General features: G+C 36.2%; 9 protein-coding genes and 2 long non-coding RNA genes across 17 annotated transcripts in view; 6 read left to right on the forward strand and 5 right to left on the reverse strand.

The window, feature by feature from the left end:
* Positions 1-1,408: 1,408 nt before the first annotated feature.
* LOC117344490 (28S ribosomal protein S22, mitochondrial-like) lies at positions 1,409-15,883 on the reverse strand. Its single transcript, XM_033907246.1, has 8 exons — positions 15,765-15,883; positions 12,913-13,163; positions 11,415-11,579; positions 10,716-10,859; positions 10,090-10,179; positions 7,749-7,894; positions 7,291-7,405; positions 1,409-1,608 (listed from the first exon to the last, which is right to left on the reverse strand). Exons 1-8 carry the CDS (start codon positions 15,844-15,846, stop codon positions 1,498-1,500), a joined length of 1,104 nt encoding a protein of 367 aa, XP_033763137.1. The 5' UTR covers positions 15,847-15,883; the 3' UTR covers positions 1,409-1,497.
* A 163-nt stretch (positions 15,884-16,046) lies between these two features.
* Positions 16,047-23,049, forward strand: LOC117344491 (bud site selection protein 21-like). The gene is made up of 6 exons (XM_033907247.1): positions 16,047-16,271; positions 17,913-18,181; positions 18,955-19,066; positions 20,086-20,182; positions 21,123-21,238; positions 21,532-23,049. Exons 1-6 carry the CDS (start codon positions 16,151-16,153, stop codon positions 21,606-21,608), a joined length of 792 nt encoding a protein of 263 aa, XP_033763138.1. The 5' UTR covers positions 16,047-16,150; the 3' UTR covers positions 21,609-23,049.
* Positions 23,050-26,945: 3,896 nt separating this feature from the next.
* Positions 26,946-29,434, forward strand: LOC117344493. The gene is made up of 5 exons (XM_033907249.1): positions 26,946-27,039; positions 27,780-27,871; positions 28,245-28,304; positions 28,635-28,724; positions 28,985-29,434. The coding sequence occupies exons 2-5, from the start codon at positions 27,841-27,843 to the stop codon at positions 29,185-29,187; spliced, it is 384 nt and encodes a 127-aa protein (XP_033763140.1). The 5' UTR covers positions 26,946-27,039; positions 27,780-27,840; the 3' UTR covers positions 29,188-29,434.
* Positions 29,435-30,555: 1,121 nt separating this feature from the next.
* On the reverse strand, positions 30,556-39,350 carry LOC117344492 (F-box only protein 42-like). Its single transcript, XM_033907248.1, has 8 exons — positions 39,120-39,350; positions 37,045-37,281; positions 36,235-36,338; positions 35,481-35,647; positions 35,052-35,148; positions 34,227-34,283; positions 33,745-33,861; positions 30,556-33,495 (listed from the first exon to the last, which is right to left on the reverse strand). Exons 1-8 carry the CDS (start codon positions 39,304-39,306, stop codon positions 32,596-32,598), a joined length of 1,866 nt encoding a protein of 621 aa, XP_033763139.1. The 5' UTR covers positions 39,307-39,350; the 3' UTR covers positions 30,556-32,595.
* A 173-nt stretch (positions 39,351-39,523) lies between these two features.
* On the forward strand, positions 39,524-41,606 carry LOC117344494 (coiled-coil domain-containing protein 115-like). The gene is made up of 2 exons (XM_033907250.1): positions 39,524-39,673; positions 40,515-41,606. Exon 2 carries the CDS (start codon positions 40,530-40,532, stop codon positions 41,154-41,156), a length of 627 nt encoding a protein of 208 aa, XP_033763141.1. The 5' UTR covers positions 39,524-39,673; positions 40,515-40,529; the 3' UTR covers positions 41,157-41,606.
* A 6,663-nt stretch (positions 41,607-48,269) lies between these two features.
* Positions 48,270-73,335, reverse strand: LOC117344495 (ER membrane protein complex subunit 1-like). The gene is made up of 25 exons (XM_033907252.1): positions 73,223-73,335; positions 71,818-71,945; positions 70,833-70,898; positions 69,115-69,223; positions 68,908-68,933; positions 68,517-68,604; positions 67,713-67,871; positions 66,868-66,976; positions 66,453-66,617; positions 65,874-65,945; positions 64,081-64,179; positions 63,590-63,683; positions 62,637-62,753; positions 62,305-62,360; positions 61,670-61,825; positions 59,148-59,312; positions 58,462-58,632; positions 57,372-57,494; positions 54,970-55,054; positions 54,212-54,328; positions 53,626-53,747; positions 50,837-51,047; positions 50,132-50,216; positions 49,357-49,505; positions 48,270-48,895 (listed from the first exon to the last, which is right to left on the reverse strand). The coding sequence occupies exons 1-25, from the start codon at positions 73,315-73,317 to the stop codon at positions 48,735-48,737; spliced, it is 2,928 nt and encodes a 975-aa protein (XP_033763143.1). The 5' UTR covers positions 73,318-73,335; the 3' UTR covers positions 48,270-48,734.
* Positions 73,336-79,165: 5,830 nt separating this feature from the next.
* LOC117344496 (ferric-chelate reductase 1-like) lies at positions 79,166-108,784 on the forward strand. 6 transcript variants are annotated; one of them, XM_033907254.1, is made up of 6 exons: positions 79,166-79,567; positions 79,894-80,084; positions 100,146-100,377; positions 101,548-101,631; positions 104,574-104,605; positions 107,877-108,784. In XM_033907254.1, exons 2-6 carry the CDS (start codon positions 79,961-79,963, stop codon positions 108,059-108,061), a joined length of 657 nt encoding a protein of 218 aa, XP_033763145.1. In that variant the 5' UTR covers positions 79,166-79,567; positions 79,894-79,960; the 3' UTR covers positions 108,062-108,784. The 6 variants fall into 6 exon arrangements, with proteins under 6 accessions (XP_033763145.1, XP_033763144.1, XP_033763146.1 ...); XM_033907253.1 differs by lacking the exon at positions 79,894-80,084 and adding an exon at positions 86,949-87,144 and having other exon boundaries at positions 79,166-79,349; XM_033907255.1 differs by lacking the exon at positions 79,894-80,084 and adding an exon at positions 86,949-87,144 and having other exon boundaries at positions 79,166-79,349; positions 104,574-104,591; positions 107,877-108,352.
* On the reverse strand, positions 88,047-110,371 carry LOC117344497. Its single transcript, XR_004536199.1, has 2 exons — positions 109,298-110,371; positions 88,047-88,714 (listed from the first exon to the last, which is right to left on the reverse strand). It is a non-coding gene; the product is annotated as an uncharacterized LOC117344497 (long non-coding RNA).
* Positions 110,372-110,632: 261 nt separating this feature from the next.
* Positions 110,633-111,590, reverse strand: LOC117344498. The gene is made up of 2 exons (XR_004536200.1): positions 111,149-111,590; positions 110,633-110,877 (listed from the first exon to the last, which is right to left on the reverse strand). It is a non-coding gene; the product is annotated as an uncharacterized LOC117344498 (long non-coding RNA).
* Positions 111,591-118,367: 6,777 nt separating this feature from the next.
* LOC117344648 lies at positions 118,368-119,672 on the forward strand. The gene has a single exon (XM_033907475.1). The coding sequence runs from the start codon at positions 118,368-118,370 to the stop codon at positions 119,670-119,672; it is 1,305 nt and encodes a 434-aa protein (XP_033763366.1).
* A 21,131-nt stretch (positions 119,673-140,803) lies between these two features.
* LOC117344500 (glycine-rich cell wall structural protein-like) overlaps positions 140,804-144,179 on the forward strand; it is a 26,504-nt gene continuing 23,128 nt past the window's right edge. For both annotated transcript variants that reach the window (XM_033907259.1, XM_033907260.1), the window contains exon 1: positions 140,804-141,222. In XM_033907259.1, the coding sequence (XP_033763150.1) occupies positions 140,988-141,222 (235 nt within the window). In that variant the 5' untranslated portion in view covers positions 140,804-140,987. The remainder of the gene's footprint in view (positions 141,223-144,179) is intronic.

Consider the following 144,179-nt stretch of genomic DNA (forward strand, 5'->3'; position numbering starts at 1 on the left):
TTCATAGATTGGTTATAATCATGATCGATGTTCTACGCATGTATATACATATGTATTTATCAAGTTTGTTTGCTAAGTTAATCTCCTTGTGAATACCCAGGGTCATTTTGAGGCGTGGTCTCCTTGTAGTAGTTGGTGACTACCTCACTGAACAACATATGGAAGGCCTGTTGCATGCCATCCACAGCAATTATGGTTAAGTGTCTTGCCAAAGGACAAAACCATGACAGCACAGACAGCCCCCTTTCTCAGCGTTCAGTAAAACACAGCCCTACATTGGTAGGGAGTGTTGAACCTCTGTGTTCAACTGAGGTTATGTGGCCAGCGCTCTTGCCAACAGACTTATCGAGAAACCTGCATATTGATAATGAACTGAACATGTAATAAATAATTTGTCATATTTTCCTATTACTTTTTATGTGTATCTACCTCTATTTGTTGATTATGAAATGGAAAGATTGATTTTTGCTGATCTACTGTTTATTTTAAGCAAACGTTAATATTCATTACATCTTAACCAATATAATATTAGAAATATGTCAACTTGATAAAAAGTTACATTTATATAATAGTTCTGATTGTAAAAATTGTAAATAAATTATGCTTGGTTACCTCAAACACTCGGAGTATCTTCAGAAGTTTTTTCAGAACTCCATTGACTGTGATATTAGTTTGACTGTTTGTAAACTGTAAATTTTGTATATTCTATAGTTCTTAACTCTATGTACTATAAAAATTGACTGTGATATATAGATATTAACTGGACAATTATTTTGGTTTAATGTAAGAATGAACCATTGTCAAATCATCTTTGATGCAAGTTTCTGTTCACTTGCACTTTTAACTTATGTTCTTTGTTTCATTCTGTTAGCGATAAGCTCGACAGCCAATGGGGTCGAGAATGGTACTTTTATTGTATCAGTTGACAATTTATCATTTCACATAATTTTACTCTTTACAGGGTTATATATGTACTCAGTCAGGTGATATTAATAAGACAGTATAGGTAATAGTACCTTGATATATTAAAATTATACTACATTGTACACGTATTAAGAGTTTTTTTATCCAGCACATCAACATATTTTAAGTAGACATATTCAGTAGAGAAAATAGACAATGGGTTATCAACAACAATAAAGGTAAAGTGTCTTGCCTAAGGACACAATCTGACAGCAAAGAGCAGTCCGTTTCTTGGGTTCCAGAAACCTCCAACCCCCTCTTTCTCAGCAGATTGATACATGAATGTAGGCCTCATGGAGAAAGCACACTGTGGATAATTTACAATACATCTCGAAGAAGGCCCTATAGTATCAACCCTTAAAAATTAGTCGGCCTCGGGTGTAATAGACTCGAGCTAAGTTTCTGTTGATAACCTAGACTATAACAGAAATAATTAAACCAATAATATATGAACAATTTACTTTATTTCTCACATAAGATATTCACAGTCTCTTAGTAACTTTCACACGCACACATTCCATACATAGCGCTACCCTAGTTGCCAAAAGCTTGACTGCTGGCCTCGTCTGTCAGGGCCTGTCGGTATGATTTTACTGCTTCCTTCAAGTCTTGTAACTTTTGTTCACTGTAGGTGTCACAGTATTTCTGTAAAGTAAAAAGTAATGAATGTCAGAACATATATATGAATTTGTCATGTATCTCTATCATTCATATAATCAATACCTTAAATTCCTGCTGATTGCCTGCAGGCTATACAATTGAAAACATTTAGAAATGCCTGATGAAGCAGGCTATCTCCCAAAATGTTTTCCAAAAGCCATAAAAAGCAGGCTATTTAAAATTCACATAATCTACAGGGTGTGTTGCGATGTCCATAGTACAATGCAAATATATTCCAGGGTTGGTTTGAATACATTTGATGTATTGAGAGAAAGTGAGCTGAACACAAAACTTGGTCCAGCATATCTACAATTTCATTGGACAACAAATTCTGAATGATATTCGATCTCAGTTTGAAGGGTGTGTCCACTATGTGATCCAAGTATAAACCAAGATTGGTTAAAGCTAGACATATACTTTTTGAGCAATAGACTCAAATGCAAAACTTTAAAGTGAAATGCCAGTTAAAAGCAACACCATAGTCTTTCGTGACATGTTGTAGACAAGACAAAAATACATAAAATTTATGTTTTTCTAAAATGTCTGTATGTCTGTGGTTTTCAAAGTAACACTACAGAGATTATTTGTTCCTTTTTCATTGCATCTTGACATCAATTGTCGAGAACCAATTACCAGGTAAGTCAAATGGATATTACCGGTAAGTCGTAAGTGATCACATGTACTAACAACTAGACTTATCCTGTTAGGGACCTTCATACCAATATCACATAGTGATCAACCAGAGTCCTTCTGAGGTGAGGATCCTTGTAGAAGCTGGTGGCTATCTCAAACAATATATGGCCTGTCACATGCCCTCCAAAGTAATTTGAGTAAAGTGTCTTTGGGAAGGACACAACCATTACAGGGCAGGACTGTCTTTGATCTCAACATCCCGAGGAACACAAACTGCCCAAGCACAGATTGAACCACACAACTCTGATATCAGCCAAATCAGCATTAGTCAGATGCACTACCAACTAAGCTATTGTGTCCCAAATTACTTAAGTAATACCTTGGAATAACAGTAACAAATTCAAAGAAGATACCTGAATTGCTGTTTGAATTATAAAGCTATCAAATAAACCAGATACCATTTTAATAACCAGCCTTTGTATATATGTTGTAATCATCTTATGGTATCTTATTGTTACTTAACTCAAATATCTGTAATCTGTATACCCTGTAAAAACCTCTACAATAATCTGAGTAACTACCTTTATTATGATCCGAGTACCTACCTCTACAACAATCCAAGTACCTACCTCTACAACAATCTATAGCTACCTCTATTATAATCCGAGTATCTACCTCTATAATGATCCAGGTACCTACCTCTATTATGATCGGAGTACCTACCTCTACAACAATCCAAGTACCTACCTCTACAACAATCCGAGTACTTACCTCTATCATAATCAAAGTACCTACCTCTATTATTATCCGAGTATCTACCTCTATTATGATCCGAGTACCTACCTCTATCATAATCAAAGTACCTACCTCTATTATTATCCGAGTATCTACCTCTGTAATGATCCGAGTATCTACCTCTATTATGATCTGAGTACCTACCTCTATTATGATCCGAGTATCTACCTCTATTATGATCTGAGTACCTACCTCTATAATGATCCGAGTACCTACCTCTATTGTGATCCGAGTACCTAACTCTATAATGATCCGAGTACCTACCTCTATTATGATCTGAGTACCTACCTCTATTATGATCCGAGTATCTACCTCTATTATGATCCGTATACCTACATCAATTATGATCTGAGTACCTACCTCTATTATGATCTGAGTACCTACCTCTATTATGATCTGAGTACCTACCTCTATTATGATCTGAGTACCTACCTCTATCAATATCCGAGTACCTACCTCTATTTTGATCGGAGTAGCTACCTCTATTATGATCGGAGTACCTTCCTCTATAATGATCCAAGTACCTACCTCTATAATGATCCGAGTACCTACCTCTATCATGATCCGAGTAGCTACTTCTATTATGATCCGAGTAGCTACCTCTATTATGATCCGAGTACCTACCTCTATAATGATCCGAGTACCTACCTCTATAATGATCCGAGTACCTACCTCTATAATGATCCGAGTACCTACATTTATTATGATCTGAGTACCTACCTCTATAATGATCCGAGTACCTACCTCTATTATGATCCGAGTATCTACCTCTGTAATGATCCGAGTATCTACCTCTATTATGATCTGAGTACCTACCTCTATTATGATCTGAGTACCTACCTCTATTATGATCCGAGTATCTACCTCTGTAATGATCCGAGTATCTACCTCTATAATGATCCGAGTACCTACATTATTATGATCTGAGTACCTACCTCTATTATGATCCGAGTATCTACCTCTGTAATGATCCGAGTATCTACCTCTGTAATGATCCGAGTATCTACCTCTATTATGATCTGAATACCTACCTCTATTATGATCTGAGTAGCTACCTCTATTATGATCCGAGTAGCTACCTCTATTATGATCCGAGTACCTACCTCTATCATGATCCGAGTATCTCCCTCTATTATGATCTGAGTACCTACCTCTATTATGATCCGAGTATCTCCCTCTATTATGATCGGAGTACCTTCCTCTATAATGATCCAAGTACCTACCTCTATCATGATCCGAGTAGCTACTTCTATTATGATCCGAGTAGCTACCTCTATTATGATCTGAGTACCTACCTCTATAATGATCCGAGTACCTACCTCTATAATGATCCGAGTACCTACCTCTATAATGATCCGAGTACCTACCTCTATAATGATCCGAGTACCTACATTTATTATGATCTGAGTACCTACCTCTATAATGATCCGAGTACCTACCTCTATCATAATCAAAGTACCTACCTCTATTATTATCCAAGTATCTACCTCTATTATGATCCGAGTACCTACCTCTATCATAATCAAAGTACCTACCTCTATTATTATCCGAGTATCTACCTCTGTAATGATCCGAGTATCTACCTCTATTATGATCTGAGTACCTACCTCTATTATGATCCGAGTATCTACCTCTATTATGATCTGAGTACCTACCTCTATAATGATCCGAGTACCTACCTCTATTGTGATCCGAGTACCTAACTCTATAATGATCCGAGTACCTACCTCTATTATGATCTGAGTACCTACCTCTATTATGATCCGAGTATCTACCTCTATTATGATCCGAGTACCTACATCAATTATGATCTGAGTACCTACCTCTATTATGATCTGAGTACCTACCTCTATTATGATCTGAGTACCTACCTCTATTATGATCTGAGTACCTACCTCTATCAATATCCGAGTACCTACCTCTATTTTGATCGGAGTAGCTACCTCTATTATGATCGGAGTACCTTCCTCTATAATGATCCAAGTACCTACCTCTATAATGATCCGAGTACCTACCTCTATCATGATCCGAGTAGCTACTTCTATTATGATCCGAGTAGCTACCTCTATTATGATCCGAGTACCTACCTCTATAATGATCCGAGTACCTACCTCTATAATGATCCGAGTACCTACCTCTATAATGATCCGAGTACCTACATTTATTATGATCTGAGTACCTACCTCTATAATGATCCGAGTACCTACCTCTATTATGATCCGAGTATCTACCTCTGTAATGATCTGAGTATCTACCTCTATTATGATCTGAGTACCTACCTCTATTATGATCTGAGTACCTACCTCTATTATGATCCGAGTAGCTACCTCTATTATGATCTGAGTACCTACCTCTATCATGATCCGAGTATCTACCTCTATTATGATCTGAGTACCTACCTCGATTATGATCCGAGTATCTACCTCTATTATGATCTGAGTACCTACCTCTATAATGATCCGAGTACCTACCTCTATTGTGATCCGAGTACCTAACTCTATAATGATCCGAGTACCTACCTCTATTATGATCTGAGTACCTACCTCTATTATGATCTGAGTACCTACCTCTATCATTATCCGAGTACCTACCTCTATTTTGATCGGAGTAGCTACCTCTATTATGATCGGAGTACCTTCCTCTATAATGATCCAAGTACCTACCTCTATCATGATCCGAGTAGCTACTTCTATTATGATCCGAGTAGCTACCTCTTTTATGATCCGAGTACCTACCTCTATAATGATCCGAGTACCTACCTCTATAATGATCCGAGTACCTACCTCTATAATGATCCGAGTACCTACATTTATTATGATCTGAGTACCTACCTCTATAATGATCCGAGTACCTACCTCTATTATGATCCGAGTATCTACCTCTGTAATGATCCGAGTATCTACCTCTATTATGATCTGAGTACCTACCTCTATTATGATCTGAGTACCTACCTCTATTATGATCCGAGTAGCTACCTCTATTATGATCCGAGTACCTACCTCTATAATGATCCGAGTACCTACCTCTATAATGATCCGAGTACCTACCTCTATAATGATCCGAGTACCTACATTTATTATGATCTGAGTACCTACCTCTATTATGATCTGAGTACCTACCTCTATTATGATCTGAGTACCTACCTCTATTATGATCTGAGTACCTACCTCTATCATTATCCGAGTACCTACCTCTATTTTGATCGGAGTAGCTACCTCTATTATGATCGGAGTACCTTCCTCTATAATGATCCGAGTACCTACCTCTATCATGATCCGAGTAGCTACTTCTATTATGATCCGAGTAGCTACCTCTATTATGATCCGAGTACCTACCTCTATAATGATCCGAGTACCTACCTCTATAATGATCCGAGTACCTACCTCTATAATGATCCGAGTACCTACATTTATTATGATCCGAGTACCTACCTCTATACTGATCCGAGTACCTACCTCTATTATGATCCGAGTATCTACCTCTATTATGATCGGAGTAGCTACCTCTATAATGCTCTAAGTACCTACCTCTATTATGATCCGAGTACCTACCTCTATTATGATCAGAGTACCTTCCTCTATAATGATCCGAGTACCTACCTCTATAATGATCCGAGTACCTACCTCTATTATGATCTGAGTACCTGCCTCTATTATAATCTGAGTATGGTACCTATACCACTATTATGATCCGAGTACCATCCTATATTATGATCTGAGTACATACCTCTATTATGATTCATGTACCTGCCTCTATTTACCTACCTCTATTATATCTGAGTACTATAATCCGAGTACCTACCTCTATTATAATCCGAGTATGGTACATATACCACTATTATGATCTGAGTACCTTCCTCTATTATGATCAGAGTACCTTCCTCTATAATGATCGAAGTACCTACCTCTATTATGATCCGAGTACCATCCTATATTATGATCCGAGTACCTACCTCTATTATGATTCATGTACCTGCCTCTATTATAATCCGAGTATGGTACATATACCACTATTATGATCTGAGTACCTAGTTTTATTATTTGAGTACCTACCTCTATTATATCTGAGTACTATAATCCGAGTACCTACCTCTATTATATCTGAGTACTATAATCCGAGTACCTACCTCTATTATGATCCTAGTATGGTACCTATACCACTATAATGATCCGAGTACCTAGTTTTATTATTTGAGTACCTACCTCTATTATATCTGAGTACTATAATCCGAGTACCTACCTCTATTAAGTTCAATAGGTCTTCTGTGTCTGTAGATATATCTTGTGGTACTGGTATTTTCTTGTTTTTGTGGATGTTTTCGAATAGGTGAATTAAACTGACAGCATCAAGTAACCTGGAAAAATAATGGATAACGTATCAAACTAGCATTGAGTAGCCATAGTTTGTGAGGGGTTTTAGTCTGTTTACATTATTGACTGATCACAAAAGGTAATAAATTATCAAAGTCTATCAGCAGAGCCCAACACTGTGTTATAAATCAATAAATGACATGGAGTACTCCTCGGAAATTGCCCCTGTATTGGAGAATAGCGATAAAACTCCTCCATACAGATAAATGATTCAAACATGTGGATTCCCATTTGTGCAGAGGCTCAGGTTGTTGGGTAAAATTTCTTAAGATAAAATTTTGTTTTGGAAAAGAAAATTGTTTTTAATACAAACACACCAATACTTACAAATCATGTTGTATCATGTCCACAAGCAAATATTTAATGTTCTTTCTTAGAATGAAGTAGAAAGACATTGGTCCAAAAAATCGTGTGGATGCCAATTTGTTAAAACATCGGTTCTGCAATACGTAGTCATAAATGGTCTGTGTAACCTGTGGAATAATTCAGAACATTACAGTATTGTTCCTAGAAACATGATCCCACAGTTAAATGATTAATTTAGAACTAGAAGTTTTGATTTTCCTGCTTACAAAGAGATTGGCAAGGACTGCAAGTTGTCATTTTAATGTAATAAATGGATGTTTAAGTTGCCATAGTTACATACTGTAGTGATGAACAACATAATAAACAAGAATTGCAAGTTGTCATGGTTATGAAATGAATATGAATTGCAAGTTGTCATGGTAACATTAAGAATGGCAATTGCAGGAATTATAAGTTTTAATGGTAAAGATTAAGAATTACATATTGCTAATTCAACTTGCTATGGTTGCCATGGCTACATAGAGAACAAGAGGCCCAATGGGCCTGTATCGCTCACCTGGCTCTACAGCAAATTTGCAGTTGATTGAGGTCATTTCTAAAGATACTATGCTGATAACAACTTTATTCAAATATCAGAGTAAGCTAGGTTTATTCCTGTCAATATATTTTTTAGTCCTTCATTCCAGCATACTATTGGCCTAAGATCGGGTCTTGGCCCTTGGCTCTAAGCATGCTACAGAGAGGCCTAATATCAAGTCCCTGGGCCTCTTGGCTATTGAGAAGAAGTCTTTTAAAGATTTTAACCTATTTGACCTATGTAACCTTGAATGAAGGTCAAGGTCATCTATTTGAACAAACTTGGTAGCTCTTCACCCAAGCATGCTACAGGCCCAATATCAAGTCCCTGGGCCTATTGGTTATTGAGAAGAAGTTGTTTGAAGACTATAGCCTATTTGACCTATGTGACCTTGAATGAAGGTCAAGTCATTTATTTTAACAAACTTAGTAGCCCTTCACCCAGCATGCGACAGGCCCAAAATCAAGTCCCTGGGCCTCTTGGTTATTGAGAAGAAGTCATTTGAAGATTATAACCTATTTGACCCATGTGACCTTGAATGAAGGTCAAGGTCATTTATTTTAACAGAATTGGTAGCCCTTCACCCCAGCATGCTACAGGCTTAATATCAAGTCCCTGGACCTATTGGTTATTGAGAAGAAGTCATTTGAAGATTATAGTCTATTTGACCCATGTGACCTTGAATGAAGGTCAAGGTCAGTTATTTTAACAAACTTGGTAGCCCTTCACCCCAGGATGCGACAGGCCCAAAATCATGTCCCTGGGCCTCTTGGTTATTGAGAAGAAGTCATTTGAAGATTATAGTCTATTTGACCCATGTGACCTTGAATGAAGGTTAAGGTCATTTATTTTAACAAACTTGGTAGCCCTTCACCCCAGCATGCTACAGGCTCAATATCAAGTACCTGGGCCTTTTGGTTATTGAGAAGAAGTCGTTTGAAAATTATAACGTATTTGACCCCTGTGACCTTGAATGAAGGTCAAAGTCATTTATTTTAACAAACTTGGTAGCCCTTCACCCCAGCATGCTACAGGCCCAATATGAAGTTCCTGGGCCTCTTGGTTATTGAGAAGAAGTTGTTTAAATGAAAAAGTTGACACCGGACGGACGACGGACGCTGCACCATGGCATAAGCTCACTTGCCCTTTGGGCAGGTGAGCTAACAAGTATCTGGTGATGTAATAAAATGAAATCATTGCTATGATAACTAATACTACCAGGTATTAAAACTTCATAAAGACCAGTTTAAAACAAATCAGAAAGATCTCAATTCAAGATTAAACCCTGAAATGAACAGAGGGCAATAAATCTTCAAAAAAATAAATCAATAAGCTGCTAAAAGTTGAACATGACAACATATGATTATTAAGCCGAGTATTTAAGAGGTTGGTCAAAAACTGAGAAAGGAGATCTTCAGACAAGGGATATTGGTATAAAACTGAGAAAAGAGATCTTCAGACAAGGATCAAATACTGCAATGAAAAAAGGGCAGTAACTTTAAAGTTGAATCAAAACACAACTACATATGATTATAAAGCCTTCTGATGTTCAACACTGACCCATACTAATATAAAGAGAAAGAATCATGTTATCTCCTGGTCACATCTAAGTATATGTATAAGATTAAGCAGGCTAGTTGGAACTCTAAATTGAGTTCCTTTCAGCCATTTAGCTAAAAAGTTTATGAAAACTATGTATGAAATAAGAAGGATTTTAGAAAATAACCTTTATTTACCTAATAGGCCCTGCCCAGTATATCACCAAATATTGTTCTGTGTTCTTACCCTGATGAAATCTGGGTCATCTGGCTCAAACTGGACACATGCTCTGTCAAGGATATAGATGATATCTGTCAATCCGTTTTCCAGCAAATGCTACAACAAAGTTAATCAAATTAATATGTTAGTTAGTTGTTGTTTTCTTTTTATCACTACTTTGACGCGAATGTCAACTACTGTGTCAAGAAAGATAAACCTTCAAATTGAAGTAATTCTTTGACAGAATTAATGTATGAAATTATTTTGCACAAATTTGAAAATATTTTTAACAATGCTTAATTAGTTTTTTTTAATAATTTCATGAATGTCATTCCTCGTGAACAGCCAGGGTCATTTTGAGGCTGGGTCTCATTGTAGTAGTTGGTGACTACCTCATTGAACATACAAGAATCCTGTCGCATTCCATCTAGAGCAATTAGGGTAAAGTGTCTTGCCCATGGACACAACCAAAACAGCACAGACACATGTAGGGATCGTCAAACAAAGCACCTCAGATCTTCATCCGAGGTTCTATAGCTGGTGCTCTAACCGACTGAGTTAATGCATCCCCTTGAGTATTGAATATTCTCCCATCAAATAGGGTTTGATTTTAGACAGGTGATACTATAAGGTGACGTCTTTATTATACATACTGCTAAATGGTCTTTCTCAAACATCTTAGGAATCCCAGCAGATACTCCTTCCCTCGGGTAGTATATATGATTAGCACGTGTTCGTTCCTCAGGATTAGCTGTCCTCAGTGTTCCATCTGTATCACGAACAACTACAACTCTATCCTGAAAAATATTCATTGTATATATTATACAGTATTCTCTTGTGTCTGATAATACAGTTACAAAGTGTCTATATTTAATGATATAAATAGTTGATTTATTTTGCATTAATGATACAATGTTCATTTGTCCCTGCAGATACACTATAATTCTATTATGGTCTCTTCAATATTAAATATGTATAGTTCATTGCTTAGATAGTTGTCAGATATCTTCCACTTTGATTTCCAGAAATACATTTTCAGAGTATCTGTATTTGAGGGAAAATACATCACAGGACGCTTTTTGTCTCAGTATTGATAGTACACTGTACTGTTCCTTTGAAAGTTTTTTTCATGACCAATATATACTACAAAAATTATGCCACTGTGAAGTACACCTAAATTTACATTTGATTTCCTGAAGATTATTACTAATTACAGGATAATATCCAGTTGGGATTAACCGATTGAAATAGTAATAGCAAAACCCAACCAAATTGTGGCAATGACCCTCAGCAAGTTACTAAAGTAATACTCAATTTTTCCTAAAAATGATGATTTTATTAATTATATTTACCCTTTTTCCTTCTCCACCCGAGATGTCGGTAAACATCCATTTTGATGTCAGTGCAGGGCTAATCTCTGGATCATGACACAAAACTTTTGTGCTCTGATCTTTAGCTTTCATATATGGCGGCATTTTCAGCATTTGTATTGCCCTCTCCATTGCTGAGACTTCCATCTACATACAAAATAAGAATATATTCTAGAAGGTAGCATAAAGATTCCAAGTGGATCTTGATACCAACCATTGTGAGATTTTTATTCCTCTTAAACCTTTGCTATAAGTCATGTTGACAGTTAATACCACATGTCGATTATACTAAGTTTTATTCAAATTCTTTTTATGTGTGATATCCGTTCTATTGTACTAGAATAATTTGAAGATTGCTAATACATCTGGATGTCACAAGACAGATTACTAATACATCTGGATGTCACAAGACAGATTGTTAATACATCTGGATGTCACAAGACAGATTACTAATACATCTGGATGTCACAAGACAGATTGTTAATACATCTGGATCGATGTCACAAGACAGATTGTTAATACATCTGGATGTCACAAGACAGATTGCTAATACATCTGGATGTCACAAGACAGATTGTTAATACATCTGGATGTCACAAGACAGATTGTTAATACATCTGGATGTCACAAGACAGATTGTTAATACATCTGGATGTCACAAGACAGATTGTTAATACATCTGGATGTCACAAGACAAATGGCTAATACATCTGGATGTCACAAGACAGATTGCTAATACATCTGGATGTCACAAGACAGATTGCTAATACATCTGGATGTCACAAGACAGATTACTAATACATCTGGATGTCACAAGACAGATTGCTAATACATCAGGATGTCACAAGACAGATTGTTAATACATCTGGATGTCACAAGACAGATTGCTAATACATCTGGATGTCACAAGACAGATTACTAATACATCTGGATGTCACAAGACAGATTGCTAATACATCTGGATGTCACAAGACAGATTGTTAATACATCGATCTGGATGCCATCAATTTTGCAAAAGATATGGCCAGGTCTGTACTTTTCTGATGTAATGATGGGTCCTGCTGGCAAATTAGCACATGTATTAATTGTGGTATCTTTATGTAACATCAACCCAGTTTCTTCTACAAGCTATATCTGCATGAATCCGACTTTTGTATCTGTTGAATAGTATGCTCTTATACATCCAGTCAACAACGCTTCTCGGGCTTGAATATCTGTTTCTTCTGTTTGTTACATGTATATTTTAAGGCATAAACCTTGACAGACATGCAGATGTTGATACAGACCTAGAAATCTGAAATCAATATAAAATCACCCAACAAACAACTCTGGTCCAACTGATAAACCAAAATGGTCCAGGTTTCTGCGTATGAAGTATCTGCATTTTCATGGCCCTTTTGTGCATGTCATTGTGTATTAAATCCTTACCCATGGTAGATTATAGCTATATATAGTATTACCTACGTAAATGTATACTAACCCGTTTAAGTTCAACTTCCGACATTAATTCATAGCGAGGTTTTCGATGATGGTCTGTTTTACGGATCCTGACAGCATCTTCCATACTAAGCCGGGATATTTTTAATAATACTTCTTGCACTTTCCTCTGAAGAAATATTGGTAGGGGGTCTTGTTTAGAAAGAGGTATTTTTCGCCCACCACCTGATGTTGGAGGAGATGAAGCTGGAGGTTGATGTGTCTCATCAGATGAACCTGAGGATCCAGTGCTACCTGCAGGAAAATTGAAAGTTGTTTAATGTATGACCACATTTAAAAATAGCACAAGAATCCCACGGAAGTGGATGTATCGCCTGCGCAGCAAGCTAGGAGAAAAACAGCTTGGATATTCATTGTATCTATGTATGATTTGCCAGATGGATTCCCATGCAATGAACGAACTCACAAATGATACAGTGCATTCCTCTTTATATCATGTTGCATTTGTCAGACAGAAACATGATATTAACAGGTATATGTGACATTAAGAGAAACATGTTTTTTTCAACTAAATCTAGTGCATTCCAATCTCCATAACTAAAAGTAAGCTATTCAATAGTAACAGTGACCTTGACCTTTTAACATCGAACCTGAAAGCAATCCAAAGCAAGCATTTCCTGTAAGAAAGCATCGTATGAAGTTTGAGCCTGATTGGCTAAGGAAAACTTGAGTAATCACATGGAAACAAATTTTCTATTCAAAGTAACGTTAACAGTGACCTTGATCTCAAACCTGAAAAAACAATCCCAAGCAAACAGTTTTGATAAGGAAGCACTTACAAAGTTTAAGTTTGATTGGCCCAAGGGATAACTTCAGTTCCCGGACTTTGACTTTTGAACATGATCATGATGACCTATCACATATCTGAAATTCCATTGTACAATAGTCATGTTTTGTTTGTGGTATTTCCGGAATATTAGAGTGCCACAAAGTGTTCTTAAATTTAGATAATTTGGATTTGAAAGAACTCCAACAGGTAGCTTTATAAGTCGCTAGAACGGCCATGTCAGCCATGTTGTTTACTACAAAACGTAAGCTAACATTGGTCAAGGGAGATAACTACACATTTTCAAGTATCGCCATACAGATCAAGGATAGACGATGCATCGATGCACAACACTAGTACTGTGATCCAATACATTGATGCATCAGTGAATCGTTACACCACTAATGAATACATAATACTGGTAGAATGCAGAGTTGATAGAACTTAAACTATTTATATAAGTTCTAATACTGACTGCATATGTACTGTATGTCATCATTACACTATTTGTCAACCCTGTCATCAGCACTAACTTGCATCTGCATCATCTGTTGCTTCATCTCTGTGCTTATGGGGCATGATAAAGGGGTATATATTAATTTCATTAAAAACTTGAAATATTTTATAAATAAAAATAAAAACATAAATCTTAAACATTAACAAGTACCTAACAATCTTATTAAGGACATAGAAATTGCATTTCAAAATGAAGCCCAATCTTCTATTAGCTTTCTTAATGTTTGTGAATTTGTCCACTGCAAAAATAATAAGTTTGTGGCCTCATGCAAGTCAAATGCAAGAAACTCTAGTTCTATTTGTATTTGTTTTAACATAATGTGTCACTTCGATGTTGTATGGTAATTATTTAATTTCTTCTTGACTGTTTTGATTAGTACAAAATTAAATCATAACGGTCCTCTAGTCGTTGGTGTTATGTCAATTTACTTACTACACGCGTATGCCCCAAGTTTACAACAATAATCTCCACAGGTGTTGATTTCAGAGTCGGTTGGCCCAGCATCTGTCATGTTTGCTGATTTACAGAAAATTTTGGGTAAATTTTAACCGTTCTGGACACAAAATCAGTTCAGTATTCGGAATAAGAGTGATCAGTATTGGGAAGTGTTTTTATTATCATAATGAAGAAGGGTCATTTCCGTATATCACCATTTTGGTTAGTATCAAGAGATCTTCGGTTTGGAGAAGGATCAGCTTTGGAAAGATTGCACTGTATTATCATTATCGTTCATTACACATTCTGCCCTGCAGGTAGGGCGTAAGAATTGTACCTGCTGCCCCCATTGCATGATCGTAAGAGGTGACTAAATTTGGGATCTTATCTTTTCTCTTCTTTCTGAACAACTTTCTTCTTCCTAATGTCTCCCTTGACAATGCCTCACTTTTGGTCTTCATTTGAGCGTTCGCCCCTGTGAGGAAGACTTTGGGTTCTGTCCCCTGGCCGAGACATACCAGAGTCATTAAAAATGGTAGTTGCTACTCCTGTTTAGCGCTCAGCATATTAGGAGTGGGACGACTGGTTCGCCCGTTGTCAGTATACTGTGACCGGGTGGGGTACCGTTGTCCTGCTGGGTGTCTTCGACAGTATGCTTCAGTGAGGTAGAACTATAAATCGGCAAAAGTTCCGGCCTATCACAAGGAGAATAAACACACAAACGCACTCACCACACGTATGCATGTCGCACGCACGGGAGGGCGTCCTTAAATGACCTTAGCTGTTAATAGCTAGGACGTTAAACAAAACAAACCAAACCAAACCAAACATTACACATTGTGGGCTGAACATGCAGATGTCGAGAAGGTCTTGAAAATCTTTGCCTAGACTTATCCTAAAGCAACTCAAAGTCGCTAGGTCAGCCTTAATTTTAAATAGTTTAGGCGAGGTATATTCATATGGATTATAAATTATAATATATTCTTATTGACAGAACGTCAAACTCCAGTGGAAAAAACAATTGCTGAATCCGAAATGACCTGTTCACGCCAAGGTCGATCGACATATTTATCGTCGTATTGATATAATTTAAGCATCAAAGTAAAAGAAAACTTACTCTCTCTTGAATATGTTCGTAAGCATGTCCTTCTTATGTTATATAACCTCCGAAATAACTTCAAATGATCTAATGATGCCATTTTTTCGCTCTCAGCATGACCGGAAGTTGAATTTCTAAGCACGTAAAACAGTTCAATTGTCGTAAAAAAATAATAAATATTAATACAAACATTTCATTATATTCAATGTATTAGGAGGTGTTATGTTAAAATAAATGTTCTGTAAACGACGTTACAGCTTTATAGACATTTAAAATCTATTTAAAACATGATCTACAACGACATGCCATAAAACTTAACACACCTAAACCCACGTGAACTTGTAAACAAACTGAACAGATGAAAAACACTTTCAATCGGACAAAACTTTGCAAATCGTGACAAAATGAGCCGCAGATATTCATCAAGGAAAGTGGAAGATGACGAATTCGAAAGTGAAATATTTAAAGATATTGAAAAGAAAACTGAAGACAAAAGTGGGACATCTGGATCAGAAAATGAGTCTGGTAAATTGTCAAATTCAAAAGATTATAAACATGCACCAGTGCAGGCATGGTGAACGTTTATATGGAATTTATGTTTAATCATGAAAATGATAATGATAATAAAGCAGTCAAAATAAGACAAATACACAAAGTCTTCACCTCCACCGAACCCAGGTTCTTTGGCTTCAACAAAGCTTTCACCTAATCTCCTAGGCTTGGTGGTTTATAGTATATTCTAAACTATCCAATAGGATAAAGAACACAAACACAAAAGTTGTATTTCCCAGCGACATAGGCACTGACTAATTTATTGTCAAATAACAATACATGTAGTAAAAATAACATATTTCACACACACACAACTCCTACCCTAACCTAACCTATACTGTATTATATTATAATGCACCATATGAAAATTACCCTTAAAAAATTTAAAATTTACGTGTGATCTGGTATACCTGTGTCGCCTGAATGACACGTATAGGCTATACCTTACCCAATTTGCATGTGCAAATACCAGTAACGCCACCTATTGGCGTACCTCATACCGAAGAGAAAATAATTACATCCTAATTCCTACCGTCAACCGGTTGAAATTATATGTATATTCTGTTAACGTCCTATCAATTATAACAGCTAAATATAATTAATAAGGCCATTTAAGGTGCTTCAGTACACTTGTGCCGAGTAAAATTTGAGAAATAACGGTTTGTAATCAATGATGAATCCCTCGACATATTTTGATGTGGTATTATATATTACTGAATAGTTACATAAACATTAAAAACAGATATTTCAATATAAAATTATTTAAATTATATTAAACGACCTAGTTTATAATTGGTGTACAATCAGAAACTACAGAATTCAGAGGGCAATATTATTTTAAATATTTTTTTTGTGAAACGGGTACAAATTAATAATATCGTTGTATTAGCTAGTGTTCATCTATGCCATGCCAGGCTTAATTGTTTTTGTTCAAATGATCAAAATGGTGGTGTATTTATAATTTTCATGATGAAAATGGTTATTTATATAAATGGTCTAATTTGACAAAAAAAAAGCCTGGCACGACATAGATAAACACACTAATATAATGATATTTTTGTAACTATTTCACCAAAAAAAAAACATTTTAGATAAGCTCTACACTAGGCACGGTGTCATGGACAGAGGAAACTTGGGTAAGTAGTAAAAACCCTGATCATGGCACCAAAGCTGTAAAAAGAAGAAGTAATGTAGAATATCTTGAACCAGCCAACTTTAACTCTCTAATGCAGATGGCAAGCTTAAGGCTTACTGGAGACGGTCACTCACTAGCTCATTTTCATTACTGTACTTATCCTAGAATAAGCCAATGCAACTTACGTACTGTAAAAGTTAGTATTTAAGTTTGCAGACGGCTTATTTGTAAACCTATTATTAACTTGATATTTTTAAAATGAATGATTATATTTACCAGTTTGCAGATTTGAAGAAGGATGCTAATTTGTGGGCAGGGACTTATTTGGGGATAAATATCAACCAACCTGTTAGTGTAGTCTCATGCATCATGTATATGTGAGAGTATTACACTATGTTATACAGGTATCTGTTAAAGATTATTTAGAATTAATTTGCTATTTTTTTACTGACATTTTTATTTGGATCTTTACATTGCAGTGGAATCTGAATCTTCTGAAAACGAAAACTTATTAGTGGAAAGTGATGAGGAATATGATGGAGATATTGTTGGTGCAACAATTGAAAGGACTGGCATGGATCACATGGAAGACAGTGATGGGGACGATGCACCAGAAACAGTTTCATTTCAGTCAGGAAAGGATAATGCTTTACAGAAAATGAAACAGGTCATGAAACAGATCGATACAGAAAAGATAGCCCTTAAAACCAAGCGTAGACAGCTGGATCAGCAGTACAAGGAACAAAAGGTATGGAGAAGCTAAAACAAATGTCACAAGATTTCACAATTTTGAATTTTTAATGAGATTTTTTTGAAAAACATGGGTAAAAATCCCCAAATCTCTGCCCAAACTGATCCCTGAAGAATATCCACTTGGAGTTGAGTATGATTCTGTAGATATAAGTTTGATTGCAATCATAACAGTGAATGGTTGTGTTAACTTTATTGATATTAATTCATGACTTCTTTCATTTAAGGGAAGAAATAAACTGTATCCTACTAAAGAAATTTCTAGAATTTAAATCTTCTTTGTAAGAACCATGTCACATGAGAGAAATTTCTATAGAATCATTGTCTTTCAATTGTATCTATATGGTAACAACGCTTTTCAGTGTATATACTAGAATGTATTGTTGTTCTTTTTGTCAGGTAAAGCATGCATGTGTATTGTGTGATGCTATACCAAACACCTCCCATGTTTATAAAATGTAAACAAGTTGGTGTGTCAGATTAGTCTTGGATGAGTTTATGAGTGTTTATGAGTCAATTTAAATATATGGTTATGTATTGATTGAAAACTGTGGCTTATGATCGAAGATGTGAAGAAAATATTAAGTAAAAACTGATGTGGCCATCATAAGCTCTCTTTAATTGTTCCATCATTTTTTCACATTGTCACATACGATGTACATAAATGTACATATAATGTTAATTTATGTATGTTAATTATAAATTCAAAGTGATTTTATTGTGTGAGTTAAGCAATAATTATATAACCTCCTGCCTGTTTTGTTTTTTCAGAAAAGAAAGTTGGAGAAACTGTCAAAGAGTAAGCTACCAGAGGATTTCTTTAATGATTTGCCAGAAAAGTTGAGCGATGTTAAGTCCAAATCATCTTCAAAGAATAAAAGAGGTATGTACATCCACCTGTACTTTTATATCATTGCTCAACACACATGTTTAAGATAAGATTATTAAAGGAACTTCAGTGTTGTGAAATGTACAATATTGGTATCTGCTAACAGGGCATTTTTTGAGGGCTTTTGGGGACGTTAATGAAGCCCATTTCCTATTTAGATTTTTCATAATTTAACCAAATTCCCAAAATTTGAAGTTTACTCTTGAAAAAATCCCTCCTAATTCACCCATTTTTTTCCCAAATGAGAAAAAAGGCACCATCCCAAACCAGTGAAAAAAAGCCTTGTCTAATTTATCCAATATTGTTTCATCAGCTTGGAGACTAGGGTGAAGGGGAACACCCATGTGGCTGACCTCTCTATGGGAGCTTAGCTAGGCAACCCTACATGAAGATAGTGTGGCATGGCAACATTCATGTTAGGGATGAAAATTAAGGCTTTTGGGTCCCTTGAGGTTGATGATCGATATTATTTGAGCTATTTTCAAACTTGTTTGAAGTTCTTAAAGGCCCTTTTAGCTGTTGCTTGCCATATGCAGTTCCAAGATGTGACTATACATATATGAATTTATAAGTTGCTTTCCACAATAATTCGCAGAATATGTTTAATAGAGTTTTAGAATGTGTGTTGTAGACAGAAATATCTCAAACCACGGGCAAGATTTCCAAAATTTTGCACAAAGCCTTACAGAGTACTTAGCCTTAAAAATCCTATCCCGGGTCTTGAGATATCACTGTCTGTATCACACAGGGGTGAGAGATTCCAACACTTTCCTGTCATTAGATAATGTAATTTTGTAATAATGGGCCTTATATATTACTCCTTCATCAATGGCACTTTAGACAAAATTGATGATATTCAATAACGATATGATCAAGTTGTATAAAGTGATGGCATCAATATTTTGTGAGTCATAATGTATTAAGAATTAAGGCATATGTAAAAAAAGCTAGTCAATTTTTGTGGATATTTGATATACAACTGTACATTATTATTCATTATTCTATGTGTTTAGTGAGCAGTATTGCTGACGAAGAGGAAGGGAGTCTGGCAGATACTGAAGAAGATTTTGATGTTTCTAAAAATGATTTTATTCCTTTGGATAACAACAGGTAATTTTGTACCCTATTGACTATATGATATATACATGTATATACAATATAATAGGGAAAAGATCAATGATCTCACACGGGGGGGGGGGGGGGGGGGGGGGGGGTTGTTGAGATTTTTTACCGGTTGAGATATCCCTGTCCACGGAACAGACCCATATTAGGTTAATTCTATTAATCCATCTTTATTTCTTTTAACTTTTTAGGAGGCTCAAAATCCTATTTTGCTAGTTGTAGTATACTGTGATAGAAGGATACTGTGTTGTTCAAGCGAATTTCTTGGTCTACTTTCAAGGTTACAGTGGATCAGGATCAAATTTGTCAAATATTTTAAATTAAAATTATTGTGATTGTGAATGGTATTAGGCCAGTAGTATATTGAGATGAAGGTTGAATGACCTTTAATGGATTTCATAAGGGTCAAATGTGTAAAACTCTTTAAGGAAATTCTAATTAAACAAGACTTCTGTAGTCAGATATTGGACCTGTAGCATGCTAAGATGAAGGTTGAATGACCTTTAATGGATTTCATAAGGGTCAAATGTGTAAAACTCTTTAAGGAAACTTCTTATTAAACAAGACTTCTTTAGTCAGATATTGGACCTGTAGCATGCTTATATGAAGGTTGAATGACCTTGAACTAATTTCACAGGGGTTACATGTGTAAAATTCTTTTAAAAACTTCTAATTAAACAAGATACATTTGGTATTTCCATGGTCATAATATCGGGGCTGTATCATACTCTGATGATGGGCTATCAGTTATGTTCAGGGGAATGGCCTTGACCTACTTTCAAGGCTACTGATGCTAAATGAGCTGAAATCTTTCTGAGATTAATATACTGTACACACTGTGTATTGCCCGCCCGTTAATTATTGGTAAAGACAGTAGTGTGATAGTACATGTTCACACCCTTGACAACTTGCATTGTTTACTTTGTAGATTAAGTGGTATTGAAGTGTCTACAGTACAGATCCACCACCAGAAAGCAATGTCTTCCAAGTGTAGAGCTGAAGATTTCAGGACAGCTCGACTCAGCAATGTTCCACGCCATTCAAGTAAGTTGCTGTATTTTAGAAACAGAATAGATTCTGATTCTGGAGAATTTCTCTCGTAAAGATATGAGTGTGAAATAATAAAAGGATTAAAAAAAGGTGTTTAACTGTCTGAGGCACTTGGTATAAAATTGATTCTGAATCTAATCGATAATTAAGTCTTCTTATTTGAATGTCAGATTTACCCGACTGATTTTTTTAAAAAAAGGTATTGTATTACTACTTGTGAAATGTAAATTGATGTTGTGTAAATAAGTGACTGTTTTCATTGACAATTAATTTCATGTTTTTTACAGGTAAAGCCTACTTTGCAACATTGGAAAAGAAGAAAGCATTAAAGAAAGGATTACGAAAAGATTTCATGATTAAATGATTTTAGAGAAAAGTGATTTATTATGATTATACACTGTATATGTACATTATTTAATGTATAAGTGAATACAGTGAACATTTTGTATCGTCATAACTGATTATTTCAAGGGAGATAATTAAGTTTTGCCATGTCAGAATATAGACTGTCACTCTTTAAAATAAAGAAGTTTTTTATCACAATAGTTTAGATATCGGTAATGAATTAATTAAATTACATGTATTTGTACATGTATTTGTTTTATTCAGCCTTTCTTGCAAAATGACTTTGAAAGATGGTATAAATATGATGTCATCTATTTAGGATGTCACAATTTTACAAATGTTTTCATATCTTTATGACATTGGCATTTTACATGACAGATTTGCTGTTTTGTGATAAATGGTTATGCATGAAAATGACTTACAGACTAGTTATGATGCATCCAGCCATTAAATTTCATAAAAAAAAATTTGAGTTGTTACAAAGTATAGTAAATAAAACTAGAATGGATACATCCAATAAAACCTGTCCTAAATGACACCTGTATAATACAAACACCTGTCTAAAGGCAGCATGTTTAGGGTTCCAATGCTAATACATACAATTCATTGTATATTTACCTCTATGTAAAGACCATCTGCTTTTAAAAGCCACTTTTCTCACAAAAGTGGCTGTTGTTCACAAGTTTCACTGCATTTTAAATTCTTAAAGATTTAAGAATGAAAAAAGATGTATGTAATTAGTGCTGAACCATGTGGTGACTTGTGTCCCACACCTAGTACTGAACCATGTGGTGACTTGTGTATCACACCTAGTACTGAACCATGTGGTGACTTGTGTCTCACACCTAGTGCTGGACTATGTGGTGACTTGTGTATCACACCTAGTGCTGGACTATGTGGTGACTTGTGTATCACACCTAGTACTGAACCATGTGGTGACTTGTGTATCACACCTAGTACTGAACCATGTGGTGACTTGTCTCACACCTAGTACTGAACCATGTGGTGACTTGTGTATCACACCTAGTACTGGACCATGTGGTGACTTGTGTATCACACCTAGTACTGAACCATGTGGTGACTTGTGTATCACACCTAGTGCTGAACCATGTGGAGACTTGTATCTCACATCTAGTACTGGACTATGTGGTGACTTGTCTCACACCTAGTACTGGACTATGTGGTGACTTGTGTATCACACCTAGTGCTGAACCATGTGGAGACTTGTATCTCACATCTAGTACTGGACTATGTGGTGACTTGTGTATCACACCTAGTACTGAACCATGTGGTGACTTGTGTCTCACACCTAGTGCTGAACCATGTGGTGACTTGTGTATCACACCTAGTACTGGACCATGTGGTGACTTGTCTCACACCTAGTACTGGACTATGTGGTGACTTGTGTATCACACCTAGTACTGGACCATGTGGTGACTTGTCTCACATCTAGTACTGGACTATGTGGTGACTTGTGTATCACACCTAGTACTGAACCATGTGGTGACTTATATATCACACCTAGTACTGAACCATGTGGTGACTTGTGTCTCGCACCTAGTACTGAACCATGTGGTGACTTGTGTCTCGCACCTAGTACTGAACCATGTGGTGACTTGTGTATCACACCTAGTGCTGAACCATGTGGCGACTTGTGTATCACACCTAGTACTGGACCATGTGGTGACTTGTGTCTCACACCTAGTACTGAACCATGTGGTGACTTGTGTATCACACCTAGTACTGAACCATGTGGTGACTTGTGTATCACACCTAGTACTGGACCATGTGGTGACTTGTGTATCACACCTAGTACTGAACCATGTGGTGACTTGTGTATCACACCTAGTACTGGACCATGTGGTGACTTGTGTATCACACCTAGTACTGAACCATGTGGTGACTTGTGTATCACACCTAGTACTGAACCATGTGGTGACTTGTGTATCACACCTAGTACTGAACCATGTGGTGACTTGTGTCTCACACCTAGTACTGAACCATGTGGTGACTTGTGTATCACACCTAGTACTGGACCATGTGGTGACTTGTGTCTCGCACCTAGTACTGGACCATGTGGTGACTTGTGTATCACACCTAGTACTGAACCATGTGGTGACTTGTGTCTCACACCTAGTACTGGACTATGTGGTGACTTGTGTATCACACCTAGTACTGGACCATGTGGTGACTTGTGTCTCACACCTAGTACTGGACCATGTGGTGACTTGTGTCTCACACCTAGTACTGAACCATGTGGTGACTTGTGTATCACACCTAGTACTGAACCATGTGGTGACTTGTGTATCACACCTAGTACTGAACCATGTGGTGACTTGTGTATCACACCTAGTACTGAACCATGTGGTGACTTGTGTCTCACACCTAGTACTGAACCATGTGGTGACTTGTGTATCACACCTAGTACTGAACCATGTGGTGACTTGTGTATCACACCTAGTACTGAACCATGTGGTGACTTGTGTATCACACCTAGTACTGAACCATGTGGTGACTTGTGTATCACACCTAGTACTGAACCATGTGGTGACTTGTGTCTCACACCTAGTACTGAACCATGTGGTGACTTGTGTATCACACCTAGTACTGAACCATGTGGTGACTTGTGTCTCACACCTAGTACTGAACCATGTGGTGACTTGTGTCCCACACCTTGTGCTGAACCGTGTGGTGACTTGTGTCTCACACCTAGTACTGGACCATGTGGTGACTTGTGTCTCACACCTAGTACTGAACCATGTGGTGACTTGTGTCTCACACCTAGTACTGGACCATGTGGTGACTTGTGTATCACACCTAGTACTGGACCATGTGGTGACTTGTGTCCCACACCTAGTACTGAACCATGTGGTGACTTGTGTCTCACACCTAGTACTGAACCATGTGGTGACTTGTGTCTCACACCTAGTACTGAACCATGTGGTGACTTGTGTATCACTCCTAGTACTGGACCATGTGGTGACTTGTGTCTCACACCTAGTACTGAACCATGTGGTGACTTGTGTATCACACCTAGTGCTGGACCATGTGGTGACTTGTGTATCACACCTAGTACTGGACTATGTGGTGACTTGTGTCTCACATCTAGTACTGAACCATGTGGTGACTTGTGTCCCACACCTAGTACTGAACCATGATGTGACTTGTGTCCCACACCTAGTACTGAACCATGTGGTGACTTGTGTCCCACACCTAGTACTGAACCATGTGGTGACTTGTGTCTCACACCTAGTACTGAACCATGTGGTGACTTGTGTCTCACACCTAGTACTGGACTATGTGGTGACTTGTGTATCACACCTAGTACTGAACCATGTGGTGACTTGTGTCTCACACCTAGTACTGAACCATGTGGTGACTTGTGTCTCACACCTAGTGCTGGACTATGTAGCCACTTTTGGTAAATCACCTATCAACACGTTACTGGCCAGGGGAGATTACTGGAGTAAAGGCATTTTAAAAAGTAGCTTAATTACATACAGTGTTCTAATTGCCATGTTTGAAACTTTACATAATCAATAAAAAAGATAAGTTTCTGCATTTTGTATGTGTTTTTTTGTACTTTAGTAATCATATTGTGTAGTCAAGGGTAAATTATACTACTATACTGTATGTAGATTATACATGTTCTCGCCTGGGTTCATCACAGGCACCTGATTATCAAAAAGCAAATAAATTTGTTTGTTTGCTTGGTTAATCATCCTTGAAAAATCAGGGTATTTGTTAGATGGGCTTCCTTTTAGCAGCTGGTGGCTACTTCACTGAACAACATACATGAGACCTGCAGTATGATATTTAGAACAACTGAGGTTCTGACTATGACAGCACAGGACGGCAACATGATCTTATCTTCCTAAGAATTGTTTATTACCTGAGGTGTGGCATGAACCTTTGTACATGTAACTGAGTTATGCTCGACTGAATAACCAAATATAGCCAATGTCTAAGAGATGCTATTTGTTCTGCAGTTTTTCTGAGAATAAAAGGAAAAGATGCATCATTTTTAGATTTGTTAAATAAATTTGCTTAACCTTTCAATGTCAAAGATCACATTAAACACCTCAAGCACCTTTTGGTCCATGCAGTATGACAATGATAATTGTCTAATGCCTTGTTAGGATAAAATGTGATCAGGTGTAGTTAAATGAATCACTAGATAAATTTTCCACAGGTCACAAAGTTCGACTAAAATAATATATATTCTTTGAACAACTTTCACATATCCATAAGGTAGAAGCTGTATAGTTTAATTAGAAGGCCTGGTGGATGAGCAAGGTTCCTCATAGAATGTAGCAAAGGGTACTTAGTAACCTGATTAAAACCCAGATTTTCATTATTTTTATTATATTTTACTGTGTTTAAATACATTTAGATAAACAAAGATAAAGATATAGGTCAAAGTGACCTACTTTTGATGCATGATCACTTATTTGAACCTATGCCCCAAGGTAAAGTTCCAATGAAAAGTACATATGTACTGTAAAACAGGGTCAAAGGTCAAAATGAAGACCAGAGTGACTTGAAACATGGCACTGCTTCACAAATGAGAACCCATGTCCCAAGTAAAAAGTTCCAGTCACAAGTAGTGTAAGAGACAGAGCCCAGGCATACTTTTTCTTTGATGTAGGTCAAAGGCCAAAATGTAGGTCAGAGTGACCTACGTTTGATGCACAACACACCGCCTACCAAAAGCAGACCCCTGTGACCTCATCAAGGTGAAGTTCCAGTGATGCATAGTGTGGGAGATATAAAACCCAGACAAGATAACGGAAGGACTGTTGACAAGACACAACACATGTAAAGCTATAGGGTCCCCCGCCTGACCTACCCAGTTCCTGGTGGTGGACTTATAATTATGTACATGAATATTGATCTCAAATCATAGTCCATACCACTTCTCTTTGCAGCTACCAATATACAAAAGTAGCTACTGTTGTAGTGGAAAAGCCTTTGACACTTATATATATGTTTTTTTCGCTGCAACATTAGCTATACAACCAATATTGCTTTGAATGAATTTTGAAAAAAATGAAAAAATGAATATGTTTAAAAAAAAAAAAAATTATATATACAAAATGTATATATATGTATGACAGCTGATGCAACTGTTTTTTTTGGTGTTTTTTGATAATGTTTGTTTCAAACAAATAACCCTGACCCACTTTCAAGGTTTGCAGACAATTCATGTGTCTTTTCTTTCAAGTGTTGATGTGGATACTGTACTGCTTTTTAAGTTAAGATTTATTCAGTGTTCCACAATATTTTCGAAAAAAAAATCGATTTCTCAACCATATACGATTCCGTATATCCGTCTCTAAAACCGGCTCTAAAATTCGTAAACACCCGGAAGTAAGTTGGCGCTGTTCTATTTTGAGATTGGGAAATTCCAAGACAGAGGAAGCCTCGAACAGAAAGAAGATTAGGTTTTGGTATGTGTTGTTCGTTATATCACTCTTGTCTGTATGGTTTGATAATTACCGGTTATTTGTATGTTATGTTGAGGGTATTGATTTGTCAGAACTGCCTACAATGTGATGGGATGTGCTATACAGTCACGTTCAAATATTACTTTTCCCGAACAATGATCACAGCAGGACACAGGTACTTGTGGACATGATTATGATATTTCTAATTCAAATGTTTCATTATAGACGAGTAAATTAATTTATAAGGCCGAGGTACGATATTTTTTTCAAATTAAGCATGCGACTGTAATACATTAATTTACTCGTCTGTAATGAAACATTTGAATTAGAAATATCATAATCATGTCCACAAGTACCTGTGACCATGATAACAGGTGAGGTTGAACTTGAAGTTCATATAATAATATTAACCAACTACTGTAGTACGGATAATCTTGTCGGTCTTCATATTACATTGCGCCAGACAAGGTATATGTAATTACAAGATTAACTCCTTGAATAAGAAAATCCAATGCCTATTCTCAGAGAAAAAGGAGATCATAGATCTGTATATAATTATATAGAAATCCTCATTTTACATTACATAAACCTATCACACAATATCATTCAATAGACAGTCACGGTAAAGTCATGTTCAAGTTCATTGGTGATAAAAGGTGCTGGTATCTTGTGTTGTGTAGCATGCTATTGTGAAATTGCTGCAAAGCGAATTATCATATAACATTGATTGATTTGTGTTTTAGACTTTACCATTCAGCGATATATTTTAAGACAACTGAAGACCCCAAATAGACTGCAGTAAAAATGGTGCGAGAAACAAAAACCCTCGGTGAAGGTAAGTAGAAACATGGACATTGAAACAAGTCTGTGGTAAGAAGCTCTGATATACAATTCAATATTCGGAATGCTGACAATCTGTAATTGTGTACAAAACTATAAACTTAAATGTGATAATGTAAATTTTAATGTTAATTTACCTCCATAGTTCATACTACCAATGTATTTTAATGAAGATAAAAATAGTTGTAGAAATCTAGAGCTTGTAGACCGGCTAGTTGTATATGTAATCTGTTGCACTACACTAGAAGTGTTGGCTGTAACGCTGTGTTAGGCACTTCGCCGACTCACCAGTTTAAGGAAAAGGACTATTAAGTATAGAATCTGATCATGATTGACTCAATGATTTGATGTCTTGTTTCCTGTTACAGGTATCCCTGCCACTGCAGATCCAACAGAATTACCTACTGTCAAAAATATAGCAAACATTGGTAAGTATCCTCATACAATCACTTACTGTCAAAAATATAGCAAACATTGGTAAGTATCCCAACACACAATAACCTAATGTCACTTATATAGCAAACAGTGGTAATTAATCCTCCTTCAGAATTACCTACCGCCAAAAGTATCTGTATAAGCCATCGTCTATTGTAAAATATGTACTGTATTGACCATTGACATTTTTTTAAAGTATCAAAAAGAAAGTTATAATAATGTTGCAAAAAATTGTCATTTTTGTTGTGATTTTACAACAAAAATATTGTGAATTGACACATTATTTCATCAGTGAAGAACGAAAAATATGTTTTCTTTTTCAGATTCCACAAGACAATTAACAGACTTAGAGATAGCAGCCATTGTAGAAAAGGTGGCTAGGCTCTCACATAGTCATTTGTTTTTCCATAAAAGTAAGTCAGCTTTTTGTCTAGGATGAGCTACAACTTCTAACAGTAGAAGTAGCAGTTTCCATTAACACAAGTACTAGTGCTTCTTGCATTCATTGATTCTTAGAAATCAAAACATTTACATTTTATAATAAAACTATTAAAACTTTGCATTTATCCCATTTTAACAAACAATAATATTTTTTAAATTGATTTTTAACAAATTTCAGGAGCATGTGACTTTATTCCACAAAGTTTTGATTTACATTCTATTCTTTGTTCAGTGCAAAGTCTCCTAGGCCGTGATGTAGCCCACAAAATTGACACGGAAGGAAAGAGAAAAGAAGAGCAGCGATCGAAAACCTTCTACCACATGATGATGACCTACAGGCGACGGAAACAATTCGGATTGTTGGAGGTGGGGGAGGTGGTGAAGTTGTTACATGAAATGAACATGGAGCAGGTAGCAGAGAGTGTTGAACCTTGACACAGATCCAGGAATGTTCTTTAGTGTGTAATGAATTTCATAAACTGTATAAAACTCATCAGTGTAAACTGATCTTAGTTCTGGATTGTGTTTACCGATCATCAACCATATGTACCTTTAGATTTGAACTGGACATCCAATCATGTTACTATGGCGACAGCTGGTCAGATTATTGTTGGTGGCAAGCAGTTTCTTTTCATGATTTATTAAGAAGTTATACAGCAATAAAATGTCTTTAAATGTGAAATTGTTTTCCAATTGTATTATGGTAGGTTATATATAGAGTGCACATATCCATAGATTGTTTTAAATATTATAACTCCGTCTTTAGATCATCAGATAGTGTAATTGTGTGAAGATCTGAGTGTTCAAATCTAGCCCTCGTTTCCTCTGACCCCGACACCATGTCTGGTGTCGGGGCCAGAGGAAACTCGGGCTAGTTCAAACCCTACCTGGGATGGCATGGGTTTCTTACGAAAGCTGATAATATCCCAGACTATCCAGTTTTATTGTTTTGTCCTTGAATAAGATACTCTACCACTACTGGAGAGCATGCAGCAGGCCTTAGAGTGGTTGTTAATGAGGTAGCCACCTGTTACTACACAAGGAATCTTTTCCTCATTATGACCTAGGCTAATTCAGCAAGCAAATAAAGAACACACATTTAAGCTTTAGTTTCAATACTTGGTCTATACAGTATTAAGGATAGAACAAATCAAAAACTGTAAAATAATGACTCTTGACCTAATATATTTAGAGTTATTGCCCTTGGTTTTTGTTTGAGTTTGCCGTATATTTTCATTTCCTGACCTTGAGGCACTATAGTATGTTCCCATATGTTACGATGGGAGAATGCTGTTCACTTTACAATGCCCTCTTATCTCATGGTTTTTAGCCCCTGATTATCAGAAGTAGGGCTATATGATTTGCCCTTCGTCTGTGAACTGCCGTCTATCCATCCAAAAACAATCCTTGTTCTAGCTTTTTCTCGAGAAGTACAGGATGGATCTTTCTTAAACTTCATATGTGGATTCTGCTGGTCTCTAGTTTCTCTAATTTAGAGTCTGATACGTAACCCAACTTGGATATTGCAGTTTGTTATCGCTCTTTCTTGAGAAGACCTGGAATGTTTTGCTTAAACTTGATGTGGAGGTTCTTTTTTATCCGTTATTGTGCATCATTAATTTTGAGACTGATCCCATAAAGATCATTCTATAGTATTGCTAAGATCCATTTAGGATCTCTTGTTTGATCACATACAACAGTAAACAACCTGACAGAAACTCGCTGGATTTAATAGTAGAATCCAATTTTGATGAGACCTATCACCAGATTTGTATAAAAGAAAAATAAAGAACAACTTTGGAATTAAGTACATGTATCTTTATTAGGAATGTGTTATGAACTTAAGGGCATCACTTTCCAAAATAAGGGCAAGTACAGAAAAATATCAACAAAATAATGGACAGGATGTACTGAGGGATAATAAACATCAACAACAGACATACAAAAAGCCCATTATATTATTGTAAATTAGTGATCATGGTACCATATCAGTGATACATTATTATCTCCCCTTCCTGTGAATTATTAATATTATTACCTCCCCTTACATTATGTTATTTTATATTGATATGTCATTATTTCCCTTACTGTATACATGTACTGTATATATACATTAACTTATCATTTCCTTATATTGTTATAATTGGCATATAATTAATCCCCTTTACCTTTTATTAGTGATATGTAATTATCTCCCTGAACTATATACATGTATTGATATGTTGATATCTCCCCTTCCTGTATATATATATATTATATATTGACATATTTTTTCCCCCATATTGTATGTTATTATTACCTCCCCTTACTTACATTATCATACATAACCATCTCCCCTTATATATTATTTAAACGTTTTCATCTCACCTAACCAGGTACTATTATTAATTTATATTGATATTGTATGTTACCATCCCCCTTACTGTATATGCACATTATGTCTGAATATATAGTGACAAAATTATCTCCCCTTACTGCATGTTATTGATATGTTTTTATCTCCCCTTATTATATATTATTTGCACATAAGTATCCCCCTTAATGTATACAATTGACACATAATTATCTCCCCTATGTTTACAATTAACACATAATTATCTCCCCTTAATGTATACAATTGACACATAATTATCTCCCCTTGCTGTATTATCACTGAAAGGAATATTGACCATCCATATTCATGTAACCAAGAAATAAAATGTGATCAAATGATGATGTCAACAAGGATGAAAACTTACTGTTAGTCACCTTCATTTTGTATGTCAAAACACTAAAACAATACAAAATTCTTCACAAGAATTTATCAGATACATGTACATTCTTAAACAAAAACTCTTTCCATACACCATTTACAACGAATCATAATTAACATTCTTGCTGAATAATTCAACAACACATGATAATTTTTACACAAAGCAGATGACTATTAATTGTAAAATAAAAATAACGAGACAATTTGGCAAATTGCAGCCCCCCACCAGTTATATGCCAAGAATACACAGAAGATGAATTCATGTAAGAATGTTTGACAGGTCCTTTGTATTCAATTATAGCATCAATGTAAATACATTCAGAAACATCACTAATTTCATAAGGCGAAATCAGAGGTTCAATACAATTGAACTCATGCCTTGGAAGTTCCAGTGGCAATTAAAATTTAATGCATTATCAAATTTAATAGGAAATTAAACCTTTTTCACAGCATCTTTCATTTCCGTCTTTACATATCACGGTTCCAAAACTTTCAAAAACTAGGACTAGCTATTGGACACTAAGACTAGATTCATATCTACATAGGTATACAATAATAGATACATGCAGGAAGCAGGACATTATCATATATCTGTGATGATTTCCAGGCACAGGGACCATTGGCAATTAGTCTAGTTAACAACAAAATAACAAATTTTAAAATGGAAACAAAATTTAGCCAAGAAAAGCTTCTTTTTTTCTTCTACCAATCCTAAATTTTAGCACCAGCCCAAACTTTTTATGGTTACTTTCTTAATCCTACATGATTTCTAAATCTTTATTGGTACCAATTACTAGATAAGTGTAAATTGCCACTTTTTGATAGCATTATCCACATCCGTGCATTGGAATTGTTAAAACTTTTAATTAAAGATCATTCAATTTCATTATTTCAGTTTTTCACAGGCTTGGTTTTATCTTCAAGTACATATGTATTACAGGGAATTGCTAGACATTTTAAAACAAATTTCCCTGTGGTTCAGCTAATAACTTTGTTTTAAATAATAAAAAATTGGCCCATTGTGAAATAATTCTGCAGTATGGTCAAGCTATAGCAGTGAAATCTATACGTTGTACAAATAGTTCTTATAGCTATAAATACTGTTTACGAGGAGAAACAATGTAGAGACTGTTGCTAACGACTTGTGGCTTAACGTCCATACCACGCTGCATGGACTGGATGTCTCGCTGAATACCACCAAAAACTATCAGTTCTCCTCGACCTTCAACCATTGAGTAGAATATTGTCTCCTCTGGAGCATTTAAGGAAATGTTTTCATTGATAGGTCGCCATGTGGCCGTCTTGGTCTTGATGACCTCACTAATGTCTAGAACATGTAAATGCATTGTCACACGATTGTCTCGAGAGTTAGCAGTATTACCTCCCCCTACAGATGATGCATTCCCTTGCCCCCTGCCAGATGACGATGATTGTCCAATGCGACTCTCTCGCAATTTTTCCTCAAACTTCCTCAGTGCCTCTAACTGTTTTTGTCTATTTTTCATAGCATTTGGTCGCACTGAAGGCACCCCAGGCCTTAAGCTACTTGTGCCTCCGCATGCTCCTTCCTCAGATGGAAGGTCATCCCCTACCACACTGCCTGAAAAATGTCCTTGACCTTGAAGTCTATTGGGTGACAAGTGACCTCCCATTCCTCTAGAGGACTGATTCGGTTGACCTCTTGACCTTGATGACCTTAGCTGTAAATAGGAGGGATGTTTGAACTCTGGTCTCTGACCTCCCTGACCTCCAGGCATGTTATCCTCACTCTCTGCTCCAGAGCTGTCATCACTGTCGGATACATGCATAGGTCGGGCTCTATTGCGATTATCAGAGGGTGCGTCTTGTGAATTATCTCCCCTTGGAGGGACCCACACTCTATTTCCCCTAAAAGTTTGACGCATGGTGGCCTGATTTTCCCGGATATTTTCCTTGGAGGAGGACTGCAGGGGTTTGCTGGGTTTACTTAGAACCACTATCATATCACCAACCTAAAATAAATATACATATTTGTTACAGATATATTCAATTTAAGTTCAGATGGTGTTCATGCACCATCAAATCATACAAGTGTTGTACAGATGTGTTACTACTAAAATATCTTACTTTACTTTTGGTATATAATCTTAAACACAGTAGGAACAAGTTTAAACACAGTAGGAACAAGTGTTCTACAGTAATAAGGCCGTACCTTACAGACTAGGGTGTGATATTATTCTTTTGCAGTAATAAGGCCGTACCTTACAAGCTGGGTGACACCAAAGTTGAGGAGCTGCATTTTCTGGATGTAATACATGAATCTCTTGCCATTGCCAAGGTTCACAGTCAAGGGAGAGAAGCCAGACATCGCTAAAGATCTGAAAATAGCAGTACAAACAGAATAATTGTTCATCACTTATAATTTCGACCTACTAAGGAGTATATTTGATTTCTGTTACAATTGTATGTACATTTTGTAAAATTTCAACATGCCAGACTGTCTTTGTATTTTCAGGTATACTTTTGATCATCACTGACTATTTCTTCAATAAAATGAATTGACAATACATTTGGTTGGAATATTTTCTAGGCTTCGGTGTGTAATCTACATAATTTAAACTTGATATGAAATAGTATCAACAGCCGCCTGCCAGCTGATTTTAATATTATGGTTTCCATGGTTACATATCGGAGAAGTTGCTACATGTGTTGTTTATTACATATTGAGTATATAATTTAGTACCTGATTAGGTCCACCACATCCCCCGATGATCAGAATATGTGAGTCATCTATGGTCATCTGTAAACAGATAAATCACAACAACAAAAAAATTTTTTTTTTAAAATGCTTAGTAATATATGATGTGCCAGTAATGTTTTCATGTATATTTAACTTATTTTGTTGAGTTAATCACACCATGAACAACCAGGGTTAATTTTAGGTGGTGTCTCCTTGTAGCTGCTGGTGGCTACCTCAGATTCACTGAACAACATATGGGAGACCTGTTGCATGCCATACAGTGCAATTAGGGTAAACTGCATTGTCCAAGGACACAACCACATCAGCAAAGACTGGTCCGTTTCTCAGCTTCTCGAGAAACGCAGATCGCCATTGGTAGGGAAGTGTTGAACCACGTACCGCAGATCTTCACCTGAGGTTGAGTGGCCTATGCTCTAACAGAAATATCACAAACCCCATTATTTTGAAAGGGCATAAATTGTTAATTCATTACCATATATTTTCTCAAAATCACTTCAATTAACCAGTAGAACCAAAATTATACCTAAATTCAATTTTAATTGTAATATTTTGTTATTTGATAAATCATTACCTGGCTGATTTTCATTTGTCACAGTCAAAATGTTGGACCTGTTGAATCATAGTTGTGGGTTTATGAAATAATGATGGTCCGAGGGATTTTATGTTGCTATAATAAGACAGGTTTAAATTAAAGAAGACCTATGTTAGCATCTGCAGATCAATTGGGATTTGTGCCTAAAATTTGAATAATTAACAAACTGGTTTATCTGCATAAATGAACAGGCCACTTGATTCACAACTTTATACCTGTGTTTGGCCATATCTTGGGCTAGGTTTCTTATTTCCAATTTGCTTCTTTTTCCACAGCATTTCAATGAAATCAAACACCCAAACATCATTGGTTCTACAAAGTTAAAACAGTTACAATATAGAATAAAGTATTTTTTGTCCATAAGTCAATCAAAACCTTTACCTTCCAGTACATATTATTGAAATTGTTAAAGGCTCCAGACCTCGATATTGTCTAGTATAATATACTGTACTTCAAAAGTGACAAAATGACAACCAAATTTTGTCAGAGTTATTCTATATAGTCGAAAAATAAAAGTAACATGGCGAGATTAATTCTGATGTACTGGAAGAGAAAACATGAAAAATAACATTAGGTTGCATTTGGAGAACAAAGATGACTTTTATAATTCAGGAAATATAAGTAATATAGATAAAATTGTATACCCAGCTCCTGGAATATGTGAGCCTCCAAACACGACCATGGTGTCCCCGACTACAGAGGCTGAGTGACCAGCTGTTGGCTTAGGACTTGTTGGGGACATGGTGGTGATGTGAAACCACCTGTTTGTCTCTGGTTTGTACATGTGTAGCTCAGAGAAAAACCGGGCAGCCTGGAGAGTAAAGGGACACTTTCAACAACACATTACACCATTACGATTATCTTCAAAATTAATTTGTTGCATTTATGTATGATCTATAAATTACCTATGATGGTGACCCTAGGACCTCATTATGACATCTTTAGATAAATGTATACTATAATAAGGATATAAATGTGATGAAATTTGACACTGGAATGTTACATGTTTCTAGACGGCAGTGCTCCGTCAGCCTTGTCTACTCAAGCTCCAAAAACAGACAATATTGGAAGAAAAATGCTAGATGACAGAATTGTGGGAAGCATAGACTTCATGCATAGAATAGGGGTGATTTGATTTCCCTCATGTACAGATTTTTTTTTTTTGGGGGGGGGGGGGGGGGGGTGGGTCGAATATATCCCATGGCATCAGGATTTGAGATACTCAGCAATCGAAAATGGGAATATTCGAGGTGGTGGGGGTGGAGGGTTGATACAGTAACCATGCAGAGAATGGGCCAGGGTTGTATGTCCATTATTCAGAGAATATTTGGGGAGGGGTTTTAAGTACGAGATCAGGAGTCATAAGAAACAAAGACTATTGGGGATAGTGGTACAGACCTGATGCAGGGGATAAGGAGTAGGATGGCTCCAGCCACCAAAAAGGACTAGGCTGTCTTTGTAGACTGTCATGCTGGAACATGCCTTTGGTGATGGATATGTTCCTGAAATATCGAGCCTTTTTGTTTATACACATATAATTAATTTTCCATTGTTTGTACACAGAATGCGGCTTTCTGATTGGTTGAAAAAAAATGTTCATACCACTATGAAAAAAATTAATCAGAGAATGGTGCGAAAAATGTGACGTCACAATACGACAATTGATGTTGCGTATTGATTTGAGAAAAAGAATCCCATATAAAACCAGTAAAATTGCACATAAAACATGTTTTAAATTAGAAAATTATTTTCAAAAATTAATTATAAGCGTGGAGGTCAATTATTTTTTAGTTTTATAAGGGTATGAAATTTTTTTTTTTTCATACCCCGATGAAACAAAAAAAAATTGACATCAATGCTTAAGTAAATATATAAAGCACCTATCTTTATGTTACACATGTATACAATCTACCAAAACATGATACATTATTAATAATATTAATTATTTATTAAAACTTATTTGATATACAAATGGTATTAGATACGTATAAGACTAACAAATCCATTTTCAGTCATAGTAGGAATTTTCCTTTGACATATATTCCAATATGTTTTGTGATGTTATTGCATGGTACATGTTTAATCAAAATGTGAGTGCCTTTAAGTTATAGGTAGATATATTATAAATTTAATCATTGATTATAATACTCTACCGCTATGAGCCATCAGCATGACTGAAGATGTAACATACGACAATCACATACAAACCTATGGCTAGTGGTCGGACCCACTGTCTTGTTGAAAGGTCAAACCTCCAGAGGTCATTGAAGGTTGTATTTGTGGAAGTGCAGCCACCGAAGATGTAGGCAGATTTGTCATAGTAGCAAGCACAGTGAGAGTAGCGCTCTGTGATGTTGGAGCCAACCTCAGGCAGGATCTCTGTCCAGCTGATCTTACTGTCCCACAAACTATGAAGGAAGTCAAGGTAGATTTGATGCAGCACACCTGAAACATACCAATGTAATTATTACAACGTTACATTAGAACATTAATTATAATTATGTGTAATTTATATATATAATTACATACACAGATAAAATAATGCTGTCTCCCATGATATAAATTGCCATATTTTTCTGGACAGGAGTTAAAGCTGTAGATTATAAATGCTACTGAAGGACACATTACATACATGTACATATGTATGTAGAATGAATCTAGTGTGCCTCGGTTGCTGTGATAGTGACTGCAAACTACCCTGTATGGCTGTGTGTTAGTTATCAATCAGTAGGTTTTGTTTAATCCCTCTCTCAAGATCAAATTTCATTTACATTTGTCATAGTTTTATAGCATTGGTTGTTACATGAATAATATCCAATGATGCCTAGAGGATATTGAACAGTTTCCCGTTTAATATAACATATATTTCACGAGTATGACAGAATATCGATATTTTCACGAGTGTGAAGCACGAGTGAAAAATATTGAAATATTCTGTCATACGAGTGAAATATATGTTATATTTAACGGAATACCATTCAATTTTCTTTTATTGCATTTCATAAACTTAAAAACAAAATCAAAAACATCGTAAAATTGACAGTGTCAAAAAGTGCGGGAATCAGTAATGACATCATCTCTTTGTGACGTTACTCCACATCAGCTTGACGGCGCCATCTTGAAAGGACTGATCGACGAAATTTAAGCATTTTCTGCTGTTATCGGAGAGTCTGTGCACGAATCTGGTCTGAACTACTACTAGTCTGAAAATTTCAGAAATACATCAAAATAACCAATTTATCTATCTCCGCTTCGATTGGAAAATCGACAAGTTTCAACGAGGTGAATACAAAGGTCCGCTCTGATTTGTCAAAAACGGAAAACTGTTATTTTCACTGCAAAATCTTATATTTTCACTGCTCATTGCTGCAGTAAAAATATAAGTTTTATTAGTTTGATAATTTTCTATATTTCACTGGCAAAAATGCAATAAAGGTTTTTTTTTCACATGTGGGATAACATTTTCTCCAAGAAATTCAATTATAGTTTGTCTTCATATAATTATATAACCTAGCTAGCAGAAAGGATATTTCAGCAAATTACTAATTGATAGTAATGTACTATCATTATCAGTATCCATATATATATATAGCAATACATTATATCCAGAGCTGAGGGATCAGGACCCCTGGTAAGCATCACCCGGTAAGCATAGTGTCTGTGTGAATGGGGGCAGGGGTACGGTGTGCTCGATTATGCGTGTGGGTACAATGTCAGAGAGTGAGTGTATGTAAGTCAATTTGATATAATATGTTTATTTTTGTGTAACAGGTCTTTGTATTGTATTATATTAAAAACTGTTGAGACAGAAGAACCACGACCCTTTAATTTATTAGAAACCCGTTCGACATTATTATAAGCGTCATTATACAATAATACATTACATCAAAATAAAACTATGAATGAAAATTAAATAACCTGAGTAAGTTATAATGATGAACCGATTCAGTGAGTACTACAGGGAGAATGTACCGGGATATCTAGATAATGACTCTTCTTTTTATCAATAAATAAATGTATGATTAATGACTCTCATAAAACATTTGAGGTTAAAGGATGTTCCCAACGTTAACGGTCAACCTGATTAATATGCAGTAGTGTGTGTACATGGCATTGAAACCTTCACTAAAGGAACCAAGACAAAATACAACTTATGCATCGTTCAATTTACAAAATATAACCCTCTTAGTTAACCAAAGTAATGTTTATATGTTCACTTGCCATTTTTTTATAATTTAAAACTAGATAAACGAAAGCCGCAGAATGAGTCATTGATGATGTACCTTGAACAAGTCGATGCCATTGGTGGCACACCAGCATCGCCGATTTTAAATCCCGATATGGAGATAAGTATCGAAGTACATATTCTAAAATCTCCTCTGGTAGATCCCTGATATGAACAGATTGTGAATTCGAATCAACATCCATGTTAAGTCGTTCTATGATGGCTTGTGTCGGTGAAATGTCCATGCTGTATGCTCATAATCAAATGTCAGCCGCCATAATGTTTAACCACCGGAAGTGAATATGCCGATATGTCGAAAAATATATATTGAAATAAGAGCGATCTAACTTTATCCTAGTAATATATTCAAAGAGTATAATAAATATCATGCATTGCTGCAAAATATCTTGTTTTGTTATTAGCAATTAAAACTAAATATTACAATAACGACATATACTTTTTGGCATGATATCTAATTTATAAAACGGAGATCGGCAAAGGGGAATCAGCTGACGAAACGTCACATGGCATATTATCAATAGTTATAGTTTATAAACAGTCTGCATGCATAGTGAGGAATAGAACTTTTTATATTTTGATACCAAAAAAGGTGTAAGTATATTTTCGTATATCATTGCTTCTCAATATCTTTTTATTTGAAATATTACTGTAATCGAGTTTTCAATATTTCCGGACTTGCAGAGTACTGTAAGTACTGTATACAGTAATGTATGTGTACAGTACATTGTATACGTAGAAGTTCTAGTCTGAGATACTCTAATGTCATCGTCAGGTTTGTCTGCTATGGGCTACCAAACAATTATATACTAACGTATGCCATTTCAATATACAGAATCAAATAGAAAATCCTAATATTGAAGTTGAGTATACATGTACTTGTAGTGTAATTGGCATATAGAATGAGAACAGTGCTCCAACTCCAAGACTTAGGGACAATGTCTTTAGCCCCCTCATCTCGATTCAGATGTATATTGCATTAAACAAGTGTCGTATAGTGGACTATACATGACGTCTTAAGTAAAAGAAGTTTATACCCTTTGTACATGAGATCCACATGAATTACATGTTTAAATGTTTCATTTTCCACCATTCTTAATTAAAACCTAGAAATGTATCCAATCCTGTGTATAAGGGGGCCGCGATGGCTGAGTGGTTAAGGTGTCCCGACATGTTATCACTTGCCCTCCACCTCTGGGTTGTGAGTTCGAAACCTTGTATGTTGGGCGCTAGTTGCCAGGGTTTTTCTCCGGGTACTCCGGCTTTCCTCTACCTTCAAAACCTGGCACGTCCTTAAATGACCTTGGCTGTTAATAGGACGTTAAACAAAATAAACCAAACCACCTGTGTATCTCCCATATCTAATTTCAAACGGATCCACATGAAAAAAATGGGCAAAGGAATCTTTCAGGTCTTTATTTGTTTCATTTTCCAGGTTTGTCTCAGCTGAATGATGGATTCAAGCAAGGAAATTGAGGAGAAATTAGATGGACTTGTCCTGGAGTTCTTCAGTACGCTGGAAGACCTATACAAGGCTCAGTCATGTCTGAATGAGGAAATGAAAAATGGATTCCTACAAATGTCTCGGGCTCGTTACAACATGGGTGCTAAGGCAATTAGTCAATCACAATATGATGAGCACAAAATGGCAGCATCTGTTAAAGTGGTTATTGATGATGACAACAAAGGAGGCAATGCATTTGTCATCAATAATGTGACTAGATCTGTCAAAAGTGAAATTCCTGAAAAAGACACTGCGGTGGAAACTGTCGGACTAAGAAAACGTAATGTACAAAAATCTGAACAAGATACCGAGGAAAAAGAACCAGCCAATCAGAAGGACAAAAATCCTGGAGAAACAAATATCAGTGTAGATAAAAAAAGGTTACCTGACCCACTGAACTGGTTTGGCGTACTTGTGCCCCAGAGTTTAAGACAAAGCCAAGCTAGTTTTAAACAAGCAGTCGAACAGGCTGTGAACATTGCAAATCTGAAACTAAAAATTGCAGAATTGCGAAAAGATTACATAAATTGTATGGGAATAAAGGTAAAGGAAAAACTGAATGAAGATGATTGATAAACAAAACTACTTTCATATACAAGGTACACACATCTTAAATTGTAGACTTATTACAGGGTAATTATGTGGGAATGAAGTTCAAGGAAAATTGAATGTAGGTTATGATTAATAATCGATGCAAAAATTTTATATAGTATACATAATTAAATTATAGACTTGCTGAAAGATTATCTTAATTAATGAATAGAAATTAAGTCGGAGTGAAAATAAATTTTGGTTAGAAATAATCAATAGTAACCAAAAGAGAATGTTTAAATGAATGCATTTATATCTAGCAAAATGAACTGTTTAGTGTTGATATGTGTAACTAATTTGTAGTCTAGTATATGACACCAGTTTGTTACTGGTATACATGTATATGTTGATTTGTTAACTGATTTGTGTATTTGGGACCTATTTAATAAAAAGAAAATCTTGATGTTCCAGTTCAAGATGAAAGAAAAGCCAGTGGCTCCGAGTTCTAATTATTTCTTTAATTTACCACCATAATTTTCTCTGTCCTGAATCCTGATTTTTAGTGCACCGGTACACTGTACAGTCAAGAGATTTTTGGAATGTTTATGAAATTGTTTTTAAGCTCCATGAAAATTTTCCAGATGTCTTTCCATCCATCCTTATCCTGTCGGGAGCATACTTTTTGTACACAGTTGAGCAAGGGTCATGATAACTTTGGTATGCACATTATTTGATTGAATGCCCACAACCCCCTATTTACAGAGTTATTGCCCTTTGTTAATATTTTGTGTCCAGAGCATGACTGTACATGTATTTTGAATTGGTGCTGATGAAACTTAAAGCTGACATGTACATTAAGTATCAGAATGAGTGAAATATTCCCTTACTTTCATAGCTCGGGCGTAAGTACATTTCAGACCCAAATACATGTAATATGTCAAAACATTCCTTCCTCTTCCAAACTCCATTTTAACATTTTTTACAGACATGTGTCATAAATATAACCTAATAGAAATTCACAGACAGGAAAAGCCCCAAATCAAGTTGTTTTGGGGAGCATTCATCAGTTCCACTGATACTTGTTATTTTAACTTCTATTGCTTAACTTGAACAAGAGGCCCAGGGACCTTAATGATCACCTGAGTTCTGATGTGTCCACATCTCAGCCCTGTGACCTTAAAAGTAGGTCAAGGTCATTTTTTTAACAAACTTGTTAGCCCCTTGCCCCAGCATGCTTATACTGGCCCAAAATCATGATGCTGGGTCTCTCCACACGCATCTGCTTCTGATTAGTATTTATAGAAAAAATATTAGCCACTACTCTCCTACCTTATGCCTGTTGTCTTTCTTGATAATTGAGAAATTGTTTAAAAGATTCGAAGTCATTTGACCCTTGTGGCTGTGAAAGTAGGTAAAGGTCATTCATTTGAACAAACTTTGTTACCATTCATCCCAACATGCTACACTGGCCCAATACCATGGTCCTATGCCTCTTAGTTATTGAGAAGATGTCATTTAAAGATTTTTAGACATTTGACCTGTGACCTTGAGAGTAGGTAAAGGTCATTCATTTTAACAGACTTGGTAGTCCTTCATCCCAACGTACTACTGGTCCAATATCATGACTCTGGGCCTCTTGGTTATTGAAAGCCAAAAATGTAGATTGTTTACGATGGACGATGGGTGACACGATCATCCTACTGTCACATTTGAGTAGAATGAAAACTATGACTCCCTCTATAAAGTAAAGAAAATTATGTAATGGCGATCCTGAAGGTGAAGTATAACATTGTCTTTAAACTGTTCTCCAAAGAATTGCTGGCAGGTGATAAGTCAAAATGTAAAATCTTCCCATTATTGTGTGTTGATGCTTTAGCTGTTACTTTGACATTGATTAGATTACACCTTGACTTAGAATGTGACATTGACTTTGAACTAGTCTCCAAAGATTGAGGTCAGGTGATAGCCAAATGTAAAATCTTCCATTCATCATGTAAAGCTGATCTATACTCTTAATGACCTTGACTTAGGATTTTGTAGCCGAGATTTCAACCAATTAGTCTCCAGAGGTAAGCGTCATGAAGACCTCTAAAATTTAGGGAAATTTAGTCTAGATTTTGTCTGCCAAACGCAGGTTTATAAAAGAGGCAAAGGGCAATTTGACAGTCCCCAGGGGTAACACTAGTAAGAATTAAATTGATACGAACATTATGGCAAAGAAATATAAACATTGTGGCAAAAAAAACACACAAACATTACAGTAAATAAAAACAATGAAGTCCTACTGATTCTTACCAGCTCACTTTATTTACCACACACAATCTGGTAAACACATGGAATGGGTTCTAGGATATTTTCATGGATACAATGCAAATCAAATATTCCACATACACATACACTGTATATACCTTTCATTACATGACATTAAGTATACGCTGTCTATCATTCTCTTCCAAATTCTCAATAATGGACACGTGAATATCAATGAAACTATTAAAAATTAGTTAATAAAGAATTCTACAAACTACATGCTAGAAACATCTGTATAAATAAAAGAAAACCAATATATTCCACATTTCTTTTGTATTTACCGTATTGATCCAGCAATAAGCCCATGCCCAGTAATTGCCATTCTTACTTGCGAAAAAGAATCTTGAATTTTTACCCTAAATTGGACAAAACTGTAAAATTTTCTTTGTTACTGTATTTGTAACATCCAGTTAGTGCAGCCTAAAATATGTACCGTAGTTTTAAGGTATAATTGTCGGAAGAAGGACTACCAATGTAATAATACAATTTTCCCATGAAATTTGCTAATAAGTGCTTTTTCATTGTACTGTAACAAGCCAATTAAGTCGATGTTAAGTGTTGTCGAGGCTTATTAAAGGATTAATACAGTAATTAAAATAAATATTTTACAGCATTTTAAAGGGTAACAATCAAGAATAATTATATGAGTTATGAAGATTTAATTTTACTTCTCTATTTGGGTACCTAAATAAGGTTGGAACAAAATTACAAATAATTACAAACAAGTGTTTTTAAAAAATGGTTTAGCAATATTCTGGTGTTCTGTATATGAAATTGTCTCTTTTGTAATATTGTTTATTGGGGAGGTGTACAAAGTAATTTGAATAGTTTTGAAGGGGTTCTTACTAAATCTCAAAATCTACAAAAAGATCACTTTTATCACCCAAACAACAGATCCAAATACATGTACATGCAAATCTCAGATTGTCTTCTGGTTGATGTTTTGTCCTGATTTCAGTTATCAACTTACAGTATGACCTAACTATATCCTAAATTTGGTTTCTGTGGAACTTTCCAAGAAAATGAAAAGAAATTTTTAATGTTAAACGCTGACAAAAAAGTAACATTTTAGTTTCTTGTGCTACTTAGTCACTGTGATACAACACAATACACTGTTACAACATACAAGTTAATTCAATTACATGACTGCCAACCTTGTAAAAAGTGGACAGACATCCGATATACAATTTCAAACATCAACAGTAGTGGTGTCATGAAATTCAAGGTTTACATTCTAGATCAGTGATCTCACAGAGATTGTACAGGAACACATTACCTCGGGAATTTTGAGGAAAGTTACATGATAATGTTTTGTCTTGTTTTAAATTATTGTATATCATATATTCAAAATATGAATACTTTAAGTGTTGAATTTTAACCTTTATATTTTCTTCTAAATACTTTTTATGTAGTTCTGATAAAACATTAAAGAGTTTTATACATCTAACCACTAATTACACAATGTATGTATCTTCTGCTGGAACTACCAAATTTTGTTTTACCTAATCTGTGTAACTGCTGAACAAGTAATTTAGTCCCAATACATATATATGAATATCTGGTGAACAGGTCCACCACATCCCTGAAATATACCTAGTAAGAACACTTTGAGATGATCACGTAAGTCATCTAGCTAGTTAATGAATGCAACAACAAACACGTACGAAATCATGACATTTGGTGGTTTGTGTTTCTCATGACGCTGAGAAACGGACAAGACTGACATGATTATGTCCTTGGGAAAGACAATTTACCCAAATGGCATGATACAGCATGCCAGTTGTTGTTAGTGAAGTATCACAAGCTACTACAAGGAGAACCCGCATCAAAATGGGCAATAAACCCAACAAACAAACAATCATGAAATTCAAACTCGGTGTGGACAAAAAGTAAATTTTTGACACCAAATGCTTTTTCAATTCTTGTACATGCAATCTCCTAAGCAAATGTGTAGCAAATGTGTCCTACAGTTACAGACCTGGAACTAATTTGCATCCTTACAACTATTACACACTTGCCAACACTTTCAACTGTTTTTACCCAAATCAAATCATTTTTCAGTAAAACTTTTGTTAATTCAAAAAATCTAACTACATGAACTACTCTACTTCACAAGAAAGAAAACATGAATATTCATAAGTTAATAATTTGGCAGTCTTTAAATGTACTTCTCTGCAGGTTGAAGTTTGGTTCACATACATGAAAATCCCCCCAAAATGTTAACAGGTACGCTATCATATAGATTTCTCCACATCTATACATGTACACTCTTCACGGTATAAAATACATGCTCACTATACTTTACATATTCAAATGGAATATTTAGATTTATGTACATAGCACAGGTTTTCCAATATGGATATAACCCACCAATAATTAGATACATAAATATTTAATTACAAATACTTTTCTTGATCATTGCACTGTTTATACATGTACACCTCTTATCGTCACAATAAACATAGAGAAAAAAATCCATTTATAAAAACAAACAAATTAACACTTTTACTGCAGGACTGCAATAGACTGTTTCACTTTAACTGCGAGACTGCATTGTTGCTTTAAAGATCCCAAAAACACATGCCAGAGTCAATATATCGAACATACAATGTATGTAGTTCCATCATGAGTGTTTATCATGATGAGATGAACATTTACAGTTTTCTAGGAAATATTTATGATTTTTTATATATTTTTACAATGAAAATAACTTATATTAACTTATATTAATAACACTTGTTGGCCTGGATTGAAGCGTATGAGAGATCATGTAGGTGACCCCGTACCTTTTATGTGAATCAAGGGAATCAAACCCCGGTCCTGTAGGTGAAATCAAGGGAATCAAACCCAGTCCTGTAGGTGTTTAAGTGTAAATGTCTATCTCAAATTTTTCAAAACCTAACATTCTTACATTTCAACACTCTCTGTGTAAATAGTTCACATTTTCAAGCTTCATAGTATTTCAAACACTGAACTACAATTTATATATAGGACAGTACAATGGCAGTGTTAATGTTCCATGTTCAAAGTAATGCCCAGCTACTTGAAAAAGGTGTTCAAACAAAAATACTTCCATGTACATGTACTCCATTATAAATGTAAATGATTCATCATGTATATATTAAATGAATACTAGTCTTGTAATTGTAATAGTGTTTCAGATTTATAATGCATTTTCAACCAAACTCAGCCACCCCTTCCACACAAATCTACACCCATGCAATTCATCTGTAGTTAATCTTTAACCAAGGCATACCAACATTCATACAGGGCTATAGTTGTAATGTCAGTACAGGAAATGAAAATCTACTGACAGAGGCAGTGGATACCACAAAAAAAAACTTCAGTAAGACAAATATTGTAATGTTGGTACAGTAACTGAAAATCTATTGACAGAGGCAGTCGATACTACAAAAAAACTTCTGTAAGACAAATATTGTAATGTCGGTACAGGAACTGAAAATCTATTTACAGAGGCAGTTGATACTACAAAAAACTTTAGTGAGACAAATATTGTAATGTCACTACAGAAGGTGAAAATCTATTATTAAGTAAAGAGGCAGTGAGTACTATTAAAAAAAAATCAGTAAAGCTAACACTCGTTTATTAGACTGCCAATTATTCATCCTGGTAGATCTACCTAAACTCTACCACAGGGACTAGTATCGATAAATAAGGCATACCAATAATATATTTAATGTAACTAGCTCCTGTGTCTCCATATGTGTCCTAAAGCTGTGATAGTTGTGTCAGTAGTACATAGTATGACTACACTTCTTGAAAACCATTTTTAATTGTAATTTTTACAAACTATGTTAGGTGGTGAACAGAGCATGGCAGGTGTTTTACCTAGATCTAACAGGCCCTTTAGGGCTCTCAATACATAAATTACAGTATATTTGTAAACTTATAGATCTCTATATGTATCCTGAAGATACATCCATCCCAGTTTTACCTAGACCTAACAGACCCTTTAGGGCTCTCAATACATAAATTACAGTATATTTGTAAACTTATACATCTCTATATGTATCCTGAAGATACATCCATCCAACAGTTTTACCTAGACCTAATAGACCCTGAAGGGATTTTCCAATACATAAATTACAGTAGATCTGTAAACTTAAACATCTGTATGTGTATCCTTAAGATTAAACAATAAAAGAAGAACGGATTGAGATACTAGTAAATATTTTTCTGCTGCGAGTTGTAGCTGGTTAAGTCCACAAACATACGACCCACCAAGCATACATACCTAGGTAAATGCATAAACCATTAAATAGAAAAAAATATCACTATGAAATAGAAACACATTGAATTAATGTATTGCAAATCATTGTATACATTCAATACAGGATGCATAATCAGTAAGTGTAGCGGAGTGCATAATCATAAGATTTCTCATATTTTTATCAGCTATTTAAAAATCAGATAAAAGGCCAATTAAACAACAGAAATCTTGAGACTACGTAGTGTAAATAGCCAACTGTGGGTATGCAACAATGGCCTGGCTGTCTTCGGGAAGATTTCCACCAAATAATTTACATCTACAAGTCTGGCTAACTTCAGACCTTGGGCCGTTCGTTTATGCCGACAAACAAGTCAGCCTGTTTCAAATGTAATATTTCAGGCATAGATCTAGGAGGATCTGCAGATGTTAATGGAGGCCTTGAAAGTCTTTTTCAAGGCTCATCTGAAAACAACATAAAATCACCAGGTCCTTCCTTATTTCATAAATTAACAACTCTGGTCCAACCGTTTGGACCGTAATAAATGGAAACGACCCTAGTTTATTAGTGAAATAAGCCCCAGGTCTACAATTCAGGTCAGCCTCAAGCCTAGTTTTCTATCTGAGTGTGAACTAATATATAATAGCATCTAAAAATAAGTGTCATTTCATATATTTTTTAAAATGAATTATGAGTCTTTTTAGTTTCAATTTTAACTTTCTTATCACATAATTCAGAAAACTTATATTTTGACAGGTTTTAAAGTGGACAAAACCAAATGGAGTCAGCAATTTCGTTGCACCATCATCAATTCATGGCGTGATGTCATTGGCCATGTTATGCCAGCACAAAAGATTACGGACTGGCACAGCCAATTTAAAATGCTCCAGATTATATTATACTGAGCTAGTGACCTATATGTCAAAATATTACATGAGCAAATTCGATCAATAACCGCCTGATTATGTAATAAAACCATTTAACCCCTTCTTTCTAACCTGTATCACAGATAAAATACGACTGGAAGGGTATTGTTCTGTGGTACTCAATGTCATTGTTAAATGTCTACACCTATCAACCCTCACTTCCATGCTCGACTAAGTGCCTTTCTAGAAGCTAGTTTTTGTGTGATAAAAGTGACTAGGAACATTCCCAGCAGGACGAGGGAAATAAAATAAAAGTCAAAATCTTCTTTGAGAACATCAAACATCCGTGAAGGGGTCACTCGAGTGTAAAACAGATCTGAAAAAATAAATAAGATCACTTTGATACTGTAGTAGTAAATTTGTATTGAAAGGAGTATTCTTACCTACCAGAAACAATCTAGTAGTCAAACTAGACAATCTATGAGTATGGAATTTCCTAAAAACGCATTACAAAATATAACATTATTCTGGGGACCATGAAAAGTATAAAATATACTTCATTATTTATTTCCTAATTTTCCACATGGGGATATAAGAAAGTCAAAGACTTCTAAAATTTAATTTTTGCTACATTTTTTTATAATACTTCAACAAAATTGAAAATTAATATATAAAATATTTATCAAATATTCGGCCACATATAACCGACAACTGTTTATTTGTTTTAACAAATCGATTTAAATACACAACAAAATATCCAACCTTTCAAAATGAGAACCAGTTGATTAGCGATAAATAAGACCAATTCACGGTCCTATAGTGTTAGTGTATACCCACCTAGACCATATACAAACACAAGGGAGGTCGACTCGAGTCCCGCGGGAGAGCTATGTATACCCTTGATCTTGTCCACACTCTGGTAATAGTTGACCATCATCTCCGTGGAGATAGGAATCTCAGGAATGTATGGAATGGTTCCCTCCTCCCTGTAATAATCATATGTCACAAACTGTGTAGAACGAGGTCTGTTTGTAAACTCAACAGTTTCTTATCTATTATGTATAGGATTTATATCAAACTGTGTCATTACAAAATTCTTTCTGGGTTAAAATATGTCTGTGGAAAAAAATTATTGATAATATCTAAAAAAAATACCTATTGCAACAGACTGAGGGTTGAGTTCTGTATTGTTTAACGTCCTATCAACAGCTAAGGTCATTTAAGGACGGCCTCCTGTGCTGTAAGCTGTATGTCTGTGGTGAATGTGTGTGTGTTTTGGGAGCCTGCGTATGTTCGTGTTTGCCTCCCTGAGATAGCAATGAACTGCTGCCGGCTTTATAGTGCTACCTCACTGAAGTATACCGCTGAAGACACCCAGCAGGACTCTCCACTCGATCACATTATACTGACAAACGGGCAAACCAGTTGTCCCACTCCCAAAATACTGAGCATTAAGCAGGAGTAGCAACTACCATTTTTAAAGACTTTAACTATGACTTTTAGTCTGACAAATATGATTGTACATAATCACCTGTCATGGTAACAGCAAAGGGAATGAATTTCTTACATACAACAGATTTGTTTATTCAATAAAATCTACGGTAATACTCACATTGTTTCAGGCGATGGAATCACTGGTCGTCGAGGATCCAAAAGAGCTTTTGGTAGAGACAAAATTTTTCCTGCTGTCATTGCAACTGAAAACATACAAAAATCATCTACATGTAGTTTACAATCTAAAACGCTTCAAAGTAGAAAATAAAGCATTATAAATGGAGTTAAAGCTTTGACAAAACTGTTATAGAGAATAGTGTAATGTAATATTTAACAGCTGATTTATCTGTTGGAGCCCCTTGTTTACAAGCAGTTAAAAGTTTTGTCACGTAAGAATTTTTCAACTTCATTATAGTTAAGATATTTGAGACATCTAACTTTTCTCAGAATCAACTATTTTTCTGTCTGTGTCCAGTCTCATTGAGACAGCTATGTACAACCAGATAAAGTTAGCATGATAATGGCCATTATGTCTGTTTTTATTCCTATCATATGACCAATATTTGACCAGTCTTAGATTGGCAACCCATGACCTTAATTATAATGGTGAGGAAACAAATGGATGTCTTCGAGGTTTAACAAATAACAAAAATGTAAATATCCGATAATGAACATCAAAAATCACGATATGAACCTTCAAAGTCTTATATTATAGGACTAAGCTATATCCTCATTAGTATTAACATAACACTACTTTATAAAAAATTTACAGGGGCATAGCAATGGCTCCCCTAAACTTCCAGCTGGTGAACTATAAACTTACAAAGAAGACTGCGACTGGTGATGCCCTTTTCTGTCACCGTGACGTCCATCGCTGTGATATGAACTGGCATGATGTATGACTGACGTAGAACAAGGGGCTCCATAGGGGCTGTGAAGGAGGAGAAGGCCGAGGAGTTGCCTTGTTCTTTTCCCTCAAATAACTCGATCACTGCAATCTCATGACGGCGGGCCTTCAGGTTGAAGTAATCATACTAAAAATAAAACAAAACAAATATAAGAAGAGAATGGAAACTATATCACATTACTGTATTTATCCAAAAATAAGTTCACGTCCACAAATAAACCACCTACTTCATTTTTGCAGAATGACCTACATTTGCATTTCAAAATAGTAAATTAGTGGTTGTGTGCAAATAACCCACCTCAATCATCTACAAAATATATAATGTATATCAAACTTTAACACAAGGGGAGGGGGTTAATTTGAGGATATATATATATATAGGGTAATAAACATTTGCATTAGGGGAGTTTTTTTCAGGATAAATACAGTACTAAAATATTACACTAGGCGTGGGGCTTATTTGAAGATGAATATGGTACTAAAATTATACACTAGGGGAGGGCTTATTTGAAGATGAATATGGTTCTAAATTCTTATGGTAATAATAATATCATTATAATCATAAAGAATTGTTTGTACAGAGTTTTCACAACAGCAAGTCATTAAGAGCCCACTAGCCAACACACACACCATTTGATGCAGCCAGCACAGAAAAAAATCAAAACAAAAATCTATATCCTTCCATCTAATAAAACATTTACAAAGACTACTTTTTATATTCATGAACAAGAGGCCCAGAGGGCCTGTATCGCTCACCTGGATTTAAAAATTTTAAATCCTTACCCAAAAGTATGCTACCAGTCAAATATGAGCTGTTTTCATATCAATTTAGCAAAATTGATCCCTTTTGGCCCAACTCCTCAGCCCCCTGGTGGGATCAACCCTAAAATTTGTACAATTTTGAATCCCCACCCCACTACCATGCTACCATACAAATGTGAGTGATATCCATGGCTTAGTTTCAGAGAAGAAGTTGTTTATAGAAGTTGTTTATATCAATTTAACCAAATTGACCCTTTTTGGCCCGGCCCCTCAGCCCCCTGGGGGTTAGCCCTGTCATTTGTTCAATTTTGAATCCTTAACCTAAGGGAATGCTACCAGTCAAATGTTAGAGATATCCATTGGTTAGTTTCAGAGAAGAAGTCATTTATATCAATAAAGCCCAATTGATCCCTTTTGGCCCTGCCCCTCAGGCCCCTGGGGTCAGCCCCATAATTTGGACAATTTTGAATCCCCACCCCATAGTGATGCTACCAGGCAAATATGAGCGATATCCATTGCTCGTTTTCAGAGAAGTTGTTTATATCAGTAAAGCTATATTGACCCCTTTTGGCCCCGCCCCTCAGCCCCCAGGGGGGTCAGCCCCATCATTTGTACAATTTTGAATCCCCACCTCATAGTGATGCTACCAGGTAAATATGAGCAATATTTATAGCTTGGTTTCAAAGAAAAAGTCGTTTATATCAATATAGCTATATTGACCCCTTTTGGCCCCGCCCCCAGGCCCCTGGGGGGTCAGCCCCACCATTTGTACAATTTTGAATCCCCAACTCATAGTGATGCTACCACGCAAATATGAACAATACTTATAGCTCGGTTTCAGAGTAGGAAGTCGTTTATATCAATATAGCCCAATTGACCCCTTTGGCCCCACCCCTCTGGCCCCTGGGGGGTCGGCCCTATCATTTGTACAGTTTTGAATCCCCACCCAATAGTGATGCTACCAGGTAAATATGAGCAATAACCATTGCTCGGTTTCAGAGAAGAAGTCGTTTATGTCAATATAGCCCGATAGACCACATTTGGCCTGGCCCCTCAGGTCCCTGGGGGGTCAGCCCCATCATTTGTACAATTTTTAATCCCCACCCAATAGTGATGCTACCAGGTAAATATGAGCAATATCCATTGCTCTGTTTCTTAGAAGAAGTCATTTATATCAATATAGCCCAATTGACCACATTTGGCCCTGCCCCTCAGGCCCCTGGGGGGTCAGCCCCATCATTTGTACAATTTTGAATCCCCACCTCATAGTGATGCTACCAGGCAAATATGAGCAATATCTATTGCTCGGATTCAGAGAAGAAGTCGTTTATGTCAATATAGCCCGATAGACCACATTTGGCCCCGCCCCTCAGGCCCCTTGGGGGTCAGTCCCATCATTTGTATAATTTTTAATCCCCACCCAATAGTGATGCTACCAGGTAAATATGAGCAATATCCATTGCTCGGGTTTGATAGAAGAAGTCGTTTATATCAATATAGCTATATTGACCCCTTTTGGCCCCGCCCCTCAGACCCCTGGGGGGTCAGCCCCACCATTTGTACAATTTTGAGTCCCCACCCCATAGGGATGCTTCTGACCAAATTTGGTCGAATTCTGATCTGTGGTTATGAAGAAGAAGTCAATTGTTGACGGACGAACGGACGATAGACAGACGGACGGACGACGGACGGACGACACGGTATGGCACAAGCTCACCTTGGTCCTTCGGACCAGGTGAGCTAATAAATCAAAACCTCAGCACATCATATAATTGTTTTAATGCAGTTTGTCTACCACTTTTGCCCACTTTTGGGCTTTTTCAGGACAACAAACACCAAAAACATGTGAAGGATCCATTTAAAGACCATGACACTGGCACTACCAATCTCTTTGTTTTACCATAAATGTTAATATTATATATCTTTCCGTCAATGTTACTCACCACAACCCAGTTCTCTACATGCACCACGTTGACTGGCCCTCTGGTTTTCTTGTGGCTGGCATGGAACACAATGTGGCCAGTTATACTGTCGATTAGGTAGATGTTAACGAAGTTGTTGGAACCTGAGGTTAGAAAAAAAAGGAACCATGTTTGTCACTACCTTGAGTCAGTATACCTGTACTACCCTATGTGAGACTATGACTCCCCTTCTATTATCACTACCACCAGGTGGCGACACTGTACTTACCCTTCATCAGACTGGACGACTCCTCTCCCTCTGTTGTCACTACCTCCAGGTGGCGACTCTGTACTTACCCTTCATCAGACTGGACGACTCCTCTCCCTTTGTTGTCACTACCACCAGGTGGCGACTCTGTACTTACCCTTCATCAGACTGGACGACTCCTCTCCCTCTGTTGTCACTACCACCAGGTGGCGACTCTGTACTTACTTTCATCATACTGGACGACTCCTCTTCCTCTGTTATCACTACCACCAGGTGGCGACTCTGTACTTACCCTTCATCAGACTGGACGACTCCTCTCCCTTTGTTGTCACTACCACCAGATGGCGACTCTGTACTTACCCTTCATCAGACTGGATGACTCCTCTCCCTCTGTCGTCACTACCACCAGGTTTGGGTTCATATATTTGTACAGTACACTCCTGTCTCCTAGTACTCGACCCTGGGAGTGTACTTGTTCTGTGGGACAGATAAAATAACAAGTGCAATCAATGATTGTGAAAGCTCACCGGCGGCAGCAATCACACTATAAATTCATTTTTGATGTATGTATAAGCATGTCATTTTGAAATTGTACATCACATAATATTGCTCCTAGACCTCTAATGAATGTATAAACCAAATTAGAAGGGTGTGAGGTGCATAATTTTGGACTTACCCCCTAAAACTTTAAAGTCAGTTTATGTGCCAAAAAAGTATGCCATAAAAGTAAAGTCCACAAAATGGTAAAATGCGAAAAAAAACACATTTGTTTTCTGCATGATTTTGCTATAAAATTACTCCAAAAACTGATCCCAAAAACTTTAAAGTGGGGTGGGATGCCGACGCGGACGCCAGGGGTACAGTATTAGCTCACGGTTACTCGTAACCGGTGAGCTAAAAAGGATTATTATAAAATCAACATTTCAATGAGATTTATTTTTTTAGAAAATTCAAACCATTGAATCTTTGGACATTATTATTAATCTTAATTTTAACTTCCCTTTGTCTTTTATTTTTACTTCATCAAGCAGGTACAAGGTGGTAGAAATTTCTGTGTACAGCAGAGCTACCCAACAATTAGTTAAATCTTTATTATAGACAAGATGGTGATGACTTACCCAGAACTCTTTTGCCTACAACATTTGTGATTGTCTGTTGTTTTTTCTGGAGGTTGATACTCCACACGTTGTCAGCTGTGATACCCTGTAACATAGTATATCGAGTGTTATTTGACATTGTAATTGTGCTGTTGACGTTAACCTTTATGGAAAGTCCATTCAGTAATACACACAATATAGTAACATAAATTTCACTGTAGTAATAAATAATTATTTTTTTTTGTTTTCATGGTAAATACTCAAATGTGATTGGTCGAAAAATTCTTTTCATACTTCTATGAAAGAAATTCCGAGAATGGCGCGAAAAATGTGACGTCACAATACGACAATTGACGTTGCGTATTGATTTGAGAAAAAAAATCCCATTTAAAAACAGTAAAATTGTACATAAAACATGCTTTAAATTAGAAAATCATTTTCAAAAATTAATTATAAGCGTTGATGTCAATTATTTTTTAGTTTCATCGCGGTATGAAACAAATTTTGTTTGCAAACTTCTGTAAGAGTTTGCAAACAAAATTTGTTTCATACCCCGATGAAACTAAAACAAGAGATCCCAGAGGGATCTTGGCGCCCACCACTGAATGATCTTCATAGGTTCCATGTCAGATTGATCTTTTCCCTACTTTTCCCTTCATTTTACTAATCTGTGCAAATTGAGACATCCCTCCAGTACTTTTCAAGGGAATCCTAGCTATATAAGAAATTTGAGATTTAACGATAATGGCTGTTTGTTTGCCAGGTTGTTTTCAGGACAGACTGGTCCAAAAATGCAATACAAGGGACCAAGGGGAACCTACTTATGAAATTTGAGAAAGATCCATTCAGTACTTTGAGAAATAGAGATAACAAACTTCATTTGTCAAAATCCAAGATGGCGGTCTGTCGGCCATATTGTTTTCCAATTGATCTCAAAATGCAATAAGCATAACTAGGCACCAAGGGAAACTTACATATGAAATTTGAGAAAGATCCCTTAAATACTTTCTCAGAAATAGTGATAACAAACTTCAATTGTCAAAATCCAAGATGGCTGCCTGTCGGCCATGTTGTTTTCAGATTGGTCTCAAAACGCAATATGCATAACTAGGCACCAAGGGAAACTTACATATGAAATTTCAGAAAGATCCATTCAGCACTTTCTCAGAAATAGTGATAACAAACTTAAATTGTCAAAATCCAAGATGGCTGCCTGTCAGCCATGTTGTTTTCTGATTGGTCTCAAAACGAAATATGCATAACTAGGCACCAAGGGAAACTTACATACGAAATTTGAGAAAGATCCCTTAAATACTTTCTCAGAAACAGTGATAACAAACTTCAATTGTCAAAATCCAAGATGGCTGCCTGTCGGCCATGTTGTTTTCAGATTGGTCTCAAAACGCAATATGCATAACTAAGCACCAAGGGAAACCTACATATGAAATATGAGAAAGATCCATTCAGTACATTCTCAGAAATAGCGATAACAAACTTCAATTGTCAAAATCCAAGATGGCTGCCTGTCGGCCATGTTGTTATCGGATTGGTCTCAAAACGCAAAATGCATAACTAGGCACCAAGGGGAACCTACATATGAAATTTCAGAAAGATCCATTCAGTACTTTCTCAGAAATAGTGATAACAAACTTCAATTGTCAAAATCCAAGATGGCTGCCTGTCGGCCATGTTGTTTTCCGATTGGTCTCAAATCGCAATATGCATAACTAGGCACCAAGGGGAACCTACATATGAAATATGAGAAAGATCCCTTCAGTACTTTCTCAGAAATAGCGATAACAAACTTCAATTGTCAAAATCCAAGATGGCTGCCTGTCGGCCATGTTGTTATCCGATTGGTCTCAAAACGCAATATGCATAACTAGGCACCAAGGGAAACCTTCATATGAAATTTGAGAAAGATCCCTTCAGCACTTTTTCAGAAATAGCGATAACAAACTTCAATTGTCAAAATCCAAGATGGCTGCCTGTCGGCCATGTTGTTTTCAGATTGGTCTCAAAACGCAATATGCATAACTAGGCACCAAGGGGAACCTACATATGAAATTTTAGAAAGATCCCTTCAGTACTTTCTGAGAAATAGCGATAACAAGAATTGTTTACGGACGGAGGGACGGACGGACGGAGGGACGGAGGGACGGACGGACGACGGACCACGGACGCAGGGCGATTTGAATAGCCCACCATCTGATGATGGTGGGCTAAAAAAATGACATCAATGCTTAAATGTTTTAATAGATTTTCATTCATTGAAATAAATCTTGTAAAAGTTTTGCAACTAATTTGTATTATATGTGCCATTGTACTAATGACGGTAGTTTCCTCAGAAATGTGAACATCAAAATAACAAACAGGAAAATTTGCAAAATAATGCAAAATAAACTTTTTGTATATAACATTACCTTTTCCTTTTGTCTGGCCTTAAAGCCGTTCAGGAACCCAGTGCTCGAGTCAGCAGTGAACATAAAGAGACTAGGCAGGATGTCCATAGCTACAGACATGAATGCCTCTGGGTAGGTGTGGATCTGTAATAGTAACATCAATCATACAGAAACACGATGTGTAAACAAAATGGGTAGGTATGGAAACATCAATCATACAGAAACAAGATGTGTAAACAAAATGGGTAGGTATGGATCTGTAATAGTAACATCAATCATACAGAAACAAGATGTGTAAACAAAATGGGTAGGTATGGATCTGTAATAGTAACATCAATCATACAGAAACATGATGTGTACACAAAATGGGTAGGTATGGAAACATCAATCATACAGAAACAAGATGTGTAAACAAAATGGGTAGGTATGGATCTGTAATAGTAACATCAATCATACAGAAACAAGATGTGTAAACAAAATGGGTAGGTATGGATCTGTAATAGTAACATCAATCATACAGAAACACGATGTGTAAACAAAATGGGTAGGTATGGAAACATCAATCATACAGAAACAAGATGTGTAAACAAAATGGTAACTCATTCTTCAAATATCACCACACACATGCTACGGCCGAGAATTCTCAAGGTATAGATAAAGGATCAACTTCATTTCATCAAATAAAGATAAGATGGTGGAGTCTAACAAAAAGACAACAGATTCTCTATAAATATTAAAAAGTTAAGATTTCAAAAGCTGAAAAAGATTTTCTATGAATAGTAACAGTGACCCTTATCCTTGTTTTTTGCATCCTGCTACAATTATGACATCACAACAGGCATGTGATGAATGTCATTTACAATCTTATGAATCACAAAGTTTATATTGCAGCACTGCCATGCAATTGTTAATACAATTTATTATCACCTGAAGAATGTCACAAAAAACTAATTAATTATAGAGATAAATTAACAGGAAAGGAAAATTGTAACAAACAGACTAAGACTCGACCCGGGACCTCAAAACTCTAGACAGACACTCTAACTATCTAGGCTACCTGGCCACTGGCGTTCAGTTCATTCTTATACTGCTACAATACATCCAGTTATACCTTGTGTTTATCATCCAGGAAAATAATCCCACGAAGGAAGTGGTCATCCACTTCACCGATCATGTACGCCTGTTTGACGTTGAAGCCGAGGTTGAGTCCTCCGTACGGGACATCTCCTACAGGCTGACCACTGATAGGATTAAAGGCATACAGGAGACCCTCACCACTTATCTGGAAACAAGGGAGATTAGTCAGAAAGGTTACCACAGGTTTTCAACAGAAATTTTACATTCCTCGTCGAAGATATTTTTATTTTTACAAACTAATAACTCAAGTTCAAATTCAATATTTGGACAAATTTTATTTAACATACATATGATTTAACCTTAAATTGACATACAGTGACAACTGTTTTAAAATCACTCATTGACAACTTTTCATAACAAAGGTGTCTCTACAAAACTTTACCTGTTTTCATTCCAAACAATTTAATTCACAGTTATTGAAGTTTTGTATAAACACCACCTGCTTATAAAGGCCAGTTGAGAGTTTTTTTTTGCTTTTTTTTTAAACATTTTTTTGGTTTTATTTTAATAACACTACATTTTTTAAATGTTTACAGATTAAAGTAATATACATGTAGGTTTGATTTTGAACCAGATAAATTTCAGTGACATGTAGTTTCTGCAACAATTCTGGTTTAAACAAACAATATTGTGAGCTTCAATTGTGAAGACATAACCAACCTTGTTTTTGCCTATAATGACACACTGGGGCGGGTTTGGGAAATGGGCGGTGGTCCTCTGTACAAACAGCAGCATTTTATCTTCGTCATTACTCCTAAAGGCAGCCAAGTCGGGCAGGAAAGCAGACCACTGGACATGGCCATTGGTACTTCTCAGTCCGTAGATCTGAAACAAGTGAATGTATCTATATTGTCAAACAGGTAAAAACTGATATTAGTGTACCCTTCCTCGGTAAAAAGTGACATTAGTGTACCCTTCCTCAGGTAAAAACTGACATTAGTGTACCCTCCGTGGTAAAAACTGACATTAGTGTACCCTCCTTCGGTAAAAACTGACATTAGTGTACCCTTCCTCGGTAAAAACTGACATTAGTGTACCCTTCCTCGGTAAAAACTAGCATAAGTGTACCCTTCCTCGGTAAAAACTGACATTAGTGTACCCTTCCTCGGTAAAAACTGACATTAGTGTACCCTTCCTCGGTAAAAACTGACATTAGTGTACCCTTCCTCGGTAAAAACTGACATTAGTGTACCCTTCCTCGGTAAAAACTGACATTAGTGTACCCTTCCTCAGTAAAAACTGACATTAGTGTACCCTTCCTCAGTAAAAACTGACATTAGTGTACCCTTCCTCGGTAAAAACTGACATTAGTGTACCCTTCCTCGGTAAAAACTGACATTAGTGTACCCTTCCTCGGTAAAAACTGACATTAGTGTACCTTTCCTCAGTAAAAACTAGCATAAGTGTACCCTTCCTCAGTAAAAACTGACATTAGTGTACCCTTCCTCAGTAAAAACTGACATTAGTGTACCCTTCCTCGGTAAAAACTGACATTCGTGTACCCTTCCTCGGTAAAAACTGACATTAGTGTACCCTTCCTCGGTAAAAACTGACATTAGTGTACCCTTCCTCGGTAAAAACTGACATCAGTGTACCCTTCCTCAGTAAAAACTGACATTAGTGTACCCTTCCTCGGTAAAAACTGACATTAGTGTACCCTTCCTCGGTAAAAACTGACATAAGTGTACCCTTCCTCGGTAAAACTGACATTAGTGTACCCTTCCTCGGTAAAAACTGACATAAGTGTACCCTTCCTCGGTAAATCTGACATTAGTGTACCCTTCCTCGGTAAAAACTGACATCAGTGTACCCTTCCTCAGTAAAAACTGACATTAGTGTACCCTTCCTCGGTAAAAACTGACATTAGTGTACCCTTCCTCGGTAAAAACTGACATAAGTGTACCCTTCCTCGGTAAAACTGACATTAGTGTACCCTTCCTCGGTAAAAACTGACATAAGTGTACCCTTCCTCGGTAAAACTGACATTAGTGTACCATTCCTCGGTAAAAACTGACATAAGTGTACCCTTCCTCGGTAAAAACTGACATAAGTGTACCATTCCTCGGTAAAAACTGACATAAGTGTACCCGTCCTCGGTAAAAATTGACATTAGTGTACCCTTCCTCTGTAAAAACTGACATTAGTGTACCCTTCCTCAACTTTTACTTCCTCTCGGGACATTTGTACAGCCATTTATTGTATAACATACTGTAAACATGGTTATTTCCAGGGTTGGTTGATTTCACCATTTCAATAGGTAAACTATATGTGTGAGGGTTATTTGCACAAATTTTTCTTTTACCACATACATCACAAAGTAATACACCTTGTTACTATACTGTAAAACTTCTCCTTCCTAGTACTGGCTATGTGCTGGTGTGTAACCAATGATTAGCACTAGTCTGTACATGTGCTGGTAAAGGAATGGTATCACTCTTCCACCGACATTCCCCTCTCAACATGCCAAACTTGATTGACCAATACAATACAAGATCACAACTTACCGAGCTCAAGTGACCAATACAACACAAGAATACAACTTACCAAGGTTGACTGACCAATATAATACAAGACCACAACTTATCAAGGTTGACTGACCAATAGAATACAAGACCACAACTTACCAAGCTTGACTGACCAATACAATACAAGATCACAACTTACCAAGCCTGAGTGACCATCACAATACAAGACTACAACTTATCAAGGTAGACTGACCAATACAATACAAGATCACAACTTACCAAGCTTGACTGACCAATACAATACAAGACTACAACTTACTAAGTTTGAGTGACCATCACAATACAAGATCACAACTTACCAAACTTGACTGACCAATACAATACAAGATCACAACTTACCAAGCTTGACTGACCAATACAATACAAGATCACAACTTACCAAGCTTGAGTGACCATCACAATACAAGATCACAACTTACCAAACTTGACTGACCAATACAATACAAGATCACAATTTACCAAACTTGACTGACCAATACAATACAAGATCACAACTTACCAAGCTTGACTGACCAATACAAAACAAGACCACAACTTATCAAGGTTGACTGACCAATACAATACAAGTACACAACTTACCAAACTTGACTGACCAATACAATATAAGATCACAACTTATCAAGCTACCAAGCTCAAGTGACTAGTACAAATACATACCTTGCCAGCCCCAGTGACCACTACAATCATCTTGTTGATATTGAACTCGTCCCGTGTGAGTTCCTCCTCTTCCTCCTCCTCTTCTATAGCGTCAGCCTCCAGGATTCCATGGTGACGATGACCCTGTAGCTTTTGAAGCTGCTGGATGGCCAGATTCTAAAACAACAAGGAAATACTGTTTGGATTACCCTATCACCTATCATCCTGAAATAAGTTGGGGGGGGGGGGGGGGGGGGAGTGAGGCTCAGCATTTGGATTCATTGTATGAGGTGAACTTGTTGACTACAGGATTTCTTATTTCACCAATAGATTGATCTCTACTTCTCACCATTTTCAATGTACTGTAATAAACACTCATTAATTACCAGATAAGGGCTTATTGTCTGATAACCATGATAATCTGTTTTTGATCTGCAATACAGGCAAATAATTCAGAACCTATCTATGAATGTGTTGTGCCCATTCCAGTAAGCTTTTGGAAGGCTCTAGTTTAGTATGGTATGAATTAAAGGCATAAATTTAATAAGTTTCAAATATTTGATTTATTGGTGGGGCCTTCATGGGCAATTTCTATCAGAAGTTGGAGTATTAAATAAAAAAATAATAATCCTAATCTTAATAGAATCAGTACTTACTTTTAACTGTTGAAACTGTGTGGTAAATCTCTTCACAAACATGCTGACAATATCCTCTGAAATGTAACCAAACATAACATCAGCTGTAAACCTGTATTATATGTTAAATCTGATACAGATCACTATTATATGTTAAATCTGATACAGATCACTTCAAGGGCTTAAGTCTGAGCTGATACACACTTTACAACAGAAAATACTTTTTGAGACATGATGTCTGCCATTTTGTTTTGCTGCCAACTCGCCTACATGTAAGGTGCCAGAGGGAAACACAGATCCAGCTCTGACATAAAAATATACTAGAATCAAACGTGCTTGTCTGATTATCTCACCTTTCTGAGCTCCAAACTCGTCCTCATATTTAGCCTGGTTTTCTGAAACTGGGAAGTCCACCATTTCTATCGCCAGGACTGAAGCTAAAGCTTCCTCCCTCTTCCAGGACACCCGCCCTACAGTGAGAAGACAACGATTATTCAATTTTTAACTTCAGATTAGAACTTGTCTGTTGAATGATTCAGAATATGACAATGACATGCTACATAACACTGTATGCCCTCCTATAAAATAGCAAGGGCATAACATGAATAAGAGGCCCATGGGCCTTAACGGTCATCTCACTAAGATCCTTGAACTATTGTAGTATAAATACTCATTAGGAAGTATAGTGGTACTGTTGGCCATAGAGGCCATCATGGATTTTGGTCTAGCCAGAATATAAACAACACTTTGTCAGGACCATCTCAAGATCATTGTAGCCAAGTTTGAGTTGAACGCCACGGGAAGAAGAAGTTTGAAATAAGTGTGGTCAGGAAAACTATAATTGTGCAATCATGTTACAAATGGCGGCAGTGACTGCCATATCAAAGCTTTTATCAGTCCAAATAATAACAACACTTTGTTGGCTCTCCTTCCTTAACATCATCGCCTATTTCCAGCTAAATGGCACCAGTCGAACTGCAGGAGAAGTTTTAAAATATGTTTTTCAAGATGGCTCATTACAGACAAGTTTCAGTTCAATCACATCAGTGGAACATGAGAAGTTTGAAATGTGAAAAGTTTACGCACAGCGGACAACGATAGACGAAGCACGATGGCTATAGTTCATCCTGACCCTTCAGATCAGATGACATTATAATACTACAGCAAGTAAGTCAATATTGATTACTCTTGATGGCATGCGACAGACCTCCTTATGTTGTTGTGAGGTAGCCACCAGCTTCTACAATAAAGCTCTGCCTCAAAATGATCCTGACTGTTCATGGGTTGATCAATCAAACAAACCAACCTGTTTTTTGGACTAGCTGAAGAGACTGATCCTCGGACCTCACAATAGCTTTGTATGCCAAGCGACCATTCTTCTTCACTACAACAGCATCCAGCTACAAAACAGACAGGAAACATGTTACACAATTTTCACATAACATGTGTTTTAAAATGTCTTTCCACAGGGTGGTCGGGTGGCACAGTCAAACACACATATTTATCAAACCCTAAAAAGCCTTGAAACATTTGAAAAGACAAATTTCTATCTAATGATAAACAACATAAAATCATATGGGCTTGGAGAGTGCTCAAATCTTATTTTATAGGCAGAAAATGACTGGAAAGGAAAATAAAACTCTCCAAAGTTAATTCTCCAATATTACCTTTATAGGGAGACAATGACTGGAAAGGAAAATTAAACTCTCCAAAGTTAATTCTCCAATATTACCTTTATAGGGAGACATTGACTGGAAAGGAAAATAAAACTCTCCAAAGTTAATTCTCCAATCTTACCTTCATAGGGAGACCGTGGCTTGAAGGGAACGTTATACTCTGAGATAGCTCCGTGATTTCTCCTCCAGACGCGAGGTCATATCCCACAAGAAGTATGCTCTGTTAACAGAAAATATAACAGCAGAGTTAGCAGGGGCTAACATTATATATACCGTCTCCTCGTGGAGTGACATTTGTTACTTTAATGGCCATAATCTATGTAAGTTCAGAACTTAGGGATACCATACTATGGTGTAACGGAGTCCAATGAGATATATATAAGAACGCCGATGTGACACAGCATTATAAACTGCTGGTATTTCTGGCTAGGCGATTGGGTACCGTAGATTGTGGGTTCGAGGCCCAGTCAGTGCACGAGTCATAAAGTTGTCTTCCTTCGTTAATTGTGTTACTATGTTAAATATATATACAGGACACCGGGTATCACATTTTTTGACTATGGATTATACCCTCCCTGACCCCCATTTATATGTAAAAGGCCAAGATACAAAATGATAATCAATATGTCGGGTTATCGATATTCCTTTGCTTTATACATACTGTGCATACTCATATCTAGAAACCATCAGTCATTCACAGTTAAGACTTTTTTTTCACTTGTTTCAATGCTTATTGTTACCTGTATAGATTATCTGTAGAGAGTTTACCTGTCCAGGTGTTTATCTGTCCAGGTGTTTATCTGTCCTGGTGTTTATCTGTCCAGGTGTTTATCTGTCCAGGTGTTTATCTGTCCTGGAACACTGTTGACATTGACCTCCTGGACTACCATCTATATTGTTACTGTCCCGGTACCCTCTAGGCTGTTTATTTAACCGGGTACCATCCATGTTTGGGTAACCTCTAGAGTGTTTACCTCTTTGGGTATCCTCTAGTGTGTTTACTTGTTCGGATACCCTCTAGAGTGTTTACTTGTTTGGGTATCCTCTAGTGTGTTTACTTGTTCGGATACCCTCTAGAGTGTTTACTTGTTTGGGTACCCTCTAGAGTGTTTACTTGTTTGGGTACCCTCTAGAGTGTTTACCTGTTTGGGTACCCTCTAGAGTGTTTACCTGTTTGGGTACCCTCTAGAGTGTTTACCTATTCGGATACCCTCTAGAGTGTTTACCTGTTTGGGTACCCTCTAGAGTGTTTACCTGTTTGGGTACCCTCTAGAGTGTTTACTTGTTCGGATACCCTCTAGAGTGTTTACCTATTCGGGTACCCTCTAGTGTGTTTACCTGTTTGGGTACCCTCTAGAGTGTTAACCTATTTGGGTACCCTCTAGAGTGTTTACCTGTCTGGGTACCCTCTAGAGTGTTTACCTGTTTGGGTACCCTCTAGAGTGTTTACCTGTCTGGGTACCCTCTAGAGTGTTTACCTATTTGGATACCCTCTAGTGTGTTTACCTATTCGGATACCCTCTAGAGTGTTTACCTGTTTAGATGGTCTTGTGTTTACCTGTTTGGATACCCTCTAGAGTATTTACCTGTTTGGATACCCTCTATAGTGTTTACCTGTTTGGGTACCCTTTAGAGTATTTACCTGTTCGGGTACCCTCTAGAGTATTTACTTGTTCGGATACCCTATAGAGTGTTTACCTGTTTAGATGGTCTTGTGTTTACCTGTTTGGATACCCTCTAGAGTATTTACCTGTTCAGGTACCCTCTAGAGTATTTACATGTTCGGACACCCTCTAGAGTGTTTACCTGTTTAGATGGTCTTGTGTTTACCTGTTTCGATACCCTCTAGAGTATTTACCTGTTCGGGTACCCTCTAGAGTATTTACATGTTCGGATACCCTCTAGAGTGTTTACCTGTTTAGATGCTCTGTGGAGTGTCAGCAGGATGTCCAAGTCCTCCACCTTAGCCACATAGGCAGCGGATACCTACAACATCACAATGATAAACCAATGGACAGAGATCAAACACATACATCACAATAGTTATTGTCCATCACTGAATGAGTTTGATTGGTTTATGCAAGACTGATATTTTTTCTCTACATTTCCCTTAGTTCACCACTTCCTTTTTATAATTTGATAACTAGCAGAATCTAGGTTTCAATTAAGAACAACATTCTGAGAAATTACAAACCTAGATATACAACTGTTTTCTGTTCAGTATGAAAATTGATCCTGCACAACTAGAGACCAAGGGGAACCTACCTATGAAATTGATAAAGTTCAATAAAGAATTTTCTGAGAAATAGGGACAACAAGGATTGTTGAAAAAAGACAGACCATGGACAAAAGGCGATTTGAATAGCCCACAATCCGACAAAGGTGGGTTAATAAACGTAAGATCAATCAGGGATGATGGAAGTGTTACACAAGTCTGATGTACATGATGATAACACAAGATATACTGTACAATTAATACAAGTCCTAAGCTACCTTTGGTAAATCCTTCACCAGTTGAATGCGATCCTTGCTGACTTTGAGGATAGCCATGTGATCATTTCCAAGACGGAGAAGCAGATGGGATTTTCCATGATCTGAGGTATGGAGGCGGAGTTTCTCCAAGGACACAGTTTTTCCTCCAGCTGATAGCCCCAGTTCCTAATGCAAGTAATATTAAATGATTTACAGTGAAAAGTGAGTATGTAGCAGTAGTAAATACCTTTAAACATTTCTAGGAGTGTCAAACTTAAACATAGGTATATTTATATGAGTGAAACATAAGATTCCACATTTGTATCCTGTCTGAAATATTTACTTGTTTTTAAGACATTTTTTCTCTCTTTCATTTTATTCCCTCAAAGGTCAGACTTAATAACAAGTTACAAACAACACCTGATTATGTACCTACCTGAAGCTCAACCTCCACAAACACCTGGCCAGACTCTAAATTTAGCAGTTGCAGGTTTGATGAAACGTCATCGTAACACAGCATGACTCCCGCATCAAGAGTTTCACAGCTGTAACACACAGATCCATACTAGTCTTTCAATGCATATAATTAACACCTATATAATCTTACACTTAACCTATTAAGTTGTATGGTAGGATAATAACCCTGATTATGCAGATGACCCATTCTATAATGGGGTAAGACAATGACCTTGATTATGCAGATGACCCATTGTAAAATAGGGTAAAACAATAATTCTGATAATCAGATAAAACTATTCTATAACAGGGTATAAAAATAACCCTGATAATCAGATAACCCACTCTTTTGTAGGGTTGGACAATAACCCTGATAATCAGATAACCCAGTCTTTTGTAGGACAGTAACCCTGATAATCAGATAACCCACTCTTTTGTAGGACAGTAACCCTGATAATCAGATAACCCACTCTTTTGTAGGGTAGGACAATAACCCTGATAATCAGATAACCCACTCTTTTGTAGGGTAGGACAATAACCCTGATAAACAGATAACCCACTCTTTTGTAGAGTAGGACAATAACCCTGATAATCAGATAACCCAGTCTTTTGTAGGGTAGGACAATAACCCTGATAATCAGATAACCCACTCTTTTGTAGGGTAGGACAATAACCCTGATAATCAGATAACCCACTCTTTTGTAGGCTAGGACAATAACCCTGATAATCAGATAACCAACTCTTTTGTAGGCTAGGACAATAACCCTGATAATCAGATAACCAACTCTTTTGTAGGACAATAACCCTGATAATCAGATAACCTACTCTGTATCTTCCTTTATCCAGGCAGCTGGTACAGATCGCTGTTGTTTTAGGGTGCCTTCAATATCTGCAGAAACCACCATCACATGAGCACCCACTGATCGTCCCACAGCATAAATGTTGCTTCCTTGCAAAACCAGTCTTTCAAAAACCACATTGTCCCTGTAGGGAAATAAAACTCTAGTGTTGACGTTGTTGGAACAAGCTAAATAATGTAAACTGTAACTCATCTTTAACACATCACATTGGGAACATAGCATACTAGCCGAGGCCATAAATAGCAGATAACAGCAATTCAAAAATTATGGTACCACATATAATGTTACTTATCACTACTGAAGAGAATAAATTTGCTGGGTTTTTTATGTTTAACTTGAATGATATTTTAGATTCAGGAGGGTTAGCCCAAAATTAATATCATGGTATTTCACTAAAACAAAAATTCATGATAATGCTTTTTACCTAACCTAGCTTGATTACAACACAAAACATTTTAATTTCTCTATAAACAGATAAAACATTTCAATTTCTATATAAACAGACTTCTTTCTTTTAAAAGCACTACTAGCCAACCAAAATCTTTTCACTATTATAAGCCTAGCCAATTACTGTATAGAAATGCTTGTTTTAAAAATATTAAAATTATGTCTTCAAATTCACCAAAAAAATAATATCTATTCTTTAACTGCAAGTGATTTTTTTTCTTTTCTATTTTATATAGCTATTAAATGTAATATCAGCTTAAAATTGGTTACTTTAATGGTAAACCCAATGCCTATTTCCCGGTATGTACAGGACTAGCCTTACTTTGTTGGTAGCTGTAGCGTCCACTTCTCTTTACCATTATGTAAGTTAAGCTTGTAGACTCCTGTTGGTGCCAGAACCAACACTTCATCTGGACGGTATTGGAGAAAAAAATAAAATAAACTGACATATTTGGAAAAATCTAAAATCAGTACCTTGTCATAAAATAATTTTCCCTTCATAAAATAATTATTCATGAAATAATTTTGATCAAGGAATAGGTAAATTAATGAATTAATGATAATTCATGGAATATTTTTCAAATATTAAATTTAACTATGTCATACAGTTGACTTATCATTTAATTGTATGTGTCTTAATTAATTCTTTTGATTATATTTAATCAAAGTGCACTTTTTAGGTATTTTCAGACTCAATAGAGAAATATACATACCTTTACTGTAGATCCTTATGTCTCCTCTAAAATGATAAATAATGCTTGAATTAGACAAAATATAAATAAAATATTCAAAATTTCTACAGGTGTATTCCAAACAAAAATTGTCTCTTAAAATACTGTTAATGTCTTAATGACACTTAATATTGTCTTTTCTGACTGCTAAAACACACAATCAAATCAGGTATAACATCAGTTACCTACCTTGCACCTGATTCACTAGATTTAAAAGTTTCAACTTCCCAGTAGAGGGAGCCACTGCCTGGTTGCCAATTCCTGACAAATCTGCCTCCTCCACTGATCGTGACCAGAGCTGTATGTAACACAATGTATATTTGTTGCTCTTATAATTTAATTGCTTGAAGCAAAACATAATCAGTTAGTAATTAATCAAACATTTCCATATGGAAATATAAATCCTTAAAAACATATATGTTTTACAAAACCACATTTTACTTCATTTTTGTTAGAGACAACTGCACCTTATACAGTGCACTCTGTCTACACCAGACACCTTTGGGACTACAAAATAAAGCCGGTTTGTAGAGAGTTCCGGATTGTAGAGATTCTACTTGATATCATCGTTGAATGCAAAAAAAAATAATGATAATAATAAAAGATATATTACAAAGAAGATGTCATTGTGCATTATTCATGCATATACAAACTTTGAATTGAATAACATAATTTAATTCAACACTGGCAATATGACACTATGTGTACGTTATATCGGTTGAAATCAATCACTGATTGATGTTTTTTTTAAGAGGCCTTCCACTGAGTCCGAACAATCAACCGATCTGACACTTTATATAAGTGCAGATTCCCAATCTGAGGAATTAGCCTCAATTTCTAATTGGTCCTTAATGTTGGCGGCTGCCATGAGATCCATGTTTGTTGATAACAGAAACGGAGTAATACAAAAGGTATGATGTCACCATCATCTCCGACTTCCTCATCCTGGTACGTTCGTGTAGTGAGGTCCGCGAAGGGGAAGCCAGTATGCATGAAACATTTCTTAATTACGATACATTCACAAACTTGTAACATTATTGGTATAAATTGACAAAAATGCATTCTTTATTGTACGTAACAACTGTTTAGGTGATTATCCAGCCCTAACCACCTGTGGACAATGCTGTTTAATGGTCAATTAATAATATACCTGTGCGAAAATTACAACTGTATAAACACTCGTCGGGGGGCCCCTGAAGCCACCGCTTCCAGGGAAACATCGATGGGACTGACGCCGGATTATACAGAGTAGATTTACTAGTAAACAGAAGGAATGGGGCCGGAATATATGGCCGGATTACAGAATAGACAGAGTCCGGATTATGCAGAGTCTATTTAGTATAAATAAAGAAGGGAATTTTCGGTACCAAATTATTTGGCCGGTTTTGGCAAATATCCGGATTGGACAGAGTCGGTTTGGACAGAGTGCACTGTATATAACCATATTACAACAACATCCCACAACATATTGGAGCTGTTGTGAACATTATCAAATATCTTGTATGAACTTAATCTGTTTTATGCAAGTCTGAACTTTTCTGCTCTTCTTCTTCTTAAGTGACTTAATTATTTCCATTGTTTGTTTTATTATTGTACTTTTGTTATAGAACACACACAGCTAAAGACAAACTTCCACCGTCAAAACTGAAGATAATCATCTGTCAATCATTTATTTATGTCTATTTTTTTCAACCAGTCTTTGATCATGCAACAAGGGACCAAGGTAAATCCATACATAAAATCTTTAGAAAAATATACTATAAGAATTTCTCAAGAAATAATAACAAGGATTGTTTACAGATGGATAGCTAGAGGATCATCAATCATGGATCAAGGATGATAATTTAAACAGAAATTAATTTTGATGCAAAAATTGAAATGTTTTGAAAACCATTAAAACAGTGTACCATTATTCTGGTGGTCAATTGAATCTATAATCCCTCTGTCATCATCTTCCTGGATCTTCCTCCATGCTGGAATAAAAATATGAAATTTCACAGCATGTACAAACTTAAGGACATTTCACAAAATGTTTCTTCTTTATTGTTATAGATGCTAATACTTCATTGATCATAATAACATAAGTATATAATGGCTATACATGTCCTGAATATTAAAACTCTTTTCCCCCGTAAATCGGTAATGACACATCTACCTAACCACTGGACCAGATATATTTCTATGTTTATTCTAATTTTAACCTATGTCTTACTTAGAATATGTAATTTGATAATGTTTATATTGTAATATGTTCATATGATGATATGTTAATTCACCAGTATAATTAAATTCGAATGCGTGGCACATGGACAAGAAACCTAGGAAGGAAAAGCTTGACATAAGAGAATGTTCCATGGATTGTGTTTACGACAAACAATCGATAAGTGACATGTTTTGAATGTGTAGCTAGATAGTGCCACGTATTATTATTTATTATTACTCTGGCCTAACAATTAATAATTTGTGTACATTATTCATGAACATTTCATTTAGTAAATTTATTTAAAATATCAATTTTCATCTTCTCACCCTGATATCTCTACATCTGTCCCTTTTCCTTCCAACTATTTGCTATCTTTCTATATAAATCAATGTAATCATTTTGTGTCGTTATCACACTTTCTGTAACATATATTTGTGGAGAGGGCTTTTCTAAGTTGTAATAACTTGTGCCCAATCCATTTGTTTATAACAATAAAATATTTTCAAATCAAATCAACCACTGGACATATATACAGGCTTGTGTCATCAGGCACCATTGTGGGGAAAATAGATGTTATACTTTATGGGGAAGAGATTTTTTAATAACTCTTGTCTCCATAAAGTATTAATTAATACTGGTTGGCTGAAAGACATGCTAGATATCATAAGAGCAAACATAACTTGTTTTACCTATGCTTCCATTATGACTGTGTATAGCGGCCACCAAATGTTGGTCTGTCGCCACTAAAATCCTTTTACCCAAAGTAACAGACTGGTCCCAAAAGAGATGGTCAACGCGTCCAACATACTGCTGTCTCCTGCAAAATAAAGCCAAATGTAACATAGATAGCATTTATACACAAATCACTACCGGTTATTACCAACACTATTGTCACCTTGCCAACTTGAAATGATTTTCAGTTTTTAAACATTCAAACAAAGTCTATATTAAAATGTCTTAGAAAGTTTAAATTTAACCACATAATATGTTCGACATAATGGTGTTATTATAGATACTTATAAATAAGGTCGTTTTCGATTAAAAAATTGTAGATATGCTTATATATATATATATATATATATAATTATGATTGCGTCCAGTACCGATTGAAATATTATAATATATATTCTTTTCCCTTGCCTGTTTTATATCTATCATTGGAGCAGCCATAAAGTTTAGGTTGCAGACTCGAAAACTACATTGTACGGTTTTGAAACATGTTAATGGGTTCCTCAGTCCTCACAATGATTGAACAGTTAATGAAACTGTTAACAAACTTCAGATATTTCCATCTTTTGCGTATATTTATAGCAAACAAACACAATGTATCTCACTGCTGTAAATATAACATTTTTTGTGAAGAAAAGAACAAGTGCATGTCAAGATGTTAGAAAGATGCATTTAAACTCTATATAGCTAACACGTCTCGTCAATATATATGTAGGACATCAGGGATAACTCTGGCTCTTAAAACCTATGGGAGATTTTATGAGATTAGCAAAATTCCTATGAGATTTGTCTGTATAAAGAGGTACAATTTTGAATTTTTAATGAGATTTTTTTGAAAAACATTGGTAAAAATCCCCAAATCTCTGCCCAAAGTGATCCCTGGGACATAATTATAAAGATCAATTAAATGAGACACATTTCAACAGACGAGATATGCTGCGCCTCAGTATCTCATTTATTAATTTAATTTATTTAATTATTTTTCAAAAGTCGTGCAAGTGTATAATGCTATATATAGTGATCACCCTTCAGATAAGAATTAGATTGATGGTTTAAATGTGGTTCTCTACAGATAAGATATGGCAATTTAATTTTTGTTTATTAAATAAAAATAAGGGCAGAGTCGCGAACTAAGTGACCATATTTCGATTCATGGGGGCATTCAATGCCAGTATTAGCATCTGAAAAACTATCAGGATTTACAGTTGAAGTGTTTGAAAAATAAATTTAAACGAACTGGTCCGTCAACAAAAAAAGAACGGGCCCGGCCCTGTGACACATGGTCCGATCGGATGTAAAGCTGCCGGTCTATTCTGTGATCAGGGAATGATAGCATAACTAAATCAACATAAACAGATTGCATACCAATCAAATTTTCCAGTCTGATCTTCGTATAAACCAAAAACAGCTACAAAATAAAGAATTATCAGAAAAACAGCGAGTAGTTTTTCGCCGGTCATTTTTTCCCTGTTGTTATATTTTTATCTTCAAAACTGAAGAGTTCCAACATTCTAAAATTCAAAGCAATGTTAGGATCATAGGATCCGGATAGCGTACTGTGATAAAACGTAGAAGCATATATTTTTGCAGCTATGCAAAACTCAAACTTAATATTTAACTTAAAGGTTATCATTTTTTGAAATCATTTAAAATAACAAATGAATTATGGAATGAAAAAAATAACAGTGCATGCAGAGGTGTTTTCTTTCTTTCTTTCTTTCTTTCTTTCTTTCTTTCTTTCTACAGTCTAATAGTAAAACGTTATTTATCAATACCTTACAGAGCAAATGGTATGTCTTATGAGTGAACTAGTTTTGAAAATTTAATGTAAAAACAAGAAATATCTTTAAAAAAGGTAAACGGCATAGTTTAAATGCTGGTGTTTATAATATAAAACTGCTGGTGAAATAAATGAACGAACTAATGTGTTTCAGCACAGATAACAAAATGATATCAGTTTGAATCATTTTGGTGATAATACCATGCGCGTAGCTAAGTTATTTTGTATGTGTAGGCAGAGAAATGAAATGAGGGGTGAATGAGTACCGTATTATGATATACAGTTAAGTGTTTGGACAATTTAAGTCCGTCATTTAACGATGTCCGAATAGTTACGTTGTCCTGTTTTCTTGCAACGACGAGCCTTGTACAGCATATACAAATTTAGGAAATAGTTTCACAACATCAAACAAGAAAGGGAGATATACTAAGTAGTATTGATTTTGTAACTGAAGAATTGTTCTAAAGTTGAAAATTTTGGGAACAGTTTCCATCAGTTCTGCTATGCTATCAGCAACATTTTATTCAATATAATTGATTTAAAACTATGAAAATGATACCTACATAAATATTTGTCACGCATACCAAGTAAGTGAAGTTGTGAATTGTGATAGACAAATGTATGACAGCTTGTACATGTACATTGTGATATTACAAAAACTTCATATTTCCAAAACAACATGTTTTATGATATGTGATGCTTTTAGAGATGTGTGATGTGTAATAACAAATAATTGCATATACCAACCATACATTTTATTTACATGTACATATGTACATTTTTACATGAAATATATTTTAGCATTTAAATTATGGCAAACGTAGTCTCTAACCCATCCCAAACTCCCTGATATTTTATCTGAAAATTCCCTTTCTTTTACTCCATTAAAGCAATGTAATGACTTAGCATATTCAGTATAAGCACCCTCCTGTTGTGATAAATTTATATAGAATGTACTGTCATCAGAAATTGTTCCTGAAAAAGGTAAAATATGTCCTGTAACTTGTTATATGATATATACAGGTACTGTTCTGTACTGTACAGTGGGCACCTGTATATTATAATACACATGTACTGTACAGTGGACACCTGTATATGATACACGTACATGTACAGAAATGTACAGTGGACACCTGTATATGATACACATGTACAGTACAGTGGACACCTGTATATGATACACATATACAGTACAGTGGACACCTGTATATGATACACATGTACAGTACAGTGGACACCTGTATATGATACACGTACATGTACTGTACTGTACTGTACTGTACAGTGGACACCTGTACATGTATATGATACACATGTACTGTACAGTGGACACCTGTATATGATACACATGTACTGTACAGTGGACACCTGTATATGATACACATGTACTGTACTGTACAGTGGGCACCTGTATTTGTATAGAGAAGCTCCTCTTACATGATGCACAAGTACAGTGAACCTGTTATATAACTACTGTGATTGGTTAATAGGACATGGCATTAACTTAAAACTTTTCCTTTTATCTTTTTCAGGTGTACAGCCTTCATGCATCTGCAGTGGATTATTTCATTGTGGCAGATCCCAGGCCACCTTGCTACATAGCTGGTTATATGAAAATTGGCATCAAATGTTGTCTGAATAAAGAATTGCATGACAGTGGATATCTGTTAATTTCTTTTATAAAAAAAGTTGATAAACACAAATAAAGATACACTCTAGTTACTGTATATTGATAACATAACAAATTCAAAAGTATCAATAGAAATTTAAATTTTTACTATGATCCATAAGTTATAGGCCAGTATATGTAATGTTAATTTGGTTTGTTTTTGGCCAATTTTCAATTTTAAAAAGATAAGAAAACTCTAATTTCTTGCATTTTAGGGCATAATACCCATTTTTTGTGACAAAGACTTTTTTTGGTCATGTATTCTGATAAATGTTCCATTCATGCATGCAACTATATGCAAAGCCATTTGTGTTTTCACTTATTTAATTCCTGTAGGCCTACATGTATTTAAATACATATCTGTACTCTTAAATATTGATATTTATTTAAATACAGATTTCTGTATTTTGTCAACAAATAGAGATATCTGAAATAAATGGGTAAAAACTCAAATGACTTTATGGCAATTAAGCCATGTGGGTTTTACCTATTTTAATTTGGGTATATATTTCAATTGAGATAGATCCATTCAAATACATATATTTTTCATAATTAGAGACTTCTGTATTAAAGTACAGATACATGATGTATCTTTATATAATTTATTAAAATACAGCTTTATTTAACACAAAATAGAGATATCTTTAATATTTAAAATTCAGAATTATGTAGATGCATTTAGAAATGGAGATTATAACCTGTTTTAAATACAGTGTACAGTTATTTTTAGTTTAATTAGATACACCTTTAATTTTAACTACATAGATATATAGTTCAGATAAGGATATCTGAACTAAATGGGTAAAAGATATCAAATGGGTAAATAATGTAGCAATGAAATATGAAACAAAGAATTTAAGGTTTGCACTCAAATTTGCAATCTGATTAAAATCAGCTGTTACATGGCTACGTTTACTATGCATTACGCCTGATCCGTAAACGTAGCCATGTAACAGCTGATTTTAATCAGATTGTCAAATTTGAAATATGGAATATATTTGGAAATAGCCTGCATCAAAAATTTTATCACTCGTACATAAGGCTTACAATACACTGAAGATATATATATATATATTTTTAAATATTTAGGCATATAATGTAATAAATGTATACAGTAATTCAATTGAAAAATATACAATTTAATAAATACAAGTTTAATTTAGCCATATAGATGGGAAGTAACTTTTACGAAACCTGACATTCTATTGAAGTGAATTTATGTGAAAATCTCCGTACCTATATTGTCTTGAAATGTTTTATTTTAGTTACGAAACATATTTTATCGACAGTACGTGTTGATGTAGTAACAACTAACTGTGGTGTTTGATGTCGTAGTCGCGCTAGCCTACTTTACGATTGTGAAGGTGGATGTTGGAGCTATGTGTTGTCCACTACCGCATTTATTATCCCCTCGCGACGAAAGTCGGGGAGGGGACATAGCGTTCCGTTCGTACGTACGTACGTATGTTCACTTTTTGTCAGCGCTCTTGCGACTTCATTTTTGAACGGATTCTGACCAAACTTCATATATGGGTCCAGCATGGGAATACCTCGAACGAGTTCGTGTTTCAGGGTGCCAAGGTCAAGGTTAAGGTCATGTCTATTGCAGTTCAGTGCAAATGACAACTGATGTTATTTCAATGTCCTGCAATAACCCCACCCCCCATTTTGCGTCAGAGTTCATGTGTTAGCACGCGAGGGGGTTTGTATCGTTTGCGATGCCTTGTTACTACAGCGATATGTAGGTCGCCGGTAGACGGCTCTTGCAGTTTGAAAGTTTGTTAGTAAGTATTTGTGTTGACGGGAAGATGATGGAAAGTCTGAAATGTGGCAAGGATAAATACAACCTCAATGATGCACCTTGACACGGTCGACTACGACACCCAAAGAGTATCGGCCAATGCAAGTAAAGAAAGCTTGTTGCGAAGGGACGGGCATTGCTCACTCCAGCATTTGTCGAATGAGTAACAAAATACATTTTTTTACAGGCTGAAATCGATTCCTGTCGTATATATATATATGCCCTAGTATGGCAATGTTTTCAATGTATATGCAGACAACGGAATATATCTATGCACGACGATGGGTCAGTCGCCGCCGCAGACGACGAGGAAGTTTAAGTACGTTCGCCATATTTAAGAACGAGATCACAGACTTGAGCATGCTTAGGACCGTTCTCAAATATCGGCCCGTTCTCAACTTAAAATCTGAGAATTGAGAATTAAGAAGTTTTGTGAAAGCCGAATTTTGAGCATATGCTTAAAGTTAAGCATGTACTCAGAGTTAAGCATTGAGAACGGACTTAAGAAGTTTCGTGAAAGCGGGGCCAGCACACAGATGAATTACTGCGACGTCATGAGACATTGTGCAGAGTGGGCATTGTTCATCGGCAAGGCCACTAGGCAGAGCGAACACAGAACATATATAATAAATGTTTTGCATATCGGACGGAGATTCCGCAGCATGCCACAAGCTATATAGGTCATATGAGCAATGAATCTTTTGGAAAAAGAAGTCATTATCATTTGCCATACGTTCCTTGAGAGCCGAGTTTTCGTAGGACCTAATAGTGGATTTCACTTTGCGTTTCCATTGGGACTTGGTTGGAAATATGTAAGACCGTAGATATGTCTCCAAATAATAAAGAAGATTGTATTTCCGGAGTACTTTAACTATATCAGGGAAATATCCTTTATGATTAGCTGGTGTGTTGGGTAACACTGAAATATATAAATGTAGACGTATGGTAAAAATTTGCTTCGGCAGATAGGATTGGTCCATAGCTATCATTTTTTGTAGAAACAGTAGTTTCCTCCGGTCGACTTCTGCTGAGATTCTGAAAAGACCAAGTATAGATTCGGCTATATCTGACCTTGTACGACGTGGTAAACTCAGTATGAGTTTTACAGCGTAGTGTTGAAAACAAGCAATCTTGGAGATTTCTGTTACAGTGAGATTAGTCCAATGTTCACACCCATACAGAATCAACGGTAAAACGACTTTCTTGTAGAGAGTGGTTTTAACGAGAGGACTTATTGCAGATAAGGAGGGAGCTACACCAACAATAGAATGTAAGGTTCTTCTACCTTTATCACAAACGTTGGTGATACGGTCGGTATTAGACAGTTTGGACGAAAACACTGTACCCAGGTGAGTTTGGGAGTGTGAGATATCAAGGGTATGATGGCCTAGTGTCCATGTTTCATTCGGATTCCTTGGAATGTAGTTTCCGATTACTAAAACTTTGCACTTTGTATCACTGAACTCGAACTTCCACTTCATGCTATATTCCTGAAAAATGTTCAACAGGTGTTGTAGCGAACGCGGAGATGTGCTGATGAGGGTGATGTCATCTGCCAGAGTTGGATTCCCAGAAGGGACCCTATCGACAACGGCGCCATGTTTGCTTTTACTTAGATAGTCAAGTAGGTTATCAATAAACGTTTGATAAAGAAAAGTAGATAAAACACCACCTTGTCGGACTCCAGATTCAACGGGAAACCAATGTGACGTCATATCCTGCCACGTCACGGCGCTCGACATACCCTTGTACGTCTCGCGAATGGTGTTAAGCAGATGGCCTGTGATGCCGACATTGGTGAGTTTACGAAAAAGGCCTGTGTGCCAGACGGTATCGAAAGCCTTTTAATAATACATATCTAGAATTATTTTCTCTGTATCTGTGTGGCGACCATTCTAAATATATAGAATTATTTTCTCTGTAACTGTGTGGCGAATATTCAGGTATATTTCCCGAGAAGTTCCTCGTTGTGTCTTAATAAACATAAAACCTGCATATGCAAATAAACCATATATCTCCGCGTCCATTAGTCTTGTTGGACGTGCAGTATTTTGTCTCCAGTGTCCACCAGTATGCCCATGAGGAACCTCGCTAGGTAACATAGTGTATACACGTCCAGCTCTACTCAGGCCTGGTGTCCCATGCTGACCAGCGTGGAGGATAAACAGTTGACATCAGTGATATTCCTTTGTAAATAGTTAACATGTTAAATATTATTAAAGGAAAACTGCTATTTTCGGTGGTGTTAATATGGGGTATGGCGTGTGGAATATTTGCCTACCCGGACGGAGCTCCTGAGAGAGCGTGTTACAGGATGATACCCGAACATACCCATCCGTTCACAGAGCGGATACGACACTGTGTAGCTCTTGCACAACCTTTGCTAGATGAATATTTCCGTCTCTTAATTCCTGCACAAGGTTTACCAGTTGCTTTTCTTTTTGAAGGCTTTCTTTAAGTGTAAGTTCGACAACTTTTAGTCGCTCGCATATTGAATGAAGAACACTGTTGTTTTCAATTTCATTTAATTTATTCGACATAGCAGCATGGTTTCCGCTTTGAGATAGAAATGTAGATTGCCTCGAAGAAGTTCGATCGCAAAGAGGTGTACCCGTACATAAATTACTTGACAAACTCCCTTCGTGGGCCTCTGAGGCGCATTTACCTTTACTGAATACAATTTAAATTTCTGATGAATCGCCAAGTATAAATGCCTGAATAATAAAACAGTCTCTTGCATATTTTACGTGGTTTGTAAATAGTTAACATGTTAAATATTATTAAAGGAAAACTGCTATTTTCGGTGGTGTTAATGCCTACCCGGACGGAGCTCCTGAGAGAGAGTGTTACAGGATGATACCAAAACATACCCATCCGTTCACAGGGCGAGCTATACGGGCTGAGCCCTCTACCGTCAAAACACCATATAACATAACGCTAAGTCGGAGCCTGTGGAATCCGGATGTTCCTATTACGGGTAAGTACAGCTAATTATTTTATCCGAAGAAAACGACTGATAAATTGTTCTCAAACTGTGCTTTCTACTGAACCGAGACTGGAAAGTTTTGAAATTTTAGAAGTTGGAATTTTCCAAACAAGTTATTATCTTGGTTTTGTTAAATACAAAATGTACACTATCGTATGGAATGACAAAATGGTATTATGGTCTTTCATACTGACACTGCGATATCAGTACCGAATTCATACCGGAATTTTGGGAATTCTTTTTAAATACAATGTATTTTAATTAATTATTGTTTTTATGATAACTAGTCTTTGGCGTTAGGCCAGCCGAACTGGTATATTTCAACACCTATACAATAGTTTTTGTTCGTTTTAAGAAATGTTTTCTACCTTCGGTGAACCCTAAGTGAGAGGCGGAACGCCTAGCTACTTTTCTATTTAGTTTATGTTAGACAACTTTTTCATGCTAGCTTCTTGACAAAGAGGCGGATTACCACGAACATTTAACAGATTGTCATCATCATCATCATCATCATCATCATTCTTTATTCCTCAAAAATGAGAGTACATGTATATAATAATAGTATTTACAAAGAAATTATGTTGTTTTGGTAGTCTACAATGTCTCTTATTTCATGGACATATATTTAGTTATCAATATTGAAGTATACGTTTGCAGCTTTTCGGAGGTAAAATGCACAGTCTAATATGAACTCTTGATGAATCGTTTCATTTTCAAAATATAGTTTTTCATGGTTGCCCTTAAAAAGGGTCTTGACCAAATCCTCTTCCGACAAATTTTCAAGAACATCGTATGTTTGGACGCCAAAATAATCAATTAGTTTAGTCATAAATGTGTCTCTCAGAAGAAAAGTAGACGTACAATTGTTGGTGAAGTGTCTTATTGTATTAACCATGGGCCGCTCACAAATTCTACAGATTTGTCCCTGTTCATTTGGCACACCCTTCAACATTTTACATATATACAGTCTGGTTGAATTATGAATATTCGGCGTATTTGGCATAACATATGGTTTGCTATATGAATTGTGTATGTCTTTAAAACGCATGAAGTCACTATCAGCATTAATTCTGCTTGTAAGTTGTTCATCTTCTCTAATTTCTATTGAACCTCTTACAATATATTTCCAGTTTAACTTAGATGGGAATTCCGCACTATGAATGTAATCTTTGATAAATTCGATTAGGTTATATTTTTCCAGTACAGCTATCAGATCAGGAATAAATCCTTTTTGCCTATCGTGAGTTCGATATATGTATTTGTATAGTCTTCGGATGAATATTTGTTTTGGTATACTAGTTGCTTTGCAGTTGATTAAACATTGTAGAAAGTTCAATGTTCTTTTGTCTATTACAGCAGTAATTCGATGAAGTCCGACTAGACTTTCACACATATCGGATCTTGTCGATGTTCGTAGGTTAAGGATCAATTTAACAGCATAATGTTGGAAGGTCTCTAATTTTTGTATATCGCGTTTTGTCATATTCGTCCACATTTCACATCCATATAATACTGATGGTAAAATTACTTTCTTATAGATACTAATAAGAGTTAATGGATTAGTATGCACACAGTCGGTACCAAGTCGTGTCATGGCGCGGAGCATGTTTCGTCCTTTGGAGCAAGCTTTCTCAATAGCAGCTGAACACTTTAAATCTGATGATATTAGTATACCTAAATGGGTTTCTGATTCCGATGTTTGTAGTGGGTAATTACTGATTTGCCATTGGAAGATGCAACAATTTCCTCCAAAAGTAAGGACAGAACATTTGTCCAAATTGAATTTGAATTTCCATTTTTCAGAGTAGTTACTTGCTACGTCAAGAAGGGTTTGTAATGCCTTTGGGCTTGTGGCTATTAAGGCAATATCGTCCGCCAAGCATGGGCTGCAGCTTTTGATTAAGAGGACACGGGCTCCGACATCAGTAGATTCCATCTCGTCTAGAAGGTCATTTATGTGAATAAGATACACAAATGTGGAGATAACTCCTCCTTGTCGGACTGATCTTGTACGGGAAACCACCTTGATGTAACATGATTGGTGACAACAGCACTGTTGATTCCTTTGTACGAGTTGCAGAGTATACGGAATAGATTACCAGTTATTCCCATATTATATAGTTTTTGGAACATCCCTTTGTGTTGTACTGTATTGAAAGCCTTATATGTGTCAAGGAACGCTACAAACACCTTACTATTTTGTTCCAAGTTCTCGAATATAGTTTCATGTAGGTTAAATGACGCGGTAACACAACTTAGACCTCTCTGGAATCCTTGCTGTTGTTTATTAGGAAACGCAATAGATTGATTTTCCATCCATCGCGTTACGTGCGTGTATATCACTTTCTCCATCAGTTTATATAAGATCGGTAGCAACGATATCGGTCTATAATTATTTGGATCGTTTTTCTTCTTCTTTCCACCTTTATATACAGGAATTATGAGACCTCTTTTCCATGTTTTTCGAATATAACCTGTAGACCGAATATTGTTGAAAAGAGTTGTTATTGCTTCAATCAACATTTTCCCACCATATCTAATGTGTTCGTTGGTTAATGAATCTATGCCGGGAGCCTTTTGCAGTTTGAGTTGTCGAATTACCGTATTCAGTTCTTCGAATGTGAATGGAGTATCCAGTAACTCTACATTTTTATGCGGACGTGTGGAGTGATAGTCGTCGTTCGTATTATCAGCATAGAGATGCTCATAGAAATCAGCAAAAGTTTCTGCGATTCCTGAAGGATCACGGATAACTGTATTTCCCGAAAGCAGTTGTGTGCATTGGTCTGGTGTTTGGTTTTTGCGTTTGCGAATAGTTCGCCAGAAGAGCCGGATATCCATATCAGCAGTTTCATCGAGTTCATTGTTCATATTTGTCATGTACGAATTATAAGCGTCAGTGTGCATGTTTCTGAAGTTATTTTTAGCTTCTTTGTAGTCCTTGTATGATTTAAATTCCATTCCCCGTGGTTTATTTTCTCTAATCCACTTCAGACGTTTGTTCATGGCATTATTATGCGCGTTATCAAGGTCTTTTGTCCAGTATGGCTTCAAGTAATGTTTAAATGCTGACTTAGGGATAGCTTTATCGGATGCCAGGGACATACACAACACAAGTTGTTCATAAACTGCATCTTAACCAAACTGCGTAGTTCCATCAAAATCCTGGACCTGAAGTTTTGCGGTTAATAATAATTGGTATGAAATCAGATTGTCTACACTTGCTTTATGCCATGCGATGCGGCTATCGGTATTTCGAATGTTTGTTTCGTGATGCGCGATGCCAAAGTCAAAGCCTGTCACGATTGGTAGATGATCCGATGCTAGTTCTATTTCTGCGTTGTCCAACTATTTGTGATATTTGCGACGGTAGATTGATCGGTGATGATATAATCTAGCGTTGTTTTACTCGGTCTAAACGTGTACTTTGTTCCACAGCACAGGGATAGTTTATTTACTACACACATACACGTGTCATTGATGACGTCATTTAGTACAAGCGCTTTCTGTTTTGCCACGTGGTATTAAGGATTTTCAAGGATGCGCGCGTTGAAGTCGCCAGCCACAATGACTTTTCCTCTCTGTTCATAAAAGTTTAAAGTATCGCGGAGGTATTGCATCGTTTCTTTGTATGCATTGAGGTCATTGTTACTTTGCATATATACTCCAAATATATATAGCGGTCTTACAAAGTTCTCTCCATATAATTCGATAGCTACTATACGATTGTTTATAATTTCGTCTAGTTGGCGAATTCTGAATTTCAAGGACTTTTTAACCAGAAGAGCTACAACGGTATTTTCCGTTGTTTCTATTGGTTGTTTGGCGTATATCGGATAGTACATGGACTTTATTGCTTCTAAGTATTGCAGCGAGTATTTGCATAGTTTGTGTTCAGTTATCGCAATGACATCACAGTCCGTGTTTTGTATCAGTTCGGAGACACATTTGCTGGAGGAAAATATACCTCGTACGTTCCATGTCATAATCGAGAACACCATAATCAAGGAAAGCTTTGCTGGGATTGTTGATAACATTTTTGGATGTAGAAACAAGCAAACAATCTAGTTATAGTCGTCGCGATGCGGATTATATCTCCATGAGTTTTCGGAATCTCGATTGTAACGATCATGATAGTCTTTGTCTTCGTACCAGTCAGTATTTCCCGTTCTATGATTGTCAGCAAAGCTATTGTCATTTACTTTCCATCTAGATTTGTTACGTTCTTGGTTTTCTTTGTCGTCCATTTTTTCCTGCCATTCTTTATTACTACAAACGACGTTTTCGGGCCAGAAATCGGTCTGGTCAATGATAACCGCATGGTCGGCAGCTATGTTAAGCTTGGCAGTGTATGAACCATTCCGCTACCTGAATAATCCAAGTTCCGTTACTTTGACTCCTTTGTTTTGAACGTAATTCAGAATTCCCGTTTGAGTAGTTTCTGGTCCTATACCGCTAAGATAGTATCGCGCTGCTCGTTTACGTTTTACGCCAATGAACACATCTTTACTGGGTATGTTTTCGTCGTTGATCGATGATTTATCGGACATTGTGTTGTCTTTGTCTTTGCAAAATTTATTACTGTTTCTTCCGTTCGTACCAGCCGGGGATGAGTTAAAACTACGGCTTGATGCGCGTCCATGTCGGGATTTTCCTTTGCGCGTCTGCGCTTCCATAATATCATTATTGCAACGTTGGTTATCGCGAGTTTCATTCGCGTGTACGTCGTTGTGATATGTCATATACCGAGCTTTCATTTGTGTTTGATCATTGACTTTAATATTGTCATTATCAGTGGAGATCAAATTGTTATCTGGAGAACAGGGTTTTGTTGAAGACGCGTTATTCAACCGAGTGTCGTTGGTGTTAGAACGCACGTAGTGTGATCCGTCATCCGTGACACAGGTGTTTTCCTCGATAGGCCGGTCAATATTGTTCTCCGCACACGTACCTGGCGAGTCGGTATTGTAACAGGTCGAGTCGATCGCTATATAAGGACATACGCATAGTTTTCGTCACCGGCCTGTTATCCATAATGCATTGCGAGGTTCGGCCAATCGACTAAATGAGATGTGATCACATGATCTCTTTTACTTCGTGTTTACTATGCGAAAAACACGTGTTGCGTGCATAAATATGATTTTTTGCTCCGGGTAATTCATTTATGTAATTTATTGTTCAATATTTTGTATCAGTAAAGTTTACAAGATTATAAACAACTTCACCTTGTTATTACACGTTTTTATAAAAGTCTGAGAAAATAAAGCACCGAAATCGTTATCAATTATGTATTCACATACAAATGTACCTGTATTTTTGTACTAGGACACGTGTCAATCAATGCGTGTATCGTGCAAACACGCGTAACACACATATCACGAGAATTAAGCAGTTTTACAATTAATACCAGAGTTCCAGCTAGAAATTGCCGTATACGATTTAAAGTGGCATGACATTTTGAAGAAAGGGAATCCCATCCGCGAAGCCCCCACTTACAATAGATAACCTAGTATGTACCTGTATTATATATATAGAGGATCTTACATGAGTGGCTATGTCATGTAGAATTTATTAAACTCGTTCAATAATTTGATATGCCATGGGCCTTTAGGTGTTTCTAATAGAAAAAATTGAGTCAATTGATAGTAAAATTGAAATGTGTCAACAACTCACAACTTTTAAAAGCGTTAAACAATTGGTCTTTTGAACTTATACAAAAATATTCCTTTAATCAAAGTAAGGAAATTCCCCCTAGCAGAGAATGATACAGGACTAGATTACGATGATTGATGAGAATGTGAGAGTGATGCCTGAAAGTGTAAACGATGAATGGAATGAAAGTTGGGAAAATTAAAACAGCTAGCAAAACAATATTACTGCAATTTTTGACCAGTGTTCGGGAACTAGTAAATGAACAAAATAAATCCCGATTTTTCCTGAATAAATTGACTGAATTTGGATACCAGTTATTGTGTCTTTGTTAACATCTAAGTTACAAATTTCAAAGGTAGAATATTGAATTTATGTGTATAGATAACATTTCGACAATTTTTACAGGTTGATAAGCCATATTCTTTTACCCACTACAGTTTTTGCAACGTTATTGACAAATGATTATCTAATGAATGACACAGGTGACTGATGCGTAGTAACTGTGTAGTAAAACGGATCATGTGATCACATCTTATTTAGTCGATTGGCTGAACCTCGCAATGCATTATGGATAACAGGTCGGTGACGTAAATCTATGTTTATGTCCTTATATAGCGATCGACTCGACCTGTGTAAGGTATGTCAATCATAACATCAACTGCGTTGGGGCTTCCCGAGGGGTAAGTTTCGTCAAAACAACTTCCGAAAATGATTTATGCGAATGTTCCGCCTTATCGTAAGAATTTGATACGACACTGTGTAGCTCTTACACAACCTTTGCTAGATGAGTATTTCCGTCTCTTAATTCCTGCACAAGGTTTACCAGTTGCTTTTCTGTTTGAAGGCTTTCTTTAAGTGTAAGTTCGACAACTTTTAGTCGCCCGCATATTGAATGAAGAACACTGTTGTTTTCAATTTCATTTAATTTATTCGACATAGCAGCATGGTTTCCGCTTTGAGATAGAAATGTAGATTGTCTCGAAGAAGTTCGATCGCAAAGAGGTGTACCCGTACATAAATTACTTGACAAACTCCCTTCGTGGGCCTCTGAGGCGCATTTACCTTTACTGAATACAATTTAAATTTCTGATGAATCGCCAAGTATAAATGCCTGAATAATAAAACAGTCTCTTGCATATTTTACGTGGTTTGTAAATAGTTAACATGTTAAATATTATTAAAGGAAAACTGTTTTTTCCGGTGGTGTTAATATGGGGTATGGCGTGTGGAGTATTTGCCTACCCGGACGGAGCTCCTGAGAGAGCGTGTTACAGGATGATACCCGAACATACCCATCCGTTCACAGGGCGAGCTATACGGGCTCAGCCCTCTACCGTCAAAGCACCATATAATATAACACTAAGTCGGAGCCTGTGGAGGCCGGATATTCCTATTGCGGGTAAGTACAGCTAATTCTTTTATCCGAAGAAAACGATTGATAAATTTTTCTCAAACTGTGCTTTCTAATGAACCGAGACTGGAAAGTTTTGAAATTTTAGAAGTTGGAATTTTTAAAACAAGTTATTATCTTGGCTTGTTAAATACAAAATGTACACTATCGTATGGAATGACAAAATGGTATTATGGTCTTTCATACTGACACTGCGATATCAGTACCGAATTCATACCGGAATTTGGGGAATTCTTCTTAAATACAATGTATTTTAATTAATTATTGTTTTTTTATGATAACTAGTCTTTGGCGTTAGGCCAACCGAACTGGTATATTTCAACACCTATACAATAGTTTTTGTTCGTTTTAAGAAATGTTTTCTACCTTCGGTGAACCCTAAGTGAGAGGCGGAACGCCTAGCTACTTTTCTATTTAGTTTATGTTAGACAACTTTTTCATGCTAGCTTGACAAAGAGGCGGATACCACGAACATTTTAACAGATTGTCCCCATCGTCATTATAACTTTCCAGTTGATAAGATGCGTGTAAATTGTATTTACTATATCATATGCTATAAATAGAATCCAATTATTTCTTGTGTACGTACATAATTATATAACTTACTCTGAAGCATTGCAATGTTTCGTGAAGTTTTAGGTGAGATGTTTTATTTTTTGACATATAAGTCTGACCGTAATTGCTATATTTTTATAACTTCAATCCCATTTCCGTGTATTGGTGACACCTCACGCCTCCTGCCTTTTTAATTTACTGGGTTCTAGAAAATAATTAAGTGATTATTTCTGTTGAATAAGTCGTTAGGTTAAATGAATCCCACAAGTTGTAATCAAGTAAGCTTTGTAACGTAAACTGAGCGTGATTGCTGATATTTGCACGAGAAGACAGACTACAATATATACAAGATTTATTTACAATTTGTACAAGCATGTATATTAACATTTATTTATAAACACGCTCATCACACAATCTTACATACAACACACTCTGATACATTCATAGACACATACGCAAAAACACATAAACATAGACACCCTATTCCCTACAAGTCTCTCAAAGGCCACCACAGTTGAACACCGAGTCCACACAGTTAGGTTGCTAAGCTCCAGATGAACATGAACAACAATGTCTCCGTCATAGGTCCCTCAGGATCTCATCAGTGCCGTCTTATATAGCAGAACAAAGTCACACACGCAGTGCTCAATATACATGTACTGAACATGGTCAGCATCCACAACAGGGAATCAACGTTATAGTAGAACAGAATCTCTACGTCTGTAATGATGATCCCAAGACGTTGAATATCTCAACAACTGTGACGTCATCAATAACAATGTCACATCTCTGCCGCGATGTGTATCACCGCTCAGACATACCACGCAGGTTATGTCGGTCCATCCTTCCAAAACAGGGAAGGTACACAACAGGCATAAAGTTCATAGGACGAGTAGGATCTCGGAGTACATAAATCAGTACAGCTATTCGGCCCTCGGCTCTAGGCCTCCATACAATAGGTGGGTAGTGTTCATGGTCTCAATTACGGTGTAGGCCCATCAAGCTACAACAATATAGTAATTACAATTTACTTTACAGTTATATTTTATGTAGTAAACTATTTAAACATTATATATTCCACACTACATATAAGCAAAACCATACTTGTAAACATACTAGATATTCGCGCTCATTTACCGACGACACACAATAACAAATACATACAAGTTACAAATACTTACATACACTAGATATGGCATGTGACAAGCTTCATGCCGACAAATTGCACATAGTGTGAAATGAACGATTATTTTTTCTTCTAATTTTGTCTAAGAGGTGTGATCATTTTGTTAGATAACAGGAAACCAATTGATTGATTGAATTAATCAGATCTATACCATACCATGCACAAAAATGATAATAATAAAATAAAACAAAAACATTCTGTTAATAACCCCTTTTTTCACGCCTCCACGTTATGACCCCAGAGGGTATTTCATCAGTAATGATGGACCCCATCTTCCACCCCCCCCCCCCCCCCCCCCCCCCCCCCCATCCCTCAACCCAAAGAAGAAGAACATGAATACATGCATACATATGCATACATTACGTTTATTTTACACATTTTAGAGTATATCAGTATTAAATGTGTCCAGAGTGTGTCATTTATCATACACATTCTGAGGATCAAAGTATGGTAGAAATTATCCAACGACAGTTAATTACCCATAAACATTCACATGTATGACAGTAGAGTTTAGGACTTCAGTATGCTTAACCAGAGAACTTAACAGGTACGAGACGATATTGGATCTGTTACAGATGTTTGTTTCAAAGGATTTTACAAAATACATGATATTAGATATCAACAACAATACAAACTTCTAGTTAAAATAAGTCAACATTTGAATTTAACTTCATTATACCGCTGTTTCGTCTTACCTTATAGAGTATATGGAATTTTATAAGAAGGCAGAGGCTAGAAGTTAAGAAATGATGCGTTAGAGAGCGTTAAATGCAATACGTATAAGGCAGGGAGAAAGAGAGGTGAGCAAAAGGAAAGGAGTTTAGCATTGTGCAAAGTATACCAAAATAGAGGGCATGCTTAAAAAACTTCAAAATTCGTTCCGTGTAGTGCTTGAGAGTAGAGGTAAAGTCTGTAAAATATGTATTAAACTATTCATATGTATCAGCTATACAAGGAGGTAAGCAGTTTTTCAATACCACATTCTATTGCTGTACATGTACAAAATTCCCAACTCCAAGACTCTCGAAAATGTCTCACTTTTGCAAATGTTTGGCTACTTAGCCATTAATTCTCAAAAAAGATAATTGGTTGTTTATCTGAAAATCTTAACATTATCTGAACAAGGCACGGTAGCCATGTGAAATCATTTGTCAAGTACAGGATGAGAGGCTAAGGGTGTCTTTATAAAAGCACATGTCGACAAACTGTTTGTTGTATCATCGTATAAAAGGATGAGACAATGGAGTGATTTCTTTTAAAGCACATGTCGTAAGGGGACAGAGAAAATTATGATTGTATGAGAGGATGAGAGAAGGGAGTGATTTGTTTTATATTACATTACGAAAGGGAGCAGAGAAAGTTACCATTGTATGAAAGAATGCGATAATGAAGTGATTTGTTTTAAATCGCATGTCGAAGTAGACGGAGAAAGTTTCCATTGCATAAAATGATGAGATAATGGAGTGATTTGTTTAAATTCAAATGTCGAAGGAAGCAGAAAAAGTAAGCATTAAATACGAGAGGACGAGAGGATGAGATAATGGAGTGATTTGTTTGAAGTCACATATCGAAGGAGGCAGAGGTCACACGTCGAAGATAGCAGAAAAAACCCTTTACACAGAACGAGAGGATGATATAATTGAGGGATTTGTTTAATTCATATGTCGAAGAAAACAGCACAATCTAGTGAGAGGAGAGGCTAAGTAATGGCCAGAGTATGTTTACATATGTCGTATTACTGTTACATACACTTGTATAGATGTTAGGACATTTATGGTAGACATGTTCGTTATCATTCACAGGTATATGTCACGTGACAAAAACAGAATGTACTGCCTGAACACCTCCGTGATGTATGCATTCCCTTAGCCACTACTGGACATATAGATAGTATCACTTACATGTACACTATCTACCTTTCTTATGAAAGAGCTTGTAAATTTCTACTAGTGTATCGAAAAATCATTGAAAATGAATGCCCGTACGCGTACGGATACTTTTGTCCAAGTTCTGTTTATTCAATAAACACCTTGTAATATTAATGCTTAAGTAGACAAATGATAAGATATACAAATATATATAAAAAATAACAAAAAACAGACTTTGCCGCAAGGCCTGTCTGCCCTCTCAGGCTTCTTCAGGCGGACTGAACTTTTGTTTATTTGTACGTTGCTTAGATATGTATGACGTCATCAATTGTGATGACGTTAACTATAGCGTGACGTAATAAACAAGGTCGGAACAGATGGAATACTGAAGATATATATATATATATATATATATATATATATATATTATACAAGTGAGTTGACATTAGTGATAGCCTGGTAACTCTAATTAATAATTAAAATCAAAGAAACCCACTTATGTTTATTAGATGTATAGTAGTAAATGCCACTTATTAATTATAGAGTGTACACACACATGACTCAGTACAACGACGGGCGTGTACTGGTGTTACTATATTTAGACAATGCAGTAAGGACATGACAGCAGTAGACACAATACGTGACCTGCCTATAGTTAGGGGTTATAGGTCACTCTCTGTGTCATTACCCAACATCAATACATCCATCAGGCTGTATCCGTGATGCCTGGTGACTCTAAAGTTGAGGGACAATTGCATTTACATTCCTATTTCCTGTTAGAGATAGTTTAATTGTTTTTACATGCTATCAGAGTTTTTCTGCTATTAAAAGGTTATTCTTACAATAATTGCATTCACCTACCTTTTAAAAATGTTTTAATTGTTCTAAACATGATATCAGGGTCATCTTTATATACAATGGTCACGTTATTCTTAAGAAAAGAAATGAAAAGAAAAAAAATTCCCGTTCAATTAATTGAAAATTGACGAAACAAGGGGAAAATATATAAGAAATGGTTGATAGGAGAAAATGTAGCCAATAGGTAGCAATGTACGAAAATCGACAATAGTTTCTGCAATGAGTGAGGCCAATAGGCAGAACTAGAACGAAAATCGTCAGTAGTTTCTGCAGTGAGTGAGGCCAATAGACAGAACTAGAACGAAAATCGTCAGTAGTTTCTGCAGTGAGTGAGGCCAATAGACAGAACTAGAACAAACATCGTCAGTAGTTTCTGCAGTGAGTGAGGCCAATAGACAGAACTAGAACGAAAATCGTCAGTAGTTTCTGCAGTGAGTGAGGCCAATAGACAGAACTAGAACGAACATCGTCAGTAGTTTCTGCAGTGAGTGAGGCCAATAGACAGAACTAGAACGAAAATCGTTAGTAGTTTCTGCAGTGAGTGAGGCCAGTAGACAGAACTAGAACGAAAATCGTTAGTAGTTTCTGCAGTGAGTGAGGCCAATAGACAGAACTAGAACGAAAATCGTCAGTAGTTTCTGCAGTGAGTGAGGCCAATAGACAGAACTAGAACGAAAATCGTCAGTAGTTTCTGCAGTGAGTGAGGCCAGTAGACAGAACTAGAACGAAAATCGTCAGTAGTTTCTGCAGTGAGTGAGGCCAATAGACAGAACTAGAACGAAAATCGTCAGTAGTTTCTGCAGTGAGTGAGGCCAATAGACAGAACTAGAACGAAAATCGTCAGTAGTTTCTGCAGTGAGTGAGCCAATACAGACTGAGCCCATAGACAGAACTAGAACGAAAATCGTCAGTAGTTTCTGCAGTGAGTGAGGCCAATAGACAGAACTAGAACGAAAATCGTCAGTAGTTTCTGCAGTGAGTGAGGCCAATAGACAGAACTAGAACGAAAATGGTTTCGTGAGATAATGAGGCCAATAGGAAGAGCATTCAGTATTTAGAATTTTCTCTTGGTCTACATTCATGCCAGAATAATTAGGATTTCTCGTTTTTGCGCTCAAACATTATTAGGTTAATACGCTGAATATTTATGAATAGTGACCTTGGTTCAGGAGATTCATACGTAGTTCATGTTATTGTAATACCGGTTTGATCAAATATTCATGATTTTTCGAAAAGGATAAGATAGAATTTTAATGATCTCCTAAAATGTATATCTACAATTAAGCTAGACCCATCTCCCCTCCTTAGAATGATGATGCAGTTTCATTATTCGGGAACTGCTATGCATATTTTTGAATTATACCCTTAAAATCACATCTAAAATTGCTGACACTTGTGTATTTCGTGAAATACTTTCATAGATATTTCCTTTTCCGTATGATATTCCAAATGTCAATTATCTCCCGAAAAGAGTAATTGTAATACACTATGTATAACAATCAAAGACGTAGGTAAGTAATTTGTCCTCGTGATATTGTAAATTGTATTGACTCGTGCTATTACATACAACAAAGTGATTGGACATGACAGGGACATCGGTAAGTCATTAGTATATGTCACATGGTATTCGTCATCTTTGACTTACCTGTAAAATTCGTACCTGTCCTGACGTTGACCCTACCAGTAACTGTATATCTGGTCATTAAATGTTCATTTCCAATTCGATAGCCATGTAATACGGTTATATAGCGGCCTATTTACGGGAATGCATAGCGTGATATAGCAAGATAACTAACGAACAATATCATGTAGGTCTTCTGATTTTCAATTCTTAAATACAATACAATGTGACATATCATCAAACAATTGCAATTGAATATACAGCAGAAAACAATGTGTTCACATTTTTGAAGAATTGCTAGGAATCCTTTCACTTAAATTTTTGTTTTGTTTTTGTTTTTGCTTTTGATTTATTGTAAAAACACTTTGTGTCATCAGTTGTGTACCATACACAATTAATATCTTCACATTGGTTTAGAGCCTCACATATGGCCGTTTTTGTTAAGCTGTTTCTCTTTTGATGGCGGCAATGGATTCACTCGTCTGGGTTTGATATACCAAAGTCATTAAATAAAACTTGATGTTCACTGCTTGACACGGTAAATAATATAATTAAAGTGTTTTTTTCTCAAGGATTATATCAAACAGATACATACATAAATAATCACCCACCATTTGATAGACTGCCCGTGAATCGGCATACCGCAATGGCCTACATCAAACGTTTCATGTTGAGATTATTTGTAAATGTGTACACGGTTTATACTTTTATTTCATGATTCTCCATAGAGTCCACACAATATGAAATTATTAGGTAAACAGCATTAACAGGCAGTCCCTACGGTAGTCTTTGTGGGTTTAGAATAGTTTATGTTAAATTTTCGAATAGACAATTTATCAAATTCAAATTGATTAAGTTATTGGATCAGCGTAAATTGCCTTCTATATTATGCCACTTACTTTATTAGGACATAATTTTCCACGATTTTGATACTTTCAGAAGTCGGAGGAGGACTAACTAATCCTATTATGTAGTTATGACTATTTTGTAATACATTATTAGTTCAGTAAATTCATAGCTTAAAGGTGATAGTCATTTCTGGGACTTTTGTACAATCTTTTAAAACAGGTATTTCTTATAGATTAAGTCAAAATGAATTACAGCAACAATGTCAGTGTTACCATCAGGTCAACTTGTGCGGTTTCCCCAGACGTATGAAACAACGTACATATTGTATATATAGTGATTTACGGTCGTCATAGTAACGTGTAATAAATTTAGCTTCCTCTTTAATGTAAGTTTTGTTGACTATATACGTCATATTTTACTTGACCTAAATTCGGACATGCCTACAATGATTAAAGACTTCCTTTGTTGCATTCATTGTGTTATGAATTTGACGAGAAACAACATGACGGGTCCCGGATGTTGAGGTTAGATGTATCAGGTTACAGCACCATTTATGATGTTATCGGCGTGTTGAACATCTAGGAGTTGTATTGCTTTCCGTTGTTCGTACTCTTAGGAACGTAGGAAGAAAGCATTTTTATCCCTTATTGTCATTAAAAGATGTCTGACGTTAGACTACAATGTATATCCATATTCGTAAAACAGTTTTGAAATGCTGACCGTTTTTATTTATGTATATAAAAATAGCATTATTTTCGTACATATTGGGTATGGAACAACCATATGAAATAAACACAATTAGATATAAAAACAATACACAGTGATACACTCATGGAATAACAGGGAACTTATTTCACTTAGCGCCCTCACGATTATTTGTTAATATAACACCTTACTTAACCAATAGTTAACATAGGGTATCATAACGTTTAGACACTTAGCATCATTAAGGAGTCGTAGAAGGACAAACAGCTGTATGTTGTCCCTGACATCACTGACTTGTCCTAGGACAAACAGCTGAATGTTGTCCCTGACATCACTGACGAGACCTAGGACAAACAGCTGTATGTTATTCCTGACATCACTGACGAGACCTAGGACAAACAGCTGAATGTTGTCCCTGGCATCACTGACGAGACCTAGGACAAACAGCTGAATGTTGTCCCTGGCATCACTGACGAGTCCTAGGACAAACAGCTGTATGTTATTCCTGACATCACTGACGAGACCTAGGACAAACAGCTGAATGTTGTCCCTGGCATCACTGACGAGTCCTAGGACAAACAGCTGTATGTTATTCCTGACATCACTGACGAGACCTAGGACAAACAGCTGAATGTTGTCCCTGGCATCACTGACGAGACCTAGGACAAACAGCTGAATGTTGTCCCTGGCATCACTGACGAGACCTAGGACAAACAGCTGTATGTTATTCCTGACATCACTGACGAGTCCTAGGACAAACAGCTGTATGTTGTCCCTGGCATCACTGACGAGACCTAGGACAAACAGCTGTATGTTATTCCTGACATCACTGACGAGACCTAGAAGGACAAACATTTATTTCATCTTTATTTCGTCTTTACTGTATCCAATCTAATTAAACTTTAGATGGTCATTCTCACTACGTTACATGAAGATCTAATTTTAATTAGATTGTACTGTATCTAATATGAATGACATGGTGCAATTATTTTTTCTGTCTTTTGTATAATCTTATGATAAAATAAATATCTAAACTTATTTCTTCACATAGTTAATATACTGTCTTACATGCATTCTCAACCAGACTACTTATGCAATTATAACCACACTCAACATAAATGGTTACATACATCATACAAAAAATACAACCAGGACATATTCATAATTATGATACATGTACATCATTAGTAATGAAAAACGGAGAATGCGCTAGTGTCTGACGAAATAAGATATACCTTAACACGACAAAAACAGCTCTTCATCATTTCAAAAGTGTGCCAGAAAGCATGCAAATATGTGTGTAATATATATACTTGGTAGGGATAACGATTATTTCCTCGTGTGTTGTGAACACCTTGTATATGTTATTAGTGTAAGAATTCAGTATTTACAGGTTGGACAGAACATGGCCGTCATTAATGATGGAATAGTTCATTGTTTAGGTGCTATTAATGTATGTATGTGCCTTTGTACAGACAATGTGTTATCTTTTACAATGTTGTTTTGGCTGTTAAGTGCATATACTTGCTTATATTAATCTTTTTTATTTTTGTGATATAAAGGAGACACGTATGCCTAGAATTACTAGAACATCATCTTTATTGATTGCGGGTGGTAGATACTGCTGGAGAAATGTATTGTATGTAGCTTGTCACGTCTTAATTTAACGAACATGATGGAATTTATTGAAATATGGGCTCTCATCAAGATTCTCACATTTCTTTTGAACTGTATCGAGTTTTGGTCTCTTTAGGCTCTGCTCATCCCTAACGAGTCCTAGAGGAAAACAGCTGTATGATGAAATTTGATTTATTTTGTCTCTTTTAATCCTAATCTCCATTTGTTTTGTAAGGTACTAATTTCTTTCGTGTCGTTTGTACAATCCTCTGATCAATAAATGCCTTCAGCATCATTGACTAGAAACGGATGCACGATTCTGAAAGCTAGACAAATTCCAGCTAATATATGATATATTGTCTGGGTTCTATACTATAATACATATCTTAAATGCTGTTAAAATGAACGTTTTTGATAGTAAAATGTACGCCCTTTCTGACTTCACTTTTGATACTAATAGTAATTCAGAAGAAAACACAAATGGTATTTTTATTTCCCCTGTGTTTATCTAAAATGTTCATAATTGGAACATTAAAAGATGGTTAGTACATGATTAGGTAACAGGTCGGATGTCTGTAAATCTTTTCGTTGTACATATGAAACATTGCTATAATTCTACCCCCCCCCCCCCCCCCCCCCCCCCCCAAACAACAACAGCAAATAAAAGAAAAAAGGCTTTTGCAATATTTTGAATTTGTCGAACAGAAATAATTGCCAATGTGAAATGAAATAGCAAGGGCAATTCATATTTCGGAGTATAACGCCATTGAATTATGCTGATCATTTAACTGCTGTAATGTGATTCAGACGCTAACAAATATGATTCCACGAAAAAGATTCCTTTAAAATAATGCGATACATACAAATTATCCTCTGATGGTTCTTAATACTGGTCATGCAAATAAGTCATTACACACGCATTCATATAACAGTGTTTGTGACTTCAAATGTAAGGTAACAGAGTCCTTCTGAGTGAATTGTTCGTGACAATTTATATTGAGAAAATCTTTTTCATCTGTGTGTGAAAGCCAGGCCATTGTGTGAAAGCCGGGTCAATGTGTGAAAGCCGGGTCAATGTGTGAAAGCCGGGTCAATGTGTGAAAGCCGGGTCAATGTGTGAAAGCCAGGTCAATGTGTGAAAGCCGGGTTAACGTGTGAAACGCGGGTCAATGTGTGAAAGCCAGGCCAATGTGTGAAAGCCGGGTCAATGTGTGAAAGCCGGGTCAATGTGTGAAAGCCGAGCTAATGTGTGAAAGCCGGGTTAACGTGTGAAAGCCGGGTTAATGTTTTAAAGCCGGGTTAATGTTTTAAAGCCGGGTTATTGTTTTAAAAGCCGGGTTAATATGTTAAAGCCGGGTTAATGTTTTAAAGCCGGGTTAATGTTTTAAAGCCGGGTTAATGTATGAAAGCCGGGTTAACGTGTGAAAGCCGGGTTAATGTTTTAAAGCCGGGTTAATGTTTTAAAGCCGAGTTAATGTATGAAAGCCGGGTTAATGTATGAAAGCCCGGTTAATGTTTTAAAACCGGGTTAATATGTTAAAGCCGGGTTAATTTGTGAAAGCCGAGTTAATGTTTTAAAGCCGGGTTAATGATTAAAAGCCGGGTTAATGATTAAAAGCCGGGTTAATGTTTTAAAGCCGGGTTAATGAGAGTCAGGTAACTATCAGATTTATGTAAAATTCAGTAAACAGTAAACCTAAGATTAACTGCAATTAACAAATTCTTAGAAGAAATTCCATAAAAACAAATTCTTTAATTTGTTTCACATTCATTGGATTTTAAATGAATTTTCATTTCATGAAATTTTATAAAACGAGTTAAAGAAGTTTGATTTTAAATTAACCATCTAGACTAGCTTTTTAAAATCTCATGAAATAAAAACATATTTAAGATACATTTTATCACACAATACAGAAAACAGGTTTTAAAATAAAAATGTGGAGTGCAAAATGAAACGTTCTAAGCCGTTTTGTTGCACCATTTTCAACTGATGACGTAAAGTCATTATCCATATATTATGAATTTTTAATCCATTTCTGCCGCAGTCAGTGAAAAGGGTATATGCCACTAGTGAGACATGCAAACATAAGGAAATAACTGGGTAACGGATCGATTATGTGGTACACATTACAGTGTGAAGCCACGTGCGTCTGCTTCTGGTTAGTATTCAAAAAATATATTGAAAACATATATAAACTCCAACTCCTACTTTATCAACAATATAAGTTCATATAACTTGTTTTGCAATTGGTGTAAAATAAATAAAATTTATTGTTACTATATCAACAAAGTGTAACACTTGAAGATCAGATGATACATCGACTGTGGTACGGAAGTAGGCTATTGATTGGTTGACAACTATAGTTGGTATTGTTTACTACAGAGCTGTCGACCAATCAGATTGCCCCTACAGACTACTTCCGTTGCACAGTCGATACATCGTCATCCGTCATGACTGCTATTGATCAATCGGACAGATGAATAAAAAACCTAATAGCGGAGATGTCATTCACATACATATATCACAGGCGTCTGCTTCTGGTTAGTATTTATAGAAAAACAGTAGAAGTAGGGGCTAATATACTATTATAAATACTTACCAGAAATATACGTCTGTATATAAATCTATTGGTTGTAGCGACACTCAGTAGAGCATGCGGAATCTGTTAATTTATACTGAGTTTGATTGGTAATCGATCACAGTGACGGCATCGACTTGTTTACTGGTAACACTGCTATAAGCATGACAATGTTTGTAATGTTGCCCCTCCCATCCCCCGCCCACAAACCCTGAATTCTGTAAATATCTGTTTTTCACAGAAAAATGTTCCAAGCCAGGAAGGAAGTATACATGAATTATTTAAGATATCATAATTTTCATTTATGTTTCCCTGCATCAATCTGCCTGATTTTTTTCACACTTGAAAATAACGAAAAATGTAACGGGTCGACAACAACAACATTACACCATTTGGTTTGTTTACTGATAAGACTGCAGTCAACCGTGACAGTATTTACATCTTCATTGGCAATGGCGGTCTATATATATTTATATATATATAGCCTCCCTGTGTAATCGCGTCATACACCTACCACAAAAATAATAACAAATTCCTCCTGCCAATGAAATGATATCCATCATACTTCAAGCTATATATACAAATCTGAATTAGAAATAATAATTAAAAAAAAACACTAGTGAGTGATCAATATTGTAGTTAAGGTTTTTTTTCCTGGTAGGTCATTACCTATTTGTAAGATGTATGGGGAGGGTCGTTTTTTTTTATCTGTGATAGGTGATTGTTTTATTCTCAAACACTTTCTAATGAAGCTCATACTCATTGATAGGACTATATAATATATCCCATTGAGATCATGTTGTCGGCAAGAAAACTTCCTATAAATATTATTTAATCAATATATAATACATATAATTAATGCTTGGTTTTCGTGACATGATATCCGTTTTATACCACAATCCACTGTATGGTAGACAGATATCCGCGAAAATAAAATGGTGGAGGGGTTTTTATAAAGTTATCACTGAATAATAGTCTTGAACTCCAGTAAAAAGATAACAGCTATCACCAGTTACCAGAAACAAGTAGAAAAGTAATTGAAAGCAAGTCCTGATTGATTTTAATAATAGAATGAAATCAAATGTTCTTAAATCAATATACAGATATATTTGACGTATATCATCATGTGTGTGACACCCTGTGTTTTTCAGTAACCATTCATGGCGGTGCCCCATTCAAGGGGTTTATGTTAATGGCCGCCGAGGACTCCCTCATGGATATGCCGACGGGGATATTTTTCACTAACGGAGCTACTGACGTGAAGACAATGTTTTGTTCCTTTCCTAATGACGCTGCCACACATACAGATAGCAAATGGAAGTCGCATATAACAGTGAACTGGTACGCCCCGGTTTTTACATCAGCCGATCACATGCAATTTATGTAAGTACACCCCCCCCCCCCCCCCCCCCCCCCCAAAAAAAAACCCAAAACAAAAAAGCCCAAAACTCAATTATAAATATCAAACAAGGATTAGAGCACTTAAAGACATGCAAGAGTTCGAAACTAAAAACAAATATGCTCATTTATGATTAGCTATAGCAAATTAATGCAGCCCAATATTGTTTATTGTTTATTATATTTATTTTGCGGTTTCAGGTTTCAATTTGTTTCGAAAGGTATCAATAGTGTGTGTGTCTTTTGTACAAGTATGTCAGATTTTAGGACGAAACCGTTAAATAGTGCTTATATCTTGTGTCTTGTACACTCCTTTCATATGCTGATGCGTTCTCTTCAAACTACGAAGTGTAGTATTTTATGCGTATTGCCTTAGAATGTTGATATATATCATCAAAGCTAAGACATATTGCTTTTACAAACCATTTCTTCTACTAAATCCATGAGATCTGCTCTAACGTTTTAATTCATCCAAAAAGTGACGCGGTTGAGAAATACACACGTACTTCATTTTTTTTAAGTGCAATGTTATAAAATTTCTTTTGTCTTTTGCACCACTCAACCAGATAAGGGCATTTCTGTTTACCTATTCAGAGTTTTGTTTTTGTTTTGGTCTCCTCTCATCATTAATGCTTTTGGTCCTTAACATCACCGATGAGTCCTTGAAGGACCAACAGATGCAGCATCATTCATTTTGTTCCATCTATCTTACTCAATCTAGTTCAATTTTTCTTGAAAGGTACTGATATCTCGTAGTGTTCTTGCTGATGGGACAATTGCAAGGTCATGGATATGTATTTACGATTTCTTTAATAGAAGCAATTGCTAAAGATAATAGAAGCTGGTTTGACTGCAACTCCTCTGCAGCCAAGTGATTGGTCAGTTTTGTAACCAATCGAATTGCCTAATTTGAGTCTTCATTTTTTAAAGGTGCGTGAAATATGAATGCTTTGTATAGATTCTTTAAATAATGACATGGAGATCATGTCGGATCTCGGCGTTATCTATGATACAATATTACTCCGACAATATGTAGCCTAACACTGAATTTTATTTCTAGATCACACTGTTATATAAAAATGTATGATTCAAACCAGTAACATATTAAAAGTGACAATGTGGATATACCATTAGTATTTGTGTTTATTTTTACAGAGCTACAGTAGTCACAAACAGAAGTACGGTGTGGACAAACATCAAATCTGTGTTCGTCCAAGCTGACCCTGCTGTTAGTTGTACGTACGTCCCTTGAACTTTTATATGTATCTCATTTGTGTCATCAGTGTTGACATGTAATTTTTTATACACAATATGAAGAGAATTTCTGTTTCAGATTTATCAATCAATTAATCCATCCAATGCGTTATGCATTGATAAAATAACAATGCATTGTGTATATATTCATATCAAAATACCTTATTCTGTCTCAGTATGAACAGCATGTAGGCCGATAATAATGTGATAGTTGTGTTGTTTGAATGGCCCTAGTGTCAACAAATTTTCTTGTAATGGTATATGAAACAAATTGGCAAGATTTTACAGCCATTTATATTGTTTGTTATTTTAAATTTTATAATTTTGGCGCAAACAGTGCTCGAGGTATGGACCAAATTCTGTTAGCTGCAGATGTGATAGGTTGATATTTTTTTTATAATCTTTAACTTTAGCAGGACAAAAACTGTATTTGTTTTAAATGGTTTTTCTTATATATCGTTTGAATGATATCTTAATTATTCGCTTGTTATTAGATAACAGTAAATATTTAATTATACATGTTATAAAATTAAATTGATTATATATTCTATTACAAAACATATTAATGCGTGATCTAGATAAACTGATAGGATAAATGGTAATTAGTAATTAGCTGGAAATCATGTGACGTACAACACATATTGAGGCCTACACTGACAAATGATAAAGTAAATAGATTCTACATATCACACATTCCTATTTTTAACCGAAAAATTGTATTCATTGAAAGCAATTTTTACGCTAAGATTTATTATGCTTAATACTTAACATATCTTGTGTTGGCCGGCCCTGTAAGTCTTTTACCTCCCCGATAGGACCAAGTTGATACGTATTCGTCGTCAACTGGACGCTTTGCATTTCGTTAGCAAATCAAACTGGACACAGGTTGCTCCCGGCTATGTGTCATACATATATAGTCGAAGTGTGGCAGGTCTAAATGGCAATAAATCATAAAATCCGTCACTATAAGGAATGTCTCCGTCTCACAATGGACATGCCAAGCACCATAGTTACACCTTGTCTACTGAAAATCCTAATCCGTCCCTCATACCTTTGGTTTTACCTGCCGAGCGAGACTACCCTCACATAGCTGCATGCACATTTGACGGAATTTAAACACGTGTGTTGCTTTAAATATATAAACGTTACTATGATGATATAGATGTGTGAAGACAAAAATGATTGATTTACCAATCTGCATTCCTCAACCATTCGCATTAGATATTACCCATAGCCATTGGCCATTGACGATTGGCAGAGCTTGTTTCCAGTACCCTGTACCTTAGTGCAATGATATGACGCTTTACAAAGCTTGTTGAATTATATATCTCTACTTAGCTGGTATATTTGATAACTTGTACAGTGATTACGTTTATAGTTATAACATTACGCTAAACAGTCTCACCAGTTTCCACTCTATCCTGCAATATAGCTTTCCAGTTTGACACAGTTCTGCTATAGTTAGGTATATAGATATAATATAGATAACATTACGCTATACGGTCTCACAAGGTTCTGTTGTAAACTGATATATAGCTATAACATAAAACTTTCATAGTTCTACTATATCTTGGTACATGTATATATATACACTGTATAATAGAGATAACATTAATCTATACGGTCTTACAATGAAATATAGCTACAACATACAGCTTTCATAGTTCTGCTATATCTTGGTATATAGACATAACATTAAGCTAGTGTTTTAGCTATAACATAAGCTTTGTAGTTTGACCGAATTCCCAATTGCTATAACATTTTGACAGAGTTTGACTGTATGGGACATATACTGCACACTTCACACATAACCCTGTAACGTCCTGTCATCCACCGTGATTTATACCAGTCTGAACCTCATATTACACTTTCTAATGTAATCTTTCATATTTTATTAACAAGAACATTCGTTCGGAAATGCCACTCCCCTAGCCTATATTTCCTTATCATAAAACGGACAAGGTATACTAACATAACGGTGTACAAAAAACCTCGTTATCTCTAACACTGATAACTCGAAGATTATGCTTATCTCAAAGTGAGATTCAGTTCCTCCAGTAAAATTCCATATGAAATTGACACGGGTACCTCGAATACTAAGGATATTCATTTTCATTACCCCTCCGATTTCGTGGTTCTGTAACACTTCCAATCTTCGTCAATACAATGCACAGTTATATAACACTTAAAAGTTTTCAGAAAATTAAAAGCTACATGTAAGATGTGATTTCAATTTTTTTTTCTTATTGAAATTATCAAGAAAAAAGAAAGATAAAAGAAGGAATCATCCTTGAGATATTTAATTACTTTATTAATTCGTTTACCGAGGTTGTATCAGTCGAATATCTTTCAATTCTAGTTTCAAATTAAGATAAAAGTTTGAACTTCCGAAAAGATGTCATAATTCAAGAGAAAACAAAACAAAAATTGCTAATCACCACATTGCATTACATTTCCTTTCAACAAATGCTATTGTACAAAAAACATTCAATTGAATAAGATAGCAGGTTAAGCCTTTATCAAGCCTATCCAGGTATAATAAAAATAATTGAAATTTGTGTTACTAGAACAGATTGAAGCAAAGAGTGATATAAATATGTACATAGACCGGTTGATATATAGATGTAACATTTGTAATGATAAACAGTTACTGATGGAAGGGAGGTAACAACTTCTAGCAGATATTATCATTTCTTATTTGAATTCCAAAGAAATATTAGCTGTTGTGTGGATATTTGATTGCTATCTAGTCTTAAATCTAGTATCATTTTAGTTTCTGGCACAAATGTCCATTGTCTCCTCTTGCTTGCCACATTGTCTTTTAAAGTCCATTATATATGTGCTTACAGTAGCGAATGGTAAAAGAGACACAAACTTATGAAATCTCAAATCATGTCTTTGATAATTGTTATATTTGTTATTTACAGAAAGACCAGAATTTGGAGGTACTTGGGAGAAAGTGTTTATAATTATTTATAACTGTGTATTCAATTATCATTAATTTTTCGAATCGATAGTCTGTTTAATCTTATTTATCTTGCAAAATTGAAAAAAAGGGGAAAAGTCAATTAACGTTTAATTGGAACATGAAGAAATTTGCATTTTAAATATGTTTGGAACATGACTAACTATCGTCATGCATTATAAAAAAGTAATTGTAATGCTTAAACGTATGTAATTTAATTTTGTGAAGGACTTTAAAATATCTCGTTAAAGGCTGTCGCTTCGGAACTAAAACAAAAAGCATGGTTATCTTTATAAACATATGCTTATCAATACACTATATATTGGTTGCTTGAACATGGCTGCTATTCTATACATATTGGTTGCTCGGCTCTTTGCTATGAGCATGACTGCTATTCTATATATTGGTTGCTCGGCTTTGTGCTATGAACATGCTATACATTTTTTCATTTTGTGTTACAGATATGGATGTTGTTTGTTACGTATTGTGTTAAAACACGTGTTAAATCATATCATTTCTCATTTCTACAGGCCTGTACCACTTTTGTTTTCCTTGAATACAATCAACTTATGTCCATTTTAATAGTTTATCAATAGTCGTTAGAGTTATTGATGATCTACAAATCATCAAAATGCAACATTTTGCAATATTAAATTAAGAGCATATATTTTCACAGAATAACATATGTTTTTGTATAGAGTGTAATGTTATGTTACATATTTAAGAAAGCGTTCTTTCCCTACGTGAAACTTTATTGAGGTGGGCTATTTTCATAAAAAAAAGTTATGGTAACATTGTCACTGATAGAAAAAATATCTTCAAGACATTGCAAAGTTTTTTTTAATGATGGCAGTATATGATATTGTTTCCATTTAAACTCTATTTAATACGATTTACACGGACAAGTTGATTGCATTTACAGAAGACTTTCATGGTTTGTTTGTGCTGGTTCTTACACTTTCCATCTTCTGCTTCTTCTTTCTGCGATCTTGTTTTTTATTGCTTTTCAACATTTGCTTTGGATAACCTATTGCTGTTCATATCATTACTGTATGACATGAAATGTTCGTGTGTACCTTTTTTCGCGCTTTGGTGTTTTCAAATAAAGCAATATTTTTTGTATTTATATTTCATGCCAACCACGAAAACAACGAAAATGAATACACAAAGAATGTTTCATTTTATACAGTAAATGAAAGGTTATGACATATGTCCTGGTTTTTACAGGCTCTGAAATTTATGCATCTTCATCTTCCATCTTGTATTCGAAGTCAGAAAAGAGGGTGTTGTCTGTGGTAAACGTTGTACTATGTGGTCGAACTATGTATATAAAGTACATAAATGTAAATTATCATCTCTCGTCCGCTGAAAAGACAGAAAGGCCGTGACAGCGGACGTAACACCTATTAACTAAATTAATGAATACAAGTATCATCTCTGAATACATAACTTGCGGAATAACATGGACATTTCATTATCTATCATTATGAATAAACACTCAATATAAATTACCTTATCTGTGTACCAGCTTCAGAATTTGTCGTATCTATTTAAAGTAGTGATGTGTTGATCAGCTACCGTCATTAAGTAATGATAACGTTTTCATCATATGTGATGCTCTTTTTCCCATTGCTATACTACCTTTTCAGGACTGGAGCATTGCCGTACTGAGGCACACTTAGCTATGTTCCCTATGCTTTTCAGTTAACAAGGCAGCTTTGTGGATATTATCTGCATACTTGATTTTTGTTTTTGTTTTGAAAAAAACATGACTAAACTATGGGACTTACATGTATTTTAACATGAATCTATATATTTAGATCTCCTATATAACATATTACATTAACTCGTAGTTGTCGTAACAATGTATAATAAAACAAAGAATTACTGACACGTAAACGACACCGTAATTCTAACTCGAAATACATCAAACGAAGTCATAATACCGACAAAATAATGTACATTGGTATACCTAAAATATGGATTTATTTATTCATTTCTAGCAATGAAGATGATTTATCAAAAAATTAAACATTTCTGTGTGTTTTTATAGTCTCGTTACTGTCCATTTCTAAACATGATGAACCAGGTCTCGATTGTTCTTAATATGTTGAAAAAAATATATCATAAATTATGATTCTATAGATGCGAATTATAAAACTAGCAAGGGCATGGCCCTTGGTTAGAAAATCGATCTAAACTGTTTAATATCAAACTATAAAGATATTGTGAGGTTCTAATGTACTTTGGGATAGTATGCAATTTTTTTTTCGAAACATATATAATAGAAAACATCCAAAGCGAAGTTGCAAAATAGCAAAAATTGTCAAGTGTCAGTTTGTTGTGTATTTTAATGCGGCGAATCATAGTCATTGCTAAAGGAATTCAAATAATTCGCTCTCCATAAGTTAGACATGGTCTCAAAATATGTAAATAAAACTAGTTTTCACCATAAATAAAAATCATTACAATTTGACATTAGACATAGAATTTTACAAATCATATATACAACTAGATTTCTATTTATGTTGAATGGGACATTATCGAGATTATTACTGTAGTTTTATTACAGTCAAGAGTCTATGTCAATGTCTTGTAATACTAGCAATGCATGTAAAAAATATATATGTACGAATATTCCAAATGGGTAGTACAATATAGTCAATATATCAATTTAACATATATCATAATGATAGTGTGAATGGACGTATATACCGAAGTATAAGTGAACTTATATCAGCAATATGCATGTAGGATAACGTAAACAATAACCAACTCATTGTGTCATGCAATATGTAATTCAAATTTTAAAGTTTGTTTAGTTTTTTTCATTTTTCAATCTATAATACAACACTGTATTCCAAGTTCAAATATATTATATGTATATGAACCTTAGATACAATTATGTTTTAAGCTTACTTCCTAATCCAGAATATAGGTATTTAAAACCATTGTTAGATTATTAAATAGATATAGCTCAAACTAAGTATAAAGCTATAAATAATTACTAAGTCTCGCTTCTGATGAAGTGAAACAGTATATTTTGATGCGTAGTTGATTGTTTAGAGTAATAGGGCACATTACAACAATGTCTTGTAGTCAGTGGATACATATATGTTATCACGTCATGGTGAAATCGACAAAATATCCTTTGAAAAATAACAGTATTTACTAATTCTACATCACAAATCTACTAAAACAAGTTTAACAAATCCAGATATTACACCAGAAAACGAATTCACTTATATTATATTTGCAATTGCAGAGGCAGCAGAAGGGGGCATGATGCCTGGTGGGTTTGGAGGTGCTGGAGGTCCGTATGGATGGCTAGTGTCCATAAATGATGAAAAAAACAAAAGCGTCTCCTTGACAACCACCCTGGCAAAAAATTGCACAGATATTTTAGCATACTGGGATAACCAGTCGGTCATTAAAGACGAAGAAAAATGAATGGAATGATACTTTAATTTTTCTGGTTGATACATTTTTGTATCCATATGTATGTCTTATGTAAGTTTATGAACAAAAAACAATATATTAAAGATGTAATGTTTATTCTAGTCTCGATCAAACTACTGTTTCCGTGACAACAACTCTTCTAAATATGAGTATAAATATACAGCAAAATAAGGTATCAAGTTAAACATGAAAGGAAATAATGAAGGAATAACTAACTTTTCTCCGTTCAGTTTTTTTTGCACCTTAATGGATATCTTGTATCAATAAATGAACAAAAAACCATAGGTCATTGAGCTTATTTTTTCGCCAGGCTTAGTTTAAAAAGTGTCTCCTTGACAACGGGCCCTAAAATACCAGAATAGATGTACAGTGAAATGAGATACATACTCCCTAACTAAACATACTAAAAAGTAATGAAATAATAACTAACTTTTTTTCATTGGTGTTTTTTGTGCCCATATGGATATCTTGTACCAATAAATGAACAAAAAACCATAGGTCATTGAGCTTATTTTTTCGCCAGGCTTAGTTTAAAAAGTGTCTCCTTGAACATACGTACATGTATTACCGACAACTACATTTAGATTTGTTATAGTTACAATACTAGTATAGTACTTATTAAATATGATAGATTATCATAACGTTTACAAACATATGCGTTACACTACATAATATATATAACACTATACTATAAAATAAAGGTATTGCGTTGAACAATGCGTTCTTAGCTTATCATTTACAATATAAAGTACAATATGAACTATGCCCAGGTAAGTACGGACATTTTATATTACGGTATTATTACAGTATTAACAATAAATACTGAATACTATACAGATATACAGTTATCTGTATACATAGTAAAAATACATTTAGGACAGATTACCTGTGTATGGCACACAGTTCTTCAAAAGGAACGTGTTTGGTTACATTATGACGGACGGGCGAGTCTGTGAAGTTACAAATCAAGACAATAGATATTTGGACTAGTAATAAATTAACGGCATCATTATGTAGTATTATAATGTACATTTATCGAGATAAAGGACTTAAACAGATTCAAATAGTATTACTTGAAATCATTACCGGCTTACCGTATAGTTTTACATGAATATAATACATGAAACTATTTCACATCAAAGTAATATAAATCTTACTTTTGATACTGATCATAATTAATAAATGCAATCAGTGGGAATGTGGAAGAATAGTTAAAACTAGACTTACGATTACATGACGTCGATATTCTTAAGCTTGTATCAACACCACAAACGGTATGTTCCGTTCGCTGACAAGTCACATAATGAAACAATGACCGGAACATAAGAAATACCGCGAAATCGAATAACCAATGAAATAAGACATATGACTATGACGTAAGACAAAGACTAAACTGACCAATGACTATATGACACAACATATGACACAATAACTAGAATATACGCTCAGACGATGTACAGAATAAACGGGAACTAATCACTATACGACGAAACAATTACGGAGACAATACAATTAACAATATATTAAAATCGATCCTGCCACATAAGCACTGTATGAAGTTTGAGTTTAATTCCACTTTTCAAACTTTCAAAAGTTTTTTTTCAAGCTCAAAATATGAAGTTCAATACATGGCAATTGGTAAATATTCAGCAGAATTTTGCCATTATATCACTGATAGCCATCTAATGTAGGCATTAATAAAATAAGAATGGTGTGGATTGTATACTTTGTATTTAGCTAACTTATCCAAATACTTAGTGAGTTTGTAGAAAAATTGCAACAAGTATATATTGACACATTATTCTGCCATAATATCATTTCCACTTTTAGACTTATAAGGTTTCCAAACACTTACACAAAGCTAAAAACTTGTTGATTGGCATACCAAAGAATGACAGACATATTTGTTAACAGTATATATCTAGAGCTATAAATCAAAATATTTTGAATTGATCTTTGATCATACATTGTCAGTTTTGCTTATACCTCATTTACACACACTTGCAGCTCTGAAAAATATCGCCCAACAGTGTCAGCAATTTTTGAAGATCTGGTCACTCTTACCCCTTTCATACCACACTTCTCTCCAAAAACATTTCTTATACCATACACTCCATTCCTTGTGTATGCTAATTTCAAACAACTATAGTTCAGTCCACTGCCTGCAGCTTTCCTAGCCATAGCTTCGCTTAAAATCTTTCTCCCTACCAAACCTCTCAAAGAAGGTAGGTTCACTCGTACTGTCTTTGCATATCCATGACTCTCTTTTGCTGAATCAACCGAAAATGTGGCATTAGCATAACTCTCATCAGATATTTCTAATTTACTCTCATGCACCAGCCTTTGTTAAAGAAATAACATCTTGTACAGCATCATGAGCTTCGTAGTTAGATTTGGTTATTAGTTTGAACAGATTTGGTTGTGAATATGAAGAAAGGTCAGGCATCCCAATCTTAAATAGTAATTTAGTATCAAGAAATCCTGACACACATTCTAGAAATTCGTCTGTTTTACCAACAGCCTCCAATGCATTCAAAAACAGTGGACAATCAAAATATTGTAATATTGTGTCCAACAAGGAACACGCGTGGTGTTTGTTTCTTCAAATATGTAATGAAATGTTGTATGGCTACTGAAATCGAAACAGAATTAACAGGGTGGCCTTTATAAAAAAAGTGTCCTGTTTATGCATGTGAGCCAAGTAACTGTAGATGCTGTAGGCGATATTTGGATACGTGGTATCACATAGGTGTCAAAGCTTTCCTCTCCAAATACTGCTGCAATTTGAGTGATGTGAGAAGTCCTAGCTGCACAAAATAAGAGTGTTATTCATTTAAATGCATGTTAATAAAGTCTTATACCAGAGACAGTGTATAAAAATATATAGGATGAGTTTATATCACAAAAAAGTCAAAATGATAACCTCAGTGCAAGAGACACATAATTATGGCAGAAACTGTCTATATCACTGTATAATCAATAGGGTTGAAAATTGAATGCATAGGTATGTAAATTCATATTTTTTTTTTAGCAATATAGATATAAATGAAATGTGGATCTATGTAGGGGTTAACTAACCTAGCCCTGTACTCTCAAGGTCAAAGTAAACTGCTGAACATTTCTTTGGTAGAGGTGAAGTCTCCATTGTAGGTGATGGTTGAGGCTCAGGAATTTCTTTAATGGAATCAGCTGATAGGTCCAGGGTATCTATGGCGGGATGGTATGGCGTGCCTTCTCTGATTTCATTTGCTGTGTTTACCTGCATTCTATTGGGTAAATAATACCAGAAATGATAGTAAATGCTTTCACAACAGGCAACACTTTTGATAGTCTGTTTGCTTAACTTACTTATATATATACAAATACATGTACATGTATATTATAATGGATAAAGACACTAGCTGCTAAGCTAGAAAACCTGGTATGAGTCTTATTTTCAGATTTTGCCATTTCTAGTTCTACATGTACATTATAATTATGTATACAAATCCTTTATACCTCATTTCTTATGTACTTTACATGTTCACCAAGTTCAATCGAAAATATTTGAGAAAATTATGCTCTGGAAACCTAAATGTCGACAGACGCTCCCAATAACATTTGAAGAGTGTATAAAACATTGTCGGTATCACTGACAATTGTTAATATAATTCTGTTTTTAGTAGAATCTTGAAGTTTAATAATTTCAATTTAAACCATACAATAGTGTAGTAATGCAAAATTACATCAAACCTTTTTGCTTTTCATGCAATTCTTTTTTTCTTTGCTTTTCTTGTTGTTGCGATTGCTCTCCTGCGCCGATTTTGTAAATCTTTGAGAATTCCCAGCTTCAAGGTGTGTGTACCAGGAGATAATCCAATAATCCAATTTTTCTGTGAACCTGAAAGTATAAAATTGGAAAAGTCTTAAAGCATATTGCCTGTCAAAATAAAAGGATGATTATGCACTGGTGTTTTTCATTGGTAAATTGTAATGCTGAAGCCAGTATTAACACACAAGCAATTACTAGTTCAAAACAAGAGGCCCAGAGGGCCTGTATCGCTCACCTGGTTTCAAGAGATATAAAACAAGAATGATGCTTAAGTATATTTGTCACTGGTATTGCTATGTCAATATATCATAAGCATTTTATATGGGTACATGAACATTGCTTTTATTGAAATTCTAAAAATGTCAATTTAGCCAAATTGACCCCTTTTGGCCCCGCCCCTCAGCCTCCCGGGTTTGGTCAGCCCCACCATTTGTACAATTTTGAATCCCTACCCCATAGGGATGCTTTTGACCAAATTTGGTCAAATTCCGATCTTTGGTTATGATGAAGAAGGCAATTGTTGACAGACGGACGGACGACCGATGAACGCCACGGTATGGCATAAGCTCACCTTGGTCCTTCGGACCAGGTGAGCTAAAGATAGATATTTTGTTGAATATATAATTATTTTAATTTTAAACTCACCATTGATAGGTAAGTGTGTACTGAATTCTTTTGCAGAACTCCCCCAGCTACCCTGTAGTTCAAACTAGCTGAACCACTATATAGTGTTGTGATTTTGGAGCCTTTGAACCAACAATTCTGTTAACACTTTCATTAGCCTGGGTGCTTCCAATTGATGAAAGCTTCTCAGCATGATGAATATAGGTGTTAAATACTTCGGTCAACGTTTGCTGGAGTTGCGGGTCAGTAATAGGTTGCCATAGAGAGATCTGTAAACCTCCTTTGGATTTGATATGAATCGACACCAGGATTTATCACATAGGCTGTGGTCACCAAATGGATGTCTGGACAGCGAATCAAGACCTTTCTTCATTCCTTCAGTATTTCCACTGTTTTGTGCAATTACATAGTTAAAACATTTAATTATATATCTGATGATGGTGGTTGTCAGTTTTTTGTTTGTTGCTTGAAGTTTGTACAAGGTTTTGCTGAAATTCTTTTGAACATGATTTTTGTCAGAAATGTTCTTTATGTTAACATTTACATTTTGTCAAGCCTAGCAATTGTTGTGGAGTCATCATCAGCTATTATAGTCTGTGTTTTGAAGCCTCTGTTTATGCAATCTGATACCATGTCTACGATCATATCCTGCTCCATTGCCTTTGCTGAACCATTCCAGTTTTTTCTACAGTCGTGGTCAGAAGGTGACTGGTCCTTGCTATCCGCACTTGTGCACACCCTGCAGGATCGCGACCTCACTCTGTAGTTAGTGACTTTGCCAGTGTTTTTGCCAATCATAGAACAATGCCCTATAATTGTACTGAAAAAAAATCTTATAATAAATAAATGACATAATGTAGATGCTTCACACACACCTAGAACAGAAATTGTCCTCAGACAAGCATTTTAGTGATAACTGAATTATTAATTTCAAAAATTGCCAGAATGTAGGTAACAATGACCGACTTATAGTACATAAATCACCTGAACTGCATGTAAGTGAGTTTTTTTCATGACCAAAAACACAGGGGCTTGGCATGATTTTCCAAACATATATATGGACCATCATTTGGAAAATTTTGCCAAGCCCATGTGACCAAAAAGATGTTTCAGTGACAAGGAGCCTATACTACTATAGTCAAAAACAATTAGGTCAAAAAATAAACTTTACTCAGACTCTTACACACATGCATGTTGTGGTGAAGGATAGGGATATATATTCCACCCGAGGTATCATAAAGTGTTGTAAAACCCGAACCTTGTTCAAAATTAATTTTATCCTTCACTAAATAAGATAATGTTTAAGTTCATGCTCAAACTACATGTTTGCCATTTGGAGTTTATTGCTGAATCAGATTTTGGTGTTTATTTTATAAAATGTTCTCCCCGTGGGTGGAATAGACCTACCTGTATCTGACAAGGTACATATATGAAAGAGTCTCATGATATTATTGAAATATACATACCAGACAAACTGTTATATGCTTTCCCACTGCCTCTCTTTTGCCAACCTGCGTCTACAGAAACTTCAATATTGTCTTCTCCTGTCATCCCAGAGACCTATATACTAGTATATAGGTCTCTGTGTCATCCTGATAAAAAAAATTGTTGTGCAAGTAATACTCATTCTAAAAATATACTTTTTTCTAATAGGTTATCATCTGCAGCCCGCCTTGTGCGTATAAATGCTCGGATGTTAATCATTAATTAGTGTTTTTCATAATTGATAGGGGTTCATTTAATTTAGTGCTTTTTTTCTAATAGGTTATCATCTGCAGCCCGCCTTGTGCGTATAAATGCTTGGATGTTAATCATTAAAGATAGAATAGATGTTCATTAATGTTTTCTTATCAACTTTTTAATTTGTGTGCTTACCACAGGTTATCTGGGCTAGACTGCAAGAGTGCAATTATGGGGACTGCACTGCGTACCTTTGGACATTGTCCACACCCTTGTGGCTAGTTCACTTACATAGGATAGGCTTTTACATAATGTTAGGAGTGATAAGCGTGGGAATTATTTATTGATATATATTGTATCTGTGTATTTTATAAATAAAATCAATGAATTCTGATCGTCTTATTTTGTCATTGCATTATAAGTAATAATTTAAAAACATTGTATTGTTGACCATAAATTTTCTTTTGTCATCAATATATTTTGATAGAAAGAAAATAAAAAAATAAAAAATTGGGCTCATTGTAGAACCACGTCCTCGTCGTTGAGTCTGGAAACATTTCATATGGCCAAGAGTTCTACATTTTTATTTATTTGTTTAAAACTCACACATTCATTATTATATATTTTTATATAGATATATCTATTTATAAAAACTTTCCATTCCTAATGATATATATTTCATAACTTTTCATACATTATTATATGTCAGAGTTGTCTGTATATATTATATATTTTTGTTTTCATAAATAAATAGTGTTTAATAGTCCATTCTGTGTTGTTCATTTTGTAGGAGTTACTTCCCTTGAAATTGACCTGAAATCGCGCTAGAAAAAAATCATCGATAAACGGCATAGTTTTAATGCTGGTGGTTATAATGTAAAACTGCTGGTAAAAATACATTAACGAACTAATCAATAAATGCGTTTCAGCACGGATAACAAAATTATATCAGTTTGAAACATTTTTGGTGATAATAAGACTACATTTGAATCAGGAATATGATTTTATTGATGTGTCATTTGAATAGATACATCCACTTTTGTTTCGTCTTTAACTGCATATCTGCATTTTGCATTTACCGCTACATTGACCAATCACATACTTCATCTTGACAAGTAACGCCACCTGTCGCGTCATTTCCGGGGACAAAATAATATTATACGGCTATGCCGAAAAAGAAAAAAAACCCATTGCAGAACTCAAACAGAACAAAGAAACATATACACCCTAAAAAGTTCAAAGACGGCGTGACACTTTGGGATGGAGATTTGTAGTAGCGTGAACACCGAACAAGTAGCTTGTGGTTGTTGGCAGGATATATCAAAATGACAGAATTATAACGGTTCAAATTCACCTTCAACCCAGGTTCTTAATTATACTTAATAGTACCTTGCTTTGAATATATAAGACACAACAACAACTAGATACAAGTCCTACATTTATTCAACACTATCATTGGCTATATAAAACAACTAGTAATCACAACTATTTACAGCACCACAGAATAAAACCATCTTCCACACTATCATACACGAAGCAGCTATTACCCCAAAACATAGACTGAAAGATTGAAGGAAAATAACCAGCTTCTGTTAAGTGTAAGAAGAAGGAAAGTATAGAAAAGAAAGAATAGAAGGGAAGTTAACAACCAACTTGCAACAATGAAGTACCAGCCAATGGCTTCTATATCTTCATACAACTTCCCACACATACTCGCTAAATTCACAAATATAAACTAGCACACTTTTCCATTCACAATGGTGCACATAGATTAGCATACACTGTTTTCAATATAAAATACACAATCATAGTTACACGCACACATTCCCAAACTATATAATATTCTCATACTACATATACTTTACATTCTGAACACATATATTCACACTCACAATTAATAATTAAACTACAATTCAACAAAATACTCTAATACATACACAAATCCATACTTCTGCTAAGGGACACAACTCTCACTCAAAGGTACATAACTCACAAAAAAACATTCCCGTTACAGAATAAACGACAGCAACAGCAACGGCCACGTTTTATTTAGTGTGATATAGTGTAATTAGTCTTCTCTATAAACCGGCCCGTTTATCACTTTCCCGAAAACACAATCCGCATCGGTTTGTGTTTCTCAGGAAGCTGATAAACGGGCCGATCTAGTCTGTGCTGCCGTGGTTATATCCTTGGACAAGACGCTTTACCCTAAATTACTCAGAATGGCATAGGACGGGTCTCCTGTGTGATGTTCAGTGAGGTATTCACTAACTACTACAAGGGGATCTCACCTTAAAATGACCCTGGCTGTTTACGGGGCGATGAACACACACACTTCTCTATAAACCACAGAATGTATAGTAACATCCTTATACAGTATGGTAGGTTTCCGTAAAGCTGTTAACAGTTCATCTCACTAACCTGTTAATACAAATTAATTCTAGTGTTGTACTCTTAAAGAGAAATAATAATAACTAGTCCTAACGTATGATTTCACACACAGGTACTTGGGGTCAGGAACTAAAGTTATAATGGAATTGTCTAATTTTAATTTGTAACATCATTTCATGTCTATTTATGCACCGATACAACATTGGAATCGATTATAAAGCGCTTTTTAAAAAAAACACCCGTTTCTGGTTGTTATAATATAGAGAAGGTAACCAACTCCCACATGAAAATTTTACCGTCGTCAGTCACCTACCTCGCTTCGGTGCTCTATATCACATGAAATTCCCACTAAACAATCAAACGGCCGTTATGGACCGCTTGCGGACATAATTTCCTCTAAATGTAAACATGTTTCACTGTATCAGTCCGCGTATTTAAGCCGATAAATCCACGACATGCTCCAGTTGGCTGTTGGTTCAACCATGACAGAGACAATTTCAACGGAAGTAATAAGTTCACGACCCCTAGCGACGGAGGTCAAGATCTTCGAGGTGTTCCGAGTACTATTATCGCTACGAACAGGTAAGAGAATCTCGATGTATTTGTTTTGGTGGAATTTTTGAACGTTAATTTTCCTAGTGATCGATCCTCGATTATATTTTTTCTATCTTCACGTAAAAATTTCATATTTTCACAAGGATTACAAGGTATCTTGGCTTCTTCAAAATATCATTCAATCTAGTGACAATGACTATGTTGATTTAGCAGAAATTCAGAAAAAAACTGGATGTAAAGCAGGATGGTTTGGGAAATTGGTAAAACAGTTTTTTACAGTGAAAACCAAACCAGGGAGATGCAGGGATTGCTGGGCTAAATTAACACAGCGGTATTATGGAGTCACATGGAGGAAAGAGAGTACACCAACTGAATTTTCACCATCTTCACTGCCACCAGAATTTTTTTATAATATCATCTGAACAGAACTTGGTCAAAATTGGGTATTTTACAGGTACAATTATCAATGGTGCTAAAGTTCTTTTAGAAATAATTCTAAATTCTATATGTCGCCAGTGGTCTGTTCAAGTTAATGGTAAAACTGTCAACCTAAAAGATCTGGAGATCAGCAATACATATGTAGACCATAGATCCATATTCAAGATTGTTCGACAGTTTCGTTACTGTGAAGGGCTGACAAATGAAGACTCATCTCATCATGATTTGAATTGTTTTCGCGAACATGTTTCAAAAATTTCAGATGAAAATGTGGAGATCATCAGATATCGGGCAAAAACTTGTACAGCCATTTTACCATTTAAATCATCTTTAACATGCATACAATGTAAAAAGTATATACCAGTTAACCCTGTTTTAAAATCTAATGACAATTCAGTACATGTATTAAATGAAATTGACAACAAGAAAACTTGTGATGCAAAAAATGAAACCAAAATCAAAGATGAGACAAAAACCAACAATAACAGTGACATAAACAATGATGTGATTTTGTGTGGAAGTGATCATACAGACATGTGTACTATTTTTGAACAAATATTCCCTGGCTGTCATTTAAATATGAAAACATTTCTTTTATCTCAAAAAATGGCAATTGAGAGAGATCCTCATGGAAGAAGGTGGGACAAGGACATCATTAGAATGTGTTTAACTTTATGGTGTAGAAGTCCAAGGGGTTATACTGAACTTAGGAACAGTAACTTCATGATTTTACCTTCTAAAAATATTTTACAAATATATAAAAACACTGTTAACCAAGAGGCAGGTATCAACAAAGACATGCTTCACTGGATGACTAATGAGGCAAAATTACAAAATATTCCACCTGAGGGTTTATATGGTGGCCTACTCATCGATGAAATGTCTATCCAACCAGACCTTCAATTTAAAAAGGCTAATGGAACTCTAAAGCTGATTGGATTCACAGAGTGTACACCTGAGTCAGTCATTTTCGACCAACTGAAAACTAATAAACAGGAAAAAGTACTGGCAACACATGTTCTACAACTTGTATTCCTCGGATTCACAGGATTTCTGTTTCCTTTCGCACATTTCCCAACTACCACTGCTTCTGGACATGAACTGTACTTACTTGTCTGGAAGTCTGTAAATATGTTGTCAATGTTTGATTTTAAAATACAGTATATCAGTACAGACGGTGCGCAGAGTAACAGAGATCTCTTCAAACTCTTATTACCAGATTTTGATTCAGCTGATCCTAAGACATGCTCATTTACAAATATATATTCAAGAAAGAATCCCAAGCTTTTTTTCATCATGGATTACTCTCACGTAATGAAGAAAATACGAAACAACATATTGAAAAGTGGTGTCGAAAAAATTTGTAAAAGGCATATGAAACTTAATAATGAATTCATTGAATGGAGTCACTTTCGTAAAGCATATTTCTGGGACATTTCTACCCATCCATTCCCAATCCATCATAAACTTACACAGGAGCATATATTCCTGACCTCTGAGGGTAAAATGAGGAACCATCTAGCAGATGATGTTCTCAACAGTGAGATGTTGTATCTGATGGAACAGTATAAGGTTAGTTTAGGGGAAGCTGGATCACAGCTTGATGCCACAATTGGTCTACTGAAAAGTACCAGTGCCCTGATAAGAAATTTTAGAGACCCTCGTCCCATCACAGATGCAAGCGATGATCGACTACAGGAGATCTACGACTCGCTGCAGTGGTTTATAAAATGGGAAAAGTCCATAAAATCAGACGAGACCATCAAAAATAAGGAAAAACACCTGATATCTCACCAAACCAGAGAAGACATTGTTTCCTCAATTTTAGGATTTCATGAAATGTGTTTATATAAATTCCAAAGGTCACATGCATCAGTGGTACCAAGTCGCATAAACAGTGATGTCATAGAAAACATGTTTTGTCAACAACGCACATTACATAATGGAGCAAACACTAATCCTACCTATTTAGGTTACTGCCATAGTGTCAATTCAGTAATACTGGGACAAGTTTCAGTATCCAGATGCAGGTTGTGGGGTTGGTGCAGTGTTGCCTTGCAAACCTCAACAGCAGAAAAAGGTACCTTAAACTGTCCTGGCTAGTTAATTCTGAAGTGATAAAGAAAAAACAAATGTAACTTACTTGTGTTTGTGTAAAACCAGTGAATCCAAATATCAACTGTTAGGCCTAATATGTAATAACTGATTTGTAATTAATTATCTATAAAAACTGTACAACTTGGCTTAAAGACAACCTTGATAGTAAATATTGGCCTATAAGTGCCACCTATATAATGGTCCAATGAGTGGCCTTTCTAGACAGATTTGATTGTAAATAACTAATCTGAAAATATAATACCTTCTATTATTGGCACATTGGGCATGAAAATGGTTCTCCGTCATCTGTGTAACGCGACCAATCTTCTTCATTAATTTTCACACAATTCCTGTGGAACCACAATGAACAAGTGTCACAGCATATCCATTGTTCTCCCTCTATATATGTGGCATTACAGACCCCACAGTTTTCATCAGATTCAGTAGTCTCTGTAACACATGTACGCCTATTTTTTATTATTCCCTTGCCCTTTTTCCCTCTCATTTGTGATTTTCTTTTTCCTCCCTTTTTAGCAGCCTTTGGGACTTCATAATCAGAATCACCAGCAGAAACAGTAGATGTTGTAGACTGGGTACTAGGTCTTGCCACCTGAATGTCCGATGTCGAAGACTGGGAGAAACTTGGACCAGCTACTTCTTCCTGTTGCACCCCACTTGATCCTGCTACTGGCTCATCAGATGAAATGGACGGGACATCCATCTGTGGTAAGGTTCCATCTTTCAATATAGCTTGTACTAAAGCATTATTGATGTCCTCCTTCTTTTTATTGCTGGAAAGCTTGAGTCTGTATGCAACACATAGTAAAACTAAATCCTGCTTTGTGAATGGTTGCAGTAGCAGAAACTTTTCATTCTGCAACATTTCAGACTTCAGCCGTAAGTGGGAGATCTCTTTATTGGCTGACTTGTCTTCTTGGAAGAACTTCATATTGAAACATTTGGTTGATTTCTTTGTCTTTTCCATAACTTTCTTTCTCAAAGCTTTTCCCTTTTCTTTTTTGAGAAATGTAAGGTAGTCTCTTCTGAATTGGCTTAAACTGACTTTAAGAAACAAATCCAAAACAGAATGAAATATTTCTATACATTTTTCACACATGGTCACAACAGAATACAAGATACTGTTGATGTCATCAGACCCTAGTGCTGTCAGCAGAAGCTCTCAACTTTGTCAATGTTATAGCCCAAAGTTCAAACAGTTCTGAATTTTCGCAGAGTTCATCTTTAACATGGTCGAATAAATTCTTTCCAAATTTAACCAGGTTTTCATTTGATAGCTTGTTGCGACAGAGCACTTCTAATTTCATAAAGAAGTCAAAAGTAGGGTCACATATATTTGTAAGACTTTCCCGCTCATTTTGCTTTCTTTGAGTAATGTTCAAACTGTCTGGGTCACCTATGATTTCTTTAACATCCTCATATGATGCACACAGAGCATTTAAGATTGTCATTTGACATTTCAGATTTACCACTTTTGATTCCATTCCCTCCGCAAACACATTATTTCTCAACTTCTTGGAAGTTATATATTTCAATTTGGCAACTACATAACCACCAACATATCTGATTTTTCCTCGAGCAGATGAATCCAGTTCTTGTTGAGACGAGATGTTCTTGATTGGTTCCACAGTGTCAAGCTGAAGATGAGCAGATACTAACTCAAAAGATTTCCTTTCAAGGTAAAACATGACTGACGTAAATAGCTGAAATTCTGGTCCGTCAATGTCAACTTTATAATATGTCAGAATTTCCACAACACTGCTTTCATACTCCACAGAGTTGACGTATTTGTGAAATTTCTTGAAATAATCATTTCTATGTTTTTGTGAAAATTTTGCTACATCCTCTGGGAAACAGTTCAATCCGAAATCCTCGACCATTGAAAATTGAACTTTGAACCAATCATCATATTTCTGGAAATCACAAAGAAGTTTTTGTTTGAAGGATAACATTCTTTCTTTTGTAGGTGTGTCCAGAAATTCTTTGAGAACCGAATCCAACGCGACTTTTGATGGAGATAGAGACTCTTCAGCTGTAAGAATGTTAGTTTCAATGAAATTGTCTAGAAAAGTCAAGTGTTCAATTTCACTGTCAGAAAAATCTGAGTCGTGCATGTTTGTATCTGAAGGCTCATCATTTTTGTCTTCTGATGGTAGATCTTGTTGAATTTGTTTTTTACAACATGTCAAATCAGCTCTGACGTCACCAACAGAAATATTTTGATGAAATTGTTTCACGTGAACAGGATGTTGCTTACATAGTGACTTTTTGAAGTTCACAACTTTCAGACCATCAACTGAAACCGCACGCCCCACAGCCACACCCAACTGTCCTGCCTGAAAACAATTTTGGCAATTTACAACCACATTCTCTAAACTCATGCCCTGCGATTTATGTACTGTCATTGCGTAGGCAAGCTTCAACGGAAGTTGGGCTCTTTTGGCAACTACTAATTTTTTCACAGGATCAAAAGTGGTAAAAGTAGTCCTTCCAATATTTGTTGTAATTGTCTTTTTTTCCATCGCGAATTTTACCTCCACAGAATCTGATAACAGTTTTGTTACAATGCCACGTAGTCCATTCACAAGCTCGTCACTTCGATTTTGCACAAGCATCACTGGACATCCAACTTTAAGTGCTAAATTCCTTGGCGCCAAAAACTTGCCCAGGTAGTATTCACTACCTTCATCGGTGGCCTTATATCTTTTCAGTTCACCATCTAGCTGGTTCAGTTTTTCAAAATTGAACAAATCAACGTCTAAGTTTCTTGCAAACAGCTGTATGCAGTCCATTTCATTTGCCAGAGGCCGATCCAATGACTTGAGGAAGGCAACAGTGTCATCCGAGGGATGCCCTATTTCTAGTTCATTAATGCACTGGATGAGGGTTGTGTCCTCCTGTCTGTGAATTTCATTTAAGACTACTTTGTGGGGGAAAAAGTCATCAAACCAAGGCAGAAGGAAGCATGGCTTGCCAGAATCACCATGTAACTGGTTTGCAACGGGGGGGGGGGGGGGGGGGGGGGGGGGGGGGGGGGGGGGGGGGGGGGGGGAGTTGATAAAGTCGCCCACCAAAACAACTTGAATTTGGCCGAATACTTCCTTAGAGTTTCTGACATGTTTGCAAAGAAATTGAACCTGGTTCAGTACTTTGGCACTAACCATAGACACTTCATCAATTATTAACACATCAACAGTTTCTATATTTTGTTTTGCTTTCATGAATCTTTCATCCGTTTTCACCAAATGTGCAATTTCCTCATTTAAATGTCTCCCGTCTTCAATACCTGACCATTTGTGTAATGTCTGTTCACCCAGATCGCCATAATGTGTGGCTGCTATCCCAGTGGAACAAACAATTGACACGTTTTTGTGGCATTTTCTTTGATATTTCACAATATGTTTCACTAAATATGTTTTACCAGATCCAGCTTGGCCCGTGATTATCACGTTGTGTCCGTTTTTTACCAATTCAAACGCATTTGCTTGATCTTCGTCCATTTTTTCACTACAATGTATTTTCCCGGACTTTCTAAATCTCAAAACAAAACAAATACATCGAGATTCTCTTACCTGTTCGTAGAAAGTACCTGTGATTTCACATGGAAAATTGTCCCCGTAGATTGTTTTGTCCATTGCACCACTTTTTTTTTTAGCCCGAACACATTCTGATCTATCAGAGTTACTCCCCTTCGTTTGACAATGTCGGTTCTGGTATATAACGTTAAGCTTGACAGTTTGCGGGGTCGACATATGTTAAAAATTGCCCCTGTACTGTATCATAGTGGTGTTTGACATACTTCCTTGTACTATTCAGAGCGTGACATTAATTAAGTACTCTTAATGACGGTCGACCATCCTACTCACTACAAACCCACCTGACGATGGTTTTAGATATTAGTCATTGTCCAGGAACAATTAATATATAGGACCGGTTTTGGCAACTTTACATAAGAAAAATATGTATATATACTAGTTCTAGACTCAACACCACAATGAACATGTTAGAAATATGGTATATATCGCATCAGAGTGAGAATGTCTTATACTGCATTCAACAATGTTAATGACACTTAATCAATTCTTAATCAAAACGATGACACGAGGGTAAATTATTAAAAAATGATAGATTTATATTGATATTCTTCATACGGAAAACGGTAATATGACCATGCGTTCCGGAAGGTTAAGCGTCTTCTTTTTATTGACAGCAACCGCCACCGCGAAACAGGCAGATTGCCTCCGCCGGCTATAGTAAAAGGACTGTAGGTTTGTGAAGACATCTAAAGGAATTATGGATTATTGTGTACGAGCATGGTACTTTATAATCACTGTGCGATAAATATTCTAGATATTAATTAGATATGGATTCATAGCAAAAACATGACGGAGCTGAAATAGCTGCAACTTTAACCGCCATAAAAATGACAGAAATCATGTAGCTCAAAAAATTGGTTTGGTTTGGTTTTATTTGTTTAACGTCCTATTGACAGCTTAGGTCATTTAAGGACGGCATCCCGTGTTTGCGATGTGCGTTTTGGGAGGCTGCAGTATGTTCGTGTTAAGTCTCCTTGTGATAAGCCGGAACTTTTGCCGATTTATAGTGCTACCTCACTGAAGCATACTACCGAAGACACCTAGCAGGACACCCCACCCGGTCACATTATACTGACAACGGGCCAACTAGTCGTTCTACTCCCAAAATGCTGAGCGCCAGGCAGGAGTAGCAACTACCATTTTTATAGACTCTGGTTTGTCTTGGCCAGGGGACAGAACCCAAAGCCTTCTTCACAGGGGCGAACGCTCAACTGAAGACCAAAAGTGAGGCATTGTCAAGGGATACATTATGAAGAAGAAAGTTGTTCAGAAAGAAGAGAAAAGATAAGATCCCAAATTTAGTCGCCTCTTACGATCATGCAATGGGGGCAGCAGGTACAATTTTTACGCCCTACCTGGAGGGATCAACAATTTGGACTATCAACATAATAACGAATCCATAATTCAAACTCAAATCGATACAATGAGGGAAAATGTGACATAGATTTGGATGGAGAACCTTGAAATATACAAGAACAAGACCAGATGATCCGAGAGAGTAAGCGTCTTCAAAATTAACTACAGTCCCATTTGATCTTATATAACAATATACTGAAATATAAAGGCCTAAAATAAAATGGTGCCTACTATTACAAATGCAGCCAGGAAAACCATTTCACGCACGAGTGTGCTCGTTTAATCATATATCCATGTCCAAGATTGTATTCAGACTAAAGCTTAACAGGTGGTATTAACTAGTACGTTAGACATCAATGGATTGGGTTTTTTTCCACAAAACAAGGAATTGTTGTTGGCGTCTGTAAAAAATAGGTAAACTTGTCTATTATACGCCAATTGAGGTACTAGTATAGCTTTGTTACTAAATATATCCAAAATAACTCTATCTAAACTAACTTTTTTTCTTCCAAGGCGCATTTATTTAGTCATGAAGCATCATACAAATGTTAAGATAATATTTATTTGCACGTGGGGAATTATCAACTTCCAGAGCAGCAACATCAGTCATCGCTTTCAGTAAACATCTTTCAGTAAAATATCATTGATCTTGTCGTAAAACAATGCGACTTTACAAAGCGCATTACAAAATTAACTGTTTAATTAAGCGACTTTGCTATTTCTAGTAACAAATCCATGCTCCATCTGAGGTATAACTGGTAAAATTGCGTATTATACGCAAATTGTTGCCCCTCCCCCCCAGCCCCCCTCCCTACCTGTAAAAGATTCACACATTCCTAGCAAAAGATTCACACATTCCTAGGACTGACAGACGATTAAATGTGGACTACATGTATATAGAACTGACGATGAACGTATGTATTTGAGAAGCGATTGCCAAAAAAAATGTAAATAAATCCAGTTTTTTCAACTGGACTTATCCAAGTGGAAAGTACCTCATTGTGCGAGTTGCAGAGGTACAAGAGTAGACTACGGTCGCTACAGAGGACACTTACTTCATAAGTAAGAGTAGACTACGGTCGCTACAGAGGACACTTACTTCATAAGTAAGAGTAGACTATGGCCGCTACAGAGGACACTTACTTCATAAGTAAGAGTAGACTATGGCCGCTACAGAGGACACTTACTACAGAAGTAAGAGTAGACTACGGCCGCTACAGAGGAAACTTTCTTCATAAGTAAGAGTAGACTACGGCCGCTACAGAGGACACTTACTTCATAAGTAAGAGTAGACTAATGCCGCTACAGAGGACACTTACTTCATAAGTAAGAGTAGACTACGGCCGCTACAGAGGACCCTTACTTCAGAAGTAATAGTAGACTACGGCCGCTACAGAGGACACTTACTTCAGAAGTAAGAGTAGACTACGGCCGCTACAGAGGACACTTACTTCAGAAGTAAGAGTAGACTAATGCCGCTACAGAGGACACTTACTTCAGAAGTAAGAGTAGACTACGGCCGCTACAGAGGACACTTACTACAGAAGTAAGAGTACACTACGGCCGCTACAGAAGACACTTACTTCAGAAGTAAGAGTAGACTACGGTCGCTACAGAGGACACTTACTTCAGGAGTAAAAGTAGACTACGACCGCTACAGAGGAGACTTACTTCAGTAGTAAGAGTAGACTACGGCCGATACAGAGGACACTTACTTCAGAAGTAAGAGTAGACTACGGCCGATACAGAGGACAATTACTTCAGAAGTAAGAGTAGACTACGGCCGATACAGAGGACAATTACTTCAGAAGTAAGAGTAGACTTCGGCCGCTACAGAGGACACTTACTACAGAAGTAAGAGTAGACTACGGCCGCTACAGAGGACACTTACTTCAGAAGTAAGAGTAGATTACGGCCGCTACAGAGGACACTTACTTCAGAAGTAAGAGTAGACTACGTCCTCTACAGAGGACACTTACTTCAGAAGTAAGAGTAGACTACGGCCGCTACAGAGGACACTTACTACAGAAGTAAGAGTAGACTACGGCCTCTACAGAGGACACTTACTTCAGAAGTAAGAGTACACTACGGCCGCTACAGAGGACACTTACTACAGAAGTAAGAGTAGACTACGGCCTCTACAGAGGACACTTACTTCATAAGTAAGAGTAGACTACGGCGCTACAGAGGACACTTACTTCAGAAGTAAGAGTAGACTACGGCCGCTACAGAGGACACTTACTTCAGAAGTAAGAGTACACTACGGCCGCTACAGAGGACACTTACTTCAGAAGTAAGAGTAGACTACGGCCGCTACAGAGGACACTTACTTCATAAGTAAGAGTAGACTACGGCCGCTACAGAGGACACTTACTTCAGAAATAAGAGTAGACTACGGCCGCTACAGAGGACACTTACTTCAGAAGTAAGAGTAGATTACGGCCGCTACAGAGGACACTTACTTCATAAGTAAGAGTACACTATGGCCGCTACAGAGGACACTTACTTCAGAAGTAAGAGTAGACTACGGCCGCTACAGAGGACACTTACTTCAGAAGTAAGAGTACACTACGGCCGCTACAGAGGACACTTACTTCAGAAGTAAGAGTAGACTACGGCCGCTACAGAGGACACTTACTTCATAAGTAAGAGTAGACTACGGCCGCTACAGAGGACACTTACTTCAGAAATAAGAGTACACTACGGCCGCTACAGAGGACACTTACTTCAGAAGTAAGAGTACACTACGGCCGCTACAGAGGACACTTACTTCAGAAGTAAGAGTAGACTACGGCCGCTACAGAGGACACTTACTTCAGAAGTAAGAGTAGACTACGGCCGCTACAGAGGACCCTTACTTCAGTAGTAAAAGTACACTACGGCCGCTACAGAGGACACTTACTTCAGAAGTAAGAGTAGACTACGGCCGCTACAGAGGACACTTACTTCAGAAGTAAGAGTAGACTACGGCCGCTACAGAGGACACTTACTTCAGAAGTAAGAGTACACTACGGCCGCTACAGAGGACACTTACTTCAGAAGTAAGAGTAGACTACGGCCGCTACAGAGGACACTTACTTCATAAGTAAGAGTAGACTACGGCCGCTACAGAGGACACTTACTTCAGAAATAAGAGTACACTACGGCCGCTACAGAGGACACTTACTTCAGAAGTAAGAGTAGACTACGGCCGCTACAGAGGACACTTACTTCAGAAGTAAGAGTAGACTACGGCTGCTACAGAGGACACTTACTTCAGAAGTAAGAGTAGACTACGGCCGCTACAGAGGACCCTTACTTCAGTATTAAGAGTAGACTACGGCCGCTACAGAGGACACTTACTTCAGAAGTAAGAGTAGACTACGGCCGCTACAGAGGACACTTACTACAGAAGTAAGAGTAGACTACGGCCGCTACAGAGGACACTTACTTCAGAAGTAAGAGTAGACTACGGCCGCTACAGAGGACACTTACTTCAGAAGTAAGAGTAGACTACGGCCGCTACAGAGGACACTTACTTCAGAAGTGAGAGTAGACTACGGCCGCTACAGAGGACACTTACTTCAGAAGTAAGAGTAGACTACGGCCGCTACAGAAGACACTTACTTCAGAAGTGAGAGTAGACTACGGCCGCTACAGAGGACACTTACTTCAGAAATAAGAGTACACTACGGCCGCTACAGAGGACACTTACTTCAGAAGTAAGAGTACACTACGGCCGCTACAGAGGACACTTACTTCAGAAGTAAGAGTAGACTACGGCCGCTACAGAGGACACTTACTTCAGAAGTAAGAGTAGACTACGGCCGCTACAGAGGACCCTTACTTCAGTAGTAAAAGTACACTACGGCCGCTACAGAGGACACTTACTTCAGAAGTAAGAGTAGACTACGGCCGCTACAGAGGACACTTACTTCAGAAGTAAGAGTAGACTACGGCCGCTACAGAGGACACTTACTTCAGAAGTAAGAGTACACTACGGCCGCTACAGAGGACACTTACTTCAGAAGTAAGAGTAGACTACGGCCGCTACAGAGGACACTTACTTCATAAGTAAGAGTAGACTACGGCCGCTACAGAGGACACTTACTTCAGAAATAAGAGTACACTACGGCCGCTACAGAGGACACTTACTTCAGAAGTAAGAGTAGACTACGGCCGCTACAGAGGACACTTACTTCAGAAGTAAGAGTAGACTACGGCTGCTACAGAGGACACTTACTTCAGAAGTAAGAGTAGACTACGGCCGCTACAGAGGACCCTTACTTCAGTATTAAGAGTAGACTACGGCCGCTACAGAGGACACTTACTTCAGAAGTAAGAGTAGACTACGGCCGCTACAGAGGACACTTACTACAGAAGTAAGAGTAGATTACGGCCGCTACAGAGGACACTTACTTCAGAAGTAAGAGTAGACTACGGCCGCTACAGAGGACACTTACTTCAGAAGTAAGAGTAGACTACGGCCGCTACAGAGGACACTTACTTCAGAAGTGAGAGTAGACTACGGCCGCTACAGAGGACACTTACTTCAGAAGTAAGAGTAGACTACGGCCGCTACAGAAGACACTTACTTCAGAAGTGAGAGTAGACTACGGCCGCTACAGAGGACACTTACTTCAGAAGTGAGAGTAGACTACGGCCGCTACAGAGGACACTTACTTCAGAAGTGAGAGTAGACTACGGCCGCTACAGAGGACACTTACTTCAGAAGTGAGAGTAGACTACGGCCGCTACAGAGGACACTTACTTCAGAAGTAAGAGTACACTACGGCCGCTACAGAGGACACTTACTTCATAAGTAAGAGTACACTACGGCCAATATATAGCATTGGTAGAGAAAAGTTGATGATTTACATTGAAAATCTCTCGGTTGATTAATAAAGAAAAAAGTACAAAAGGGATGCACTTAAATTTCTACTTTCCTACGAAAGTCAGGAAACGGGAAATATCAAAATTTTCTATAAATGACTTTTCTGATAAACTGTACTGGCAGTATATATTATCCGATCATATCATATCCCCGAAAACAGAGAAAACAGAACAAACAAACAAACAAAACAAAACAAAAAACATGTACATTTAGTAATTTAGTAGGATATGGCCACCATGTTGCGTAGGGTCTTGGCACGAATTCCAACCCACGGTCCATATGTATGTATAATATGTATGGAACGTGGACCGGGAAGTCGTGCCGAGTCCCTGTGAGACGTTGGAGACTTATGTCGTCTATCGTATATTACGTATAATCGTGTACATCGTACGTATCACCAGATCGTCGCTGTCTATGAAGGTACGGCCCGGGAGTTGGACAGTTCAATGTCCTTTGATTGACTGATGCCCGGAGAGGGTGACATATATACACATATTAGTACAGACTTGTTGCCGTATAAAACGCTAAATTGGTCAACCCCTACATAAAAACGTCAAGAGATAGGGATAGCCAGTCGTGGCGATGGATTTCAGTAACAGCTTCGTATAAAGCCGTGCTAGTGGTCATCTCTGATAAAACATTTTGAGTGTATCGGACTAAACCTTGCATTCAATTTTGAATCAGTATAAAAGATTATTAAATATTTAAGAATTGAGATTTTTACTTATTAAATCTAAATCCAAATGCAAATGAGTAAAGGGGGATTGAAAGGTTCCAAATTGAAATGCCATCAATGTATTTGAGTGTTGTGTTTAAAATCAACATATTTTCAAATATTGTGATCTAATTTGTAATACTACAATTAAGTTTACTACTTTCCTAAATAACAGACTTATGATATGACCGTGAACGTGTTAGGGAAAAGTGAAGGACATAGGGTTTATGTTGAGATAAATGTCTGATTAAGGTCATGTTTGCTCTTTCGTGTCGAAAAGCGGAAAGGCGTTGTAAAGCGGTGATTTTTCGACCCGAAAAAGTGAAAATCTCCTTTAATGCCAAAAACAGACTACATCGGCATTTCTAAACGTTTTTAAACAGTGGTTATTTCAGGTCGAAAAAAAAACATCTCGCTGATTAGCGACAAGGAATGGCATTTATTTCATCTTTGCAACCCGAAAAAGTAACGTTTTCATTGGTCGAAAGAGCGGAAAAGCAAAGCAAAAATGACCATAATCCAAAGAGCTGGACACATTGGATGACTTTATGAGGACCATACACATATACTGAAAAATCATTCATTTTCGTGGTGGTTTTTCCCCCGTTTATTTCATGGACATTCCTTTTTAATCAATTAACTCTTATGTCCATGAATTTATGAATTGTTGAAATCTGAAGTTCCAAAAGTTAGTGGGCTTCATGGATACTATTTATTTCCGTAATCAAGCGCCCATGAAAAAAGTTTGTATCATTATATTTTGAATTATCACGAAATTTTAGGATCCACGAAAATAAATTATTTTTTTTAGGTTACTGAAAACTCCACATAACAATGAGATTGGAATTTCGCGATATATCTTATTGAAATGGTGTTATAAAATCCAACTTGTATTTACATGTTGTTCATAATAGCGGATAAAACTACCGTTAGAGTACGATTGACTCCTAGACACAAACTTAAATGATGTTTAAAGAGTGGTACAAGTTTCCAATATTTACTTGCAATATAATCAAAATCTTATTTTCGCTAATTGTAATATAATCTAAATCTTATTTTCGCTAATTGCGATGTACATGTACATCAGATATATTTTCCCTTATAACACACACACGCACACTCACACTACCTCACTCACACCGACCCATCCTATTAGGCGCGAGCTTTACTTGAAATACGAAATCATACCACGTTATGCAGAAAACAGACAATATTTCTTCTCCCAAATATGATTGGACCTTCCGTTATATTACTGGACGAATCCCAGGATAGTAATAATATCCATCCTTGTTTGATAGCCACATTGGACATTACACCTGTAATAACTCTATTACATCGGCACGTTTTTATTTGACAGACCTCATAAGGACATCATTAGCGCCATACAGCTTACAGATTATATAACACTCATATGGCATTATTAGTACTGCCGTAGAACACCAACTGCACGTGACACTTGTCTCACCTGTCATTTTACTCATAATTGTATCTCCATTAATATGAACCGCAAGATAGTACAATATATACATATAAGGTCAAAGGTGAAATATCGCAACATACTTTAGCAGGAACCGGCAAGATAGTAAAAACATATACAAGGTCGAAAGTTACATGTTGTAAACTACCTTAGTAGGAAACTGACACGATAGTACAACATGTACATAAGGTCAAAGGTCGTATGCGTACATCGTGATCAGGATCGAACATGGTCAGTAACGTTTTTATTGTAGTCGTGATTAATTATTATTGATGGGCTTTGTAAGTGGTACCGAATGACTTCTCCGGTGCCTTCCATCGCATATCTGCATTTGTCACCGTATTAAATGACGTTGTTGTGTTGCCAGGGCGATAAACAATACCAAAAAATCTCCATTTGTCAATTCATGGCCGGTGATATGCATGTACGTCTGTGTGGAATGTTAATTAAAATATGTTTATCAATTATGGACATTTCTGGAGGTGGATATCTAGTTATGTAACCATTATTCCACATATTCACCGACATAGAAATTAATGGGCAATCAGATACTGACTTTTTATCATTAAACAAAATGGAACGTACCCAAACCGAGACGTTAAAGGAAGGCATGCTTTTAGTAAAACGGTAACGCAGAGGTATAAAATCGTCAACGTCGGCGTGATAAGGTACCCCGTAACAGGGACCTGAGGTCATGACAGGGACCTGAGAATTTGTAACAGTCTAAGTGTAATTAAGCTTTTGTTTTGATAAACACGTTCAAGTTCTTTATTGACTTTGAGTCTTCCGATTCATCAGTATCATATATATATATAATATACAAATTTTACATAACATTGACAACATCAGACAAAACACACAAAAAACATAAATTCGTGCCAGAGACAATATACTCGGAGAGCATAACTATGTTAAAGAAACTCTTTTGACATTTGCCACTTTGATGTATTTGGCCAATTTTTCTAATTCTGTGGTATTTTGCCCGTTAAATAATTGTATCAACTTCAACATACTTGGTTTTTTAAAATAGTAACTTTTCAAATATTTCTTACGAACATCAGAATAACATGGGCATTTTAAAATAAAATGAAATTCATCCTCGACATCATTTAAATTACACACAGAACAAATTCTCAAGTGTCGCTGGATATTTTGATAACGACCTTTTTCTACATTTAAATCATGAGCTGACAGTCGAATTTTAGTAATTTCTTTTAAGTACCCTTTCGCTAATTAATTGGACCTTCATTAGTGTGTGTAGCACAGTTTCAAAAAAAAATGGGGACTAGATTAAAATTCGACAAAAAAGAAATGAACACCGGGGGTGTCATTTTACTGTAGCCTATGCCATACTCACTAGAGAGGGTCCAATAACACGTAGATTGTTACAAGTTCTCATGTCCCTGTGCTTGAAAGGGCAACGAAAAAGGTATATGTTTATGTTCAAATAAGATAGAAATAGCTTAGTTAGGACAGTGGTGAAGGCAGCGTCGTATTGGATCGCGCCGATGTCGTACGTGTCAATGGAAATTAGATTAGAGACTGTCGATAATTAACATGCAAATGGAAATGATGTAACTTATTGATAGATAATTAGATAGGACAAAGTAATTAACTCAATAAGTCATAACATATGTTAAGAATTTGAAGTTTGTAGCCGTCTGAAAGTGGTTCACAAATTGATATCTGTGGTAACTGGGCCTTTAGCCATCATCTTTCTTAATTCCCTGGGGAACTGCCATATAGTACAAACAGTTGGCTGGAACATTATGGAGTAGATCATCTTGATCAACGATACAACACAGTGCCCGTGCCGGTGTAACTTGAAAAAAAATGACCCGGGGTAGAAAAAGTACCCGCGGTCATTATTCTACGAGATAAAAGCTACCCAGGGTCATTATTTTACAGTAGAAATCATACCCGGTTGCCCGTAGAAAAATGACCCGCCTCCATAATTTCGGTTTTTCGTCCCGTGAAAAAGTGACCCACAGTAGAAAAAAAAACTACAGTTTAAAAGTTAATGAGTTCTATGGAAATGAAAATGTTACATGAAAGTGTTTTTGACGTTTTCTAATACAGTTAAACCTCTATTAACTCGAACTCGTTTGACTCGAAGACCTCGTTCAACTCGGATAACTAAAAGTTTACCGCGTCCTGCTGACTTTATGGTGATTTTTTTCTCGTTCAGTTGTGGGTCGCACAACGTTACACGCACGATAGCAAAAATGTGCGATCTCCATTCTACAGGAAATTAGTGCACGACGAACGATTTAAATGGTGTGTCAAGAGGACCATCAAAATCACAAAGGCAGACTTTTTTTGTTGCAATTCATCATTAGTATCACATGATTTGCTGGGAGTCGTTGAAGGCACCTCTAAAGCTGCGGTGGATTGACCCATAAGCTTGTAAATCACACTATCGAGCTCGAAGAAGCACTCTGAATTACGACTATTTAGTATTGAATATATGAAATAGTTATATTGCTACTAAAGAACTGAAATTGGTGTGTTGTTTGCATATACCAACCCGATATTTTAGTTTCTGAATTCGGCAAAATTACGTCTGGTCTGCATTCCACCAAACTTACCGACATTTGACAAATGTTATCGTCGAAACATGTATATTCATGTAAAACTTTATAGCAATAACTTTTATTAAACTGATTAATTAAAAGTACAGGGAGAAGGGAACCATGCGCTCCGGAAGGGTAAGCGGTCTCTGCTTCATCGACGACACCCGCCATACAAGTCTAAGTTAAATCTTGGTCAAGTCACAATCTCAAAGGAGAATCAGGTGGCGACAAGGGAACCACAAGACAAATATCAAGGTAAGTGGCTGATATTGAAGGGTCTGTGGTGTCTTCAATTTCAAATTCGACAGGGTATCTCATGTCGATATGGTTGATAAGGTGCTTGTTATTTTGTTATTTAAACATCTCCCATATATCTATGTAAAATAGAAGAACTTTGCAAGGTCATGATTACATGATATGATAAGATTTTCTATATTTCATCTTCAACAACTATTTTTGCCTATAATACTTAATTTTGAAAGCTTAAGCCGAAATATATGAAAACCGAGTCGAAATTTCGACTTTTAGTCTAAAATTATGCGATGATGCCCTTAAATTTTCGAAATACTTCCTCCGTTGCAAATATCGTGCGTCCTGACTCACTCCGCAACGGATATCCACACAGGACATTTTCAAAGTTGATCCGATGATAAAAGCCAATTCATTCCTCTGGTTGCTTACATCTGTTAAGGAACAAAACATGCCTATCAAAACAGCAAAAATGTCAGCTAGACAGGTTTGGTCTGAATCTGTCCTTATATAGAGATCTTCTGTACACATGTTTGACTTTATGTAAAAGACTCAAAAATAGGTTAAAACCAGTTATTCATTTATTTAACCGCATGGAAAAAAAATCCTATTGTTACCTGTATATGTATTGTTCTACTAACGGGGTTATATATTAACGGACAGATCATTGATGGTTTTTATCATTAGGATTTGATGATTCTTGTTTGTATTTTATTTGTCTAAGAAGCGTTTCATCAAAGGCTTCCTTTATGCAGAGCAGGCTGAACACATCTGGATCTCTATTGTCGATACCGACTCCTCCACTAATATTGTATGGGACATCTGAAGCCATGGACGAAGATCGTGTGGTCAAAACCTGTGTCTATCAAAACCCTTTCATCATCGTGTGTATTCACTAAAGCGGCATCTAAAGACGCTTGTGACAGAAGAGACCAGTAAGCTTTGCAGATGTAGTTTATCAGACCTTCATCGAATACAAATTGTTAGACTTCACCGAGAGAACAGGTTCATACTCACACATATTTTGCAGGTAAATATACCTGTTAGAAACATGGACACTGTTGGGTTGGAATTCAAGACACTCGAAAGAAGGCTTGCTTTCTTCTTCTCCGTCCTGAGAATACAGGTATATGATGATTTTCAATTTAGTGACCATTGCATCAATCCCAATGTCAGTTCCCCACGTGCCTACCTCTTGCATCCTTGCGCTATATTGACATACTCTTTTACCGGTTGATTTTCAACATGTTCCACGGTTTCCTTCAGGTGATTAATTACGTAGTCACAGATCAGAACATGGTATGACTGGACCCTAAAGATTATGTAGCTGAAAGCTATTGGGGAGAATGGTGTTGCCTTTGTCGATTTGTGCTCTGATGTCCTGTCGTCAATAAGGGCTAGGGGAATTTTTATGTCCAAGTCAGATTGATTTCATACGTTGGTAACACATCTACACGGAGAGTCATATCGTATGTTTCGGCCAATCCTCCTGTTTGGGGATGGTATAGATATGGAAATCTGTGTTCAATCCAAAATACTACACACATTGCGTCGTTGATTGTGTGACAAAATCTTGCCACCTTGATCAGTGATTATTATATGTAGGACACCAAGCGTGAAAGTGAACTCCACAACATGCTGGAGGACAGTTTCGGCTGATTTGTCCTCGATAGGCTTACATCAATCTGCTTTGTTAAATACTCTGTAAATGTAAGCATATAACGATTTCATGAAAACTAAAAGAAAAATAGAATAAATATTATTTATTTTGTAGCACAAGTCAAACTAGAATCCCGCGTCTCTTCTCTATATTGAACTCGAGTATCGAATTTTTAGAACAGAAGTAATTATTTGGAAGTCAGTGTGACAAACAACATTCGATAACTGTAACCATGTTGCTCCAAATCTTAAAGTTGTTTTGTCTGTAAGACATGAGGTAATTCAGTTAATGGGTCATTTCTGATGTTGGTAAGTACATCTATGTAAATGTATCAAACGATTAAGTTACATTTTTTCATAAAATATCATTTTAAAGAATTCGATAAAAATTCAATGGTAGGAATATGACTAGTTCATTTTTCTTGGTAAAAAGATAAAACCATATAAACGTAACTAATTCATTGTACAATTTTGGACCGGGTCACCTTCTATATAGCTAGCTGAAAATATACCGGTTATTTTTTCTACAGGAGAAAATATACCCAGGTCACTTTTCCACAGAAGGAAATGTACCTGGTTAATTTTTTTTATTGTAGTTGACAATAATTGTTGACACCCCCCCCCCCCCCCCCCCAACCTATTGAAGAAATCATACTCGAAACACACAGGTGTTTCTTATCTGCAGTAGGAAAATAGACAGAGGTCAGTTTTTAACTCCTTTTCCTTCCCTAGGGTTTCCAAATCAAATCACATCTAATTTGTAATTAGAATTGCATTACCAATTCATTGATTGAAAGGAACAAATGGGGCTGGGTGTGTGAAATATTGATCGTAGATTGAACAAACCCCAAATGATGTCTTAAAAAATCTCACAAATATCTAATTTTCTCTAAATTATCTAGATTTTGTTAGATTACAAAGTATTAGGGACGGACGTATCAAACCGATCCTTCGAACCAGAATGCCTCACCCCGGCACAATTTCTGACCGGGACATGATGTTGGGCGATTGTTGAATATTTGGGCCTATTTATTGAGACTTATATCAATCTGAATTACTAGAAAACACAATCTTGAGATCGACAAAGATGAGTTATTCGCTTTAAAACAATGGGGTCTTCATCCGAGTCAACAACAGTGAAACCTGCATGACTTCTGACCCGGGTAAGAAAATGGCCGTCACATGCGCGAATGGGGGTTTGTAAATATTAAATATGAACTACATAATAAATATTGAATCAATGTTTCATTAAACCATGGAGTTAAAACAGGGAGGGGGCTGGGTCAATTCCGGGTAATTTCATATGAATAACCGTTTTCTGTGTCAACCAATGGACCAATACTATCCATTTACATTTGTATTCAAAGCTTTTTCGAATGGTACAGGGTGTAGAGGAGGACTTTCTTCTTCTTTAAAGTTGACTTTCTCTGGCATTTACACTCTCATACACATTTTTTCAGAAATAGCATTCTCTAATCTTTTCTTCGACGGCTTAAAAACTCTGAGATGGACTCCTTGTTTCATATACCCTTTCCTGATAACTTTTGAGATGTCCTCTTTGTTTACAACTCTTAATCGTCTAATCTTTGCCTTTCTTTGTTTTATCGTTTTACCGTCGCCTCCTAAACATAATTTTCTCAAATTTCTTTTGCGTCAGATAGTCTCATTCTTTTGGGATACTTTCCTGTCTTAAGGTAGAGCCTCACTTCATCTATTGTGTCATCTTGCAGGCTTTAATCGTACAATTTCGCGCCAATAAGATAGATATATGCGTGCCCTGTCGTTCAGCAAGTGCAGTCGGCGCGTATTCACTTTCCAACAGGGAGCTCGATCATACATTTGCAAATATTGGGATGTGAAGCATTTTGACCATGAGGAGGAAAGTGTTTATATCGCCGATGCCAATGTCTATGTCTATGAACTCTACCATTATATAACTCGTTGCGGAATTATAAGTCCTGCACCCATTCCCCGAAGATTGGCGAAATTCCCCGAAGTTGTTGCGATTGAGTATCATTAATCCAAAATTGTCCTTGATGAACGTTTTCACTCGCGCTGGTTGATAATATGGTATTCTTAAAAAAAAACAAAAAAAAACTAAATAAATTAACCCGTAGAAATTTGACCCGGATTCCGGGTCATTTTCAATAACCATGGCCATTTTTCTACAGCTGCCGGGGTAAGTTCTCTACGTAGAAAAATGACCCCGAGTACTTGTTCTACCCGGGTCATTTTTTCACGTTACACCGGGACTCGAACTTGTGATCCTTCATTCACAGCCCAGCGTTCTCGCCAGCGAAAACTTTGTTTTTGTCGATATCTTGGCATTACATTTTCCTTTAACAATACATTTAAAAGGAACTTTGCTTTTTTGTTTGATTTTGAAAATAAAAATCAGCTTAAAAATATCCCTTATTGCCAGAAGCATGTTTTATTTTGGTCGTTTATTTGATTCGCTATCAATGGAGCCCTTTCCCCAGGAGCAGTTACCATGGTTACGTCTGGTCGATGATCACCTTACATTAACAGGGATGGAAATCTGTCGCATGTCATTCCATTGCCCCAGCCAATGGACACTGATCGTAGAGAGTATCCTACCGAACTATTAACATACCTGTAGTTTGTACATTGTATATACGTTACGTAGGTAAGTAGCTACTGTTATGAAATACGACACTGGATGAGACATATTGAAAAAGAAGCATTGTCTGAAAAATGAACGTTGTCATCTCCTCGCCAGGATAAGGCGACGAGCTTGTGCCCAACGGTTATACAGTTTTCTTACCGTAGCGTAAACTGAGGAATACATATGTATACAGGATATTAGTATTTCATGGAACTAACACATACAGTGTGTTGCTGTGCCTGTTATGGTTTCAATACAATAATTGTAGTAATAATACATGAATAAGTATAGAAATTTATAATAGAAGGAACTGTCACCAAGAACAGAGTCTTCAGGCCCCAGTTTCGTCATCGTCATTTAACTTAAGAAATTCCTCAACTCAAAAGTCAAAAGGAAAGCATTGTTAGATTTAAGGGGAAAAAACTTCGTTAAAAGGACTCAATAATTAGATTTTCATCTTATAATCTTACAAGAAATGCTGTAGCAATTAAAAGCAAATGACCAGAGCCTGAAATAGATAGCGAATTCTAACCACTGAGGCCATAATGACCTTTCTATAAATTGTGTAATGCTTTTCTATGATTTTATATTCAAAAGTTTAAGTTAGGGGATATCAATACAGCAAACAGTGGTCTGGGAGTATTGTTTTAGAAATCTTGCATATTGGTGCACAAACAGTTGAAAATTATCAGACACAGTTCCTTTAACGAGGAGTAGTCCCTCGTGTGAGGGAGCATTCCCAGCCCATTTCAAGCTGATAGTATTTAGGAGAATAAGTCCCAAATCAACACAAATGTATGCTTAAATACTGTTTGTGTTCTGAGACGAGAACTCTCCTGGATTTCATCACGTATAGTGGGTTCAGTTATATTACATTTTGCTAATCATAATGTTAGAGTCCTTGTTCTCATTCGTTGTAAATAATTATGTTGTTTGTCGATATTTATTTTGGCACAACCCTTTTTCACGGGCCTTTAAAACATTTGATATATAGTCCAGAACCTGCTGACAATACTTCAAAACAAAGAAATACTTGTCAAATCTTGTTTTTTAGTCTCACTGTTGATCTGGGTTGATTTGTAGAGACTGGCTTGTTATGATTCCGATATCAATAACATAATCAGTTAAGTATAAACACATATGGACGAATACCTTTATACAAGCTTTGTTATTCCTATGAGTTTGCTGTACGAAATTGATCACATGGTGCAAAACTCGCCCCTTCAGTATCTTAGAATTTGTTTAACCCTATTTTACTTTTCATGACTTCCCATCGAAGCTTTGCCTATAAGTTCTAGCATCAACGACGAGTCCAAGACGTAGGAAATAAATGTATGTCGAAGTTAAAACACATCCTCACAAAAACATCGCCAATTCTAATCGATATAACTACATAAGTTGTAAACAAAGAATGCGCGAAACTTTCTTTATCTTGAATATTACGTGTGAAATGCGATTTTTGCATGTTGAAAAACGGTTGGTAATTTTTATCGGCATGATCATAATGAGTTGGTGCTAAGTAATTGCTAATATATCCTTAATTACGACTGTAACAGTGACAATGTACTGCAACTTTTTAATTAATTTATGCAACTCGAGAGTTATTTTCCCTTAAACTCGACATATTTTTCACACGAATATCATAGATTCTATAACTTTAACATTACGCAAATAATTGTTTACCAAGAATTTCGATATACTGTAAAGATAATTAACATATTTTGAAGGGTTACTGTAATATCAAACTCCAAAATAATCATCTGTAGTGTCCATTCTAATAATAAAACAATGTACTGCAACTTTTTAATTAATTTATGCAACTTGAGCGTTAACTTCCCTTAAACTGGACATATATAATAAATATCTAGAATTATTTTCTCTGTATCTGTGTGGCGAATATTCAGGTATATTTCCCGAGTAGTTCCTCGTTATGTCTTAATACACATAAAACCTGCATATGCAAATAAACCATATATCTCCGCGTCCATTAGTCTTGTTGGACGTGCAGTATTTTGTCATTACTCTCCCTGTCTCCAGTGTCCACCAGTATGCCCATGAGGAACCTCGCTAGGTAACATAGTGTATACACGTCCATCTCTACTCAGGCCTGGTGTCCCATGCTGACCAGCGTGGAGGATAAACAGTTGACATCAGTGATATTCCTTTGTAAATAGTTAACATGTTAAATATTATTAAAGGAAAACTGCTATTTTCGGTGGTGTTAATATGGGGTATGGCGTGTGGAGTATTTGCCTACCCGGACGGAGCTCCTGAGAGAGCGTGTTACAGGATGATACCCAGGCATACCCATCCGTTCACAGGGCGAGCTATACGGGCTCAGCCCTCTACCGTCAAAGCACCATATAATATAACGTTAAGTCGGAGCCTGTGGAATCCGGATGTTCCTATTACGGGTAAGTACAGCTAATTCTTTTATCCGAAGAAAACGATTTATAAATTGTTCTCAAACTGTGCTTTCTAATGAACCGAGACTGGAAAGTTTTGAAATTTTAGAAGTTGGAATTTTCCAAACAAGTTATTATCTTGGTTTGTTAAATACAAAATGTATACTATCGTATGGAATGACAAAATGGTATTATGGTCTTTCATACTGACACTGCGATATCAGTACCGAATTCATACCGGAATTTTGGGAATTCTTCTTAAATACAATGTATTTTAATTAATTATTGTTTTTATGATAAATAGTCTTTGGCGTTAGGCCAACCGAACTGGTATATTTCAACACCTATAACATAGTTTTTGCTCGTTTTAAGAAATGTTTTCTACCTTCGGTGAACCCTAAGTGAGAGGCGGAACGCCTAGCTACTTTTCTATTTAGTTTATGTTAGACAACTTTATGCTAGCTTCTTGACAAAGAGCCGGATTACCACGAACATTTAACAGATTGTCACCATCGTCATTATAACTTTCCAGTTAATAAGATGCGTGTAAATTGTATTTACTATATCATATGCTATAAATAGAATCCAATTATTTCTTGTGTACGTACATAATTATATAACTTACTCTGAAGCATTGCAATGTGTCGTGAAGTTTTAGGTGAGATGTTTTATTTTTTGACATATAAGTCTGACCGTATAATTACTATATTTTTATAACTTCAATCCCATTTCCGTGTATTGGTGACACCTCACGCCTCCTGCCTGGGTTATAGAAAATAATTAAGTGATTATTTCTGTTGAATAAGTCGTTAGGTTAAATGAATCCCACAAGTTGTAATCAAGTAAGCTTCGTGCCGACAAATTGCACATATTGTGAAATGAACGATTATTTTTTCTTCTAATTTTGTCTAAGAGGTGTGATAATTCTTTTAGATAACAGAAAACCAATTGATGGATTCAATTAATCAGATCTATACCATATTTATACCAAGTACAAAAATGATAATGATAAAAGGATCTACGTTATGACCCCACAGGTTATTGAGCCCCCCCCCCCCCCCCCCCCCCCCCCCCCCCCCCAACCCAAACCCAAACCCAAAGAAGAACATGAATAAATGCATACATATGCATACATTACGTTGATTTTCCACATTTTAGAGTGTATCAGTATTAAATGTGTCCAGAGTGTGTCGTTTATCATACACATTCTGAGGATCAAAGTATTTTAGAAATTATCAAACGACAGTTAATTACCCATAAACATTCATATGTTTGACAGTGGAGTTTAGGATTTCAGTATACTTAATCAGAGAACTTAACAGTTACGAGATTATAGGGGATCTATTACAGATGTTTGTTTCAAAGGATTTTACAAAATACGTGATATTAGATATAAACAACAATACAAACTTCGAGTTAAAATAAGTCAACATTTGAATTAAGCTTCATTATACCGCTGTTTCGTCTTACCTTATAGAATATATGGAATTTTATAAGAAGGCAGAGGCTAGGAGTTAAGAAAGGATGTGTTAGAGAGCGTTAAAAGAGAGGTGAGCGAAAGGATAGGAGTTTAGAATTATGTAACGTATACCAAAATAGAGGGTATGCTTAAAAAACTTCAAAATTCATTCCGTGTAGTGCTTGAGAGTAGAGTTAAAGTCTGTAAAATATGTATTAAAATATTTATATGCATCATGTATTAAAATATTTATATGCATCAGTTATGCAAGGAGGTAAGCAGTTTTTTCAATACCACATTCTATTGCTGTACATGTACAAAATTCCCAACTCCAAGAAAATGCCTCGCTTTTATAAAATTTGTGGCTACTCAGCCATTCTCAACAAAAGATTATCCATTGTTTATCTGAAAATCTTAATATTATCTGAACAAGGCACGGTAGCCATGTAAAATAATTTGTCAAGTACAGGAGGAGAGGCTAAGGGTGTCTTTATAAAAGCACATGTCGAAAAACTTATCTTTCTCAGAGAGGACGACATAGGAGATTGATTTGTTTTGAATCGCATGTCGAAGAAAACGGAGAAAATTTATCATCGTATAAAAGGATGAGACAATGGAGTGATTTGTTTTAAAGCACATGTCGAAAGGGGGCAGAGAAAATTATGATTGTATGAGAGGATGAGAAGGGGGAGTGATTTGTTTTATATTACATTACGAAAGGGCGCCATACCATTGTATGAAAGAATGAGATAATGGAATGATTTGTTTTAAATCGCATGTCGAAGGAGACAGAGAAAGTTTCCATTGCATAAAATGATGAGATAATGGAGTGATTTGTTTAAATTCAAATGTCGAAGGAAGCAGAGAAAGTAAGCATTAAATACGAGAGGACGAGAGGATGAGATAATGGAGTGATTTGTTTTAATTCATATGTCGAATAAGACAGAGCTGTCATCTAGTGAGTGGAGAGCCTAAGTAATGACCAGAGTATGTTAACATATGTCGTATTACTGTTACATACACTTGTATAGATGTTAGGACATTTATGGTAGACATGTCCGTTATCATTCACAGGTATATGTCACGTGACAAAAACAGAATTTACTGCCTGAACACCTCCGCGATGTATGCATTCCCTTAGCCACTACTGGACATATAGATATTATCACTTACATGTACACTATCTACCTTTCGTCCGGCTGGACATATTTAGATCTCCAAACGGACCATTACTTGTGAAAGATCCCTAACACTATTTCTATCGCTTTCTCAATCCTTTTGTGTAATTTTTCGCGTTTATACACCCAAGATGTATTATTATTTCAAACACGATAGCAAATTATATGAAGTTAGAAACAAATTATGCGTCGAAAATTATCGTATTCTTGTCACAGTTCCATTTTGAATGATCTACCCAACGTTTTCTGCTCTTATCTGGTACGTTTTGCTTCCAAAGCTTTCGTTAAATTAGTATTTTACTAAACGCCGCAATGCATTTTGCAGAAGT

Source organism: Pecten maximus, chromosome 16 (genome assembly GCF_902652985.1).
Source record: "Pecten maximus chromosome 16, xPecMax1.1, whole genome shotgun sequence".
Classification (NCBI taxonomy): domain Eukaryota; kingdom Metazoa; phylum Mollusca; class Bivalvia; order Pectinida; family Pectinidae; genus Pecten; species Pecten maximus.

Coding starts and splice junctions, on each gene's coding strand:
- LOC117344490 (XM_033907246.1), bottom strand. CDS start 15,846: ATGGCATCATTAGATCATTTGAAGTTATTTCGGAGGTTATATAACATA. Junction 10,860..11,414: donor CGGGTGGAGAAGGAAAAAGG/GTAAATATAATT, acceptor AATATTTTTCAG/GATAGAGTTGTAGTTGTTCG. Junction 1,609..7,290: donor ACCTATTGAACTTAATAGAG/GTAGGTACTCGG, acceptor TTTACTTTACAG/AAATACTGTGACACCTACAG.
- LOC117344491 (XM_033907247.1), top strand. CDS start 16,151: ATGAGCCGCAGATATTCATCAAGGAAAGTGGAAGATGACGAATTCGAA. Junction 16,272..17,912: donor TGGATCAGAAAATGAGTCTG/GTAAATTGTCAA, acceptor TTTACATTGCAG/TGGAATCTGAATCTTCTGAA. Junction 21,239..21,531: donor CAATGTTCCACGCCATTCAA/GTAAGTTGCTGT, acceptor TGTTTTTTACAG/GTAAAGCCTACTTTGCAACA.
- LOC117344493 (XM_033907249.1), top strand. CDS start 27,841: ATGGTGCGAGAAACAAAAACCCTCGGTGAAG. Junction 28,305..28,634: donor CAAAAATATAGCAAACATTG/GTAAGTATCCTC, acceptor TTTCTTTTTCAG/ATTCCACAAGACAATTAACA. Junction 28,725..28,984: donor TCATTTGTTTTTCCATAAAA/GTAAGTCAGCTT, acceptor TTCTTTGTTCAG/TGCAAAGTCTCCTAGGCCGT.
- LOC117344492 (XM_033907248.1), bottom strand. CDS start 39,306: ATGGACATTTCACCGACACAAGCCATCATAGAACGACTTAACATGGAT. Junction 36,339..37,044: donor GGTCCGACCACTAGCCATAG/GTTTGTATGTGA, acceptor TCGATATTTCAG/GAACATATCCATCACCAAAG. Junction 34,284..35,051: donor CAAGATATGGCCAAACACAG/GTATAAAGTTGT, acceptor ATCTGTTTACAG/ATGACCATAGATGACTCACA.
- LOC117344494 (XM_033907250.1), top strand. CDS start 40,530: ATGATGGATTCAAGCAAGGAAATTGAGGAGAAATTAGATGGACTTGTC.
- LOC117344495 (XM_033907252.1), bottom strand. CDS start 73,317: ATGACCGGCGAAAAACTACTCGCTGTTTTTCTGATAATTCTTTATTTT. Junction 68,605..68,907: donor CATAAGGATCTACAGTAAAG/GTATGTATATTT, acceptor AATACCGTCCAG/ATGAAGTGTTGGTTCTGGCA. Junction 62,754..63,589: donor TCAGCTAGTCCAAAAAACAG/GTTGGTTTGTTT, acceptor TTCTCACTGTAG/GGCGGGTGTCCTGGAAGAGG.
- LOC117344496 (XM_033907253.1), top strand. CDS start 79,311: ATGTTAAATATTATTAAAGGAAAACTGCTATTTTCGGTG. Junction 87,145..100,145: donor GCCGGATATTCCTATTGCGG/GTAAGTACAGCT, acceptor TGTGTTTTTCAG/TAACCATTCATGGCGGTGCC. Junction 101,632..104,573: donor GACCCTGCTGTTAGTTGTAC/GTACGTCCCTTG, acceptor TGTTATTTACAG/AAAGACCAGAATTTGGAGGT.
- LOC117344648 (XM_033907475.1), top strand. CDS start 118,368: ATGCTTCACTGGATGACTAATGAGGCAAAATTACAAAATATTCCACCT.